Genomic DNA, 144,179 nt, shown 5'->3' on the forward strand with positions numbered 1-144,179 from the left:
GTGAGTGTTCCTGAACAATGGTTGTGAGGCAGCTAGGTCACCCCAGGATGCAACCAGCAAACAAAATATATGAACACGTAAGGATAAAAACATGGGAAAGCGCAAAGCATCAACGAGCTGGCCGGATGTACCGGTATGGAGAACCGGGATGACCGGGAAGCGACGATGGAAGGCTCGTCTGAGGACGACCTAGAGAGAGACGCTGAAACATATGGCTTTTTCGTGAATAATCAAACAAACTATGGTGTGTTCTGTGGTCGGCAGTCATTTCAAGGATACAGTGAGTCATTATGAGATGGACATGCCAGCTAGACCACTGCTATGGTCCTTTTAACCACAAAGGATACAGTGAGTCATTGTGAGATGGACATGCCAGCTAGACCACTGCTATGGTCCTTTTAACCACAAAGGACGGTAGCATGCCTATTCTGGGCATGCAATCCTTTAACCACATGAACCCCAGCATCCCTATTCTGGGCATGTCATAGTAGAAGAACATTCACAGAAAATGGCTGCTGTACAAGCTCTGTACAAGCTCTGCTCAAGGCGCGCGTGTGCGTGTGTGTGTGTGCGTGCGTGTGTTTGTGTGCATGTGTGTGCGTGCGTACATGCACGCATGTGATGAATTAAGCTAGTTTCAGTGAGTCCATATCAAAGCTATACCAACCAAGGTATCACTGTACACAGACAGACACAAGATGTGCACGCACACACTCGTTGCGTGCCAACGTACAGATGCAATCAGACCCCATGCAGTGCACACTTGTCAGACACATAATATGAAGAGTGAGGAAGGTCTGAATGACCAGATTTGACTGAGAGCCTGCCATCGCGCAAATTACAGCTTTTCACCAGAGGAGAAAGTCATTTTTTTTCTTTAATAGCACAGGCAGCCTCTTCACATACTAGAGCATGTCTGAAATAAGTGTCAGAGCTGAAATCATATGAAATGTAAATATGAAATTAATGCCCAGACATGTATAGCTATGTGTAATGTTAAGAGTCCACAGAAGACATGTAAATATGAAATAAAGGCTTAAACATGTAGCTATAGGTGTAATGTTAGAGTCCATAGAAGACATGTAAATATGAAATAAAGGCTTAAACATAGGTGTAATCTTAGAGACCACAGAAGTGAACCTTTCAAGCCTGTTTTCTCAACTTGCTGTTTCTCTGCAAGACATTACTCTATATAAGCCATATCTCCAAAACTGGTGGGCCAAACTGAACAACCAATACGTCAATTTGAAGCTATGATTCCATGCTTTCATATGACATGAAAAAACGAAAATTCAAAAAAATCCAATGGCAGGCCCTCAGTCAAATGTAGTCACATATTGTGCGTTAGACCAGCTCAGACATGGCCTTACGATGACGTCTCATGTCCAAAACTGCTACTTTTCAGGATTCAAATAAATAAATGGCAAAAGAAGCAGATCTGCAAGCTCAAAATGCGTGCAGTGTTTGAAGCTGGTGGATCTGCTATACTTTTAATGGGTTTATTTTTTATGGCTTTAACCTTTATTTTATTTATTTTTTTATGGAGGGACAGACAATAGAGAGATGACAGGCGGTAAAGGCCGTCAGGATCGATGCACAATATATGTAAAGCGCCTTGGATAAAGGCGCTATATGAATGCACCATTTACCATTATTCGACTAGGGTGTGAGATTGGGGTATAGCAGTGCTTTGAGACCCAATGGACAGCTGGGCACATTAATCTATTGTTTGACTATATGACTATACCCACTCTCCACAAAATGAAATATTGTCGATTAAATGTTGTTAATTTTGGTCTGTGCAAGCTCCTGCTAGGCAGAGTTTGTGTTCTACACACGCATGTGCGTGAACGCACGCACGCACGCACACACACAGTCACACACAGACACACACACACACCAGATCTTTACAGATCAAATGCAGCAGGACTAATCGCTCCCACAGGGATTTAGGATCTCGTTTCCAATGATCGATCGCCTGAGGGTAGTTCAATTTATGGGACGCGATGCAAATTGTGTACGTTTACAGTATGTAATTGAGCCAGTTATGCTAATATACCGTAATGAAAACATAATTAAGTCCCACGTTGTCTCTCATTTACATTTACATTATGGTTTCCTTGAAGTGTGTGTGCATGCAAGCACTGTATGTACATGTATGTGTGAGGCGAAGTACTGCATGTGTGTGCCAGTGTTGATTTTGACAGCACATTTAGATTTCAGTTATAGTCTGTCTTTTGAATAGTTTTCATTTAGTTTTAGTCCCATTTTAGTCACCTGGAATGTTTTAGTGTTAGTCTAGTTCTAGTCGACTAAATCTACAGTTGATTTAGTCAACTAAAATGTGTTTTGGCGGGCCTTGATTCCATCGTAATGGCTGATTTTACACTTGCTGAATACAATATACAATATTGCGCTGCGACGCGTTGTATATTGGCTACCGGCTATTTTCAGCATGCAACCAAGTGTAAAATTGTACTTATACTGGATCTCATCTCTTGTCCACTAGTCCCTTCCTAACATTTTAGTCTAGTTTTTATTTGTTGACGAAATTGTCAATATATTTAGTCTTAGTTTTAGTCAGCATAGCTTAGTTTTCATTCAGTTTCCCTTTAGTTTTTGTCCGTGGAAAAAAGGTAGTCGACGAACATTCTTCGTCGTAGTATTAGTATTAGTCGATTGTGTGTATGGGTCACAAGTCACAGGCCTAGCTATGAGATCAGGCCTTTCACTTGCAATTGCATGATCGTATAAATCATCAATAATTTTTCATGAAAAAAAGTGGAAATGGTACATTTACAAGCTCTGTAGATCGGCTATCTGCAGTATTCATGTTCTTTTTTTGTATAGTACAACGTTATAAAATTGTGTAAGTTAGTCATATCCCTGCAGCACTTTTTATTCATGAAGCTTAAAGCCAAACAGTATTTATTTTTTTATTCATAATGTTCAAATAATGTTCAACGACAGAAACACAATGAATCATTAATCGCAATGATGTGTGTGACAATTGATCGTCAACTTCGTTTTTTTTTTTTTTCATCATGAGATACTGTATGAATTAATTATATTTATGGCATGACTGAGTCTTGCAAATTCACTTCAGTGGGTTCCAGTGGCAGCTGCTGCAAGTCCCATCAAAGCAAAACAACCACCGATGCGCAAGCGTGTGTGTGTGCGTGCGTGCATGCCTATGTGCGTGTGTGTGCATGTGAGGGTGCGTTGTGCATGTACAGGAATGTCACTGACATCTTCGAACAGGGTGGCCCATTTGTGAGTACAGGTGGCAAATCATTCTCCGCAAACTTCCAAATCAGGTGGACAGCATTCATTGTCTTGTCTCTCCACCGAGGGAAATGTTACTACAGTCACAAACTGTGATATTACACCCCTAGCGTAGGTGCCCTCACAAAAAACATGCAGTAATCCTGGTCTCTAAACTGCCTCCCCCTGGCCAGCCGGGGCGCCTGATGGAGGGGAAAGGAACTGGTTGGAATAACGTGTTCCTTCCACGCGCTACGTCCAACCAGGGAAACTCCCCCCTGTCAGGTGTAAAGGAGCAACTTGGACACTCAGGCATGAAGGAAGCATGAGTTCAAGTCCGTTGCTCTCCCCATGTCCCCCATATATGGGGACTAGGTTGGCGGAGGGTGTGTAGAGCCCAGGATCACATTAGATAATTGACACAGGGGTGAAAAATGGGTTACAAAATCGTGGGATAAAAAAATAAAATGGCACCCTCTCCTCAGCGATTTGTGTGACTTCGTCCTACTCCCTCCCTCCCTCCCCCTTCCTCATCCATCCATCCATCCCTCACTATTATATTAATATATTGTCAATATTGTGCACATTGTTTCTTATCAAGGTTCAAGGTTGCACTTTATTGTTGCATCTTGTGTACAGGTACATAAGAGTAAAACTTATTTTTGTTTTGGCTTCCTTACAGACAATGCAGCAGCATAGATAGCATAACATTCAAAACCACAGCCACTTATCCCCAATGCACGCACACGCGCACATAACAAGCACGCACGCACACACTAACAGAATTGGACCTGCACAGTACATGAGCTCTTACAAGAATATGGCCCTAGGGTTAGAGTACACGCAATGACCACAGACTACAGGTCATAAGGACAGTAAGCCACCAGGCTCTCCGTTCAGTCCTTGCACTCCTTCTTGTGACTAGGCTAACTATACTGTAAATGAAGTCAGGCTGATAGTACTGTATATGTGGTTCTCAAACTATTTGTTATTCTTTACAATTAATCAACATTCTCCTTTTTTTAATATTTTGCAAGTATCTATATTTTGCTAGTACTAATCACTCCCACCGTGATTAGGATCAGTGATAGGGATTTGTGAATCTAAAATTTAATATTTTATTTAGTGCCCATGCTAACTGTGATAGATTGTACTGTACATTAGGCTAAATGTCTTCCGTAAATGTCTTACAGATGACGATAGATTGTTCATATTTATCCATACTCCCACTCTGTCCCAACTTTTTTTTTTCAGGCTTTTAAATTTGAATCCTGAAAAGTATCGGTTTTAGAGATATGAGTTTTCCACCCCACAGAGACGATAAGCTACTGTAGTAAATCATTGCTATACAGAAGAAACCACCTAACTCCATTTACGTCTATGTGTAACTCCACTGGATTTTTATTTATTTTTCCTGAAATATTTAAACATTTTGGAGTTAGGTGGTTTCCTCCAGACAGCAGAGATATCATTATGTGATCCATGTGTCCATATTACTGGTGATAGATTGTACACTACATTAGGCTAACTACAGTAAATGTTTTGTAGTTGATAGATTGTATACTGATCATTAACCCATTCTGAACGGGAACCCATTTTGGTGTTAGCATCATGTTATGCTTTAGCTATTGAAAAATAGCAGATCTACAAGCTCGTAGCTACGAGCTTGTAGGTCTGCTATTTTTGAAAAACCGAAGAACGACTGACATTTTTTAAATCTGATCTCAGGTCAGAATGGGTTGATCAGACCAGTGTGTGTCCAGTGGAAACCTCGTATGAATCTGATCTCAGGTCAGAATGGGTTCAATTCACTGTAGAATCATAGCTTGATCATAATCCTCCAAACTCCCACTGCGTAGTTGGCTGACAAACATCAGCCTCATTATCCATAATATGCCCATAATACTGCTGACAGATTGTACAGTCTACTTTGCTTGATACTTTGCCTACATCCATATATCAATTCATATTTCATATTATGCAAATATCATATTTGATGTATTACTTCGGTATCTTCTTATTCATAATTATGTTATGATAGTGCCGTGCCCTAGAAGACTTTGAAGGGTTTTGGAAAATAAATGTAAAAGGCTTTAAACTCCTCACTCCTATATACACTAGAACATTTCAAGCTACTTCAAAGTCTTCATTAATGACTGGAAGAGAAGCCTGAAATGTGACAACCTCAGACCTCTCACCCTCTACCATACACTACAAGACTGTTAAAATACTTTGAAAAGAGCTCTCTCTCTCTCTTCCCACACTTTTTTTTCCCACTTAAGAACTACTTTTGAATTTATCAGGTCATCAAGATCTATTATCAAACCAAAAACATTATTATCCCATTGCTGAAAATACTTTGAAAATGTACCTGAGAGGGCTTTGGAATAGTGGTGCTGGCTTTAAATAATAAGACAAACACACTTAGAAAATAGAGGGAAACTTTTTGAATATGTAGTTTTCTTTTACTATTATTATTTTATTTAGTTTATTTTGAGGGGCCCCTCCAACGCCTGTTTGTATGCGCGCGAGCGAGCGCAAACACACACACACACACACACACACACACACACATACACATACACATACACATACACACACATGCACACACACTTGCGCGCACACACACACACACACACACACACTACACACTTTTACAACACACCTGACACCTTCAGCACAAATACCGATTTTGTGTTTATCTGCCGCTGCTTTCTGTACTCTATCGCCTTGCTGTCATGCCAGACAATCTCCAAACAGTGTATCACCTGTGAGCATCCGAGCGTACAGTACGTGTCCCCTGTGGGCAGAGAGGTATACTACTGTACTTCTCCAAATGAAATGTGTCTCCTGTAGCAGAGCCGGGTAGGACGCGCTCTGGGGCTTTCTCCTATAGTGTGAGACACACGGCTGGAGACCTGGGGGGGGGGGGGGGTAGGCTCTCTCTGTCACTCTGTTGTCGGGGACACACAGTGCCTTGGCACAGTGCCACTTTCTTTAGCAGAGCAGAAGTGGTGCTGACTTAAAATCTAGGACATGACTCATCAGACATTACCATATACAGAGTTCACTATGACTCAGACATAACCATGTACAGCAGTGGATTTCAACACAAAGGACTGTATTTTGCGTGTCTTAAGTACCAGGTCTTATTCCCTAACTTGAGTAAACTAAAGACCTGTAGGCCTGATCAATGCCATTAGAGTGGCCAAAGAGCATTGAGCAGGTCTTTAGTTTACTCAAGTTAGGGGACTTAAAATCTAGGACATGACTCATCAGACATTACCATATACAGAGTTCACTATGACTCAGACATAACCATGTACAGCAGTGGATTTCAACACAAAGGACTGTATTTTGCGTGTCTTAAGTACCAGGTCTTATTCCCTAACTTGAGTAAACTAAAGACCTGTAGGCCTGATCAATGCCATTAGAGTGGCCAAAGAGCATTGAGCAGGTCTTTAGTTTACTCAAGTTAGGGAATAAGACCTGGTACTTAAGACACGCAAAATACAGCCCTTCATGTCAAATGAAGTCATTATTTATTGGGCATTTGAGCCACGGAGCACCATTTGATGACAGGCAAAAAACTAAAGAATATCCACAATTCCATGCTGTAGTGATGTCGGTGCCATTTTGGAGAGGTAACAGGCAAACGTTATTGATCAAAATAATAATTATTCTACATTTTCTAATTGCGTAGAGTTCTTGTCAATTAAGTAACGCAGATGTTTAACATGAACTCTTGAAAGCGTAACGTCACGTGAAACCAAATGGATACGTAAGGGTCCATTTTGGTTACATGTTACACTGTTATACAGTATAGAGTTCACTATCACTCAGACATAGCCATAGTTCAGACCCAACTACCGGTATATATAGAGTCATTGGCGCTGTGGGTATATTGGGGAAAAAAACAGGCAGTGAATGAGTTCATATATCCCCGAAGTGAGGGGCGCTCTTATCATCGTTCAACATCCATTCATTGTATTGTATTGTATTGTTTGTGTTAGGACAAAATATTAATAATATTTTGTCCTCATTTTACCTCATATTATGAGGTAAATTCTCCATGTTTGTGTTGACACAAAACTACCGATTTGCTCAGACACATAAGACGTAAATTATCCATTCATTGTATAGGCATTCAATGTTTGCGTTAGGACAAGAATCTACACTATAGCTGAATACAGGAGGGGCTAGCGCCCCTCAAAAATAGATCCTGCAAAATATGCAAGTGAGGCATCTGCAACATATACTTGCAAGCATTATCCCCAACGGCAGTTGCGATTGGTGTGGACGGGCCTCATAATACAACTGTTTGGCTGCAAAGAGTTGCGACTGTACGTAGTTGCATCGGTGCGGCCAAAGACGGATAAAAGCCTCACGTTTCATCAGTGTTGTTTTCGTCGACTAAAACTAAGACGAAAAATGTTCGTCGACTACCTTTTTTCACTGACTAAAAACAAATCTATGATGACTAAAACTAAGACTAAATATACTGACAATTTTGTCAACAAATAAAAACTAGACTAAAATGTTAGGAAGAGACTAGTGGACAAGAGATCCAGTTTTATGCTTGCTGGGAGATTGTAGATCTGCTATTTTCAGCATGCAACCAAAGTGTAAAATATGTCATCACGACATCAAGGCCTGTCGAAACACAAATCGTATGACATTTAGTTGACTAAAACTAGACTAAACACTAGAACATTCCAGGTGACTAAAATGTGACTAAAACTAAGTGAAAACTATTCAAGAGACTATGACTAAAACTAAAATAGAAATTTGCTGTCAAAAACAACACTGCGTTTCGTGTCACGTGTCACGTTTCCAGCCAGCCTGCTTCATCCGCTCACGTCGTACGAACATGCTGTATACTGTACATGATGGCAGTATGCGTACAGTATGCGTACGGTATACAATGTGCTCGGCTCCCGGGCGGGAGATATCGATCCCACTTCATCAAGTGGCCACGCGTGTCATCCTGTGGGTTTTGATGGATGGGATTCCCCTTCGGGTCTGAGAGAGAGAGAGGGAGAGAGAGAGAGAGAGAGAGAGAGAGAGAGAGAGAGAGAGAGAGAGAGAGAGAGAGAGAGAGAGAGAGAGAGAGAGGGAGAGAGAGGGAGAGAGAGAGAGAGAGAGAGAGAGAGAGAGAGAGAGAGAGAGAGAGAGAGAGAGAGGGAGAGAGAGAGAGAGAGGGAGAGAGAGAGAGAGAGAGAGAGAGAGAGAGGGCAGTGATGCAGGGTTCAGAGACAGAAGGAGAGATGAAGAAAGTGAGCAAACAAGACAGATGGAGGAAGACACCAGTGATTGAAGATGCTGTGTGGACCCTTTGGGGGGTCGGAGGTCGAAGATGATACATTTTGCATGCGGACACTCCCGTCATGGTCCGGGAGATCCGCGTCCCTTAAGGAATGATGTGTCATACAGTAGCGCTATAGCTACGTGTCATGTGTATAGCATGATGGACCTCACGGGCTCTCTCTGTATGACAGCTAATTATACAACCATCCTAGGAGTGGCTGCTATAGCTCCACCACCAGTCGAGTGGTTCTCAACCTTTCCCACCCGAAATTATCATGTTTGAAAATTGCCGACAATGTGTCTATTTTTGCGGAATGTCCAACCTGGAATCTGGATGATTCGGTACGCAATTGGTGGATTTACTCCTTCTCTATACACTGTGCAATCTAAGAAATATAATAAAGCATAACATGCTGAGATAATTACTTGAATTACACATGATAATAATGAATAACTAAATAGACAAGTCTTTGCCAAGTCATTTGTCGGGTCTAAATCTGATGTGATAATTCAATGAGTGCGCTATGGTCCCTGTGTTTATAGTACAGATACCTCTGAGGTGCTTTTGAACGACTGCAATACCAGCTGTTGCATTCGAACAGTTGATTGCCTTACACACAATAGTAGGATAATGGTTGTGGATGGATTTGAGAGAGACACAACGTCACACACACACACACACACACACACACGTGCACGTGCACGCACGCACGCATGCACGCACAGAGAGAGAGACAGATAATCAACTGCTAGAAAAGCCAGTAAGCCACCATGTGTCTCTTGCTTCTGGGGACGAGAGTCTGAACAGGTGATGTTCCAGCCCAAAATGTGTCGTGTTTCAGTAGCAAACCAGATGGCTCCCAGCCTAGATATTTCCCACTTAATCCCTATATACTTCATTTTATGATGAATAGGGGGAAAAAAGAAGAAAACAACCATTTTGAAAATGTGTGCAAAATAGGGATGCCAGGTTTAATAACATTGGTAATCCAAAAAAAGGTTATTACTTTGTGAGTGAAGCATGGCCTTTATAAATCCCAACCTTGTAAAAACAAATAATTTTTGTTACGTTATGGGAGCTATAGAGAGTGTCCTTCAGGTGATTAGGAGCCATGCTTGGTTTCCCATCCGAATCGATATGTCCTCATGACTGTGTTTTGTTTCCGTGTCATGTTTAGAATGATATTTGTATGATACCCCCCAGAGGAAAGACTAAAGGCTCATACATAGTCTAGATTTTCGGTGGTTAGGTGACCACCGAACTACAACATGACGTCACGAGCCGCAGTGCCACCGCTCCAGCCCTTCTCTCTGTTTTTACTCACCACCGCTCAACGTTATTTCAGCTCCTCACCTCACCACCGAAAATCCAGACTATGGATAGGCCTTCACTGCATGGGACACACCTGTGTAGGACTGCACCTTTCGAGCAGTGATTCCCAAACTTTTTCACGTCATTTAAACAATCATTTGCCTGTGGACCCCCCGTTTGAAAAGATATATCAGGGCCCCCCATGCATAAGGGAAGATTTTCACGGTTTGACCAGTGATTTTCAACCATTTTCATTTCAAGGACCCCCAGTTTGACATTTATTAGGCCTCGCACCCCCATTTAATTGACAGTCCATACATCCAATCAGAATTTGATTGCATTAAACAACATTACTTTACTTACTGACTCCTCTTCGTCCCCTATGGGACATGAGGCTTCAATGAGCGCTCTCCATTTCATCCGATCCCCGGCAGCATGTCGCGGCTCTCTCCCCAGGACAGGTTCATCTGTTCCAGCTCCTGTGTCACAGTTCTGCGCCAGGTGGTTTTGGCCCTCCCAGGTTTTCTCTTTCCTGGTGGTGTCCATCATCATTAAACAACACTAAACTACGTTAAACTCACTGTGCCGCTCACTTTTCCACTGGATTTGCCTCACTTTGCATGCGCACATCTATTTCTTACATTTTCGCTAGAAACAGACACTGGCAAGTATGAGTGACTGACTATCGTAAATGATACAGAGCCACTCCCCGACAATGTTGCCGAGACAGTTTGTTCATTTTTGGACCACAATGCTTATATGAGACGATTTTAAGATGATCCAATGGGGGTAATAATCAAACCAGAGGGTGAGCGAGTCACGTCATGACTTATGTTGCTCTATAATTATAGCCATTCGCTAAGTCCCGGGGCAAAGCTAAAGAATGTTCTTATCGTTGGATAAAATGTTGTCCAAAATTCCATGCTGTATTGATGTCGGTATACCACAGGAGAGATAAGGCAAACGATCAAAATAACAATTCTTCTACATTCTCTAATTGTAGACTTCTTGTAAATTAAGTAATGCAGTTGGTGTTTTACAATAATTTAACTTGAGAGCGTAATATGAAACCAAATGGACCCGTACGGTTTCATTTTACGGGTCCATTTTGGTCACCAACTGACTATCCATCATTTTGCTGGGGACCACCTGGAACCTCCTCAACTGGTGATCGCTGGACCACTGGTTGAAATACATTGCTCTATACTGCAAGTATACTGTCTGTGTTCCCTCCAGTCATCTATGTCCTAGTCGTGCACTCTCCCGGTATGCTGCATGTATTGAGGCGTGATGTGAGGATTGAAGAGCATGTCTGCCATCCATATATGTCTGCTTTTTTGTACTGTATACATTTGTATTCCTGAAATGGTAGTAGGCATATGTGTTCCCTCCAGGCATCTATGTCCTGCTGTCGGCAAGGCAAAGCAGAGTAGACGATTTGATTACAATTCAATTCAATTCAAAGGGCTTTATTGGCATGAGAAAAACAATACAACAATACAGCAATACAATCAAAACAAAAAGTATGTAAATTTGAAAGACATAATCTTCAATAGATCAATTTATATGTACCAAGATCACTCGATGCAGGTATAGTGCAGGGATATACACAATGATTACAGATGGTCTGTATCAAAGTGGTGTAGAGTGGCGTCATTGATAAGGGGGCAGGAAACAGCGCTCGAGCGCTGGTCAAGCAGAGCTGGAAGAGTGACAAGCTGGGTTTGAAATACATTGTTTTCAACGAGGGCGGCGGAAATATCAGCAATGTTAGGCACGTGCGCAACATGACAACTGTTTAAAGTATTGTACAGTGACCACTAAAGTCTCTGTAATGTTTATGCTGTACTATTACGAAAAAACTATTTAAAATGAAAATGTAAAAAAAATGTAACCCATTCACATATACAGTATACCTGCAGAATCTCAAAATAAAACAAATAATTAAGTAATACAGATGTGCTGTTTGAGAACGATCTGTACCACATCTGTACCCGGCAATCAATGTGATAAAATCGAGCCGGGAGAGAGAGCCAGGAGCCCATCGGCAACACCTATCCTTTGAGCCTTCACCATGCAGTCAGCATGGCCTCTGTCAAGCAGCAAAATCCAGACATTGACATTCAATAACTGCCACCGTTAGTACTTGGCATGCCGTCTGCGAACTGTATAGATGTCATTTGAAAAGAGAAGAGCTTCTCTCTGTCACGGTGTGTCAGGTGAGGACCCAGAAGCAGAACCAAGCAGGCAAACTGATGCAGTCCAATATATGTATTATCTGTCCACAATCTGGTCCACAAGATTCGATACACCACCGATACACCACCGATACACCACCAAGATACCCATGTACCTGTCTAAATACTTCCTTAATGTAAACGAAGTCCACACCCACAACACCAGAGGGAGTGCAACAAACCATGTACAACCCAGATTCGGCACTAACAAGGGACTAAATTATTTTCGCTCCTATGCCACCAAAATGTGGAACGCCCTACCAACAGTCATTAACCGTCTTCCTGCCATTGCCGAAGCCCTTCGGCAATTGAAGCATTAATTTGATATTAACGCTTGCTGCCATTGCCGAAGCCCTTCGGCAATTGCCCTTTATTAGTGCATATGATTGATCAAGCCATAATGCTACTCACGTTAGCCGGTTAGCTAGCACTGTTGTTAGCACTGCACTGGATCGTTCATATTAATTCACCGTCGCCATAAGAATCCATTCTATCCGTTTCTTTCAATCGCCTGTATCTCCTATTCCTTGTCCCAGATGGCATTTTTGGTCAAAACAGCGTTTCTTTGACGGCACGAGCCGACGTTGTGGAGTGCAAAAATGTACCGGCATTTTTCGATCATGTAAACAAAGGTTGTCTTGGCAACGTAAAGCTGGCAGGGATAAGCTCACTTCCGGTTGAGGCAAAATGTGGCTTTTCAAAATAAGAGCTCAAATTAAAAAAATGCTGGCATAAATTAGGTCCTAATTTCTCAATAAATGGCAGCAGTAAAAGGGTTAAGACATGTGAATCCCTTGACTCCTTCAAAACCGCTCTCAAAGGGCACCTACGGATGGCTGCAATTCGAAACTGGCCTCTGTAAAATCTGAATCCCCCCCCCCCCCACCCCATTTCCCCTCACTGTATATGTTTCTTTTCCCTTTTTGCTTCCTAAATGATGAATTCCTGTTCTGTTCTTTAGCTACATAGAAGTGTCTATTTGTATGTCTCTAAATGTTTTGATGAATTGAACAATGTGGACCCTGTTGTAAACAAGTGTAATGCTTAATTGGGTCGTCCACTCACAGTTAACAGTCTTTGTATTGAGTTTGTGCTTAAAATGTACTGTAAATTCTACAAACTGTTAATAAATATTTCAATCAATCAATCAATCAATCAATCAATTAACACAAACTGAACTCACAGTAAAGTGTAGCAGGACAAACACAGTAACAATGATTTCAATGTCGAGGAGTCCAGACAGACAAATCACAAATCAGACAAATCACGGTCACCTGCGTCTTGTTTCAGCCTCCACTCAGGAGGAGCCGGCGAGGATGTCAGGCTGCCCTTCATGTTAACCCATTCTGACCTGAGATCAGATTCATACGAGGTTTCCACTGGACACACACTGGTCTGATTAAGAGACCTTTGTGGAACAGGAACGGTGACGTGCACATACTGTACATACGCATGTCGTATCATTGATTGATTGAAATATTTATTAACAGTTTGTAGAATTTACAGTACATTTTAAGCACAAACTCAATACAAAGACTGTTAACTGTGAGTGGACGACCCAATTAAGCATTACACTTGTTTACAACAGGGTCCACATTGTTCAATTCATCAAAACATTTAGATCATTTCTTCCAGGAGTCTGTAGATTATCACCTTATTTTCCTAATGTATCAAGAACGAGAAATGAGCTCCGTTTTCCCAGGCAAAGTCCTTCTTTATTTAATCAATGAGGCATCTCCCATAGTTACATCAAGTTACAAGCATATAAAGTCATCTCTCCATCGTATAGCACATTCAGACCAGGTCAAGACCTGTCCTGCATGGCCTCCTCCGTTTCCAACCAACCAACCTCCAACTCCCCCAAGTCATTTCCAACGCATCCCTTTATACAGTACATCTCTCTCATGCAGTGGGTTGTCACCTCCTGTCTGTCTGTGTGTGTGTGTGTGTGTGTGTGTGTGTGTGTGTGTGTGTGTGTGTGTGAGAGCTAATCAAAGACCCCCAACTGTGACAGTCCCTGTAGTACTCATAAAAATGCATGCATGGAGACAAACTGTAGCCTCCTGCCCTAAAGAATAGCTCTGTCACTTATCAGTCAAACAGGAAGGCCTATAGATAATATCAGATGAAAGATCACTCTGTGAACAATTGATATGCAAATAGTTAAGGCACTGTGATGGGATGAAGGGAGAAGCGGCTTGCTAATTAACAATTATGACTAAACAAATAGTTATGATACATGCTATATGATTCAAAGTACACCACACGCACACCAGGGGTTTGGTGGTGCGGCGACGTTGGCCTCCATGAATAAACGTAAAAAAGAAGTTGCACATTCAACAGGCTTCACATGCTATATGCAGTGATTTCATCTCTGTCGGGGTGGAATGTCCAAAACTGTTACTTTTCCGGATTAAAATTCAAAAGTATAAAAAAATAGCTTTTTTATACTTTTGTGTGACGTGTGAAAAACGTTAGGAGATATGACGATCGATGGAGATGTTCCTGCAGCGATTTATTTTATTGGCATGTTGTCGGCCTGTTGGCCTCTCTGAGAATCTTTTGGATTTTTGGAAAAATGTCAATCGAACCAGTAAGACGCCTGAGGGCAAAGAAGCAAACCTCGCCCCTGGTACTTTTCAAATGACTTCTTTCTTCACCGCAACTAAACTGCAGGAACTGCAGTTCACGCAACGGGAGGAACTTTCTATGCCACTGCTCTCTATATGGCTGCTGACAAAGGAAGGAGAAGAGAGGGGTAGAGGCTCTGCCCATGGTACAATGGCTCCAGAACTATGGAGCGCCCCTACTGGTACTAATAATAGTCATACTCGTGCTCATTAACACATAGGCGGACTCACCTCTTCAGACTCCGTCTTAGCACTGTACTGTACATACTGTACGTACTGTAACACTTTGCCGTAACACTAGCCTCGACGACCTTACAGGTGTATGCAAAGACTAAACGTATGTAATTAGATAACATTTTATGTAGACATAGCACTCTATAGTCAAGTGTATACTCGTACAGTACAGATATTCTGTTAGACAGCTTGCTTATAATTCGTGATGACTATTTATATGTATTTGATGGTGGAAAGTAACTAAGTAGATTTACTTAACCCATTCTGACCGGGCCCCCATTTTGGTGTTGGCATCATGTTATGCTTTAGCTATTGAAAAATAGCAGATCTACAAGCTCATAGCGCGCCACCGAGTGGCGCGCTACGATCTTTTAGGTCTGCTATTTTTGAAAAATCGAAGAACGACTGACATTTTTTAGAATCTGATCTCAGGTCAGAATGGGTCAATCAGACCAGTGTGTGTCCAGTGGAAACCTCGTATGAATCTGATCTCAGGTCAGAATGGGTTAAGTACTGAACTTAGTAAAATGTTGAGGTATTTACTTGAGTATTTCCAATTTTCAGTACTTTTACTCAAGGCAAATATTGTACTTTTACTCCACTACAAATATTTGAAAACTAGTTACTTTGTAGATTTAGATTATTAATACAAAACATGTACAACAGCATACACAAAACTAATTCTATAAACTATTCAAGTCTATTTGTTCTCAAAATTACGAGTAATTCTCGAGTAATTAAACTCATTTTCAGTGTCGTCGAATTATACAATATCATATAGAAAAACATCACAATACATCAGAAGATCAGGAAAAGAAAAACAAAAGGTATGTGAATTACATAGGTTTACAAATAAAAAGCTAAGACAAATTTCAAAACGGGTGTGGGGGTGTGTATGCTCACCAAGGTTTTAAAACCGCTTAAGGGTTTATGTGGTCAATTTCAATGGTGTTTGCAGGTCATTCCATGTATTAGGGCCACAGAGGTTAATAGCAGATCTACCAAGTTCAGAGTTAACTTTTGGTACCTTGAATTTGGGGGAATCTATAAATGTGCCACGTCTCTGTGTGTCTGCGTGTGTGTACGGTTGTAATGCACGTAACTCGAGAACCGTTCGGTTTAGACCGAAACGTTGTCATCTAATAAAACTACTACTCTATAAGTGAAAGACAGTGTGCGGGACCCTTTTCTTCTCATGATTCGCATTTGGTTGCCGGCTCCGACGCACCTGTCCTTGTAGGAGTGCACAAGGCCTTTTCGTTGCAAAGATTATTATTACAAAACATTTCTTTGTGACCAAGTTTTTACTAAACATTTTTCATTTTCATTACAAATCCCCCATCTCCCCACCCTCCCCAAGGTTCCAATTATCGTTGCAACAAGAAAAGACATTTCGTCAGTTAGTGGGCTGGGATTTTACAAAAAAGCCCCCCTTTTAAATACATACATACATACATACATACATACATACATACAGTCCAGTTCCATAAGTTTCTTCCTCAATCTCAAATTGGTCTCTATGGGTTCTCAAAGGCATCTTTGTTAGACACACCCACAGACACACTCCCAGATTCTCAGCCACACCCTCAGGTTTATTTTAATATGTGGAGTGGCTATTCAACCACCTGGTGGCTTTGAGCCATGATGAGCAGAGCTCCACTGAGTCTTAAAGGTATATTCAGTGATTTCACTCAAAAAACCTTAGGTTTCGTTTTTGGCTGTGGGACCCAGCCTTTCGTCCAATCAGGATAGATAGTCAAAAACTAAACCTAAGGTTTTTTGACCCCCAGGGGTTAACTGGGGACAGGGAGGAACTCCTTATATGGTCAGCACACTCTATAGTAGGGAGGATTATCACAACAAAACAAAAAAATAAGTGATATTTGAATTAAGTGAAATCACTGAATATACCTTTAATAGCTTCCAGCTATATGCAGTGGTGGAAAAACACATCACATTTTGTACATTGGAATACATACTGTTACAAGTAACAGTCCGGTATTCAACATTTACTTGAGTAAAATTACACAAGTATTGGTATCAAAGTGTATTTAAAGTACCAAAAGTAGAAAGTACTCTTTGTGCAGAATGTCCCATTTCAGATGTAGATGAAAGGGTCGATCAGCACAGCTGTGCGGCTGGTGTTCATGGGGTGAACCTCAAGGGGGCGTTGTCCTCTTCAAGTGTCATCAAAATGTGTCTGTAGAAACCACAGGCAGTCTTCGTTCATGTGTCTCACAATCTGTGGACACAACTTGTTGATTGCTGCTCTTTTTTTTTCCTTTTTTAGTAGCCTCTTTTTTAAAACTGTTTTTGTATCCTCTTGTTTATTGTTGGTTGTCATGGCTGCCAGTTCCCACCTTATGTTGTGTGGGAGTTCAGACTGATCCAGACCATACTGAATAACTGCCAGCTTGCATAAGGTCTTCAGAGTAGGACTCAAGTCTAAGACATACAGGTCATCATTGACTGTTGATGTTTGATGTATGTATGATCTACGTCCTCCAAAGAAGATGATACGATCTCCCACCATGCAACAGAATACCATGTGATGGTATTCTACCATAGAAATGCTTAAACATGGAACATTCCCTTTGGACTCAACCTTCTTCCAGGTGCACAAGTCACTGGACTGGACTGGATTTAAGTCCTGGTAATTGTTCCTGCCGCCAATTATGTACAGCTCTCCATTGTAGGAAAAGGCTGAATGACCGTAGGTGTCCTGCTAGAAGAGGCTGTGCAGAAGGAGTGTTCATACAATGGTTGGTCTCTGTGTCAAACACTCTGATGGCATACAAGGCACTCACACACACACACAGCAAAACTCTAGAGAGATGCCCCCTCAGCCAGCTGGCCCTGGAACTCTGCAAGAGCCACCAGATAGAAAATCCACTGGACTAAAACAAATAAGATGGGAAAGATATTGACACATTGGAAAGAAGCAACACTAAAGCCAAGTATACTAGAATGCTATCTGGCCCTAAATAGAGAATACACTGAGCACTGCTCGGAACAAGAAAAATGTCAACTAGATGCTGACAGTCAGCACAACCTTGCTGACCCCTCGTCCCCTCCCCAATAATACTAGGCCAAATTAACTCTTTGTTTGGTGGGGGTGGGGGATTACGAACTGCCTTGCAAGACAGACATGTAATGTTTTAATTTACCAAAGAATTAACTCAAGCAACTGTATGGGGTTCACTCAAAAACCTGAGTATAAGCAGAATGTTTTTTTTTGTTTTTATTTTGCTATCATTTTAGAAATTATACCTTTGTCTAGCTTGTCGCACCCTTCATGGAACCGTGCCCTCCCTCCCCCTTCCCCTCTCCCCTCTCCCCCCACCTCCCTCCTCCCTCAAACCCCAAAAAGGAAAGGAATATAAAGGTCACAATAGTCTTTAAACATAACATATAAATCCCTTCTTTGACCCGCATCTCTCCACACTATTTAGTGGAGCCAAGGCAGCAAAAGACAACTGACTCCCACTTTCTCCCTTTTCAACGTTAGTTTTAAAGTTCATCTGGCAGCATACTCTGCGGTAATTCAAGTCCATTTCTCCTGTCACGCAGCGTGTGGGCTGTATGATAAAGACAAGTGACCGTGTGTATAGGTTATAAGGTAACCCCACACACTCTGTCCGACATTCGTTGACCATGGAGTAACGGTGTAGGCTGACTATAGTTCTTGCAATAAGGTTAAACATCATAGTTTCTCCACACAAGGATAGCCTATACCGATCTCCGCGTCCGCCAGCGGTGAAAAAAAAAAGAGTTTTGTTTTTTCGGTTGGTACTTTATTTACAGTTTGCTGCTCCACAGCTGTAGAGCAAATGCTACAAAACACTTTGTCTTTAGTAGAGTCGTACGTGATCCATGTCTCTTTCCAGATGGGTTGATATTTTCGGGCATATTTGCGCGGCGGCTGGCTGCTATCTTAAAAGAGCCGTTGTGTTGGCGCTGATAGTGCTGTCAGCCTCGGCAGCTACGTGTAGAATCGGTGTGGCGACAGCGGGCGCCGATGTGGCCGTGGGTGCTTCTGCGCCTGAGCACCCGCGGAGTTGACGCCGCTGGTCCTCACTAATAATCGTGAAAAAATTACGCAGTTTTTTTCTACTCAGTCTGTGTCTCATAGGAGGGCTGTGGGCAGTTCAGAAACCGTCCTCCAGTGACATCATCGATGGGGAATACAAGTTAATAGAAACTGCAGGCTTTCTAGTCCTGAAAAGTTGCAATGTGAAAATGGAAGCCATCGTTCTCACGATAATAACATTTTTGTAAAACAATCTTGTTTTAAAAAAAAGTCTGCCTAATGATGATGACACTGGAAGACGGTTTCTAAACTGCCCACAGCCCTCCTATGAGACACAGACTGAGTAGAAAAGAATCGTGCCATTTTATCATGATTATTAATGAGGACCTATTATAATGAAGATAGGTTGAAAAGTGGTCCTTTAAGGTGGTGTTGCGTAACAAGCCTCGGATTTCGTTGAATTTGGCTTGTTGTTCACGCAGCTCTGCGGGTATACATCTGGGAATATACTCAGCTTTTTGGACCCAGCGTCTCCGCTCCAAACAGATCATAAAGTAAATTCTGAACAAATAATGTTGGCTTGCCCTCCTCAACCCCGCTTTTCAGCCCAAGGATTCTTAAGTTGAATTTGCGGTTATGATTTTCCAGCATTACTGTCTTCATTGCCAACAGTTCATGCTTTTTTTCTGTAATCCTTCTCCAGCTGGTCTATAGGCGTGTATCCATCTGATTTGTCGTCTCTTCTAACGCCTCCACTTTAGAGGCGCAATCCTTAAGCGAACTTTCCAGACGGTTCAAACTTGTCTTGTTTTAGGGCAATAACAAATTCTGCACGGACAATGTCTCTGATTAATTCACTGATTGCCTCTGCATCCATTTTTGGGGCATTGGCGTGTTGCGCGTCGGCGGTGCCATGGAGTCCTTTTTTCTTTAAACTTACTTATAGGGCCTAAACTGTAGTAACTATTGCGCTGCTTGACTGCAACTTTTACGCCGCAAGACTTGAATTAATTTAAGAATTTGAGGAGCAACATGTGCGAGTCAAACAAATCCGTGCATGCCACCGGAAGTCACGTCGTCGACCCTCTGATCCTCTGATTATTACAAAACATACATTAACCATTTCAGCCCTATATACAGTACGTACATTCCATGTTACGTTCCAGTTTTGGCCAGTATAAGGCTTGATTTGCACACAGGCAGACAAGGCAATCCTGGTGTGGTCAGCAATATATATAGGCAATCTAATACATATTATATAGACAAGTGGTTCTCAACCTTTTTACACCTAGTACCACCTCAGATTTTTTTTGTCACTCCAAGTACCACCACCATATATATATATATATATATAAATATATATATATATATGCACAGTTCTCACAGGAGGCAAATGTATTCCCAATAAGAATATTTATTATTTTTCACAGACGTCAGCCAACAGAAGTGGGTCCAACAACAAGGGTCCAAAAATAGAAACTACTCATTATGCATAACGTGCTGAAATGTATATATATAAAAAAGAAAAGCGACGCGTTGTGAGCTTGTATATCTGCTATTTTCAAATTGCCAATGGTCTGAAGTGGTTTGTAATCAAATCTAGTACAAAGTAACTAGTTTTCGAATAATTATAGTGGAGTAAAAGTACAATATTTGCCATTGAGATATAGAGGAGTAGAAGTATGAAAGGGTCCAAAAAGGGTCCAAAAATAACAGTCGACTGTCTTCTGCACACACTGTCTTCTGCACACCACACACACACACACACACACACACACACACACAGAGAGAGAGAAATAGATAACATTAACGACTGCACTTGAAACAACCCGCCATACGTACTATTTTCTTTGTATTCAGTATCACTGCTAACGGGGCAGCTGCATAGCACCTAGCTTTGGTAATGTATCCCGCCGCAGTGCCGCGGCACGGCAGCACTATGTGTTATATGCGGCGCAGTGATACTGAATACAAAGAAAATAGTACCATGTGACAGAGGGGTAAACATTGAACGAATATATATTTATGGTAAGCAATTCATACAGCTTCATGTCCACAAATCCGAACCAACCCTTTAAGTTTAATTCAATTACAAAGAGCAAAGTTTGACAACTTACCGAAGCCTAATGAGACGGTTGCGCTTGTCTCTTCGCACACAGTCCTTTGAAGTCTGGGTCAATGGAGGTCAGCTTCAGTCTGAGGTTTGGCTCTGCATCCAGCCTGTTTCTGTACTTAGTTTTTATGTAGGCGAGTGAAGAGAAGCCTTTCTCGCGGAGATATGACGTCGCAAAGGGAAGGAGAACGCGTACTGCCTTGTCGGAAAGAGCGGGGTATTCACTGTGTTGTTGTATCCAAAAGTTTATCAGTGATTGTCTTCTGAACGCAGACTTCAGTGTTTCATCGCAAGACAATTCTATTAAACTCTCCTGCTCATCAGCAGTGAAGTCCTTGGGCATTTCAGAGGTTTCAATGCTGAACGGGTTTCTCATCCAGTTATTATCTTCAGCTGTCACTGGAAAATATTCACAGAACTGTTGCCTGAGTGAGACAATGTGCGCAACGATGCTGTCCCTCACATCATTATGGAGGGTCACCTGTCTGTCTGACAGAAAGGTCTCCAATGTGGGGAAGATGAAACATATCCTGCCTTGGCTTTGATTTCAAACAGCTCCATCTTTTTCACAATAGCATTAATTTTATCTTGCACATCAAATATATTGACGGAGAGCCCCTGTAGCCCCAAATTCAGGTCGTTAAAACGAGAGAATATATCCGACAAGTATGCCAGTTGACTGAGCCACACGTTGTCGTCGAAAACACCAGATAAGGGGAAGCTTTTGTCCTGTAAGAATGTTTGTACCTCTCTGTGCAATTCGAAAAGCCTTGTAAGTACTTTCCCTGTTGATAGCCACCGTACTTCTGTATGGAGCAACAGTTGAACATGCTCGCTGCCCATTTCGTCACAGAGCACATGAAATAGGCGAGAATGCATAGGTCGGGCTTTAATGAAATTGACCGTTTTCACAGCCGTGTCCAACACAGCCTTGAGTTCTTCTGGCATCTTCTTCACCGCCAAGGCCTGACGATGTATGCTGCAGTGGGTCCATTGCATCCCCGGTGCCACCTCACGTATCCGGGCTGCAACTCCCTTGTGGCGACCTGTCATAGCCTGTGCGCCGTCTGTACACACGCCACAACACATTTTCCAGTCAAGCCCATTCTCTTGAAAAAAAGCGTTAAGCAGATTGAATATGTCCTCAGCTGTAGTTCTGGTTTCTAGTGGTTTACAGAACAGAAAGTCCTCCTGAGCTGCTCCATCATATTCATATCTAACATACACCATCAAATTGGCCAAATCTGCGACATCAGTTGACTCGTCCAGCTGGATGGAATAGTAGCGGCTACTTTTTATGCGGTCTACCAGTGTGTTTTTAACATCATCTGGCATGGCCACTACTCTCCTCGACACCGTGTCGTTGGAAAGTGGAATCATATCCAACCTTTTGGCAATCTTCTCCCCACACATTATGCGTGTCATCTCTTTCGCTATTGGCAGGCACAATTCTTCTCCAATTGCGTGTGGTTTACCTGCTTTAGCAATGCGGAGGCTTGCACGAAATGAGCATTCTTGTGCTTTAGCTACAGGTGTAGCAGCTGAGTGTATACTGGACTTGGCCTCCTTCAGTGACACTAGCTTTCTTTGAAAGAATTCAAGTGGTTTGTTTGCCTGGTCTGCGTGTTTGGTTTGAAGATGCCGTTTGAGATGCGCGGGCTTCATACACTCATTGCTAAGTGTTACTACATAATACACACTGTGGTATGGAGTCTGCCTCTGTCCCACTCCATGTAAATCCAAATTGAATGTAGCGCAGGTCATATTTCCGCGTGGGTTTGCTGCTCTTTTTGCTGCAGCGGGGAAAGGGGTCATCAATGCTGCCGCTCGCTATAGGCTCCTGCTCGCCCTGGTGCAGATCCACACTTTCTCTCGCGGGGACCGCTGTGCTCGATACCGGCTCCTGCTCAAGTCCCCCTGTTCTCCTCTCTTTAATGTTCCCGTTTTTAGCCACGATTGCATCATTGTGACTAGTTGTGCTGTTTAATATCGCCTGCAGCCATCAGTTCAACTTGTTTGTTTTGATCAGTACCGGCGCATTCAAAGTAACAGCCAGGAAATGCGCTGTCCCCAGACTTCCCACGCTGACAACGTGTTCAACAAAACATTTTCTTAATTTAATTTGAGTGATATTATGGTAATGTTATTTCCATTCAAAGTAGCATTTCAATAGTTTTATTATGTTTCTATTTGTATATAAAATATATATATATTATTTTTTCACCTGCCCGCCCTTTTTTCATTTTTGGGAAGATTCTTCCACGTACCACCTGGGGGGGCTCAAGTACCACCGGTGGTACGCGTACCACAGGTTGAGAACCACTGATATAGACAATATAATACATATTGTAATACAAACTGAGGATGACAGCATAAAGGGAGATGCCGTTTGCTGTGATTTAATGGAAGGTCTGCCGTTCTGCGGCGAAATTTGAGAACGGCAGAAGAAATAAAGGGAGGGGTATAGTTGTGGTTTTGGTCTGCCATTCTACGCTCTGATTGGCTCTAACTAATACTTTTAATAGTGAAGGCAGAATTACCATATTGTATGACGCCGAAATTGGTGCTGTGATTAGTCGATTGGCTGGAAGGTGTGGCCATTCTGCCAACGGGTTAATGAAAAAATAAATCACACCCGTATGACGGGGCTCTCTTGTCATCGTACATGAATTTATGTTATGTTAGATGTTTGACATTGTTACATAAGGCACATAAGGTGGTCCCTTATTGGCGCCGATTTGCTCGTTTACATATGACGTACGTTTTCCTTTAAATGTCAATGGCATCTAATGTTTTGATGTTTGATTTACGTCATATTTAGCGGAATTATCAGCTCTTCATCATGTACATCGTCATGCCTCATCTCATATACTGGCCAATCAGAATGCCTGTTGCCTGTGATTGGTTGGCTGATTTGTTCGTTTACATTATGACATATGTTCATTTTTCCTTGCAATGTCAACGACGTCATTTCTCCGTTCATTGTCAATGGCAAATATTGAGACGGGCGGGGACAAGATTTAGCCGACATTCGACCGGAATTCCCCTTTCATTGTCAATGGCAAATCTTGAGACATGTGGGGACAAAAGCTGTTTATATTATATTTAAGCTACCTAAACAGGTATGGACTAGTTTATTTAAATTACAGATCTCTCTCTCTCTCTCTCTCTCTCTCTCTCTCTCTCTCTCTCTCTCCATCCATCCAAAGTCTCTAATCATCCCTCTTCCATCTCCTCATCACGTTGGCTCTGAAGTCGTTTCAATGCGGGGTTTATTGGCGTGAACGCATACAGCGCATGCAATCAATAATGTAGTCTGTTATTGTGAGTCTCCTTCCATTCATCCACTCAATCCATTTCTATAATGGTGTTCCATCTGTGCTCTTTATGCACGGTATGACCTCACAGATTAGCAGCTCCACTGATTAAAGACAGTCTGCACTACACACACACGCACGCACGCACGCACACATGCACACACTATAAACACTGAGACACAAGGCTAGACACATGCACACTGCTGCACTGAACACTCGCGCTCGCACACTAGATAGCTGACAGACCAGGCTTTCCACCTCGGAGGAAAAGCCTGGTCTGTTACTAAATCGCCCTGTGATCCGGTCGGGAGTGGATGATATCCGTCATGTTTTGTAGTCACTTGTTTGTATATTCATCAGGCCGGAACCACAACCGGAATAAGAACTATACCCAAAATAATTTCCCCTCGAACATAATTTTCAGACCTACCTACAGTAATCTTTAGAAAAATAGCAGATCTACAAGCTCACAATGCGTCGCATCGCGACACATTGTGATCTTGTCGATCTGCTATTTTCAAATGGCCGAAATGTATATAGGGCTGAAGTCGTGAAAGCATGCTTTGCAATACTAAATCAAAATCTACAAAGTAACTAGTAACTAAAGTTTTCAACTAGAAATGCATGTAGGTCATGTATGGCCTATACTTGTGCGCAAGCAAAGCGCGCCATGAGTTGCGCTCACCACTGGCATCACCGCTTTATACCGACCTTGAAATCTAACAAAAGCAACCAAGTTTTGCCTCGGTCTGCTTTACTTTTGGCTGTCAGTGTCTGGTACTGACTGGCATGAAAGGAAAGAAAAGGTACCATGTTTACCCAGGGTAACTGGACTAAGGAAAGGAAAGGTACTATGTTTACCCAGGGTAACTGGACTATAAGCTCAAGAACTTTGTTTACAGCCAGGCCCTGCTCATAGAACATTTCATGGTAGGGGTTCAATGCCTTGTCCAAGGGCACTTCAGCGGTGGTAATTTTATCGTGCCGGTCCGGGGATATAAGAACTAGCGACCTCCCGATATCAAGACCGCTCCGCAAACCATTCGGCCACCGCTGCCCCTAAGGAAACTGCCCATAGATCCGAAGTCCCGTTAGTCCGAACATGCACTGCTCCCGTGCTTGCAGTTAGGTTTAGGTTTGCTCCCGTGCTTGCGGTTAGGTTTAGGTTAGGGTTAGAGATAGGGATAGTAATTTCGGAACAATGAACCTTCTGACTAATGACACGGCACCCCTATATGGTAAACATGGTATTGTTTGATACAAATGATGCGTATAGCCTGCGGAGTTATAGTTCAGGCAGACATACTCGAGGGGGTTCATGCCATGCTCAAAGGTGCATACTATACTCAAGGGGTTAACACGCTGCATTACTTGAGGGTATGACCGTTTTTTCCGAGTCTTAAAGCTCTCTGCTGCCGACCGGGTACAACTATGCTGCTTTTAGTACATCTGGGTCTCGCAGGGTTAACATACCTTAGTTACGTCAACAACGGAATGTCGCGGTCTGTCACAAAAAGAAGAACGTAGCCGTTATGTTGTTTGCTGTTTGGAAGTGACTTTGACTTTGATAGGAGGGGGACTGGGGCTGTCAGTTCCCGAAATCCTGCTGGCATCCAAACCAAAAGGCATCGCTCAGCATACCACGCGTGCTTTGTTATACTGCTAAACCTTACCTCGCCACCCAGATGGCACAGACGGGATGAAATGACTTTGGCTTTGACTGTGTGTGTGTGTGTGTGTGTGACTGACGGACGGGCCGACGCACGCACGCACACACACACACGCGCGCGCACACGCACGCACGCACGCACGCACGCACGCACACACACACTGATGCTGTCTTATTTTTTTTGTCTATACTTTGTCTCCCTCCTCTACTTCTTTCTTTCTCTCACTCTTTTACTGTCTCTCTCTCTCTCTCTCTCTCTCTCTGCGTCTTTACTCTCACTCACACTCAGTTAAATTCAAACGAAATCAGGGTGCTTCTTTGGCATGTGATACATGTCTACTCTCTCTCTCTCTCTCTCTCTCTCTCTCCACCCCCCCCCCCCCCCCCCCCCTATCAACAACAGACAGATGGACAGCGTTGATCCCTCTCTCCGGCGGCATGGAGCGGTAGATAAACGAGGCATAGACGCAGCTGGAAAAAGTAGCGGAGGATAACGGAGGAGAGGCGTGTTGCCACGGCAACAGAGCACGGCAGCGGGCAGCGGTTCAGACGCATCGATCGGAGGAGGAGGAGGAGGAGTGGAGGAGAGGTAAGTGGTTGTTGGAATTGCGGTGTCGACACATTTGCATAACAATTTAGCACAAACACTTGCAAAAGTGTCACTGTAAGTGGCGTGAACGCATAAAAATAAAATGCTTCCAGATGTGCCATTATACAACTCTTCACGTTGTCCTGGTATTTTCCTGAATAGGTTTTCTGAAAATGCATGTTTTCCCCGCAGGTTTTATTCACGGATTAGCCTAATGCTAATTCTACTGCTTTGCTACTGAGAATTGTCCAGCAGAGGAACTCTATCTATTCAGTAATCTGAATAGGATTAACTCATGTTGGTGTTTTTTTCATTTTGGTGTTTTAAACATTGTTATAATTTTGCTATTGAAAAATAGCAGATCTACAAGCTCATAGCGCGTCACCGAGTGGCGCGCTAGGAACTTGTAGGTCTGCTATTTTTGAAAAAACTTTAAAATGTGCCTCAAATCTTTCCGGAAATTGTCATGATTTAGAAATTTCGACGACAGGCCTGAAAGTATAACACCTTGACAAATGCGTCCCTTCCTCACTGACGATGTTCTGTTTCTGAGTCTGACAATCTACTGAATTGCCCAATGGCAGGGCATGTTCTCAAATGGCACACCTGCACGAAGTAACTGTGCACAGCTGCTGGACATGAGACTAATGAATTAGAGCGACACAGAGAGAGAGGAGTGTGTGTGTACGGGTGTGCGTGTGTGCGTCAATTTAACAAAGGTGCAGACGATCAGAAATCAGCAGAGAGTGATCGACGTTTGCGCTACTCTATGCCGAATTGAAGTGGACTCGGAACTAGCCATGGTTCATGACTCTCGTATTCATACGAGAGTCATGGCTTAACTGCATCCTGTTTTTGGTGCTCGCTACATTTACAAAAAATACGTATATATAAACATTCTGATTTCAAATATAAAGTACTCACAATTTGTCCCACGGGTGTTAATTAGTTGCAGCACCAGCGATTAGAATTGCTGCATCCCGCGTTGTTTAATAAAAAGCATTTTTATCCGAGCTGTTATTTTGCCATTGGCTTTCAACTACGCGCCCCTATCGGCCGGGAGGAGGGTGGCACTCGGTGTGTTCGATATAGGTACGCTGGCCGCCCTGCCAATACAGACTAATAGGCGAGTGCGCTCCCGGTGTGCAACTGTGGATTTCCCAAACGAACCCCGTTTGAAAAAAGTAGCCGGGGCGCTCGGATAAAAATGCTTTTTCTAATCGCTGGTGCTGCAACTAACTAACACCCGTGGGACAAATTGTGAGTACTTTATATTTTAAATCAGAATGTTTATATATACGTATTTTTTGCGCCAAAAACAGGGTGCAGTTAAGTCATGACTGTCATAAACATGTCATGTTTCAGGGCTAACTCGGAACCAGACTTTCTTTTCCTCCCTGGAAATAAAAACGTCTGGGTTTCCGAGGCTACTAGGATACAAGACAAAACACTCTCACGATTATCAGCTTGCACTGACATTTGCTTTGCGTCCATGACGTCACCGTTCAAGATAGAGACAGGACATAGACATACATTACAAAATGGTAGACTTTACAGGACATAAATCACAGAAACGACTAGAAAAAGTGCCCTTCTGGGCACAGGTCTCCACCAGGAGAATAGGAGTGTGTGTGTGATGTTTGGCAAAATGTTTAGGAGCAATATAAACGTGTGTGTGTGAGGGTGTGTGTGTGTGTGTGTGTGTGTGTGTGTGTGTGTGTGTGTCTGTAAACGTGGGGACTCTAAACCGCCTCATGGAGGGCAACAGTTGATATTTTTTTAAACATGTAAGGGGTCAGAGGAGATGCTCTTCGCCTTTGTGGACAAGCAGTATAATTTCAATAACATTATGTGAACGCGTACATGCGTACAACGACATACTTCTGCACATCGAGCACCAGCTATCAAAATAGGCTTCGAGGAGGATAGAAAGAGCGGAGTGCTATAGGGAGGGGGGCGAGGTGTAACCTGACGCTGCCAGATCCAAGAAGCTTGCTACACAAATTTGTTTCACAGCTTATTGGGATCTGGGATCGCGGAAGCAAATTCGATGACGGGGCTGTTCCTTTTTTTCAAGATACTTGGTAGATGATTGGATGGGACCGTCTGTCTATCACCGTTTGGGCGTGCAAACACAACCAATCATATTGACGTGTCTATATAGCTTCACGTCCGGTTTCGCACATATCCCGCCCTTAGCTCACGCTGATTGGTCCGGTACGGAACGGATTTTTGTCAGCTCAACTGCCTGAGAGATCCCAGATGAGTGCTGTGTTGGGGAACATGGTTACCCAATACCGCCCTCATCTGGCAGCGTCAGGTTAGGCGAGGTGGAGTCTGAAGAAATGAGGGGGGGTTTTTTCAGACTGCGGCGGAAAACGAGGACAAAGTCTGCAGCCCTGACAGAGGGGCGAGGTCATTCCCCATGCTTGGGACGGGAGTGACGGCCGGCGGGGGGTGTGACCTCACCATATCTCCTAATCCAAGGCGCTCTCCATGGTGATGAATGGATCGATATGCTGGCGCTTCATTTCTGCTCCTCATCCGTCTCTGCCGCAAAATGGCTTTCAGAGTAAGAGCGATCAGACAACTCTGGCACCCCGGAGCTTCTATTTCGATGCACTTCCGGCACTAAATGTTTAAAAGGAGTTAAAAGGAGAGAACCGGAGCGATAGGTGTTCTTGTACTGTTTTTAATCTGTACGGCGACCTTGAGTGCCTTGAAAGGCGCCTTATAAATAAAATGTATTATTATTATTATTATGCAGGTCAAATGGAGCACAGAAATCCTGACGTGACTCCCTCATCTCCTCGTTCCCAAAAGTATTCTCTAAATGGAGAATAACACTGGGTTTCTTCAAATCGGCTCATATAAGTATTGTGGTCCAAAAAATACACAATCTCTCTCTCTCTCATTAGCAGGCAACCATGCAGCACAGTCTCTCTCTCTCTCTCTCTCTCTCTCTCTCTCTCTCTGTTTTTGGCACAACAGCGCCCCTACTGGTACTAATAGTCATACTGGTGCTCATTAACGTCACATAGGTGGGTTGAACACGGAAATAGAACATTGGCGCATCGGAGCGCCGTGTGATGCTGTGTGGGGATAGGTCCATTGAAAACAATAGAGGCGGCGGCTGTTTTGACGCGCGCCGTTTGCATTCACATTGCACACCTGTGCTTCGGTAGACTCTGTCTAATTGGGGGGGGTGAAGTTGCATCATTCTCCATTATCTCGCTGTATATCCTGTACACTGTGCGTTGTTCTTGTGTGTAACCTTCAGCATTTTATATCGACGGGTCATATTGCGATAAGGGCTTAAATCTCTTCACTAGACCATGTCTGTCCACAGCACATCTTCACGCAGCGTAATAATGCCTTCTCCTTCCTCATCGTGTGCCAAATACCAACTTCTTCATCCCACAAATGGCATCTTCTTTGGTTCATCCCCTATATTTAATGCGATCGTATTCACACCTGCGGTGATCAGCACTCTGATCCCCTGTTTTTTCGTGGTGAATTCAAATGTATTCAGAATGTTTGTTCGATCCGCACCAGAATTCGACTGAGCCTTCAAGCCCTGCCCAAACGAAGCACACTTTATGCTGCAGGATTCGTTTTAATTGCAGTAAAGCATGTACATGCGACATAAGTCTCTGTCTCTCTCTCTCTCTCTCTCTCTCTCTCTCTCTCTCTCTCTCTCTCTTTTTCTCTCTCTCCCTCCCTCCCCCCAGCCATGTCCCAAGGGGAAGGGGAGAGCTTATTTCAGTTTCACCCAGCTGATGTGGTCATGATTAGTCTGGTGAGTGTGTGTGTGTGTGTGTGTGTGTGTGTGTGTGTGTGTGGGGGGGGGGGGGTCAGGAGACCGCAGACCTTCTGATTGGCAGACAGACTCTCCAATCACGATAAGGAGCTCAGGGCTGCTTGTCTGCATCAAAGGGACACTTCACCCTTTTTGCAAAACAATTAAGTATATATTAATGATGATTTAGAACACTTTCCTGGGGGGGTCTTTATGTGTGTAATATGTGGTTTTAGATTTTAGCAGTGAGCCCAGTGTCTCTGATGTCATCAACACTGGGCTAATTTCCTTCCTTTCCTATAATGCTTTGGTGCACTGCTCCTCCTTGTGGATAGGGGGAGGGCTGTCTTACTGAGACACCATGTAAGTTCAGGAGTCCTAATGTTGCTAATGTCTTGCGACCCGATTTCGGATGAGCGGTTGAAGATGGATGGATGGATAGATGGATGTTTTTAAATTAGAATAGTGACCATAGATCATATTTTCACTACATGTATCACCGTTGAATGATGAAGCAGGGCGTCAATTTACCAAAAAACTAACACATTTAATCATGGAAATACCATGTGCCGAGAGCAACAATATGCGCAATGAGCACACGAACAATTATATGTTATTACTGTATTATTCATGCGTACAGTTGCCTACAGTATTGTACACAGTAGGCTACATGTGCAAACGCGCGGGCACGTTGCACACACACACACACACACACACACACACACACACACACACACACCCTCACACACACACACACACACACACACACAATCCCGGGCTCTGTCTAGTCTTTAACTGGAAACTAATCAGACTGCCTGTAATTTATGCATATACAGATGAGAGATTTTAAGATGAATGCCCATCATCATACAAGAATGTAACACAAAAGTAGTATATCTACTACTTTGCCTATTTTCACTATATTTTAAGTAACTTTGAGGAAATATCTTAACAAATTTTAAGTATAGGCTATAATAAAATGTTTTGTTCCATCCCGGCTTTGACTAAAAGCCACCCCCCTCATTTCACCACATAATAGCCCCAGAGAACTACGACAAATGTCAGCCTAAGTTGTTTAAAATTGTGACAATTAACGAACGGAACTCAGATAAATTGCTTCCACGGTCTCTTTTCCATTGCAGGAAAGGGACATTGAAGGGAAAATGTGAAAGTTGAATGAATACTAAATAGCCTAAAATAAAAACAAATTGTATTGTATGTGCATTCATTTTGAGGTGACGGAGCACCTTCTAGATTTCTCAGGCAAGCAGTAGGCAAGTACGGCACAAATTTATAGGGGTGGGACGATATATCGATATTGCTATATATATATATATATATATATATATATATAAATTGTCCTCCCAATGTATTGATTAGCCTACTTAGTAGGCTACCCATTGTTGTGGACACTAGCCAAGTTGTGGACAAGCTTCAAAGTTGCAGTCAGTGTTTTGCTGTTTGGAGGAGGCAAGATTCATGTACTTACATGTTGGCCAGTTTGTGACACAAAAGATCTTGTAAGATTCCAGATGTTTGCCTTTTACGGTTATTTTTTTCATTTTCAGTTACAGATATCGTGATATATATATCGTTAATGAAATCAATATTTTGAATATCTTTGAAAAACAAAGAAAAGATCCCACACACTGTCGGACACTTGCCGAAATGTTGCTCTTTATTAGGTGGATGTTTCGGACAGGACATTGTCTGTCCTGATGAAGGTCTAATCGACCGAAACGTCGACCTAATAAAGAGCAACATTTAGCAACAATTATTTAACCTACAGTATTTTAGATTCAAAAAATGTCTTCTACATCCTGACAGTTTTCTGAAAAAGCTGTTTCTCAGTCGCTCTTCGATTTAAAAAAAATAGCAGACCTACAAGCTCGTAGCGCGCCACTCGGTGGCGCGCTATGAGCTTGTAGATCTGCCATTTTTCAGTAGCTAAAGCATAACATAATGCTAACACCAAAAGGGGTTAAAAAAGTGTCTGACAGTGTGCGGGACCGTTTCTTTGTTATTCAAAGATACCCTTTTTAATGTATGCTCTATTGCCCTACACACCTGTCACTGGCCTTCTGAGGTGTTCTGAGGCCTTTTGCTAAATTATATATTGAATATCGCAATTTTGCAATATATCGAAATATCGTGATATTAGTATTATCGAGGGCCTAATATCGCCACAGATATCGTATTGTGACATACACATATTATCGTCCCACCCCTACAACTTATTGACAATAGTTCATCTACAAGCTCACAACACGTCACGTTGTGATGCCGTGCAATGCTTTTCTATTAAAAATAATGCTTATTTTAGAAAATGTTTTCACCAAATAAATGGTGGCGTGAGGCCAAGGCTTCGGCGCCCCGGCAAGCATCACAGGCAGAGAAAGACAGGCAAGTTCCTACATCTTAGAAAACACACACACACACGCACACACACTCACACTACACAGACACACACACGCATACACGCATGCACGCACACACACACACACACGCACACACACACACACAGGCACCCAAGGAAGCACGGTAATGACTTCTACTGCACACAAAGGCAAGCAGGCACACTCTCTTACACAGATAAGGAAAGCGTGTGAGAAAGGCAAACGCACACTCATTGTCACACAGGACAGTGTTTGTCCACACTTACTCATAGATAGACACATGCACTTTGCGCATGCACGTACGCACGCGCACACACACACACACACACACAAACAGACAGTTGCACATACGGATAAGCTTTATTTGTTAGCGCATTTCATATGAAACATTCAGCCTCAAAGTGGTTTCCATTAGAGAGATAAGAAAAACACGAAACGTCGATTTAAAACGAAGGCGAACAAGAAAATACAAAGGTCTTTGTTGTTTTGACTGAAAAGGATGCATCTCCCCAGTGTTGCTTTATCACACATTTAACGAGACAGCTGCAGAGGTTCAACTGAGGCCGTGTGTAGGAACGTAAACACTGTCTAAAACATTTATGGATGTGCCATAAACCAATATACAACTGAATGCTGATTTGAGTTGGCTATTTAATCTGTTCACACTAGCCGCAATTTGCAACACTATATAGATTTGTTATAATGGGTTGAATCTAAAGTCACAACACCCTCCATTGACTGCCCATTCATACATCACAGCTGTCACTCGATCCTGTAGGTTCACACTCCGCTCCCTCCACTGGCTCCCGGTCGCTGCCCGCACAGAATACAAAACTCTGATGCTGGCATTCAAAGCAACCAAAGGTATGGCTCCCCCATATCTTGCAAGTATGATCGAACCCTACAAACCCTCCCGCGCACTCAGATCAGCCAACGCAGGGAAGCTGGAAGTACCCTCACTAAAAACGCCGGGACAACGCTCCACACGTCCCAAACTCTTCTCCCTTCTGGCTCCAAAACTGTGGAATGCACTTCCCATTGCAGTCAGAACTGCAGCCTCACTCCCAATCTTCCGCCGTAATCTGAAAACCCACCTTTTCAGACTCCATCATGGCCCATAGCACTTACCCCACCCCCTTAGATAGCATTTCTGTAGACTTAGATAGCATTTGATACAGACTTATAGCATGTTATGTAGACAGCACTATAATTGCATTGTATGTAGTCATAGCACGTCATAGTACATATGTATAGCATAGTATAGTATGTATAGTTTATATGTATAGTTTCATTATATACTGTAGATATTCCACTGTTACTTTCTTAGCTTACACATGTTTCATGATAAATGTTTTTATGTGATGTATTCCCATGCTTTTTTGTTCTTGCTTAATGTAAGTCGCTCTGGATTAAGAGCGTCTGCTAAATGCCTAAATTGTAAATTGTATACAAATGGAAAAGTCCATTCTGCTTTAATTAATGGAGAATTCCATACTAGAAGGCTTTCTTAACTTTATTTGTAGTTGTTAGGTCCACACCAAAGAGGTCCAGGTGTTATTTTGTGCAAAAGCGCAATATTGGCTATTTCCCCTACCATAGAATTGCATTGAATTGAATGGGGCTATGGGGTGTTGTGCTAATTCGCTCATTTCCATCACTCAAAAATCATTTTTTTAGTATCCCAAACTTTACTACAGTACTTATTTTGATGGAAATAAGCGAATGAGCACAAAAACCCAACCTTATGGCTTATGGAAGGGGAAATAGCCAATAATGCACTTTTGCACGAAATAACACCTGGGCCTCTTTGGTGGGGACGTAACAACTACAAATAAAGGTAGCATGGAATTCTCCTTTAAAGAGGATCAAAGGCAGCTCTGTGCAGTTGAGGTAGAAAAATCCTTTATTTCATCAGATTTATAAAACGAAACGACCAAGGCGTTTCGGGCTGCATGCGGGCCTTCGTCAGGGTCAACTGGTCAATACTGGTCAATACTGGTCAATACTGGTCAATACCCTGAGCACCTGCCTGCAGCTTTCTACATAAAGGAAGCGCTTCATCTTTTCTTTGTTCGGATGTTATGACACCTTAAGGGGCTGTATTTTGCGTGTCTTAAGTACCAGGTCTTATTCCCTAACTTGAGCAAGCTAAAGACCTGGAGGTGTGATCAATGCCATTTGGCTATTCTGAGTGGCCAAAGAGCATTGACCACGCCTCCAGGTCTTTAGTTTACTCAAGTTAGGGAATAAGACCTGGTACTTAAGACACACAAAATACAGCCCAAATTTCTGTCAATTCCGTGCAGGTGATTATTGTGTACTATGTACTGTAGTTTGGAAGCGCGCACACACACACACACACACACACACACACACACACACACACACACACACACACACACGCACACACACACTCACACACATGCACACTCGTCAAGTGAAACACCGTTTCAACACGACACGGACAATAGAATGTCCGGTTTTTACATAAAAATCACACGTGTGTGAAGTGAGGGACGCTCTTATACAGTACATCCCATTCCGTGCTCAGCCAATCAGCTGAGCACTATTCCTTGCTATACAAACACAGAAAGCTGTGCATATGGGAGGGGCTATATAGCAACCCCTCAACAAACATTAGCAGGCTCAATGTGTTCTATATAAACAACGGGCGCACACACGCAAAAAGTCTCCTTCTTGATTGTGTCCACTGGGAGGGGTTGAGCTGTCACTGCACACACACACACACACACCCTCACACACACACACACACACACACTTACACACACATACACACACACTTTGTGCGTACCCGTCTGCGTGGATACCTGTCTGTGTGTGTATACCTAAATGAAACGCCTGCTTGTACAGTCAGTACTAGGCAGCCTGTTTAATGTCACTCATGCATTTTAATGAGCTTAAGCATGCACGCATGCGTGCACACGCACGCACGCACACACACACACACACACACACAGATCACACACTCACAGAGCACACACATACACAGTTCCCCTAGCTATAGGTTTATGAAGTATTAAACGATATCTGTCTGGAGCATAGGGTGAATGAATAAAACAAACATGCATGCATGTGTGCATATATACGCACGCACGCACGCACACACATGCACACACACACACACACACACACGCAGGCGTTGTCTCCGTCCTGTCCACTCTCCTCGGATTGATTTGAATGTCTCTGATGACCTCGCCACTCACAGCCTTCACGGTGACGAGAACTGTATGCATGATGGATGATGGATGAGGAGAGGAGAGGAGAGTCTGGTTGGGTGTGTTTGAGTTCAGAAAGAGAGAGAGAGAGAGAGAGAGAGAGAGAGAGAGAGAGAGAAAGAAAGTCGGACACACTTTGCATTATGAGATGAGATGCGTGAGAACAAAATTATAAATTCATATTCTATGCTATAATTCTACTAATTCCGCATTATCTTCTCTTTTTGTTATCTCTGTCTCTTCCTGCAGGTCCAGCTGGCCTCTAGCTGACATCCTGATATATAAAGGGAAAAAAAGAACAGGTTTCAACCACCTGAAAGAATACTGCCTGCTACACCATCCCAGCACTCCTACGCTATATATTGCTACTTCGCTGTCACACTGAAACGGGATTTCACTAAAAGGGAAGAGGAGGACGGTCTGGCGCTTATCCGCCATGAATCACACAGATTTTGGCCTCATCAGGACTCGTGGGAGGCCGTCTTAGCCCAGGAGAGGAACACTTTGCGACTGAGCCTCCCCACTCCGCCAAACGGGTCTCAGAGAACACCGTTCTTTTGGACCTCGCGGCCAGTCACCGACCGAGCAGAGACAAAATGGCAGGTTTGAGTCCATTTGGCGCCGCGGCGAGCTAGCGGCGGAATCAAAAACACGACACCTCCTCAACCTCTTCCTCCCTCCCTCCCTCCCTCCCTCCTTCCCTACCCTCCTTTCCTAGTCCCCTCCCCCTCTGCCACTCCCCCATCTAATCCTCCCCTCTCGTCATCTCTCCGCGGTGTATTCATAAAAGCCTCCCGTTGAGATCGAGGAACTCGTTTTTTTGGGGGGGATTTGGAACATTACAAAACTTTTACCCGATAAGCCTCACTCTCCTCTCTCTTAATGCCGAGTAGCAGGGCTCCACCCCGCCGCCCCCCCGCTACCTCCCTCTGCTGGTGACAGGGGGTGAAGTGGAAAGGAAAGGAAAGGTACTATGTTTACCCAGGGTAACTGGACTAAGCTCAAGAACTTGTTTACAGCCAGGCCCTGCTCATAGAACATTTCATGGTAGGAGTTCAATGCCTTGTCCAAGGGCACTTCAGCGGTGGTAATTTTAACGTGCCGGTCCGGGGATACGAACTAGCGACCTTCCGATATCAAGACCACTCCGCAAACCGTTCGGCCACCGCTGCCCCGGGATAGTCCGCCCTTCCCCTCCCCCTCCTTCTACCTCCTGCCTCTCCGTTCCTGGAACCTTCCGGGACTAGAGGAGGAGGGACAAAGGCAGGGAAGGGGGGGGGGGGGGTCTGGGGAGGGGAGGGGACTCCGCGATGGAGGTGGGCGTGTGGAACAACATCAGCTCCCTATTGGTGCAGGGCCTCAACCAGAGCGCCGCCACCGCCGCCTCATCGTCGCCCTCCTGGGGAGTGGCGGGCGTGGCTGCGGGCATCAGCGGGAGCCTCTCTGCCGTCGGAGGCCCAGCCCAGCCCGACGCCAACCTCAGCGGCCAGCTGGTGGGTATTTATTGCCTGCTGTAAAGCTGCACGATATACAGTGGTCACGTTACGATATATATATATATACTGTATGTCGATATATATCGATATGCTGAAGTGGTTTTTAGGGGATGTCCGGTGTTATCGGCCTCCCGATATCATTGGCCGATATGAAAATATCGGTATCGGAAAAATAATATCTGAGAAAAAGAAAAAAAAAAATATATATATATATATTATATTTATTTATTTATTTTGTTTTTAAAAAGTTACAGGAGTTCTTACTGGTGTATGGTGTGTGAAATGTGAGCCTACCATAATCACAGTAATCCTTAATATTCCATTTGGGCTTTCGGAGAGAAATGACCTTGAAGCTTCATTCACACGAGAGGATATATATTTATTTATTTTGTTTTTAAAAAGTTACAGGAGTTCTTACTGGTGTATGGTGTGTGAAATGTGAGCCTACCATAATCACAGTAATCCTTAATATTCCATTTGGGCTTTCGGAGAGAAATGACCTTGAAGCTTCATTCACACGAGAGGGTGTGTGTTAACGTGATTATTGCCACGACAGTTATATGCGGTCAGGAACGAAACGAAGTCGAGTTCCGCAAGCTTCACTGAGTTTGCTAGCGCTCTGGGAGAACAGAGCAGCTGAAAAAAATCTTTGTTTTGATTAGGTGGTGATGGTGCCGGTTTAACCCACGGCTAAAAGGCTGTTTCAACCAATCAGATTGCTTCCTCGAAACGACATAATAATTTCACATTAGAGCACTGCAGAGTGTGTGTCAGTGTGCACCTGGTCCTCGTTGGTGCTCGTTATCTCAGGCATTAAGGCAAGTATGCTTCTGCACTGGCAAATAGGCCTCATCTATGTGATGTACTTTTCACATTTCTGAGGTATTTGCACTTTATTTGAGTATTTCCAATTTCCAATAGGCTACTTTTACTTCTACTCCACTACATCTCAGAGGCAACTATTGTATTTTCCTCCACTACTATTTCTTTGAAAACTTTAGTTACTTTTATTATTATTACAAATCATACATTATACTTCAGCCCTATATTTCGTACTCATGTTGAATTCACTTGTAACGAGTATTTCTATATTGCAGCATTTAAACTTTTACTTCAGCCAATATTTTGAGTACTTTTTTCCACTACTGGAAAAGCTTGGCATCGGTTGATATCGGTTGATATCGGTATCGGAAATTAGGAGTTGGACAATATCGGGATATCAACAATTGTTTTCAACCCTTTCCATAATATCATAATCATATCATAATTTATTCTGCATTTGAGCCACGGACCACCATTTGATCAGACACAAAACGTAGAATATTTTGTTTTCGTTGGATAAGATTTTGTCCACAATTCCATGCCGTGTTGATGTTGGTACCATTAGGAGAGATAACAGGCAAACATTGACCATTTTACGCTCTCAAGAGTTAAAGATCTACAGTATAATGGTTCATTTGGTTACCAACTCTCCATCATTCAGCTGGGGACCACCTGGAACCTTCTCAAGGACCACTGGTGGTCCCCGGACCACTGGTTGAAAACCCACTGATGTACTATATTGATTATTCATTCCAAATAATGACGAGTACATTTGATTAAGTACTGTACTTTAATACTGTACTTTTACTCCTATGTATTACTCCTATTTTAAAACTCTAGTTACTAGTTGCTTCATAGATTGTAGATTGTGAAACATGCATTTCGGCCAAGCGATGCGAGCTTGTAGATCAGCTATTTTCAAAAGATGTGTAAACATTTGAACACTTGAAATGGGACATTCCGCATAAAGGGTACTTTCTCCTTTTGGTACTATATAGTAAGTAAATAAGTAAAGTACATATATTTTGACGCCAATACTTTTCTACTTTCACTCAAGTACATTTTGAATTCCAGACGTTTACCTGTAACGGAGTAGTATTTCTACATTGTAGTATTGATACTTTTACCCATTCTGGGCGGGAACCCCTTTTGGTGTCAGCATTATGTTATGCTTTAGCTATTGAAAAATAGCAGATCTACAAGCTCGTAGCGCGCCACCGAGTGGTGCGCTACGAGCTTGTAGGTCTGCTGTTTTTGAAAAATCGAAGAACGACTGACATAGAAACATAGCATTTTTCAGAAAACTGTCAGAATGTAGAAGGACGTTTTTAGAATCTGATCTCAGGTCAGAATGAGTTAAGTAAAACAACTGAGTACTATTTCTCACCACTAGCACGGCGGTGGCTCCGGGGCCGCGGTGTCGCCGCTGCAGGCGGCGGCCATCATCAAGGAGAAGAACTGGCCGGCGCTGCTCATCCTGGTGATCATCGCGCTGACGGTGGGCGGCAACATCCTGGTGATCCTGGCCGTGTCGCTGGAGAAGAAGCTGCAGAACGCCACCAACTTCTTCCTGCGCTCGCTGGCCGTGGCCGACATGCTGGTGGGCATCCTGGTCATGCCCGTGTCGCTGATCAACATACTGTACGGTAAGGAGTGAGTGGAAGAGAAAAAAAAAGCCTAAATTGACTACATCACCCATGGTGCACCTGGTTTGCATCCCGGTCATGCCCCAAGGACTGTCTAAAGAGGACGAGACGAGAAGACCGTACGGGCGACGCCATGTTTGCTCCATGGCAGTGTTGCCAACTCGTGACAGAAATAACCCACCTCCAAAAACAAGCCAAAACAAACCCAATAATATGACCATATAGTCCTGATAAAAAAATATTTGATGCATTTATCATTATAAATACTATGTATGTCTATGATAATTAATGTTTTAGTAACTTATTATACTAATAATTAGCCTATAAAGAAAATAAAAGGATCTCTGGGAAAAAAGGAAGCCAAAAGTTGCGGGAAATAAGCAGACTTGGCAACCCTGCTCCATGGAAGGAAAGAAACATGCGCAGTTGAGACCAAGGAAGCTGAATGCGGAAGTGTTGGCTGCATATAGCCCACTGCGCATGTTTCTTCCCTTCCATGGAGCACCATGTGAGCAACATGGCGGTGCCCTTACGGTCTTCGCGTCCCATCCTCTTTAGACAGTCCTTGGTCATGCCCATATCGCTGATCAACATACGGTAAGGACTACATCGCCCATGGTGCACCTGGTTTGCATCCTGGTCATTAATAGGGCTGTGAATCTTTGGGTGTCCCACGATTCGATTCCGATTCTGATTCTTGGGGTCACGATTCGATTCAAAATCGTTTCGAAAGCATTTTTTTTTCCCAGATTCAAAACTAAAAATGATTCTCGATTCAATACATAGGATTTCATCACCATCTACTCCAGCCAACTGAAGTGACTAATACCACAGTAACTTGAAAATGACTGAAGACATGATCTGTACTGTGATTAGGGTATGCTTACATTTCATTATCACAAACACCATGTGGTGAAAACTCCTGTAACTGTAACCAGAAACAAAAGAAAAAAGGAAATTATTAATCGATTTTGAATCGTTCATAACGGGAATCACGGGAATTCTAATTCTAATTCGAATCTATTTTTTGGGACACCCCTTACTGGTCATGCCTAGCCTGATTATCAGACTGTAGCTTTCTTGAAGCTTCAGTCTGACATTGTCTCCTGTCTGAGTGATTTCAAGTGGGAGGGGATTAGAATTTCCCTCAACCAATAGCCATTGTTGTTGTTTTCCCCTCCTTCCTCATGTGTGTTGCGCTGTGCGATGACGCTGAAAACGGGCCTCGGCGCTGATTGGTTGTTTGTTAGACCCACCCCCACCACCGATTCTCATTGGATAATACATTTTTGTACCGAATAAATTATAGGTTCACAGCACAACACCAGACCAAGAGATGCAGTCCACTCAGAGAGTGGGCGGGGTCTTTGGGCTGGATCCAGGCTAGGTCATGCCCATATCGCTGATCAACATACTGTGTTTTAAGGAGTACATGGACTACATTACCCATGATGCACCTGGTTTGCATCCTGGCCATGCCCATATCGCTGATCAACATACGTCAAGGGTGGGCAACTTTGACGATGGAGAGGGCCACTATATTTCCACACTCAATGCCACATTGAATAATTATTATTACTGTCGTCACGTGCACTGCATCTGCCTGGGTGACGGCAGACTGCTGGGCGAGCGCTGGCGCTTTGGCATTATGGGGGGGGGGGGGGGGGTCAGATCAACATATGGAATTAATTCCTGAGTGTACAGGGTTTGATAAGGTCAACCGCTTCTGACCATTGTTTTATACTTCGGCTATTCAAAAATTGCAGATAAACAAGATCAGGGTTTTTCAGAAAGGGCATTTTTTTTAATCAGACCATGGGTTTAACCCATTTTGGGCGGGAACCCCTTTTGTTGTTAGGATCATGTTATGCTTTAGCTATTGAAAAATAGCAGATCTACAAGCTCGTAGCGCACTACAAACTTGCAGGCCTGCTATTTTTGAAAAATCGAAGAACGACTGACACAGAAACATATGGCTTTTTCAGAAAACTGTCAGGATGTAGAGGACTGCATTTGCAGAATCGTTCCCAGGTCAAAATGGGTTTAAACCTCATTTCCAATGAGGTCCTGTCATGTCTGATGCAAAGTGGGACAAAACAACAACAACAACCCGTCTTTGGAGAGTTGTGGGGACAGAGTCGGATGACGACATTCGTTTTGACACCGAACGCCCCATGCGTGTGTCAAGACCGATTCAACATGCTCTCTCTCTCTCTCGCGCTCTCTTGTGAGTTTGTAGGTCTGCTATTTTGGGCACCACCGAGGAGGCGAAGGAAGCCACGTGGATTATATAGGCTTCTTCAGATTCAAGATACTTTATAGATTGTAGATTGTAGATTGTGAAATATGCATTTCGGCCTAGCGATGCGAGCTTATAGATCTTTCTATTTTCAAAAGATGTGTAAACATTTGAACACTTGAAACGGGACATTCTGCATAATGATTACTTTCTGCTTTTGGTACTAAAAGTACATATATTTTGATGCCAATACTTTTCTACTTTCACTCAAGTACATTTGGAATTCCAGACTTTTACCTGTGACGGAGTAGTATGTCTACATTGTAGTATTGATACTTTTACTTAACCCATTTAGGCCTGACCTCGGTGGCGCGCTATGAGCTTGTAGATCTGCTTTTTTTCAATAGCTAAATTATAACATAATGTTTAAAACACCAAAAGGGGTTCCGGCCCAAAATTGCCCAAAGAGTTGGGGACAGAGTTGGATGACGACATTCGTTTTGACACTGAATGCCCCGCGCGCGTGTCAAGACCGATTCACATACTCTTGTGAGTTTGTAGGTCTGCTATTTTTGGGCACGACGCGGCACCACCGAGGAGGCGAAGGAAGCCACATGGATTATAGGCTTCTTTTCAGATTCAAGAGATCGAGACTGTGATGTTTCTCCATGGCATAATTACAGTTTTGCGGTGAATAGATGCAATCGCAAAAGCTGGGGAACCAAAGACGCATTCATGCACGCACACGCACACGCGCGCACACACACACACACACACGCACACGCACACGCACACACACACACACATGTAAATTTGCCTGTGCCATAATTATTTAATTTTCAACGCAGCTGTCAAAACCCCAAAACCCTAACTTGGCCAGCTGTTCCTATAGGACGCGTTGCGGCGTGCTGTGCTTCCCCTCGTTATGAGAAACCTTTCCCTCTGCAATTAGCATCACAATCTCCACTTCCCCCCCGTCAGCGTGCAACAAGCTTCACACAAAGCCCACGGCGTCGTGTATAAGCCTCGAGACTGAAGAACATGCCGCGGTTTCATGTATCTGGGTGGTGCTTTATTGCCATAATTCCACCGTATTATGTTGACATTTGTGGCACGTGCAGGTGGTGGCATTTGCACTTCAATGCTGTCGCTCTTCACGGCGATGCACCTCATCTACCGGTTGCGTCTTTTCGCACGTGCCAGTTTAATTGCCTCTCATGCAGGGCATGTCAAAGTTTACCCCCTCTCTCTCTCGAACACACACGCCCCAGAGCCGGAATTAAAATCCCAGGGCACACCTAGATACGTGAATGTCGTCTCGACTGCCGTTGCTGTTATGCAGTAGCTCTGCCTCTGCGATTTGTAAGCCCACCACACCACAGCCGCTTTTGCAACACAGCGTGGGCTTGTAGGTCAGCTTAAAAGATTGACACCAGCAAAAAGCAGGCTCCACATGATCAACTCACAACGCGTTTTGCATCGTTTCAACTGCACATGTGAATGCACCGGCAGGAACGCACTGAAAGCCTGGTGACGCGAGGTTAGGAATGCACAGAGGCAAGCGGTGTTTTTTGATACAGTACATGCCAGACGAGTAGGTGATCTCTCCTCATGTAAACAAAGCCAAACATTAGCATTTCTATGGACGAGGGTCGTTAGACTGGTGGGGATGGGCAACAATGATGCAAATTGCAAAACCGGACCGCATGGCAGCCGACTGAGCCCTGCAGTGGAGGGTCGGAGTTACTTGTTTTCAACGGAAATAAAAGCCTGGCTACCGAGGCTACTTCTGTTTAAACCAAACGGCACGCCTGGCCATTTCAAAAGGCACACTAAAGTGCCGCGGCACACAGGTTGGGAAACACTGGTCTATACCATTATATGTCTATGCCATTAACAACCATATTAGGCAAAATTCTCAAAATGTAATTCTGATTTATCCCATTCTGAACCCATTTTGGTGTTAGCATTATGTCGTGCTTTAGCTATTGAAAAATAGCAGATCTACAAGCTGTGACGTGTCAAACTAGGGGGAGTCCATTGCAAGCATTTGTTTTGCACGCTCTTATCATCGTACATCATCATTTGCTCAAAATAATAATAATAACATATAATAACAATCATATTGAACATGCAGATCTTAAACATTAGAATACAGATAAAATACAGGGACAGTGAAAGGACGGAAATGTACTGTATAACAAGGAAGAAAAGCACAATAGACATAAGTCAGACAATAAAACCGCTATAGGAGAACATGAGTACACCATGTCCATTCCATGTCCAAATGTCCATTCATTGGCATTTAATGTTTCTGTTAGCACAAGAATCTACACTATAGCTGAATTAGCCCCCCCTCAAAAAAAGTTGAAAGAGTTACTGTTGCAATTTGTTTGAGGTTAAATCCCATAATCAGGGCTGCACATAAGTGGTGCGCAGGTGCGCATGCGCGGTAAAAATAAAAAATGCGCTGTCAATCAAGCGCCGGGAAGCGCTTCTGCGTACCAACAGCTGGGGCCGCCCAGAATGATTATTATGGCCAGAATACTAGAAAATTTTGTGGCGAGAGCATTTCCCACCGACTGCCACTCAAAGTGGCTACTGGCCCAATCACAGTGCGTCCTTACTCATAAGGGGGAGGATCCATGCTTCTTTCTGAGTGCTAGGAGCCTGGGAGGAGGCGGAGGGCGGTTGACAGGAAAACCTTACACAAATAGTTTCGTCTTCTCTTCTCCGTTTCAGATAGCAAACTACTGTAGTCCCCGGTGTAAAAGGTCATGCTTTGGATGCTTTGCACTCTTCCCATTTGCCGCTGTGAGTAGTATATTATGGTTGGTGTTCATTACACATTTCGGCCACCACCACTGGTGGCGCTAGTGAGTCAATTAATGCATAAATTATGCAAATGAGTAATTAATTTATGCATTACATTATTTACATTCCTTGAATTCCATACATTCCATAAATCATAAATCATATTATATATATATATCATAAATATAATTACCATAGTGTTATTAAATAATGAAAGCTAATCGCACATTTTCCATGACAGTGTGTGTACAGTGTGTGTGTGTGTGTGTGTGTGTGCGTGTGTGTGTTCCCTCCCTTCCTCCATGCATCTCCCTGTGACATGGCCCTGCCTTGCCGGCAACCGGGGCCAGGTGCAGAGATTCCGCATACAGGTGTGAAAAGGAAACAATAGGGCTCTCCATTCCTTTGAACTGACATCTGGCAGTTTTCAAAGGGTGTTGTGTAAACAGGGGTGGGGGCTCTCTCCACTCCTTTCAAGTGCCAGGTGGCTATTGAGAATCCGTTTCAAGTGCCAGGTGGAGATCAGAATGTGTTAATTAGATTTTAAAAAACATGGGTGTTGTGTAAACAAGGGTGGGGGCTCTCTCCACTCCTTTCAAGTGCCAGGTGGCTATTGAGAATCCGTTTCAAGTGCCAGGTGGACATCAGAATGTGTTAATTAGATTTTAAAAAACAGGGGTGGGGGTCCTTATCTTTGATGTAGCTTGTATGCATCATGCATGAGGGGACAGGGGGTGGGGTTCCTTATCTTTTGAAATTTGCATGTGACATGTGACAGGTGACAGGTGACAGTTGACAGTTGACAGGTGACAATTGCCAGCTGACAGCTGACAGGTGACAGGGGAAACACATGGCTTTTGTTATGTGTCATCATCATCATTTATTTAACTCACAACCATGATCACATGGTTTGGAGCACAGATTCATAAAAAGTATACAATCGAAAGTATACAATACATTACAGATTACACGATATACATATACATATCGTAAGGCTTGCCCTATTTATACAGTGGGAGAACATTTTTCATATGGCTGTCTGGATGGATGGTTCGGAGGGTGCACACTAGACTGACTTTTGTTTATTTATTGGGTAAGTCATGGATACCCCGCCTAGTAGTCAATTTCTATATATATATATAAATTACACTGCAGTACCAACTATGCCCTGATGTGATTTTAATGGTTCGTGTTTTGTTTTGTGACTGGAGAAGGTAAGTGTGGTCCTAATGTTGGTGGTTAACGTAGGTATTGTATTATTTTTGGGTTTTGTGTTGTGTTTTTAGAATTTTGTAGGTTTCATGTTGTCCTAATGTTTTGGTCAGCGTAGGTCTTGTATTATTTTTGGTATTTTGTGTTGTGTTTCTAGAATTTTGCAGGCTTCATGCTGTCCTAATGTTTTGGTCAATGTGGGACTTGTATTATTTTTGGGGTTTTGTGTTGTGTTTTAGAATTTTGCAGGTTTCATGTCGTCCTAATGTTTGTAGTTAACGTAGGTCTTGTATTATTGTTGGTGGTTAACGTAGGTCTTGTATTATCTTTGTGTGTGGGGTGGTGTTTTGTGAATTCTGCAGGCTTCATGCTGTCCTAATGTTGGTGGTTAACGTAGGTCTTGTATTATTTTGGTGTGTGGGGTGGTGTTTTGTGAATTCTGCAGGCTTCATGTTTTTCCTAATGTTTGTGGTTAAAGTAGGTCTTGTATTATTTTTGTGTTTTGTGTTGTGTTTTGTGAATAGTGCAGGCTTCATGTGTCCTAATGCTGGTGGTTAACGTAGGTCTTGTATTATTTTTGTGTTTTGTGTTGTGTTTTGTGAATTCTGCAGGCTTCATGTTTGTCCTAATGTTGGTGGTTAAAGTAGGTCTTGTATTATTTTTGTGTTTTGTGTTGTGTTTTGTGAATTTTGCAGGCTTCATGTTTTTCCTAATGTTTGTGGTTAAAGTAGGCCTTGTATTATTTTTGTGTTTTGTGTTGTGTTTTGTGAATTGTGCAGGCTTCATGTGTCCTAATGTTTTGGTCAATGTGGGACTTGTATTATTTTTGGGGTTTTGTGTTGTGTTTTAGAATTTTGCAGGTTTCATGTCGTCCTAATGTTTGTAGTTAACGTAGGTCTTGTATTATTGTTGGTGGTTAACGTAGGTCTTGTATTATCTTTGTGTGTGGGGTGGTGTTTTGTGAATTCTGCAGGCTTCATGTTTTTCCTAATGTTTGTGGTTAAAGTAGGCCTTGTATTATTTTTGTGTTTTGTGTTGTGTTTTGTGAATTGTGCAGGCTTCAGGTGTCCTAATGTTTTGGTCAATGTGGGACTTGTATTATTTTTTGGGTTTTGTGTTGTGTTTTAGAATTTTGCAGGTTTCATGTCGTCCTAATGTTTGTAGTTAACGTAGGTCTTGTATTATTTTCGGTGTTTTGGGTTGTGTTTCTAGAATTTTGTAGGTTTCATGTTTGTCCTAATGTTTTGTTCAACGTAGATCTTGTATTATTTTTGTGTTTTGTGTTGTGTTTTGTGAATTTTGCAGGCTTCATGTTTGTCTTAATGTTTTGTTCAACGTAGATCTTGTATTATTTTGGTGGGTTGGGTGGTGTTTTGTGAATTTTACAGGATTCATGTGTCCTAATGTTTTGTTCAACGTAGGTCTTGTATTATTTTTATGTTTTGTGTTGTGTTTTGTGAATTTTGCAGGCTTCATGCTGTCCTAATGTTGGTGGTTAACGTAGGTCTTGTATTATTTTGGTGGGTGGGGTGGTGTTTTGTGAATTCTGCAGGCTTCATGTTTGTCCTAATGTTGGTGGTTAAAGTAGGTCTTGTATTATTTTTGTGTTTTGTGTTGTGTTTTGTGAATTTTGCAGGCTTCATGTTTTTCCTAATGTTTGTGGTTAAAGTAGGCCTTGTATTATTTTTGTGTTTTGTGTTGTGTTTTGTGAATTGTGCAGGCTTCATGTGTCCTAATGTTTTGGTCAATGTGGGACTTGTATTATTTTTGTGGTTTTGTGTTGTGTTTTTAGAATTTTGCAGGTTTCATGTCGTCCTAATGTTTGTAGTTAACGTAGGTCTTGTATTATTTTCGGTGTTTTGGGTTGTGTTTCTAGAATTTTGTAGGCTTCATGTTTGTCTTAATGTTTTGTTCAACGTAGATCTTGTATTATTTTTGGTGTGTTGGGTGGTGTTTTGTGAATTTTACAGGATTCATGTGTCCTAATGTTTTGTTCAACGTAGGTCTTGTATTATTTTTGTGTTTTGTGTTGTGTTTTGTGAATTTTGCAGGCTTCATGCTGTCCTAATGTTGGTGGTTAAAGTAGGTCTTGTATTATTTTTGTGTTTTGTGTTGTGTTTTGTGAATTGTGCAGGCTTCATGTGTCCTAATGTTGGTGGTTAACGTAGGTCTTGTATTATTTTTGTGTTTTGTGTTGTGTTTTGTGAATTTTACAGGCTTCATGTTTGTCCTAATGTTTTGTGCAACGTAGATCTTGTATTATTTTTGTGTTTTGTGTTGTGTTTTGTGAATTTTGCAGGCTTCATGTTTGTCTTAATGTTTTGTTCAACGTAGATCTTGTATTATTTTGGTGTGTTGGGTGGTGTTTTGTGAATTTTACAGGATTCATGTGTCCTAATGTTTTGTTCAACGTAGGTCTTGTATTATTTTTGTGTTTTGTGTTGTGTTTTGTGAATTTTGCAGGCTTCATGCTGTCCTAATGTTGGTGGTTAACGTAGGTCTTGTATTATTTTGGTGTGTGGGGTGGTGTTTTGTGAATTCTGCAGGCTTCATGTTTTTCCTAATGTTTGTGGTTAAAGTAGGTCTTGTATTATTTTTGTGTTTTGGGTTGTGTTTTGTGAATTGTGCAGGCTTCATGTGTCCTAATGTTTTGGTCAATGTGGGACTTGTATTATTTTTGGGGTTTTGTGTTGTGTTTTAGAATTTTACAGGTTTCATGTCGTCCTAATGTTTGTAGTTAACGTAGGTCTTGTATTATTTTCGGTGTTTTGGGGTGTGTTTCTAGAATTTTGTAGGCTTCATGTTGTCCTAATGTTTGTGGTTAACGTAGGGTCTTGTATTATTTTGGTGTTTTGTGTTGTGTTTTGTGAATTTAGCAGGATTCATGTTTTCCTAAGGTTTTGGGTTAACGTAGGTCTTGTATTATTTTTGTGTTTTGTGTTGTGTTTTGTGAATTTTGCAGGCTTCATGCTGTCCTAATGTTGGTGGTTAAAGTAGGTCTTGTATTATTTTGGTGTTTTGGGTAGTGTTTTTTAGAATTTTGTAGGTTTCATGTGTCCTAATGTTGGTGGTTAACGTAGGTCTTGTATTATTTTGGTGTTTTGTGTTGTGTTTTAGAATTTTGTAGGATTCATGTTGTCCTAATGTTTTTTGGTCAACGTAGGACTTGTATTATTTTTGGTGTTTTGTGTTGTGTTTTAGAATTTTGTAGGTTTCATGTTGTCCTAATGTTTTGGTCAGCATAGTCTTGTATTATTTTTGGTGTTTTGTGTTGTGTTTTGTGAATTTTGCAAGTTTCATGTTGTCCTAATGTTGGTGGTTAACGTAGGTCTTGTATTATTTTTGGTGTTTTGTGTTGTGTTTTAGAATTTTGTAGGTTTCATGTTGTCCTAATGTTTTGGTCAGCATAGTCTTGTATTATTTTTGGGGTTTTGTGTTGTGTTTTAGAATTTTGCAGGTTTCATGTCGTCCTAATGTTTGTAGTTAACGTAGGTCTTGTATTATCTTCGGTGTTTTGGGTTGTGTTTCTAGAATTTTGTAGGTTTCATGTTGTCCTAATGTTTGTGGTCAATGTAGGACTTGTATTATTTTTAGCGTGTTGGGTGATGTTTTGGGAATTTTGCAGGTTTCATGTTGTCCTAATGTTTGTGGTTAACGTAGGGTCTTGTATTATTTTGGTGTTTTGTGTTGTGTTTTGGGAATTTTGTAGGCTTCATGTTGTCCTAATGGTTGTGGTTAACGTAGGGTCTTGTATTATTTTGGTGTTTTGTGTTGTGTTTTGTGAATTTAGCAGGATTCATGTTTTCCTAAGGTTTTGGGTTAACGTAGGTCTTGTATTATTTTTGTGTTTTGTGTTGTGTTTTGGGAATTTTGTAGGCTTCATGCTGTCCTAATGTTGGTGGTTAACGTAGGGTCTTGTATTATTTTTGTGTTTTGTGTTGTGTTTTGTGAATTTTGCAGGCTTCATGTTTGTCCTAATGTTTTGGGTTAACGTAGGTCTTGTATTATTTTTGTGTTTTGTGTTGTGTTTTGTGAATTTTGCAGGCTTCATGTTTGTCCTAATGTTTTGTTCAACGTAGATCTTGTATTATTTTTGTGTTTTGTGTTGTGTTTTGTGAATTTTGCAGGCTTCATGTTTGTCTTAATGTTTTGTTCAACGTAGATCTTGTATTATTTTGGTGTGTTGGGTGGTGTTTTGTGAATTTTACAGGATTCATGTTTGTCCTAATGTCTTGTTCAACGTAGGTCTTGTATTATTTTTGGGTTTTGTGTTGTGTTTTGTGAATTTTGCAGGCTTCATGCTGTCCTAATGTTGGTGGTTAACGTAGATCTTATATTATTTTGGTGTGTTGGGTGGTGTTTTGTGAATTTTACAGGCTTCATGTTTTTCCTAATGTTTGTGGTTAAAGTAGGTCTTGTATTATTTTTGTGTTTTGGTGTTGTGTTTTGTGAATTGTGCAGGCTTCATGTGTCCTAATGTTTTGGTCAATGTGGGACTTGTATTATTTTTGTGGTTTTGTGTTGTGTTTTTAGAATTTTGCAGGTTTCATGTCGTCCTAATGTTTGTAGTTAACGTAGGTCTTGTATTATTTTCGGTGTTTTGGGTTGTGTTTCTAGAATTTTGTAGGCTTCATGTTTGTCTTAATGTTTTGTTCAACGTAGATCTTGTATTATTTTTGGTGTGTTGGGTGGTGTTTTGTGAATTTTGCAGGCTTCATGCTGTCCTAATGTTGGTGGTTAACGTAGGTCTTGTATTATTTTGGTGTGTGGGGTGGTGTTTTGTGAATTCTGCAGGCTTCATGTTTTCCTAATGTTTGTGGTTAACGTAGGGTCTTGTATTATTTTTTGTGTTTTGTGTTGTGTTTTTAGAATTTTGTAGGACTCATGTTGTCCTAATGTTTTGTTCAACGTAGGTCTTGTATTATTTTTGTGTTTTGTGTTGTGTTTTTAGAATTTTACAGGATTCATGGTGTCCTAATGTTTTGTTCAACGTAGGTCTTGTATTATTTTTGTGTTTTGTGTTGTGTTTTTAGAATTTTGTAGGACTCATGTTGTCCTAATGTTTTGTTCAACGTAGGTCTTGTATTATTTTTGTGTTTTGTGTTGTGTTTTTAGAATTTTACAGGATTCATGGTGTCCTAATGTTTTGTTCAACGTAGGTCTTGTATTATTTTGGTGGTTTGTGTTGTGTTTTTAGAATTTTGCAGGTTTCATGTTGGCCTAATGTTTGTGGTTAACGTAGGGTCTTGTATTATTTTGGTGTTTTGTGTTGTGTTTTGTGAATTTTGCAGGATTCATGTTTTCCTAAGGTTTTGGGGTTAACATAGGTCTTGTATTATTTTGGTGGTTTGTGTTGTGTTTTTAGAATTTTACAGGATTCATGTAGTCCTATGTTTTGTTCAACGTAGGTCTTGTATTTATTTTGGTGTATTGTGGGGTGTTTTTAGAATTTTGTATGCTTCATGTTGTCCTAATGTTTTGGACAGCGTAGGTCTTGTATTATTTTTGAGGTGTTGTGTTGTGTTTTTAGAATTTTGTATGCTTCATGTTGTCCTAATGTTGTTGGTTAATGTAGGTCTTGTATTATGTTTGAGGTGTTGTGGTGTGTTTTGAGTTTTGCAGGCTTCATGTTATCCTAATGTTTTGGTCAACGTATGACTTGTATTATTTTTTGAGAGAGATTATATTATATATGTATTATATATATTATATTATTACAACAGGGCTTGTAATAATGTAATATTCTCTCTCATACCCCCAAAATAATACAAGACATACGTTATACAAAAACATTAGGACAACATGAAACCTGCAAAATTCATAAAACACACAACACAACACTCCAAAAATAATACAAGGCATACAATGACCACAAACATTATGACAACATGAAACCTACATAAAACTCAAACACACCACCCAACACACCAAAAAATAATACAAGTCATACGTTGACCAAAACATTAGGATAACATGAAGCCTGCAAAACTCAAAACACACCACAACACCTCAAACATAATACAAGACCTACATTAACCAACAACATTAGGACAACATGAAGCATACAAAATTCTAAAAACACAACACAACACCTCAAAAATAATACAAGACCTACGCTGTCCAAAACATTAGGACAACATGAAGCATACAAAATTCTAAAAACACCCCACAATACACCAAAATAAATACAAGACCTACGTTGAACAAAACATAGGACTACATGAATCCTGTAAAATTCTAAAAACACAACACAAACCACCAAAATAATACAAGACCTATGTTAACCCCAAAACCTTAGGAAAACATGAATCCTGCAAAATTCACAAAACACAACACAAAACACCAAAATAATACAAGACCCTACGTTAACCACAAACATTAGGCCAACATGAAACCTGCAAAATTCTAAAAACACAACACAAAACACAAAAATAATACAAGACCTACGTTGAACAAAACATTAGGACACCATGAATCCTGTAAAATTCTAAAAACACAACACAAAACACAAAAATAATACAAGACCTACGTTGAACAAAACATTAGGACAACATGAGTCCTACAAAATTCTAAAAACACAACACAAAACACAAAAAATAATACAAGACCCTACGTTAACCACAAACATTAGGAAAACATGAAGCCTGCAGAATTCACAAAACACCACCCCACACACCAAAATAATACAAGACCTACGTTAACCACCAACATTAGGACAGCATGAAGCCTGCAAAATTCACAAAACACCACCCAACACACCAAAAATAATACAAGATCTACGTTGAACAAAACATTAAGACAAACATGAAGCCTACAAAATTCTAGAAACACAACCCAAAACACCGAAAATAATACAAGACCTACGTTAACTACAAACATTAGGACGACATGAAACCTGCAAAATTCTAAAAACACAACACAAAACCACAAAAATAATACAAGTCCCACATTGACCAAAACATTAGGACACATGAAGCCTGCACAATTCACAAAACACAACACCAAAACACAAAAATAATACAAGACCTACTTTAACCACAAACATTAGGAAAAACATGAAGCCTGTAAAATTCACAAAACACCACCCAACACACCAAAATAATATAAGATCTACGTTAACCACCAACATTAGGACAGCATGAAGCCTGCAAAATTCACAAAACACAACACAAAACCCAAAAATAATACAAGACCTACGTTGAACAAGACATTAGGACAAACATGAATCCTGTAAAATTCACAAAACACCACCCAACACACCAAAATAATACAAGATCTACGTTGAACAAAACATTAAGACAAACATGAAGCCTGCAAAATTCACAAAACACAACACAAAACACAAAAATAATACAAGATCTACGTTGAACAAAACATTAGGACAAACATGAAGCCTGCAAAATTCACAAAACACAACACAAAACACAAAAATAATACAAGACCTACGTTAACCCAAAACATTAGGACAAACATGAAGCCTGCAAAATTCACAAAACACAACACAAAACACAAAAATAATACAAGACCCTACGTTAACCACCAACATTAGGACAGCATGAAGCCTACAAAATTCCCAAAACACAACACAAAACACAAAAATAATACAAGACCTACGTTAACCCAAAACCTTAGGAAAACATGAATCCTGCTAAATTCACAAAACACAACACAAAACACCAAAATAATACAAGACCCTACGTTAACCACAACCATTAGGACAACATGAAGCCTACAAAATTCCCAAAACACAACACAAAACACCAAAATAATACAAGACCCTACGTTAACCACAAACATTAGGACAACATGAAACCTGCAAAATTCCCAAAACATCACCCAACACGCTAAAAATAATACAAGTCCTACATTGACCACAAACATTAGGACAACATGAAACCTACAAAATTCTAGAAACACAACCCAAAACACCGAAGATAATACAAGACCTACGTTAACTACAAACATTAGGACGACATGAAACCTGCAAAATTCTAAAACACAACACAAAACCCCAAAAATAATACAAGACTATGCTGACCAAAACATTAGGACAACATGAAACCTACAAAATTCTAAAACACAACACAAAACACCAAAAATAATACAAGACCTACGTTAACCACCAACATTAGGACAACATGAAACTTGCAAAATTCACAAAACACAACACAAAACACCAAAAATAATACAAGACTATGCTGACCAAAACATTAGGACAACATGAAACCTACAAAATTCTAAAACACAACACAAAACACCAAAAATAATACAAGTCCTACGTTGACCAAAAAACATTAGGACAACATGAATCCTACAAAATTCTAAAACACAACACAAAACACCAAAATAATACAAGACCTACGTTAACCACCAACATTAGGACACATGAAACCTACAAAATTCTAAAAAACACTACCCAAAACACCAAAATAATACAAGACCTACTTTAACCACCAACATTAGGACAGCATGAAGCCTGCAAAATTCACAAAACACAACACAAAACACAAAAATAATACAAGACCTACGTTAACCCAAAACCTTAGGAAAACATGAATCCTGCTAAATTCACAAAACACAACACAAAACACCAAAATAATACAAGACCCTACGTTAACCACAAACATTAGGACAACATGAAGCCTACAAAATTCTAGAAACACACCCCAAAACACCGAAAATAATACAAGACCTACGTTAACTACAAACATTAGGACGACATGAAACCTGTAAAATTCTAAAACACAACACAAAACCCCAAAAATAATACAAGTCCCACATTGACCAAAACATTAGGACACATGAAGCCTGCACAATTCACAAAACACAACCCAAAACACAAAAATAATACAAGACCTACTTTAACCACAAACATTAGGAAAAACATGAAGCCTGCAGAATTCACAAAACACCACCCCACACACCAAAATAATACAAGACCTACGTTAACCACCAACATTAGGACAGCATGAAGCCTGCAAAATTCACAAAACACAACACAAAACACAAAAATAATACAAGACCTACGTTGAACAAAACATTAGGACACATGAATCCTGTAAAATTCACAAAACACCACCCAACACACCAAAATAATACAAGATCTACGTTGAACAAAACATTAAGACAAACATGAAGCCTGCAAAATTCACAAAACACAACACAAAACACAAAAATAATACAAGATCTACGTTGCACAAAACATTAGGACAAACATGAAGCCTGTAAAATTCACAAAACACAACACAAAACACAAAAATAATACAAGACCTACGTTAACCACCAACATTAGGACACATGAAGCCTGCACAATTCACAAAACACAACACAAAACACAAAAATAATACAAGACCTACTTTAACCACCAACATTAGGACAGCATGAAGCCTGCAAAATTCACAAAACACAACACAAAACACAAAAATAATACAAGACCTACGTTGAACAAAACATTAGGACACATGAATCCTGTAAAATTCACAAAACACCACCCAACACACCAAAAATAATACAAGATCTACGTTGAACAAAACATTAAGACAAACATGAAGCCTACAAAATTCTAGAAACACAACCCAAAACACCGAAAATAATACAAGACCTACGTTAACTACAAACATTAGGACGACATGAAACCTGCAAAATTCTAAAAACACAACACAAAACCACAAAAATAATACAAGTCCCACATTGACCAAAACATTAGGACACATGAAGCCTGCACAATTCACAAAACACAACACCAAAACACAAAAATAATACAAGACCTACTTTAACCACAAACATTAGGAAAAACATGAAGCCTGCAGAATTCACAAAACACCACCCCACACACCAAAATAATATAAGACCTACGTTAACCACCAACATTAGGACAGCATGAAGCCTGCAAAATTCACAAAACACAACACAAAACACAAAAATAATACAAGACCTACGTTGAACAAGACATTAGGACACATGAATCCTGTAAAATTCACAAAACACCACCCAACACACCAAAATAATACAAGATCTACGTTGAACAAAACATTAAGACAAACATGAAGCCTGCAAAATTCACAAAACACAACACAAAACACAAAAATAATACAAGATCTACGTTGCACAAAACATTAGGACAAACATGAAGCCTGCAAAATTCACAAAACACAACACAAAACACAAAAATAATACAAGATCTACGTTGAACAAAACATTAGGACAAACATGAAGCCTGCAAAATTCACAAAACACAACCCAAAACACAAAAATAATACAAGACCTACGTTAACCACCAACATTAGGACAGCATGAAGCCTGCAAAATTCACAAAACACAACACAAAACACAAAAATAATACAAGACCTACGTTGAACAAAACATTAGGACACATGAATCCTGTAAAATTCACAAAACACCACCCAACACACCAAAAATAATACAAGATCTACGTTGAACAAAACATTAAGACAAACATGAAGCCTACAAAATTCTAGAAACACCACCCAAAACACCGAAAATAATACAAGACCTACGTTAACTACAAACATTAGGACGACATGAAACCTGCAAAATTCTAAAACACAACACAAAACCACAAAAATAATACAAGTCCCACATTGACCAAAACATTAGGACACATGAAGCCTGCACAATTCACAAAACACAACACCAAAACACAAAAATAATACAAGACCTACTTTAACCACAAACATTAGGAAAAACATGAAGCCTGCAGAATTCACAAAACACCACCCCACACACCAAAATAATATAAGACCTACGTTAACCACCAACATTAGGACAGCATGAAGCCTGCAAAATTCACAAAACACAACACAAAACACAAAAATAATACAAGACCTACGTTGACCAAGACATTAGGACACATGAATCCTGTAAAATTCACAAAACACCACCCAACACACCAAAATAATACAAGATCTACGTTGAACAAAACATTAAGACAAACATGAAGCCTGCAAAATTCACAAAACACAACACAAAACACAAAAATAATACAAGATCTACGTTGCACAAAACATTAGGACAAACATGAAGCCTGCAAAATTCACAAAACACAACACAAAACACAAAAATAATACAAGATCTACGCTGACCAAAACATTAGGACAACATGAAACCTACAAAATTCTAAAAACACAACACAAAACCCCAAAATAATACAATACCTACGTTACCCACCAACATTAGGACCACACTTACCTTCTCCAGTCACAAAACAAAACACAAACCATTAAAATCACATCAGGACATAGTTGGTACTGCAGTGTAATTTATATATATATATATAGAAATTGACTACTAGGCGGGGTATCCATGACTTACCCAATAAATAACCAAAAGTCAGTCTAGTGTGCACCCTCCGAACCATCCATCCAGACAGCCATATGAAAAATGTTCTCCCACTGTATAAATAGGGAAAGCCTTACGATATGTATATGTATATCGTGTAATCTGTAATGTATTGTATACTTTCGATTGTATACTTTTTATGAATCTGTGCTCCAAACCATGTGATCATGGTTGTGAGTTAAATAAATGATGATGATGACACATAACAAAAGCCATGTGTTTCCCCTGTCATCTGTCAGCTGTCAGCTGGCAATTGTCACCTGTCAACTGTCAACTGTCACCTGTCACCTGTCACATGGCACATGCAAATTTCAAAAGATAAGGAACCCCACCCCCTGTCCCCCTCATGCATGATGCATACAAGCTACATCAAAGGAGTGAAGCCCCCACCCCTGTTTTTTAAAATCTAATTAACACATTCTGATGTCCACCTGGCACTTGAAACGGATTCTCAATAGCCACCTGGCACTTGAAAGGAGTGGAGAGAGCCCCCACCCTTGTTTACACAACACCCCTGTTTTTTAAAATCTAATTAACACATTCTGATGTCCACCTGGCACTTGAAACGGATTCTCAATAGCCACCTGGCACTTGAAAGGAGTGGAGAGAGCCCCCACCCTTGTTTACACAACACCCTTTGAAAACTGCCAGATGTCAGTTCAAAGGAATGGAGAGCCCTATTGTTTCCTTTTCACACCTGTATGCGGAATCTCTGCACCTGGCCCCGGTTGCCGGCAAGGCAGGGGCATGTCACAGGGAGATGCATGGAGGAAGGGAGGGAACACACACACGCACACACACACACACACACACACACACTGTACACACACTGTCATGGAAAATGTGCGATTAGCTTTCATTATTTAATAACACTATGGTAATTATATTTATGATATATATATATAATATGATTTATGATTTATGGAATGTATGGAATTCAAGGAATGTAAATAATGTAATGCATAAATTAATTACTCATTTGCATAATTTATGCATTAATTGACTCACTAGCGCCACCAGTGGTGGTGGCCGAAATGTGTAATGAACACCAACCATAATATACTACTGCTGTGCTTGTGTTTGTTTTCCGGCTGTTGGAGCAGCATGGTTGCTCGTGTGCGATGCCGTCTCAAAACCCGAATCCGAGGCAGAAACCATATTAGCGTCTCTCACAGCCTAGGCACCGGCCACCGACTTTTTACGGGTACTAAGGTTTTAGTTCCGACATAGTGGAGTGGGAAGAGTTTAAAGCATTGCGGACTGGCACTGCTGCTGCCCAACATGAACACCGTGTCTCGACATACTGTCCCTTATTATCGTTAAGTCGGGTAGTGTACACTGTTTATTTTTTTCACCGAGGAGCCATGTGTGTGTGTCTGACTGTCTGACTATGTACGTCGCCTCATCTAAAAACAAAAGGGAACTAGGGAAGCCTGATGTATGATTCGCCGGACGATGTGTCGCATGTTAAAAAAATAGCTGATCTGCAAGCTCACAACGTGTCGCAACACGTTGTGAGCTAGTAGATTGGTTATTTAAATACAAAATAATACAAAATCTAAATATTGCTTTGATGCTCATATCATATTATCCTTAAGTTGTTAACTTGTTTTTATTATAATATGCATTCCATAGGGCTGGACCACACATGGACCTAGATTTTAGCAAATTTATATATTTTTAATAATGGGATGAATCTACAACAAGAGCCATTCTAGGGCTAAATCTAGAGTTGCAATACCCTCCATTGACTCCCCACTCATCCAATAAATATTGTTTTGCTATAAGTTATTCATCCCTCTTTTATCCATCCGGCGAGACGGGTCGCCGCATTTTAGGAGCACCAAGCAACTCCTCCAGGTGCTCTTCTGAGTACTAGTAAAAAAGTTGTGTGCAGCCCTGCCCATAATGCCTATAGTAATAATGCTGCACAGCAATTATCTCTCTCTCTGTCCCCAAACATTCAAGGTTCGAATGTTCGCTCGTTAGGGTTGGCACTCGAATCTTAATTAATGGGCTTGAACCATTCGTTTTTTGATATAATTTTTATTTAAAAAAAATATAATCTTTATTATTATTTTTATTTTTTATTAACTTGAAAATATATCTCGGCGAGAATGCGATATGAACATGTAAAAAAAAAAGTAAGTTTCTAGTGCATTCCTGTCAGAAGTTACGATTTTTTAAAGAAATCTCCCCTTATTGTTCTGCTGTGCACATTCATTTGGTGATTGGAGACTGACGCATCTCTCTCTCTCTCTCTCTCTCTCTCTCTCTCTCTCTCTCTCTCTCTCTCTCTCTCTCTCTCTCTCTCTCTCTCTCTCACACACACACACACACAAACACACACGCCAGCATGATCGCTTTTCTTACTAGCAGCCATAATATATTAGCATATGCGCAGCCGTCGGGAACCCCCCCAAACCGACTGCTCCCCCGCCCTTCCGAAAACTGCTACAGAAACTCAGACGCTCTGATCGAGACGTTTATTTTTTTAATTAATTAGAAACAAATGGTCCGAATGTTCACTCGAAAATTCCTGCCGAAGTTCGAGTCCTAAAATAAGGCCTAGGGTACAGCCTTACAAGACGCCAGCGTAAATGTGCTTGCGTGCGTGCGTGCATGTGCGTGTGCGTGTGTGTGCGTGCGCGTGTGCGTGCGCCTGCAAGAAGACAAACAGTTTTCACACGATGTGCAGATCAATAATAGCCACAGTGTAATCAATCCTGCAGGTGTGGTATTTATCTTCATCGATTGACTCAGTCCCTGATTACTGCAGCGTGAGCGCACGCACACACGCACAGGCAAACGCTCCAAAATAACCACACACAGTGCGTGAAGAAGTAGCCTAATCTGATTGTACTCTAGTATAAGGAGTAGTTCACCCATACTCATTACTCATTTCTCAGACTCTCAAGGACCAGTGGTGGTCCAGGGACCACCACTGGTCCTTGAGAGGGTTCCAGGTGGTCCCCAGCAACCAAATGGACCCTTATATATTATTTTAATCTTGAGAGCGTTAATTTCCTTTCATTTCATTTACGCTTTAGAGTTACATTATTGTTAAACATCTGCATCACTTAATTTACAAGAAGTCTACACAATTAGAATGTAGAAGAATTGTTATTTTGAAAAACGTTTGCCAAAAGCATGGAATTGTAGACAAAATCCAACAACAAACTATTCTTTAGTTTTGGGTTCTGAGAGGATACATCTCCTCAAATGGTGGTCCGTGGCTCAAAAGTCGAATAAATAAATAATGCTGCCTGCCTTGACATGAAACGGGTTGAAAACCACTGAATTAAACACCCCACGAAGCCTTGAACGACTCCATATGGAGAGGTGTTGGTTTCCGCAGCGCTCCTGAGTTAAGTCAATACTTTGATGATCAGCGGAGTCTCCAGTATAGATCCATACTGAGCAGCCACCCGGTTCTCATTCTCATACATCCAGTTCATGTGTGTTCTGTGTGTTCTCGTTTAACGCCCAGGTTTCAATCCAACTCGGGTCTACGGCGTGGAAAACCAACATCTTAACCACTAAGCTCGGGGGAGATATTAGACGTCTATCAGGCTGTGGCTGTGAGCCACTCTGCTACACTGTGTGTGTGTGTGTGTGTGTGTGTGTGTGTGTGTGTGTGTGTGTGTGTGTGTGTGTGTGTGTGTGTGTGTGTGTGTGTGTGTGTGTGTGTGTGTGTGTGTGTGTGTGTGTGTGTGTGTGTGTGTGTGCTAGTTGTGGCCAGAGGATCATTGATTTAGGCGGGAGTGTGTCTTAAAGACATATTGATCATCACCTGCTGCTGACTGCCAGTATATATTGTACTTAATTTATGTGCCGCAGCCCAGGCGGTGGCGTAACCGTCTGGGCACCCGACTGGTAAGCGGACTGACCTCATGCTTCCTTCTATGCATGAGGAGTCCAAGCTGCTTCTCTTCACCTGACAGGGGAGAGTTTCCCCGGCCGGACGTATAGCATGCGGAAGGAACACGTTATTCCGACCAGTTCCCCTCCATCAGGCGCCCCGGCTAGCCACGGGGAGGTAGTTTTAGAGACCAGCATTACGGCATGTTTTTGTGAGGGTACCTACCCTAGGGGACTCGGGGAGAACACGCAAACTCCACATAGAAAGGCCCTTTCGTCAACCCCGGCCTCGGGTATGGGCACTGATGACGCGGAGGAGGGAACACGCCCCCAGTGCACACAGCGTCCCCAGCGGGAATCGAACCCAGGACCTTCTAGCTGTGAGACAGCACTACCGACTGTGCCACCGTACTACCTTGACATGAAAAGCAGCACGCATAAATTAGGATTTAGAAGACATTTTTTGGAATGGGCCCTCAGTAACCTGCTCTCGTATTGACGTCACACTAAAAAAAAAAAACATTTTCTATTTAGAATTCAGTCCGGCATTGGAATACCCTCGGGGGGACATATAACCACTCCCAGGCAATCGACAGAGAAAGCAATTTCCTTTTTTTTTGCTTTTCTGTTTTTGCCCCCCGGAGAACGGAAGAGAAGAGAGCAAAGTTGGCATGCAGCCTTGAAGGACATTCACCAATGTTCATGGCCCAGAGTCACAATCACCATGGCTGGTGTTGGCAGCCATGAGAGAAGAGATAGGGGGGGAAATGGTTTATTTTTGGCAGTAATAGAGGAATTGGACCAGCAGAGAGAGAGGGAGAGAGAGAGACTGCAAGAGAGCCCAGTCAGGGGGATGACATGCCGAGTCATGTCATCCAGACATGGGCGCCTAGGCCATTTTGACCTGAGATCAGATTCTAAAAAAACGTCTTCTACATCCCGACAGTTTTCTGAAAAAGCTATGTTTCTATGTCACTCGTTCTTCGATTTTTCAAAAATAGCAGACCTACAAGCTCGTAGCGCTATGAGCTTGTAGATCTGCTATTTTTCAATAGCTAAAGTCCGCACACAGTCTCGGCTCCTGCGCAAGTGTGCAGTGTCCCATTTAAAACACCAACAAGCAGAACCACAATGTTTCGGCCATGGTAGGCCTTCATCAGGTGACATGATCCCCCCCCCCCCCCCCCACACCCTTACAAGCGCTTGGAATTATAGGAGGTTATACATTACATTTTGTTTGACTTGGTTCCACAGATTTGGGATTGTTTTTAGCACTAGCCCCAGCTCCTATATTCAGCTATTAGTGTAGATTTTCGTCCCACACAAACTAAATTCCCATTGGCAATGAAAGGAGAATTTACGTCATGTGTCTGAGCAAACAGACATGTTACGTCAGGATGATGCACGACGATAAGAGCGCCCCTCACTTCACACAGGTAAACAGCTATAGTGTAGATTCAGTTTGAACACAAACATTAATGCCATTGCGGCAATTTACGTCATATGTGTCTGAGCAAATCTGTAAATGTATGTCGGTGGCCACCCTTGGCCAATAAGGGACTACCATTCTTAATGATGATGTACGATGATTACCACGGACAGCGCATTAGGCTGTCCAGCATTAGAGGCCGCCAAAACACGCCACCAGCACCAGCACTAAGCATATTATCATTGCTGTCAGGCAGGAACCTTTTACCGGGCCTGTAGAAACCAATGGTTCAAGTGATGGGACGGTTCCCTTCATACATACATCTTTTTACAGCCTATATATGATCAAAAGCCCCTCTGTATTGTGGTATTTCTGTCATTTTGAACCGTTCCCTTATCGAAATAACATGGACTAGCCATTTGTGATGTGAGAGTGAGGAACTCCTGAATGGCTGTCCTCCACACTCTCCTATCTAACATCAGGGTCTTCAGCTCTACACAGTGTTGTTCGCTAAGCTATCGCACCACAGTTGGAATACGGCCAATTGACCGTTGGAATATAGCCAATGTCCATACTGGGCCCATTGCATTTTTTATTTATTTGTTTATTTGGATCCCCATTAGCTACTACCTTAGTAGCAGCTACTCTTCCTGGGGTCCACACATAAAATACATTACAATTACATCATATTAAATACATTTTACAAGACTGTAAGAAAAAAGTAAAAAAAAAAAAATACAACTAAATATAAAACAAGTGATTAATAAATATAACATCGCAACCATGAATACAATTTCAGTTTGAGTAGCCTACCGTTCAGTATGAAACATTTTAAATCATTTTTAACCGTCATGGTCCTGATGACGGTTGATTTCGCATATTCTATATGCACTGAAACAGTGGAATGGGGTGTCTACTGTACATACGTGGTTGGCTCCCTGCAGTCAGTTTGCCTGCCACTATAGTTCCGGGTGCCTGACGGCAGTGCCCAGCTCCCAGCCTCATCCTTCTCTCTCTCTCCGCATGTCTTTGGCCTGTGACCCCGTGGTATATGTCCCCGCAGAGGAGTGCATTTCCGATGTGGTCCGTCCATGAACTGTGTGACAGTCAGACACTGTCCTTGTGCCATTCGTAGCATTATTGTGTAGACTCCATGATCCAGGGCCCCTTTCCTGTTGTGCTGTTGTGCCCCATGCAGCGGTACTGGCATCACTGCCATTTAAAATGTACTATTCAGTCTGACGTGGTACATTCAGACCCTCCGGAATGCAACCAACCGACCAACCACCCCCGAGCAATCTACAGTATACAGATACAGAGCATATGCCGCTTGGCTTTGTTATTGGCCCAGGGAACAGTGGAGGAAGTTAAGTTGTCAGCCTTTGAATGAGAGTGAGTTGGCAGCCATGAGGGGAAGAGATGGAGAAGAACACGGTCTTTGGCAGTAATAGATTAAATGAACCAGCTGGGGGAGGGAGAGAGAGAGAGAGAGAGAGAGAGAGAGAGAGAGAGAGCCAGGGATTCCAAACTTGCGGGAGTTGGGAATCTTTGAAGGGGGCCCGCCTAAGCTTCCGGGCACGACCGGGCCAGCTGTGAGCTGTGAGCGGCCGATGGGAACCGCAAGGATCCCAGTTCGATCCTGCATGGGCTCCCCCAGAGTTAGTGTATAGAATTGTCCTAATTTCTCCCGATGTGCAGGTCGGTGCCTGGCATCCGCCGTCGGTTGTATGAATGTGTGTGTGAATGGGTGAATGTAATGCACAATCTACTGTATGTACAGTAAAACGCTTGGGATACAAGCGCCATTATAAATGCACCGTTTGTCATTGTGAGCACAAAGCGCCCCAGGCTACGTCATATTTAATTTATCCAGGCTTGCCTAACGGCGGCTGCCTGCAGAAAAAAAAGGAAAACTAAAAAAAGAAATCAATCAATAGCATAGTGTGAACAGAGAGAGCTAATGGGGTACAACGAGCTCTTAAAGATGACCATGATGCATCACAGGCGAGGAGAAGCATTTTAAATATCATTTTTACAGGGTAGTTTACAGGGAGCCATTCGGTACAGCTAAGAGACTCACATGTGACAGAAAAATTGTCTCGTTTCCTAGATGTTGTCAAGTACGACACGGCCAGCAGCGTTCTGCACCAGATGGAGACTCGCTGGGCCACAAACAAATTGTAATAATCCAAGCCAGAGGTTAGCGTTCTCCACTCATCTATCACGCCTTGTCCCCCAAAGCAGGGTTGAGGATAAAAATGTTGGCACAAATGTATGAAGAGACTATAATTATTCACATAGCAGCCACATGTTGGCCCTTTGCATTGAAAAAGCAGGGTGGCAACAGGTTGGCATTTATAGACCAACCCGTTGGCAAATCACATTTGAATTATGCTTTAAGTAGCATGTGAGATACAGTATGTCAAACTAGGGGTTATTCATGATTCTAAATGAAATGAAATGAAATCAATTTTATTTATTTAGTGCGTTGAATCAGCAGCAACAAGCTAACACCACCGTTAGCTTGTTTCTAACGATTTATCACTCTGTCCTTTTATTTTTTTTTCCCCCGACTTCACGGGTCGCGCATTGGGTTGTGATGATGAGACACGAGACAGCAGTGTGCATTCTGGTGTGACTGTATAGTATTAAACTGCATGGGTCCGGACTCCGGAGCGTAAACAATACAGTACAGTAGGCTATACAGTACATTAGCCTCCCTCGGTCCCAGCCTGAGCCTATGTTGCTGCCAGAGTGAGAGCTGAGCGGACTGAACTTCCCCCGATGCTGTTGCTGGGACTCTGGTATAGCATGGTTGCAGGCCCAAATTGATTCGCATTTTTGCTCACACTTACATTATTTCGCTGTAGGTTAATATTATTTTGCAAAAGAAAAAAAATCGCAGCAAATAATCGCCTAATAAAAATAATCTGCGATTGGACTCGTAAAATCACATTTGAGGATAAATTCGTATCGTCACCCAACCCTAACACATGCACGCATGCATAATTAAAAAATAATTGAAAAGCAGAGAGCGGGGAGAGAGAGAGAGAGGGGGAGAGGGGGGAGGGAGAGAGAGAGAAGAGGAAAATGACAGATGTGCTGTGTCATGTGGTGACCTTAATTCCGTTTGTTGACCTCTGCCAGTTTATCAAGCTCACTTCCCCTTGGCATGCAGGAACACACACACACACACACACACACACACACACACACACACACACACACACACACACCACTCGCACGAGGGCAGTAAGCAAGCTATACAGATCGTATACAAAATGAGCAATGCCCCCCAGAGTCTCCCGAGAGGAGGGGAGGAAGGGAGACTCGCTATAGGACAGATTTGACGACGACAGCAATGAGGCTCTCTTGACTCAAATACACCAGAGTAAGGCCAAGTGTGGACAAGGACGGACACATGCACACCGCACAGACGAACAGTCTGGTGAGACGTAGGAGGCAATTAAACCATAGTCGCAGAGACCTCTCAGTGCCTGCAATCCCCCAAGAGCACACACGGCAGAGAGAGCCTCCTCAAGAAGACCTGTTACTTGAGACACGCAAAATACAGCCCACTGACTCTAAAGGTTGGATCCACCTGATGACCTCTCTTCCAAGCCAAGGCTTTAACCATTAGAAATGGATTATAAATAATTGCATCTTTGATGTATTTACAAACATGCCAGTGTAGATGGCCCTGATGACATAACAGCCCCAGACGATATTTGGATCACAGCCATCACCAGTTCTCGAGTTGTTTCATCTTTTTAAAGTACACTGTTAAAATGACTGATGAAGAAATTGTGCAGTAATTAGCGTCTTGTCAATAAAGTCATGTTCATCATTAGCGAGATACAGTGCTAATTTCTTAAAAGTAGACAGTTGATAGTACACTGTGTGTGTACATAATAATACTATAAATGCGCCACGTCTCTGCGTGTCTGCGTGCGTGCATGTGTGCGTGTGTCTGTGTACGGTGTGTCTAATTCGACACGTGCATTCCACACCCCCGCAGGGAGTGCAGTGCCCGGGTATCGTGTCGGTTTGTCCGGCCCACGGTTCTCCAGAACCACCACAAAAGGCTGCCAGAGCCCGTTGCATCAGGTCTAGTAAGTGTTAACCCATTCTGACCTGAGATCAGATTCTAAAAAAATGTCAGTCGTTCTTCGATTTTTCAAAAATAGCAGACCTACAAGCTCGTAGCGCGCCACTCGGTGGCGCGCTATGAGCTTGTAGATCTGCTATTTTTCAATAGCTAAAGCATAACATGATGCTAACACCAAAAATGGGTTCCCGTTCAGAATGGGTTGATTGAAGGCCATAATATATAGTTTTTTTGTTATCAAATGTTTTTTATTTAAGACAAAAAAGCACAATAAAACACGTTAACACCATGAATGAATAAAGAAAACAAAACACAAAGTAACACATTATAACAGCAAAAGAAAGGAACACTAAAATAAACAACAAACGATCCCACCCACCCCTCCCCCCGGGACCAAAGATGCCACAAAATGTCAGGACTCCTACCACTGTGCAACGGGGAAAATAAATAAATAATAATAATAATAATGACTAAATCGTGTCCTTAACCAAATCCGCAATATCAGACCAAATATTAATGTTTTCCTCTTTCGCTCCGTGCAATCTTGCTGTTGACATTTCCAGATAGATGATAGAAAGGTCAAAGCCCATTGGCGAAATGTCAATGTATGAGGGCCATAATATATAGTTAAGCACGCTCAGAGTAACAAGTGTGCACGAACGAACGAGCATGCGCGCGCACACACGCACACACACACACACGCACGCACGCACGCACGCACACACTGGACGAGGATTCATTACATTTAGATTACCCATTATTATAAAATTAAGTTATAGGATTGTGGAATGACTGCGTCTGCAACTAAAGTGCTTTTTTCCAGTTTTTTCGTAATCTGATTAGAAATAGTACTTAATTGCGCTCTCTCTCTCTCTCTCTCTCTCTCTCTCTCTCTCTCGCTCTGCTTTTCAATTTAAAAAATAACTTTCTTTCTCCCTTTCTCTCTTAATTTAAAGTTTAATTTGACTTTTTGGCATGGCAAATTAATCCACACCCTGACATTTTGAGCTCAAAACTGTTCTATTCCTCAGTATTTAATATGGAACATTTGCTAAATGCAAAAGAAATGCTTACAACTAGCGTTCTTCGCAAATGTGTTCATAAAGGCAAGTTTTAGCCCTACAGTATAGCATTATCCTCTCTCTCTCTCTTTCTCTCTCTCTCTCTCTCTCTCTCTCTCTCTCTCTCTCTCTCTCTCTCTCTCTCTCTCTCTCCCATGCAGACTATGCATGGCCGCTGCCCAGTGCTCTGTGTCCCATCTGGATCTACCTGGACGTGCTCTTCTCCACGGCGTCCATCATGCACCTGTGCGCCATCTCCCTGGACCGCTACGTGGCCATACGCAGCCCCATCGAGCACAGCCGCTTCAACTCCAGGACCAAGGCCATGATGAAGATCGCCGCCGTCTGGACCATCTCCATAGGTGAGTGAGGAGGAGCAGGAACCAACACACGTGTACAGTAGCCAGCTGGGAGGCACATAGAGTACCATCAGATTCTATACAAATGTCTTCTAAATCATTGCCGTTTTCTGAAGAACTGTTCATGTCAAGGACCCCCGGAGTCATGTGTAATCGGCCGCCGACCCCCGTCCAAAAGGTTCTGACATATATCCATATATGGAGATCTAAGGGTTTGAGGTCAGATGTACAGTTTCTGGCCAATATTGATGACATCGGGATCTCCATATATGGGCTTAATTGCGACAACAGGTCACATATTAGGCCTACTATGATCTCCATGCGACCTGGGAACCATATATACGATTTCATAGTAAATGCAACGTGCTGTCGCAATAAAATAAATACATGTCTGACGTCACATAACAAACCACGTGAAATCGGCTGAGAATTTGTCGAGTCGTGAATCCATCCATCCATCCATCTTCAACCGATTATCCGTAGTCGGGTCGCGGGGGGCGACAGCTCCACCAGAGAGCTCCAGACTTCTCCCTCCAGGGAAATCCCGAGGCGTTCCAAGGCCAGTGAGTCGATGTGATTCCTCCAGCTATGCCTTGGTCTTCCCCAGGGTCTCCTCCCTGTGCGGGACGTGCCCTCGAGGACCTCCCTAGGGCGACGCCCGAGAGGCATCCTAACCAGATGCCTGAACCACCATATGTGTCGAGTCAAGATGATGATTAATAGAGGAGAGAGCAGAGGATAGACTTTTATTTTTTCACAGCAGCCAAATTAACAATAAAATGAAATAGTAAACACAGGTGTCCCCAATTATACTAATTGTAGGCCCTTCTCCCTTTAGTGTAGCACAGCGTCAGGTGGAAACCTATTATGTCCAAAACTAGGGATGTCCCGATCACATTTTTTCTTTTTTCTGCTCCCGATCCGATTCCAATCATTTGATTTTGAGTATCTACAAAATACAGATTTTTATTTATATTTTCATAGAACACTTATGCCATATCACAATAGTAATATTTTCCAAAATCACAGACAATATCCAGTCTAATATCATATACATGGTTTCCGATCACTTTTTTCTTTTTTTCTTTTTTTTTTTGCTCTCGACCTTGGCCCCTGTTCAAAACTGTTACTTTTCAGGATTCAAATAAAAATATATATTAAAAGTAGCCGATCTGGTATACTTTTGATGCTTTAGCGTGACTAGCATGATTCTGTAGTATGATCAAGCAGGGCGTTAGAATATGGAGATAAGAGCTTTCTGTCCGACAGTGTTGTGGAAATTTAGAGATAAACATGTAATAATACTCCAAGTTACAGTTTGGTGCTGTTTCGGTGCTGGTTGTTTTATGACGTCACTGTTCCATTTGGTGAATGCCTTGAGGCTATATGTTGGGGGTTGTCTGTGTGGGAGAGCTATAAAAGCTGTCGTTTCTTGTCACTCTGGGAGCCAGACTGGGGTTTCCATGCACAGGTCGTGTAAGTCTGTCTTCTTACTCGAGTAAAATCCCTATACTCCATAACGCTGAATTCTTGTGTTGCCTCATTATTCATTACTATGAATTGTCTTTTGAGCATATGTCCCACAGATTCCATTACAACAGCATACAGCCATTAGTGGGCCCAGTAGCTGAACCAGGCTGAGTGTCTGTTTGACTGGAATGGAATGCAACCTTACTTAGTTGTCACTCACACCACCTGTGTTTACCCTACTATTTCAGGTCAACGTGTGTCAACGTGTGCTGCCATGAGAAATTACTATATGTCTTACATCATTACGAACACCTGGTATAGCACAAGGTGAGATAGGGGCACGGTGGAGTTGAAAGGAACTGGTCGGAATTAACGTGTTCCTTCCACGCGCTACGTCCGGCCGGTGAAACTCTCCCCTGTCAGGTGAAAAGAAGCAGCTTGGACTACTCATGCATAGAAGGAAGCATGAGGTCAGTCCGCAATTATTTAAAGCACAAGGCGAGACCTGGCTTTTGTGTGCAAAGGGCCATGCAGGCAATTGTGGTTTGAATGTACGGCCACTAGACTGATGGAGGGAAGTAAATAATTGCTGCCTGCGGAGGAGGAGTGTGAACAGACACACACAGGGTCGGGATCCGTTAGGATTTTAACGATGCTATAGTTCCTTAACGATTCCTATACGGCAACCTTAATTAGTTGTTACTCCTGTGTTTACCCTGCTATTTCAGGCCAATGTGGCTGTCATGAGAAATTACTATTTCTTGCATAATTGACCTATAGCTATAAGCCCCTCATAAGCCCCTCCCCAAACTGCTATGGTCCAATCACAGCTAAGCAAACATGGGTTAGAGTAGACAAACCTCTCCACCAATAGTTTTCCTATGTGACAAAACATTGTTTTAAAAAATAAATGTCACACACATTCTTTTCCAGTGCATACGGCAGGCCTTGTTGACGGATTTGGAAGAGATTTTGAAGGTTCTCGTTCCAAATATGAACCAGTATTTAATGTGTAAAATCCATGTTATTTACATTGAAATGAATGAGCCCGGCTGGAAAGTGTCTCAATGGAGTGTCTAAAGTGGGAGATGGCGGGGCTTAGCTAAAGGTGAATTTTGAATACCCGGGGAACAAGGTGAAAAACGGCTACTAGAGTATAATTGCTGCCTGCCAGTGCAGATTCTCCGTACAGAAGTCACACATATTTAATGTTACTCAGCCGAGGGGGCACGTACAGTGCCACCCGACCCCCTCGCGGGCCACAGGCACACCGTTACTCCAATCCTCACCAGCCTTGACACAAATTCTATTCAGCGGTCTGCCATGAGAGCAGTCGCACCAAAAAAACGTAAAGATGGAATGCCACGATTTCTTTCCACCCTAAAACATGATCATCAGGTATAATTATAATATAAGGAGGACTTTTTCCAAAAAGTGTACAGTATTTGTTAAAATGCATGCTTTTATGTGGACACGCCCACCAGTTCATTAAGTATGCCTGGTTTGCCTGGTGGGTGGTGATGGGTGGTGATCCACCTGAACTGAAGCCGCACCCACAGCTGTAGTTGTATAATAAAGGCGGAGGGGTTAGGGGAGGGGCTGATAGTGTGATGACACTATATTACTGTTTATTGCATTGGCCCGTTTGACTGTCAAGGGTTCAGCCTCCAGGAAGAAACCCTAAATACAAAGAGAATACACCATTGCACATAAAAACGACTCCAGGGTGTCTAATGAAGTACTGTCACCTCATAGACACATGAAAACCTCCATCTTTAAGTTGTACAATGTTTAACACGTACTGCAAATGGCCATAACTCATTGACCATTGCAATTATCTCGAAATGTCCATTGTATTATAACATCACTTCCATCTTTTTTCATAGATCCCCCACCACGCCACTACGCTCACAATGTATTGCTATGTGACACTTTGTAAATTGGCTATATGTTCCTATAAATGTTTGACAAACTTTAAAAACTATTTTAACTTTTACTTTGGTTCCTTAGATATAATTATGTTGATGCCAAACCTACGGGGTTTTTTCGTAAAAGATAAGCGAGGTAGACACAGAGGTAGACTACTCTGTAATAAAAAGTGACTGCTGGGTAGTGATTGTGTTCCTGAAAACTCTGATCTCTCTCTTCCTCTAATCCCTCCTAGGCTTGTTAGAGCAATTTTCTGTAACAAAATGGCCTGGGGTGTAGACACACACACACACACACACACACACACACACACACACACACACACACGCGTGCGCGTATCCACAAAGGTCGTTAATGGATGTGAAAGCTGTAGTATAGGAGAGGAGTTATTATTAGTTTTGGTATTTTGGGCCTCCCTGCAGAACTGGATCTCTGGATGTGTTCATCATAGTTTGCTCACAGAAAAGTGCTGGCAGTTCAGTGGGTCAGAAAGAAACAAAGTTCTGTTAAGTCCAGACAGGCATTCTTCTCAAGTTGAAAACCACTTATCGTAAATGATGAGTCATGAATGACGATGTGTCAAAATAATATAATATATAGACGGTTTAAGAAAATGAGGAAAGTATGTACGGTTTTGGAGGGGGTACAGAATTGTATTAAACAGAGCTATGTCACAATGCGTGAATATGGTGTATGCTATATAAAAAGCGTCATAGCTTTTTAACAAATAACAGCAATCTCTTGCGGTCACGTTGGGACAATTAGCAGCATTTGTTCTCAAAACTATTTAAATAGTGTACAAAAAAAGCCTCAGATTTGAAATGTTTTTAAAGGTAGTAGCTCTGTTTATTGTGTGCTGTATAAGTCTAGAGGTCTACAGGGTACAAAGCTCAATGGTTAGTAGTCCTTAGGGTGCAGGTTGCATTTCATTTGCCAACCTTCTTTTAACAGTTCACATGTCTTGCTTTCGTTTCTCTGCTCTCTCTCTCTCTCTCTGCTCTCTCGGGATCCAACTTCTATATTTGCCAGAGCTCAGCAGGTAGGTATACCTGGAGCTCTGCTCGAACCAGATCTGGCACAAGTTAAGCCCTGTTGGGGGGGAGGGGAGGGAGGGAGAGAGAGAGAGAGAGAGAGAGAGAGAAGAAATGCCATGAGAGTGAATTTCCACAGACAAGTGAGTTTGAAAACATGACCAACGAAAACTTAATCTCATCCCTATAGAGCGTCGCAGTCCCTCCCCCTTTCAGAACAACGAACGGCCCAGGAAATGAAAATGCAATGCATTTCCCCATAGGCAGTTCTTATTTAATTTATTTAAATACCTTTTAAGCGTCGTACGAAGCCAACTCTTGGTGACAAATCATGACAACACACAGAATTTTTCGGGCCAAACAAAGAATTAGAAAGTAGAAAAAACGACAGGTTACAACACTTTTTTAATTGTTTTTCTTCTTTGTAATTATTTGTTTGGTCCAAAATATTGTGTGTGTTGTCATGATTTGTCACGACAAGAGTTGGCTTCGTACGACGCTTAAAAGGTCTTTAAATAAATTAAATAAGAACTGCCTATGGGGAAATGCATTGCGTTTTCATTTCCTGGGCCGTTCGTTGTTCTGAAAGGGGGAGGGACTGCGACGCTCTATACTGGTGTGTGAACACAGCAGCATGTGAACTGTTGCGGTAAAAGAAGGTTAGCCAATGGAACTACTAAGCTCTCTGTTGAGCTCTGTACCGAGTAGACCGCCTCTTATATACCATACCCCTCTCTCATGTCCTCAACGCAATATAACTGTCTCTCTTTTGCCTGCTGCGTGTGTTTGCCTTGACCTCATACACGTTGGGCCACCGGCGAGAGACATGGCTCTCTCAAGGCTTGTGGCCAATCAGTGCACATTATCCTCCATCACCGCGGAAGGGGGGGTGCTGGAAGTGCACCCCCCCCCCCCCTCGTAGGAGGGGGAATAAATAATAATACTAATAATGCCACGTTATTCATATAAATACAAAAAATGGACTGGGTTGGGGAATAAAATAAACTATATGCCTATTCAATTATATTCTTAAACTACACTTTTTCTTGTTTATTTTTATATTCTATTATCATTGTCTGCTGCTCTGCTGACGCTGTTTCCGGTTTACATTTATACTCAGCTAAGTGTCAGTGTTGTTGCTGGCTTATAGAAAAGGATTATTGATGTCCTTGCAGTGCGCCCAAATCCAAAACAAGTTGTAAATAGAAGAATCAAGTGCAAGTATTAGCGTTGTCGATCTAATATGTGACCAGATTTGACTGAGAGACTGCCATCGCGCACATTCCAGCTTTTCACCAGAGGAGAAAAATCATGACAATGAACACAATGTTTTGGGCCGATCAAATAATTAGAAAGAAGAAAATAAAGGCAGGAGACAACACTATTTGTTTTGTTTATCTTCTTATAAATTATTTGTTCGGCCCAAAACATTGTGTCCATTGTCATGATTTTCACGATCCGAGTTGGCTTTGTCCGCGGCGTAACCGTCTTTAAATAAATACTTTAAGAAAAGCCTATGGGAAAAATGCATTGGGATTCATTTCCTGGGCCACTCGTCGTTCTGAAAGGGGGTGGGACTGCAACGCTCTATAGACCTACAGTACTGTCTTATTGTGTTCTGAGTGATGGTCGGGCCGCTGCAGTGCCCCAATTGAACTGGGATATATTTTGTATCGTGTTCTTGCCGGTCGGGCCACGCTCGGCGGCACACCGCGCTGTGCCAAATGCAATTGTGTAGCCTAAATATGGCTTTTTTTCCTAATGGGTTTCTGTGCCTCTGTTGTGTTCTATGGCCGCTGTGCCAGTAGAGCGCAGCAGGGCTGGACTGGCCACAGGGCATACCGGGCATTTTCCCGGTGGGCCGCGACCGTAGGGGGCCGCCATGATTAAAAAAAAAGAAGGCAGGCAGGCCAATAGGCGGCAGGCCACCAGGAAAGGTCCGGGTGTGCTGCCATTCTGCCAGTGCCATCATGATAATTTCACTGTAGGCTACTTGTATCAGTGAGTGACAAATAAACCCTCTACAAAGGGTTGTGTAGTTGTCTGTTGGTTTGTATCATTTAGGCCTATGTTGTTCTGTAAAAGTGGTGGTATTAGGGCTTGTTTGTTTGTGTGTGCCGCGACGGAGCGGGCGGGAGAGTTTCTGCTATCTGGTTGTGGTGGGCCGGTCTGGGCCAAATTCATGTGAAAATGCCCAGGCCGAATTTTTGTCCGAGTCCAGCCCTGGAGTGCAGGGTTTCTGTGCCATAGCCTGCTGTGTGGCGATTCTGCATTCATTTGTATTTATATCATTCAAAACAGATTGCTGTTACTAGGCCTAATACATATATTTAATATGCTGTATCACAGTGTCAGCTAAGCCTGGTTAATTGCCTGTATGTCAGTTTGTTCATAACTTGCGTGTGGAGAGGGAAAGAAAAAGCGTGAAAATGCTCGTGCACGAGGTTAACGGGCGGACACCCGCTGCATAACGTTCCTCCCCTGCTACTGTTAATGTCTTACCAATTGGGCCTGGTTGCTCCTCACGGGGGAGGAAAGGGAGAGTTTCTGTGATGCATAGAGGACACAGGATGTTTTCGGGTGTCTGTTATCGAGCTCCATGCATCCCTATTCCTAAACGTAACCTCAGTAAAACTATGCGTAAACCTAACCTTATTCCTAAACATAACCTCAGTAAAACTATGCGTAAACCTACCCTTATTCCTAAACATAACCTCAGTAAAACTATGCGTAAACCTAACCATATTCCTAAACTTAACCTCAGTAAAACTATGCGTAAACCTACCCTTATTCCTAAACGTAACCTCAGTAAAACTATGCCTAAACCTAACCTTATTCCTAAACGTAACCTCAGTAAAACTACACCTAAACCTAACCTTATTCCTAAACATAACCTCAGTAAAACTACGCCTAAACCTATCCTAAACGTAACCATAAGACCTGAGGGCAATTCTACAAATGTCTTCTAATTCCTAACAGTTTTCTGAATGTGCTTTTAAACCTATTTGCTTTTAGTGTGAATTGAAGATTATTTTAACATGAAGCTGGAGCATGAAAACAAACAACAGTCTTTCAAAGTTGAGCTTGCACTTGTGGGAAGTGTTAGCCAATAATTTGATCTGCAGTGAGAGCTGAAAAATAGACTGGTGTCTGCTGGTATATACGAGTGCATGGCAGCATTTCTATAAATTGCATCGCTTTAATCCAGAACTGATTGCTTCAACAATCCTCTTTCTAGCTAATCATAAATGAAGCTTGATTTGTTTCTGCAAAAAAGAAATGCTGGCAGTGTGTTACTGATATTGGAGAATGTATCCAGCCAGTGGCGGCCTTAGGAATCTGGAGGCCCGTTTCAAGACCAAATATGAGGCCCCCATATACCTATGACATAATTATTTTGTTGATACAGCCGTATATTGATACGAATAGTTTGACTGTTCAATATCACACGCAGCCATTACTCTCGACAATTAGCAACAACACCTTTCCTCATCCTGTCGTCCCTTTTTTAATTTTTTTTTTTAATTAAATTAAATTAAAGTGTCTCCCCTTTACCTCCCAATGCTGCACATTTGACCATGTTATTTACATAAAATAGGTGTAACTTTACTAACTTAACATTAACATTGTGGGAGAGATCAAGGCAGTGAGTGAGCGAGAGAGAGAGGGCCAAGAGTGGCGTGATTGACTGAGGGGACTTCAGTGCATTGTACTTACATTATGTAAGCACAATGCAAGGAATGAGTGCATTCGCCATGTATCTGAAGGAAGCCTGATCTAACCACTCTTAGATTTTCTCCAGTTTATCCCTGAGTTTAAGTTTACCCTATTGTTTTAGGATTTGTTTATTTAGCCTTTATTGGGCTTTGTTTAGGGTTAATTCACCCCATGGCTCCTCAATTAGCCAGTGGCAGGTTTTATGACTAGCTCGTGGCTTCCTGTGAGGTTTAGGTTTAGCGTTGGGATTTAGGTTTACGTGTTTGGTCTATTCTTTAAAACTAGATATTTTTTGTTATGAGTTTTTACTGTTTCCATTTAAAAAAGAAAAAAAAAACCAGGCTCTTCTAATTCGTATATATTTCAAGGTGTCCCTGTCATGAGTTTCTCTTTTGTTTCCTGGGCCCGGTGTCTAATGGCCCATTGGGTGTCAGTGACACCTCTTGCTTCGTGTCCCAGGTTGGCTTGGTGTGGAATGTGCTAATTTGCCCCCTATATTCAAAGTCTGATTTCCATTGATTGTTGGCTGTGTTTAACATATGGCTGTGGAGTTTTGGTACAAAATCAAAACAACTTGTCTGATATTTTGGCATGTTTAAACCTCCAGGAAAATCCGTGTTGAGGTTCTTGATCCACTGTTTTTCATTAAAACGTCTTTGTCCTACTGTCCAGTTGGGATTGTGTTGAAGTCCAGGTATACTTTTAGAGCTTCAATGCCGTGAGCCATGTAATGTTGAACAATCCTTGTAGTTTTTTGCATTGTTAATATTGTATCTGTGTTGTCTCAGCCTTGTAGCTATTGATTTACCTGTTTCTCCGACATATTGTAAGCCACATTTTTCACTGTTAAATAAACAGTTGCTGGTGCTGGCTGTTATCTGTTGTTTAATCTCCAACATGCATATTGTAGTTCTATTTTTAACTATTTGTTTGGGTTTGAAGTATTCTGGTCTCTGGCGTGCTGGTGTGTTGATTTATTTTAGCTTGCTGTGTACCAGATAGTCTTTAAGATTTTTGTTTTTTCTGTAGGCAGATAATCTTTTTCTTTTTTTTTTTAAAGTTTCGCTAAAACTGCCATTTTTGGCAGAAGGAGAAGGAAAAACACAACTAACAATAACAATAAAGGACCAAGTCCTTTCAGGACAGCTTGGTCCATTAAATAAAAAAATATCATAGAAATAAATATACAATAAAGAGAGTTCCACGTGTTCAGTTTGGAACATACAGACACAGGTTTGTGTTTCCACCACATTGTGTTGGACGGAACAATTGTCATTGTTTGATGCCTAGCTGAATGGATAGAGAGCCTGCCTGGAGAGAAGGAGTCTCCTGAGGTTTGAATCTCAGTAAGTGATGCTGAGAGGTGGCTCACCATCAGGTGGGATGATATGTTGATCCATCATTTCTTGATCTTTCTGCTGTTCCTTCGTCTGGAATGTGGTCTCGGTTGTTATTGTTGTTGTCGTCTGTTGTCATTGGTTGACATGGCTGCCAGTTCCCACCTGATGACGTGTGGGAGTTCTGATTGGTCCAGAGCGTACTGAATAACTTCTAGCTTACATAACGTCTTAAGACAAGAACTCAAGTCTAAGATGAACAGCTCATCAGAGATAGTGTAATCTCCTTTCCTTCCTCCAAAGAGGATGATACGATCTCATTGGACATGGTCCTTTCCCCTTGGGCTCAAACGTCTTCCAGAAGAAGGTCTCTGGACTGAATTTCCACACATCATTGAAGTTCTGCTTAGCGTTCCAGCCACCAAATATGTACAGCTCTCCATTGTAGGTAAATGCTGAATGACACCAGCGTCCTTCTGGTAGAAGTTGTGCAGAAGGTGTGTTCAGCCAGACGTTGGTCTCTGTGTCAAACACTCTGATGGTGTTGTAGCCCTGGGACCTCCAGTCCCCAAATACAAACATCTTGGTACCAATGATGGTAGCAGAGTGACATTGTGAATCAGGAGGTGTTCCTTGTTAATTAGGTGTTAATTAAAGACCAGACCATTGTGCTGGTGTCCAACTTGTACATGTCATTAGTGTTTCCAGTCAGCTTGGTGTTTCCTCCATGGATAAACATGACCTTCTCCAACACACAGGCTGAGTGGTAGCTCCTTCCCTTTGGAACAGTCCCAGAAACCCTGGGTTGGAACCATCTGTGGGAGTCAACATCAAATGCATAAAGCACATTACTGTAAGGATAGCCTCCCCAGATGTAGACTGTATCTTCAACCAACACAGCTGTGTGAGTGGAGCGCTTGGATGGAACCTCAAGGTGACCGTCCCCTCTTCCAGGTTCCACTGGAGGTAACTTCTTCCAGAATAAAGACACTGTGTTGAAGACATGGACATCCATCTGTTCCATGAAGGTCCCTCCATCACAGCCTCCAAAGGAATACAGATTGTTCCTCACTGCTACAGCAGCATGATAGGCTAGCTTTGGTCCTCCCGCTTTGGAAACGGTCCAGGACAACATCACTATCTGTCTGTCTGTCTGTCTGTCCCGCTCTCTTCTCTCTCTCTCTCGACGTCTACAGTCATTTTCAACATGGTGCATCATCTTATATCTTCTGGTGTGACATCACACGAGACACAAACTGTTGCCATGCATGCCTTAACGACGCCAATTAGTGCAGCTGTTCTTCATCTGCACCCTTTGAACTCTCTTGCTATATGTATTACTTAATTGCGGCTACCTTGGGGTCTATGGATCTATGGGTCACGGGTGTATGGATCTATGGATCTATGGGTCTTCCACACGTTACAGGGTTCCCTAACACTGAGCTGTGTTGTATTGTGAGGCTGTTTGTGTGTGTGTGTGTGTGTGTGTGTGTGCGTGCGCACGTGCGCGGAATGTGCTCAAGCTGACTGGCTGAGCACGGAATGTGATGTATGGTGATAACAGTGCCGATCACGTCACGCAGGTGTGATTTTTTCCTCCATATCGCCGTGTGAGAGACAGTCCACTGAGCAACTCAAAGTGAGGCTGAATGACAAGCATTTCGCATTCTGGCTCTTTGAGGGGAGTTTGGTGTGTTCAATCCAGCCAAGAGGAAGAGGAAGGGTTCCTTCCAAATGGACCCTATTTCTGGTGTGTGTGACAAATATATGTTTGTAAATGACCAGTCAGTGGCCTTGTGGTTAGAGTGTCTGCCCTGAAACTGGGAGGTCGGGGTTCGATCCCCGGCCAGGTCATACCAAAGACTGTAAAAATGGGACCCAATGCCTCCCTGCTTGGCACTCAGCATCAATAGGTTGAATTGGGGGGTCAAATCTACTAATCAAATGATTCCCGAGCGCGGCACGGCTGCAGCTCACCACTCCTTGGCTGCGGCTCACCGCTCCAAGAGATGGGTCAAATGCGGAGAACAAATTTCACTGCGGTAACGACAAATCGTACGACTTTGACGTTGAGGATGCACATAGGATGCACACTTTTAGCTCCCATTACCACCTAATACTTCGGTAGACTCAATGCGAATGGGCGGAGAAATTGGGATTCTTGCATATTTAATTTGCTGCGGTTCGCCTTCACACTGTCATCCGCAGCAATTGGAAACGCAGCAGGGGGGACCTCCTATCAATGTGTTCCATTCATAAACTAGCCTACACAGTGAAATCTATGGTGATAAAATTATACGCGCATGTGTCCTGCCGTCTGGGACTGGACCCAACTCCCCCTCTCTCTCACTCACACTATATGCACGCAGCCTCGCACTGTTCTTTTGGGCATGGACTCCATGTGCCACAGCGCTGAGCGCACTGGTATAACAGACAGCAGCGCAAAATGTTTACAAGTTTATCGAGATGAAAGTCCCTACTCCCCAGTCCCCACACAGTGACAGCACTCCATGTTTACGGCACGCACAGACAGACAGACAGACAGACAAACAGAATATTCTGTAGGCTATAATACACTGCACTGACTGCAGTGTTTTTATGTGAACGTAAAATATGCCTTCTCCGTCTCCAACTGTGTTCAGCTCCTCACCCGCCACACACGTTTGCTTCATTTCCTTTATTTACTGCGGCTTGCATTCACACCTGCACCGAATCGTAATCAAGTGCGATTGGAAGCGAAGCGAAACCCCCGTTTTTGCTCGGAGTAGAATGCGGTTCTTTGATACGCGTTAGGATTCGAATGAGCCTTCACACAGGCCAAACAAAGTGCACTTTCTGAAAATGCGCAGCAGGATTCCTTTTGTATCGCAGCAAAGCTCTCTGGTGTGAATGTCACCTATAGTTTTTTGCTTGCGCTCGGGTGTTACTCAGGTGTTGTCGAAAATAGCAGATCTACAAGCTCAGAACTGCATTGTGAGCTTTGGTGCACACTATACCCGTACACACCAGTACACATACGCTGATATGCAGACAGAAGAAATATAGAAGTGGCACACGCACGCACGCACACACACGCACGCACGCACGCACGCACGCACGCACACTCATATTGATGATGATAAAAGGGCACAACAACAAAAAGGGATTAGGGTGCGCATTCATCTTAATCTGTGTGTTTCCCTCTTAAGCCTCGCAATGAAATTCAAATGGCACACAAGCGGCTTTGAAGCTGCAATGTTCCATGCAGGTATTGAGCGGTCGTTCAAACCACTACACATCTGCCAGCACAGTATAAACAGCCCTCTGCCATTCATGTATACACAACGATCAAACGCGCTTGCCTTAAAGAGCCATATTGGACTATCTAAACGCAAACAAAGGAAGTACAGAAGCCACTACGTCATTGTGCTTCTGTGGGGTTGGTTTATGTGAAGGCTCAGCCTTCACATAACCTCTTGCACAGTACCGTGCATGTACAAATCACAGACTTCTACTGTTGGTAATAGGAGCTGCTGACCAGTACAGAAGGAAGGTAGGATGTCCACACACCGTATTGTTAAGCTGCCAGTCAATTTAATATTAGAAGATTCAACGTTTCGACCCTTCCGGGTCTTCGTCAGGAATCTACTAGCTGACCAGTGCAAACACAGTTTTATCTTGGTCACTGGGAGCTGACCAGCGCAACTGTGCACTCTCTCTCTCTCTCTCTCTCTTTCTTTCTCGTATCAATGCATGATAACGGCCACTGTAGTGTAGAAGCGCGTCCCTGAGCAAGTTATATGGATATATGTATCTGTTGGTCATTGTACCTTTTAGGCTCATGTATGTAGATCCCTGATGTGACGTTATGCCCATCTCTGTGTCCCTGTGTCCAGGTGTGTCCATGCCTATCCCAGTCATCGGCCTGCATAACAAGGACAAGGTGTTCGTCGACGGCAGCTGTGTTCTCAACGAGATACACTTCATGCTGATTGGTTCCTTTGTGGCCTTCTTCATCCCATTGGTCATCATGGTGGTGTCCTACTGCCTCACCATACAGGTATGTGCGTGTGCAGTGGCGGAAACAAATTGATTACGCATGGTCCGGGCCCCAGCGATTATACAGTTTACTGTACATACATGCACAGAGTCACTGACATCCTGTCACTGCGCAGGGAAGCTAGTCAGTCAAAAATAAATACTGTTTCATTGTGGAGAATGGAGATAGGCATAGCATAATAATGAAAGCTTGAAGTTACATTTCAATTCAGTTACATTTTATTACAATTTAATGTAAATCGCTCTGGATTAAGAGCGTCTGCTAAATGCCTAAATTGTAAATTGTAGACTTTTGTTTTGGTATCTGGTCCCTGAAACATGTTCTGAAAGAAAGCAGCTGGCCAGGGAAGCTGTGGGCTATGTCACGTCTGTAGTGCTCACTAAGCCGTCGGGCAGCTTGGTGTAACTCCAACAGTGTGTTGTTCCATGCAAGCTGGTGAATCTTTAGGAAAGTTGTCGTATGATTATGTCGAGACAGGCATAGAAAACGTTGAACCGAAAGTGGCTTTCTCCGTCAGCAAGGCGACTGTCTTCAGGAAGCTCGTCAAAGTGACGCTTAACCTTTCTCGCCCTGGTTATTTCAAACTGTGTTTGACTGCCCCATTAAGTTGCTATAGAAACAGTTGTGGATTTAGCCTCATCTCATTTCTCCCTGTACTCCTTCAAAACATCAAGTGCACTTTTCAATAGACTAGCGGCTCCATTTTCGTCACCACTAAACCCCTTATCCCTAAACTTCTTTGCCTTTTTTTTACTATTTTGAAAAACATTTTTGAATAGTTCAACTAGCCAATCTACATTGACACGGTGTGAGCTTGTAGACTGGCCATTTTAACTATTCAAAAATGTTTAGCAAAATAGTAAAAGAAGGCAAAGAAGATTGACGAAAATGGAGCCCTACATGTTTTGAGGATATCTGTCTGTTACGCTTGCATTAACTGTTAGGCAGCGTTTATACATTCCAAAATCTTGGTCTGCATGTTGACCAAAAATATAAAGCTACATTTGCTTCACCCCACTCCTCTTTTTTCTCACTGGTAAGGTTAATAAGGGCTTTTATAATGTCTCCATATCTGTGCCTTAATCCATTTTGGGCAGGAACCCCTTTTGGTGTTTTAAACATTATGTTATCATTTAGCTATTGAAAAATAGCAGATCTACAAGCTCATGAAAAATCGTGAAAATGTGGAATATATATATATTTTTCAGAACAAACATTTTTAACTCAAATCTTTGCTTCTGGGGGTGTCCCTGGAACAACATATTTTTAGATGGGCATCTTCAGCGACCTCTTACAAAAATGGTGAGTTCCTTGACATGAAATATTGAGCACCACTGATATAGAAACATAAGTATTTCAGAAGATTGTCAGGATTTAGAAGACATTTTTTAAACAAAATGGATTAAAGTAACAAGCCCATACATGGCAAGAGGACCAGCAATAATCGCTTTATTGTGACATTTCTACTCTCTGGCGTCAATAACTCACTAAGCAAAGCCCATCTTTTGATACTGTGACCAAAAAAGTTGTAGAAGCGCCTCTACAGTGTCATAAAACTGCTTTACTCCAGGGACGTCATTAACAGAGTGGTTGAGGGCAAGGTTAAGATTATGAGCGGCACAATTAATGAACACATTGGGCAAGGGGTTCTTTCTCTAATATTCTTGCTTGAACACCTGAAAAGACACCATTCATATTAGCAGCCCCATTGTAACCGAGGCTCTAAATCAAGAGCCTGATATGGTCTGGGAATACCAGGCGAGAGGTCCCACCTTAGTTTAGTAGTAAGGGATAGAAATGGGAGCTCTTGACGCAGGCTATATGGGTTCAATAGTCAAGTGTGAGTAAGTCACAACTAAAGTTCCAAAGCTTAATTCTTTTTTTTTAATTCTTTTTTTTATATATATTTTAATTATATAACAATTTGACGCAAAAACAAATTTATAATATTTTTTTTATATTCAACTAATATATTAGTCTGATTAAACACTTCGTACTTCATTGTATTTGGTGGTGTACAAAAACAGCGAAAATAGTCGATCGACAAGTTCACAACACGCCGCCTCGCAATGTGATGTGGGCAAGTAATCTACAACAATAATTGTTCATTGGTCATAATCGAAGCAAAAGTTTGAAATAATCGTGCAGAGATGGCAAGATTTGTACTATCTGGTCGTACGTGATGCATTGTGAGCTTAAGTGGTAGCCATTGGCTATTTTTGCCGGGTAGACATCGTCGTACGACGTAATGTGAAATCGAAACTAGAGATGCACAATATCAATCTTATCGTCTTATAACGACAAATCACATTATTATCATTGCTGACTCTTTGCGTTTTCATTTTCAAAGGCATCAACGGTCACATTATTATTGAGTTAATGTCTGTGAAATATCGGTGAAAAACATCTGAATTGTTTTGATGTCGGTTGGATAGTGATATTGGATTTTTAATGCGAATCAGACGATATCGATATACTACCGATAGTATCGCGCATCACCACTAATAGGCGTAATAAGTGTGAGACACTGACCACCCGCGCCTGCCTCCTCCACACCTATCTGGTAATGTGCAAATAATGTGCATGGGATGGGATTTTAACCCATTAGACCCGCATTAATTTCTACTTGCACAAAATAGATTTCAACCTTACTACTACTTTGTACTACTAGGACTAGGACAAAAAATATGTTAAAAAAAATAAAAGAAATAAAGTTTGATGAAAAACTTATAATAATTATATAATAATATAATAAATTAATAATTTACATTTGGGGGATATCTTTCACAATAATGAATAAAACATGTTCTACACATTCTAATGATAACAAAAAAACATATATTACATAATTATTTCACTTACTTTTATTAGGGCTAAAGGTCAAAAGTCATAGGTTAAAGTACAGAATTTTTTTATTTGTGTGAATTTCAGCCTCTGTGGGGGGTATTTATATGCAAATATCATGACCAATAGCATTGCAATGGCATTGCAATGAACATCACTGATGACGTTTAGGTGAAAAAGAACAGAAAAAAATAAAATTAAGTAATTAATTAAAATATTTTTTTTGCTATAAAGCAACGCTGGGTCTTAGAGGGTTAAATAGACCTATCGGTGCTGTCGGGCAGAAACCTACTCCATAATATTTCATCCTTTGTGTTTTTTATAAATTAATTCCCCATGTCATATGTCTGCCGTGTCAGTGTCGCACAGAAAGTAGGGAAAGATCCTCATCTACAAGCTCAGAACACGTCACATCATAACACACTGCAGCTTATTGTGCTAATTGTGCCACTTTCTAAAACAAACAAAATGCCGACAATGACATTCCCAACACAGGGACACCAGGTTGAAGGCTATATACGTGTCTGTGATTTTTACAAATATTAAAACCGATGAAAAGTATTATCAAGAGCTAAATAATAATTACAGATCTATCTATTAAAAAGTGACCGTTTTGGCCAGTTTCCGGTCGACAGCGAACAATATACTCATACAAAGTAGCATTCACGGCACGGGCATCGGATGCCTTCTAAAAATATAATATTTGACAAAATAAATGGGAAACAAGCAGATAATGAGAAATGCTAAAGGGAAACCCAGCCGAGTCAGCATCTATAGGCTGATCCTCTACACCAGAGGTTCTCAATGTGTCGTCCGGGGACACTCAGGGTTCCTTGAGTGGGTTCCAAATGGACACTGCACTATACCTGTAGGTTAGCTCTGGTCCATAGCCTTCTACTGCTTCGATTCTGCCCTGCAGTAAGGCTATGGGATTATCAGTTTTAAATCTCAAATCGAAATCAGACCAGCCTCTCCTCTTTTGTGGAAATCTCACGAAAGTTTGACCTACTCACCAATACAAAGGCAAGTTGTGTCATTAGAAAGACTACTTTCCTTAGTGGACGCACTCTGAGCCCCCCACCACACGTATAAACGGTACTTTTTGGCCAAAAAGGGATTTTGTTTCCACTGGAAAACTTTTAGTTACTGCGCTGCGCCCTCCTACCGATATTGCCCAGAGAACTGCCTCATAGCGAATATTTTTCCTCCGGTGAAAAGAAATCCCTTTCTGGCCAAAAAGTACCGTTTATACGTGTGGTGGGGGGCTCAGAGTGCGGCCACTAAGGAAAGTAGGCTTTCTATTGACACAACACGTCTTTGTATTGGTGAGTAGGTCAAACGTTTGTGAGATTTCCACAAAAGAGGAGAGGCTGGTCTGATTTCGATTTGAGATTTAAACTGAAAGTCCCATAGCCTTACTGCAGGGCAGAATCGAAGCAGTAGAAGGCTATGGACCAGAGCTACCTGTAGGTCTGCAACTCTAAGAGCGTACAAATGGGGCATTTGTACACTCTCAGAGTTATGGGGGGGGGGGTCCTTGAAATTATTTTTTTTAAATTAAAACCTACTGGAGGTCTTCTTTCCATCTTTGATTGGGTCAAAAGAAAGGCAGTATAATAGAGTGTCTCTCAGAGAGAGAGAGAGAGAGAGCTAGGGCAATTCAATGAAAATAATATTGAAACCTATATATTATCAGAAGAACCAATAAGCCACTTCTTATGTACCATATAGGTTAATTGAATAATAGAGGAGCAAGTTAATTTAATTACATTGTTGACACATACATTCTAATGTATGTATATATATTTTCTTATAATTGACTAAATCGATTAGTCTGATTATATTTCATCTTTGTCGATCTGCTATTTTCACAGTTGATTTTCCATCGAGGCAAAACGTTTTAAATAATCCAATTGCCCAGGCCCTAAAACAAAAAAAGAGAGAGAGAGAGAGAGAGAAGGGTGATAATGGAGGTGATGGTAACCAGGATGGCTCAGTAGTTGAAGAGGACCCGGGTTCGGGGAAGGTTAGAGAAGGAGTCGGCCATCTTGCGGATGCGAGTGGATTGTTGATGAAGCCTCGGAGGAACAGCATGAACCCAAGCACCAGGAACACCCACCACAGCCAGTACTGTCCATCAAAGTAGCCTGGGAAATACGCGGAGAACCTGACAATAAGGATCCATTTGATGAGTGAGAGGCCGAAGCCGGAGATATGGCCCCATAGCGTCCCGCTGCCGAGGAGAAGGACGGGAAGAAACCGATCCAGTTGAACAGGAACGCCACCATGAAGAAGGTGAGCATGAAGATGCCATCATTGCCTATCCTCAGCTGGTCGCCATCCTCAAAGTCGTCTCGGCTCACAAAGTCGTCGTCCAGAGGAATGGTAGTCTGGGCCTTGGTTCTCTCCGCCTCGTCGTCGGACGGCAGCGTCGTGGCCACATTGTACGACGGAGGCTTGGGGAAAGAACCCTCCTCCTTGTAGTCAAAGTAGGCTGCACTGTCAGCTGTGGCGCTGCTGTATGGGGGCGGGGCGTCTACTACTTCCTGTGGAGCCTCCTCTGGCTCCTCCTCATTTTTTCTTTTCAGTGACTTCTCATTTTATTGAGGGTATCTTAGAAAGAAAACTTTTGATATTCAGATTAGAATACAAAAATAACACTTTGACAACTCAAAATAGCAAAAACAAGTGGTGCACCTTCTTGACTCAAAACACACATATATGACCATGTCTAGCATAGTGATGCACAAAAAACAAATTATAACGTGGAAAAACATAAGAGTGTACGTCAATCACACATACACTCTTTCATTCAATGTCATCTTCTCCTGCCAGAGGGACTGCAGGGCATTTGAGATTCTGGATGATACTTTCATTCAATGTCGTCTTCTGCTAGGGACTGGTCATTTGCGATTCTCTGGCTGATACTGGGCAGTTTGGTAAGCAGCATCTGGAACACCGGAGCAGGCAGAGTCTGCTGAAGCACCTGAAGGAGTTGCTGGGGCTGTCCGAACACCGCAATGGCATTGGTCAGGTGATCCACACCCTTCTCATAGTCTCCTTGAGAAAGGAATTCCTCTCCCAACTGGATCTCATCCAGGAAGAACTTCTGAAGGGCCTCCGGGTCTTTCAGGTCAGGCAGCGTTGACAAGCCAGCGCCGTTCACGTTGGTCGCATTCCGCTTTCCCCTGCGCTCGCTCAGCTTCCTCTTAAAGTTCGGGTCGCTCCGTCGTTTTCTGTCGAAAAAAATGCAGTATGCGATGAAAGCGGCCCCGCACATGCCGGCGACAATGGTGCTCATTTTATTGCCCATCATCATGTTTAAAAGTTGGGACACTCCTCCAGCAACGAAGCTCAGTTAGATAATGATAATATAGAGTGTTAAAATAAATAGATCAAGTCAATCCCAGGCTGCAGGATGGAACAAGACGTGCTGCTGACAGAGTGCTCATCCTCCTCACTGACCGAGACGACCCGACCGACCCCAAAGCTTAATTCTAATCTTAAACCTGCTATTTATAATGTCGTGATGTCACCTGGTGACACCATGGTTGTGATGACGGAGCGACACTTCGTTCCTTCGTAACACCCATAATATACCTGCCCGCGGCATTTTGACAGATCTAATCTGTTATTCTCTATATAGCGATATAGTTTATTTCACCAATGATGTTGGCTTTCACACGTATGTAAATTATCTCATCTTGAATCTGGTGACTGGAGGTATTTCACTGACCCTTCTGTACGGCTGATTAGCTCTTTCAAAATGGGCTCATATCAAGACAATAATTCAATTATTGACAAAAGGTTTCCAGCATTTCCCTGACCTATAGTCTCCCTATATGGCCCTGGAAGACCTGAACGCCAAGTTACATGATGCTAGAGTGAGTATGTGTTACAGTACATGCGACCTGTCTCCAAAACATGGCAGCATTACGCACACTCTTTTCCATTGCAGCATCTATTGTACAGTTGCATTTCCATATTGCTCATATACTACGCATGCATCAATATGTATTGGAGAAGGTTCATGCTTTAAAATGTTTTGGGTAAGATGCTTCCAGTCATTTATTCCATTTTCCCCATGCATTAATATAGAAGGATGCATTTCGCTTGGCAAAAAGCCAGCAAGGCTCACAGTAACAGCGGTCCAATTTTGGTGAATAGCACCAGTGTTGTTTTCGTCGACTAAAACCAAGACAAAGACTTTTCGGCAACCTTTTTTTCCACTGACGAAAACTAAATGGAAACTAAATGAAAACTAAGCAATGATGACTAAATATATTATTATTATAATTATTATAAAAATAAAAACTAGACTAAAATGTTAGAAAGGGACTAGTGGACAAGAGATCCAGTATAAGTCATTCTACAATTAGTTGCATGCTGAAAATAGCCGATCTATAAGTTCACAACGCGTCGCAGCGTGACGCGTTGTGAGCTTGTAGAAGTGTAAAATCAGTCATCACGACGGCATCAAGGCCTGCCAAAACACATTTTTGTCGACTAAATCACCTGTAGATTTAGTCGACTAAAATCTTATGACATTTAGTCGACTAAAACTAGACTAACACTAAAACATTCCAGGTGACTAAAATGTGACTAAAACTAAGTGAAAACCATTCAAGAGACTATGACTAAAACTAAAATCAAAATTTGCTGCCAAAAACAACACTGAATACCACAACCAGCTGCGTGGCAATCCCATCCCAACTTTATTGGTGTAATTGTAATAGTTTTTGGAAAAACTAGTATGACTGTTATCGAAGGGAAATGGACCTTTTGGTTTGCATGGGGCCCGTTTTAAGGATATATCTTTTGGTTTTGGCATCCTCGATGTTTTCACAGAAATTGGCCCGATCTGCTGCTTTCACCGACACTCCCGCAGTGTCTGCTACTTCCACAAGTTTGCCTGTCCCCTTTTATCCCTTTCTTTGCGATTTACAGATCCACATTTGTGTCTATATATACATTTCCACTCATGATTAGTGTGCGTGTTGAGAAAAGTAATACTTTCTCTCACTACACAATCAAAAACCTTATTTTCTTTAATTTCCTATGGACTTTTCTGTGAATCTGCGTTTCACTCTCCTCTCCTCTCCTCTCCTCTCCTCTCCTCTCCTCTCCTCTCCTCTCCTCTCCTCTCCTCTCCTCTCCTCTCCTCTCCTCTCCTCTCCTCTCCTCTCCTCTCCTCTCCTCTCCTCTCCATCCTGCAGGTCCTACAGAGGCAGGCGACTGTCTTCCTGTACGAGAGCAGAAAGACGTCCTCTTCCCAGCAGCCTTTGCACCCGGCGGCCACGCACAGTGGGCTCCATCGCCCGTCGTCGTCCTCCACCTTCCACCTGCCTCAGATCAACACCATCACTCCGGAGGAGGAGACAAAAGGTACTCGTTAGTTTGTTAGTTATTTCGTTATTTCGTTTGTTAGTTTGTTAGTTTGTTAGTTCGTTATTTTGTTAGTTTGTTAGTTTGTTATTTTGTTATTTTTCTTATTTTGTTAGTTTGTTAGTTCGTTATTTTGTTAGTTAGTTAGTTTGTTATTTTTCTTATTTTGTTAGTTCGTTAGTTGCATTCTCCGACCAGCACTGCCGAGGGGAGCGGCGGCACCTGCCGGGGAAGGTGGGAGGATTATGTCGGCAGTGGAGTGTCATAATACACACCACCTTCCCCGGCAGCCGCCGGTCGGAGAATGCAATCGCTCCTTCTGAAACAGTCCATCCATCCATATCCAACCGCTTATCCGTAGTTGGGTCTCGGGGGCAACAGCTCGACCAGAGTGCTCCAGACTTCCCTCTCCAGAGCAACATTAGTGACTTCCTTCTGGGGGATTCGCCGCAACTGCCGATAACAGCCGCGGGAGTGTACCGTGGCTCCTGATATGCGTCGTCGGTATAAGACACATGCGTTGGCCGGTTAAACCTCCCTCGTGGCTCCCGACATGCGCTATGACACCATGCAGTTATAGGGCCCATGTAGAGCCTGGGCTTTGATTTTAAATTTTACTCTAGTTTTCGCCGGCTGCCGGCCGTGGCTGCGCCAATGACTTTTGGGGCGGGCCCGTCTATAGAGTTTGAATGGACAGGTACAGTATCAGTCAAAATGGAGACGTCGAAGAGCAAGGAAGGGTGGGGAAGGATCAACATATGGAATGTCAGAACAGGTCAGCGCCTTATATGGATATATAAGGGTCAGATCAACATGGTGTCCGTGAGGCCAGATGTAGAGTTGCTGGCCGGCTCCATATATGCAGATCTAGGTGATGATCCAGTCTTCTCCATGTATGGCTATCAAGGGTTTAATGAGGTCAGCGTCGTGATCTTCATATATGGAAACGGCCATATATGGAGGGTGACGGACTGACTGACACGAGTCGTGACTGACTGACATGAAATGCAGGTTTTCATAGTAACAAATACCTCAATTGTACTTAAGTACAGTACCTGTACTTATAGTTACTTTCCACCACTGGATTTGTTTCACCTATTATAGACGGTTTACGGTTGTAAATTGCTTTGCACAGAGAGCCATATTGCAATGGAGTCGCTCTGTCGGGCGTGGACACCCAAGAGAAGAAATAGAAAACATTATGTAGACATAGCAATATAGTCTATACACATAGTTTCATTATATATATATATATATATATTCCACTGTTAGGTTCTTAGCTTACGTATGATTCACGATGACTATTTGTGTATTTGATGTACTAGAGCGGTGACCATTGGAGCCTCTACAGCGGTGCCCGTTGGGCACCGGCCTACTTGGAACGATGCAAGTTGGAAATGGATGCCCCACCCAGACATTATGTCCGTGTCCCTTTTATGCCCATATATGGAGTTCTTTGTCAGGCATGCCCAAATATGGAGTCAATGCAGTCAGAACAGGCCAGCTCCATATATGGACACCGGGCACTGCACTCCCTGTGGTGGGGTGGAACGCGTGTGTCGAATTTTAGCAGTACACACACACACACACACACACACACATAGATTTTTGTTCTTGCTTACTGTAAATTGCTCTGGATTAAGACTAAGAGCGTCTTGTAAATTGTATATCTTTCCTCATGGCTGCATAACGCTAAAGGAGTAGTTCACCCAAAAAACGACTTTTTTCTATTGACTATACACACCCCATGAAGTCCTGAATTAATGGAGGTTCTTTGTTTTTGTGGCATTAATTCCTGAGCCAATAATTTGATGAGTCGCCGGTAGCTGACCGATGAACCGGTCATCAAATTATTGGCTTCATAGGAATGCGACAAATTACAAAACAAATATTCATGAATTCAAGGCTTCATGGGGTGTGTAATTGATAGAAAATAAGTAATTACCCGGGTAAACTACTCCTCCCAGACAGGAATCCCAGACAATGCAACATGCCATTATTCAAAGGGAGTCTACCAACGCGCCTCAAGCCTAAAACGGCTGATCCGGTGCTTCACAGGTTCAAGGACATCATGAGTTGCATAAGGAGAAGAGACTGGAGCAGCACGGACATTTAGAGCCTTTTATTTAGGTGCTAAGTACACAAACGACTAACGTTTCGACCTTGCGGTCTTCATCAGAGTCATCATGACTGATGAAGACCGCAAGGTCGAAACGTTAGTCAATAGCACCTAAATAAAAGGCTCTAAATGTCCGTGCTGCTCCAGTCTCTTCTCCTTATGCATGCCATTATTCAACCTGCAGTCCATAATGGCTTACCCACGTACTGACATCCCTGTAGGCAAAGGATGATTATGATTATCAGCTCCTGTGATCCGTCGCGCCGGGCGCCATGGCTGCGCTCTCTCTCATCAGCACGGTCTCATTATTTCCCCCTTTCCCTTCTATACTGCAACATGGCATAATTTGCGTCTTCTCCAGCTGGAGAGCTCTTTAATTGATGCCTGATGAAAAGCACGAGAGATGATTGTGGGCAGCTGACGTTTATGTGGGAGTGACAGCGGGGAATCCGATGTGAAGCATTTAGAACAAATCTAATTCTCTATTGAAGAATGTACAAGGGACGCTCGCATGGTGTGTGCCTGTGGTGATGGGATGGTTTCATCTGAATAAATATTTCTTTGGCACGCACGCACGACGGGTCGCATGCGCGCACGCGCCGCATGCACCGCACGCACGCACACACGCAGGCACGCAGGCATGCATGCACGCACTCACGCACACAGCAAAATAATGTGCTGGGTGAATAATTCTGTCCATTTCTCCTTTGTGTGGTTCACCTTCTCTTCTCTTTTCACCGTATGATGAAGTTTTATAGGCTAGGGCTAATTAGTCAATTATTTTAAATATATATATTGTTTTGACATTTAAAAAAAGAACCAAAACACTTCAGAAACACACGATTATTGATTATTCTTGATTATTTGATTAAATCAGAAAACGTAATAGACAGAGAATTCCCTATGAGAAAACAAGCGATATATATATTGTTTCAGCCTCTCTACTAATTCTTTTGTCGTTTGGCCCCTCCTACAGAGACACATGCCCCTGCTCCCACCTCGGGCAGGCGGAACACGGTGGGCTGCCTGAAAGGGGCGGAGAACCATGGCATGCTGCTGAGCGTGTCGCCCGCCAACAGCGTCAGCGTCCTCCCGGAGGCGTCCTCCCAGCTCAGCTCGCCGGCCGCCGGCGCCGCCAAGGGCGAGCACGCCAGTTGCCACGGCGGGCGACGGGGGATGATGCAGGCCATCAAGAACGAGAGGCGGGCCTCCAAGGTGAGAGGGGAGTCAGTCACGCCTGTGCTATATGGTAGCACCCGGCGGGGCTGATCAATTTGTAGGAATACCAAATATTATACAACCTATTTCAACAGTTTGACTCCATGAAACGCTTTACCCGCATTTTAATCAAATATTCTACACGCTGCCGAGATTGTTTTATTACCTTTAGAGCATACGCTGAAGTGTTTGCAGCTTTCAACGACGAAAATCCGGTCCGTCGGCTTGTTATGATAATCAGCACCAGCGGCCATGACAATGCGATACAAGATCCGCCTCCACGAGGTGTTGTAGTCCAGACAAACCCCCCCGTCCACTTGCATTGGGCTCAATTTCCCAGAAGCCCTATAGCAGCCCAGCGCATGGGTTGATTTCCGGTTTCGTCATCAGAACATGGTGGCCTCGTCACCAGGACCGCGGCAAAGCCAGAGTTTCTTTTTAAATATTAAAATGCGGGGAATTAAACGCATTAAAAACAAATGTCGGGTATAGCGTATTAGGCAGAGTCGTTTGATTAAACAATTAGCGGCCGTCAAACTATTTTAATGATGACGATATCATGGAGGTTAGCACTTTTTTATTTGGGCACCAACATTTGTTGTAGAGCGTTCTTCCGGGTGCTTCAAACGCCACTGAGCAACTTTGATTGAAATGCATAGCTGGGGGGCGGGGCAGTCCACCCTCTAGTTTAATATATATGCCGCTGACCCAATAGTATGTGTGACAAAAAGGAGAGTTTGTAAGGCAACAGTTTACTGTCATCCTGTCCCTCAGAAATCTCACACGCCACTCCATTTAATCCCATGGGATTAACTCTGTACCAGGATAAAGGTTTTTCTATACCGACACTCAGCAGTCGTACCGGAGAGCAAAGACCCCGGCAACCACCACCCTATTTCTATTCTTAGCTCCATCTCGAAAGTGATGGACAAAATAGTCTATGAACAGGTTGAAAAGTATCTTGCCACAAATAAATTAATGGACGAATTCCAGTCCGGCTTCAGAACATCCCACTCCACTGACACATGCCTCCTCTATTTGAGTGACCACATCAAACACGAGGTGGATGCTGCGGCATGGTCATGCTGGACCTCCAAAAGGCTTTTGACACCATGAACCACTCCATACTGGTTAACAAGCTAAAAGCAATTGGTTTTGATAGCACATCAGTGAGCTGGATGCAATCCTACCTGGAGGGGAGAGAACAGATGGTGGAGATGAACGGAACACTGCCCCTCCCCCCCCTCCCAGTGAGCTGTGGCATTCCACAAGTAAAAGGAAGCATACTAGGGCCTTTACTGTTCTAATATATGTAAATTACATGACATCAGCTTGTGACTGCAACTTGTTCCTAATCTCAGCAAGGCAGATGGCTTCTTGGTTAGAGTAGGTGACAATATCATCACACGACTCAGGAGGTAGAGCAGGTCGTCCAATGATCCATGGGTCGGCGGTTCGAATCCCCTGTCCACTTTGACAGGCTGGAATGGCTTAGGGTTGACGACAGAGTACAGCATCTTGCAATGAGTCTGGTCCACAAGATTCGATACACCTAAATTAATTTCGCTCCTATGCCACCAAAATGTAGAACGCCCTACCAACATCATTAAGTCGTGCGAATCTCTTAACTCCTTCAAAACCGCTCTCAAAGGGCACCTACGGACGGCTGCAATTCAAAACTGGTCCCTAGCCTGCAGCTTGTTTTAGCCTACAGCTTGCAAGTTGTGTGGAGCCTTGCTAATTGTATAAACTGAGCATACCTGTGGTAGCTGGTTTATACCATACACTCTATATCATACAAAATACAAACTGGGAGAGCACCGGAGAAAAGTGTGAGATGGCACACGGCAGATGAGATGTTTATTTCAGCAAAGTACAGCACAGCATAGCATAGGCACCTCCGACGGTCTTACGCCATTGGGTAGAATGACCAAATTACATTCAATGTCATGGAATTAAGTACAGTTTCACAAACAGAGGTGAGAATATAGGCGTGTTCACTGCTTCTCTGAAGACGAGATGCTTACCCATTGATCAACCATTTGTTCCCGCTATCAACACAAATTATTTTGTTACACAAATTGCCACAGGAACAGACTCCAAACCGTAAACAAACCATCACCCTCCTGTCCCCAGGTGGCCCTTGAATATCACTCGAACAAAGACAGGCCTTGGAGATGAACTGACTTGCATAATTAAGCCAGCCAGCTATTTAGACCTACTGAATAAACAGTTGAGTACATTTGTTCAAGAACATGAAATATGTCGAGTTATGAGTTCCTAATATTCCTCATACCTGCCAGGAAAAGTTTTCATAATTATATCTTCAAATTGAAAATGTGCTCGCAGACTGATTTAAAGTGTGAATGTGTTTAGAGCTGTTATTCTCAACCTCTAGTTCAAATTCAATATCCAGCTCCCTTACCGCCTAATTAAAATGTTTAAAAAAACAGATACAGCAAACAGCAAGTCATAATGCCTGGTTTCTATTTAGTGTGCAAGGCTTACATCCGGTCTAAAGCCCACCCACTGTATGCGCTGATTTATATACACAATACATACACGATCCGTATCCTCCCCTCACCGGATGTTGAATTAACAGTACTAACGGCCGTATTTGAAAAGACGTATCCAATCTATTACACAATAAACCGTCCTAAAGTCGGCTCTTCGGTGCTACTGAAAATTTCTGACGAGCCGAAATCAATTCGGTACTACAGCGCCGAAACAGCCGTAAAATACGAGTATGAATAGGCCATAAGTCTATAACATTTAGTTGTCAAGCTATTGAAAATGGTGTTTTGACGAGCGAGACAGACAGACCTAGACCCTCTTCTTGTCGTCAGTGCCGTCCCTGTTGAGACGCGTTTAGAGAATGAGTGTCACTTCAATTGTGTTTGTATTCCACTCAAGTCTTCTGTTCTACCGAGTCTATTCTATGCTCTTGTCATTCTTCTTTACACGGACATTTTGTCTGTACGAGAGAGAGAGAGAGAGAAGAAATAGCAAAAGTAGCAAATCTGCAACGTCAAACCGTGCCGCTTCTGCTACTTGTGATACTTTTGTGTGACCCTGTAGTACGATCATGTAGGGGTGTTAATTTACGTGAAAAGACAAAACGTTAAAGTTAAAAAGATAAGAGGTGTCTAGCCTGACAACAATGTCAATACTGACCGCAGAAAATAAACTAAACTTTAACAGTGTCCTGGTTTGACTTATTCCCGCCATCATTGCGGTTTATGATGCCTACACAAACACGGCACTAAAGAGGGCTTTTAAATGGGCTCACACATTTTCACCGGGGGAGCAGCCTCCTCCGCATCTCATTGAAGAGGTTTAGAGCACTTTGGATTGTCTCAAGAGGATTTAAAAAGCTAGCATTTAATCACTATTTTCCTTTTCCATTTCCTTCCGTTTTATTTGTCTTTTCCTCGAGTACTGGATTGTATTGAAGCTGCATTCAACCACATGCACAACCACGAGAGTTTGGAAGTGCTCGTTCGCTCAATGGCCCATGCGTACCACCTGTTTTGAATTTGCACATAATGCAGGAGGCAGCAGGAGGTTGCTTTACTGATAACGAGCGCTTCAAAACTCTGACACTATTTCTTGATAGGATTTGTTGACAGGAAGTATAGCTCATAACATGTCTACATTGGATTTTTACGAAAAACAAACACTTTGCGGATAGAGGATAATTCAAGCTTTTCATATACAGCTGCAATGTTGGTGAGTTTGACGTTGTTTATACAATTAGATAAGACTTTTCTGTTTGGATGAATGGGCTGTCAATGAGAAGTTGCACCTATAGTTAGCACCTTGCTGGCAAGATGGCAGCCGTGTGCATAAGGTCAATAAGGCGTGTTATATTGGAACAATTGAAATTACATGAATGTCCTGCAAATAAAGCACATCCACACTGGCCTGTCAAAATAACTGAGTTATCTGAGTTAGTTATGTTGTGAAATGAATTAGATAAAAAAGTAACACAATTAATGCATGGTTAGATCAGGGGTTCTCAACCCGTGGGCGACCCTCTGGGGGTCGCCATATTATTTTGGGGTGTCCCCAAATTATTTCAACTGAATGGCTGGAAAATGGAAATGAAGAGTTTACATATAGTATACACATATATACCGTCCCTAATGATTATCTGGTTTCAGTATTTATTTATGGTGTATTGTCTCTATTATTAAGGTTATTGTAGCAGTCAATTTATATTGGGGGTCGGGAGGGGGTCACGAGACCCTGCCAAAGCATCTCCGGGGGTCCCCGGCCAAAAACGTTGAGAACCCCTGGTCTAGATGACCCGCCCCATACATCCCTGGCTGATAGATGGCCAACGAAGCCAACGATTATAGGAAAAAAGTGATTTTCAAAGTGACGTCTCTTCTTCGTGTGCTGCTGTCCACCCCCCTCCCCCACGCAGGTCCTGGGCATCGTCTTCTTCCTCTTCCTGGTCATGTGGTGCCCGTTCTTCATCACCAACGTCACCTTCGTGCTGTGCCGCGGCGCCTGCGACGACGGCCTGCTCGGCGAGCTGCTCAACGTCTTCGTGTGGGTGGGCTACATCTCGTCGGGGGTCAACCCGCTGGTGTACACGCTGTTCAACAAGACCTACCGCCGGGCCTTCTCCAGCTACATCCGCTGCCGCTACAACACCGCGGCGAGCGGCGCCAACGCGGCCGCCGCGCTCAGCAGGACCCTGATGACGGCGCCGGCGTCGCACTCCGCCACCACGCCTCTGCTGCTGGCCGGCAGGAAGGGAGGAGGAGGGGGAGGAGGGGGGGACGGAGAGGGAGGGGGAGGGGACGTCGTCTTGGACAGGAACAGTAACTGTCGTAACGGCGGGAATAACAACGGTAGCGCCGCCGGCAGGCTGCCATTGGCGGCGGCGGTGGAACCGGAGGAGGAGGAGGAGGAGGAGCTTGTCGTCGTCACAACGGACAACGGGATGCGGGTCGGCGAGGGGGCGGGGCTTGTGCCGCGGGGGTCGGCGGTGGCGGCATCGCGGTGGAGACGCGGGTCGGAGTCGTCACAGAAGAGCGCCGTGCTGCAGGGGGCGACGTCAGAGACGGACGACGCCATGACGGACCCCGACACCGAGGTGGAGCTGTCGGTCGTCAGCCACAGCTCCGCCTCCCTCCAGGAACGCACCAGCAGAGTGTGATTGGTCCAAAAGGAGTGGGGGGTGGGGTGGTGGGGGAGGGAGGGGGTTGGTTGGTGCATTTCATGATGATGACTTGGCACTTAGGGGGGGTAAAAAAAAAGTTTTTAATTGGCTTTAATGGACAGTTTCCTACATTCTCCCGGGGCCTGTATACGTTCCAGGCATGAGGACAGTTTGGTACTTAGTAATTTGCCTGGACGGTTTATCGTTAATGCGAGGCTTTAAACCCCCCAAATTAAAGTGCACTAGAAAAGCAATGATCAAAGACTTGTGGCTGTGGGCAGACAGCCGGGCAGTATGTACACGGAGAAAGCATGAGGTCCAAGTTCAATATCTGCTCTTAGTAGAAGAAACAAACACAGAAAAGGAGTCTTTTACGTGCTCTGTCATAAAAGGGATAAAGAACAATGTATCGGTAATGTTTACGTTTTAGTTTTTTTGTGTAAAAGTATGTTATCACACGTATGTTGTAAAACCAGGCCTGTTGGGAAGTTTCTGCAAGACCTAAGCATCCAGTGTAAACATTTTAAAAGAGTATAGTGAAGTGTTATCAAAATGTAGTGCACACCGTAGAGGAGGAATAAAGGGGACCTTTTGAGACAGAGTTGAGAAAGGTACTTACGACCCTGTAGAGTAGACTATATAGAGTCCAAATGGGCAGATTCACACGCAGTCAAAATGCAGTCTGAGTTCATGGTTTACTTGTTTACGTCACAGTGATTCCAGAAGAAGCAAACGGGACAAACCCCCCCCCCCCCCACATGTTCATGCTGTGCGAGTTTAGCAACCACAAAGAAAGTGAGCCACAACTCAACAATGAATGCACACTTATCTTTTTGTCTGATCTGTAGCTACAGAAGCCCCACTTAAAGCCCGTATATTTTGTTTTCTTTTAGCTTCAGCCCACTTCACATGCACACCATGGTTGCAGTCAGAGTCTTTCTGAATGGACTCACATTGAAGGAATGTACAATGGAACATTGAAACAACAGCATGATGAGCTAGACATGGGCATGTGATCCCACTGGTCTCTGGTGGAGTCACAGTGCCATCTAGCTGTCAGCTAGGAGCACCACACACCCATGGAGGTCCTCGCCCATTGAAATAAATCGGTGTGGGGTAAGCAACCCACGCATGTCGAGCTCCGGTTTATTAGCATCCATACTCCAGTCCCACTATCACTACTACTACACAAATAACACCCCTTTGCCACCCGTCCTTAACCACCCCTACTAACCCAGGACAATCACCCATACGCCAGTATCGACTCCCTTAACCCGTAGCACCACCCATACCCCAAGCAGCACTGCCATGCCTTACACACTACCTACCAACCCCTACTCCAACTCAACACAGTGCCACCACCCTGCCCTTGTTCCTCATTCACAGAGCTCCATTTTTGAGTGGTGCAACCACTCCTACAACCAGCAATGTCCGTGTTCACCTATGTATGTGTTCACCTATGTATGTGTTAATGAGTACCAGTGGGGGCGCTGTTGTGCCATGCAGAAACAGAGAGAGAGACAGTGCTGATAGACTGTTGCCTGCTAATGACAGAGAGAGAGAGAGAGAGGGAGGGAGAGAGGGGAGTTGCACCACTCAGTTCACACGAGTATGATTTTATGCCAACCCTTAGAAGCCAACAACCACTAGCGTCACCATTCCCAATTCTGCTCAGAATTCGACCAAAACCACATTTCATCCTGTGCTTCACGAACTGACCTCGCTCACCCTGTCCTCATCTTAAGTTTAATGTCATTTTCAACTTCAAAAAATGCAATTCATTCTCTTCCAGTCCTTGGAACGAAACGAAACGAAACGAAATGTCACACCTATTAAAATCGTTTAAACGAACGGTGCATGTCACTTGAATAAACATGAATAATGAAATTTTAAATTCAAGGGTACATAGTTATTAAATACACAAAGGCCCTGCTGAGCAGGGTGAGCACACAGTCTGATCACACAGGCAATGAATAGAAATGTGAGTCTCTTGCCCTCGGCAGGATTGCTTGCATTTAATGTCATGCACAGCTTCACACCGGCAACGGTATGGGTTGGACCATTGCTTTTTTTTAATTTTTTATCTGCCTACTCTGTATGACTCAAATAATGAGTTTTAACCTCGACTGACCTCTTGTCATAGGATGTTTAATTAAGCCAGTGATAGGTTCATATACATAAGTTGCCAACATAAGCGCCCTCCCATCTCGTCTCTCTCCTCTGTCTCACCCTTTACGTCGGCCCATAAGAGGGCTTGATCCCCATTATGGATTTTAATTTAAACTTCTTCAGAAATCATCACCATTCTAATGTCTAAACACTGGTCCGACCTCTGCTATCAATCATATCTCCCTGCCTGTTTGTGTTTGTGTCAAACAGACAGAAACACGATTCATATACGGATATGTATGAGCCGTTTCCCCTTGATGTATCCAGAGGAAACTATTTACTTAACTCGTTTACTGCTAATGGCATCGTTGACATATTTTCTTCCCCAATGGCACTCCGTGTCTATGACGTCTTTGAGAATAAAACCTTATATTTTTGTATTGATGCAATACTGCCCCATCAAAGTTGGTGTTGTGACATCATATATTGTCAATTACTTTCGTAAGAAGGAGAGAGGTGGTGGAGTTAGCTGTTTTAGCAGACAGTTTGAGGGTCCAATTGGTTCAATATTTTCAAAACAACACACAGACGTAAAGGGTGTTCAAATAGCATTGATTTATGAAAAAATTGAGTTTACCTCCGGACAGCAACGATTATACAGTATATCCACGCCCCGCTTTCTGTGGCCAACCACAGAAGTGCCTCTCGGACTAAAGTATAGTTTCTGACCGCGACGGAGGCCGGGCCGTCTCAAGCGCACTTGAGCCACGTGAGAGACACCACCGAGCGAGCCGAAGCGAGCGATTTGCTGTGAAAAAGGAGCAGGCGTATTATAAACCCCCATGGGGGACTCCGGTCAACCGTGTAGTCTAAGTATTAAAAACTTCCCTGAAGAGTGTTTGATTGTAAACTCTTGGCGGTATCTCCCGACTTGTCTTCCCGGCGGTAACTCTCCAGGTGATAACAGTTATGACAGATGGCCTCTGAGCGCCATCGATCAAACCGACAGCATTCCATTGATGTAACTAATGACGCTAACAGACAGCTCTCTCTGCGTGCTTTACCTCGACGACCACCCGCAGGCCTTTGAGTTTGACAGATGGCATCAGTTCCATGACGACAGAATTGATCTTCATTGGGTTTTTTTTTTTTTGGCGCTTCTGAAAGCCAGGACCTGCTATAATGATATTGAACGTGTTTGCAGTCAGAACTGACTTGAAGCGACGGCGATGTACAGTCGTAGGGTTTCATTCTGAATATGAAGCCTTATATTGTACTGTACATTATACCACAGGTCGTTTCGAGGAAGCAATCTGATTGGTTGAAACGGCCTTCTAGCCGTGCGTTAAACCAGCACCATTCACCACCTAATAAAATTAACAACAAATGAAAAATACAGCTGCTCTGTTCTCCCAGAGCGCTAGCAAACTCGATGGCTAGGCTAGCTAGTTTCTTGGGACATTTGTGGTCGTAGTGACTACATCTGTCATTAAAAATATATATTTTTTTCTTAGTTTTAAGGGTAACTGTTGTATAATTGCAATATTACACTCGAGGGTGTGGTTTAACGTGATTATTGCCACGACAGTGATGCAGTAAGGAACGAGACGAAGTCGAGTTCCGCAAGCATCACCGCAAGCATCACGTTAACCCACACCCTCTCGTGTAATATTGCTTAATTCTACTGAAACAAACAAACACACAAAAAACTCCAGGCAAATTATCTTGAAGTATTCCATTACTGGTGTCTCTGTTATCGTCTCGACGAACTCGAAACGTGTTGCTTCGTGCCACATTTCAAGCTTGCAGATTTCCGACTGTTTTTTTAAAATTAAGATTAGCTTTTTTGGCTTTTTGCCTTTATTGATAGTTACACGTGAAGATAGACAATAAAGAGGGAGAGAGAGAAGGGGAGAGACATGCAGCAAATGGTCGTCATGAACGGGACTCGAACACGCAACGCGCTGTCAGGCCAGAGCCTATATGTGGCATGATGCGCCTGGACCACTAGGCCAGCGGGCGCCCCCGACCTTGTATGCTTTTGTGTGATCAAGTAACGCATTAATTTACTGGAAAAAAACCACAAAAAGTGTAGAATATGTAGATGGTTAGGGTTAGAGGTTTCTGCCCGTCCGCAACGATATGGTAATTACTGTATTTAAACCCAATCCGTGACGCTGACCTGCCGCTGATACAGCTGCCCTACCCCACACACCGATAACAACCAAGACAACAAACCCATAACCACCTCCACCCCCTTCTCCCCACACTCCGACCGCCAATAAATTAAAACATAACACAATACATTATATTACATTACAAAATAGTACATTTCATTACAAAATTACATTTCAAATTACACTGATGCTAAACGACATCAGTGAGTTAAATGTTACAACATAATAAAAATACCTATACCTCTAATCCTCAACTCATACAGCCGCACACACTCACGCACACACAGGCACAGCATATGCCTGCCCACAGACAGATACAGTTCATTCACCTATCTATGGTGGACTATGCATGGCAGGGTCGTCCTCTTCCCTGAGCCACCTGAAAACCTGACCGCATACCAACACAGAAACTAGAACAAAAAAACAAAATCACAGCATGATAAAATCAATCTCAGCTATAGTGATGAGTTCCATAATTTAACTGCCCTAGCCATACCTTTTATTTGAAGGTCAAAATGCAAAAGTCGAAGCCTTGCAAATATAGACCAATCTTGTCCTGGGGCCAGGGTGTGTGTGTGTGCGTCCAGCTGCCTGCAGGCAGCATGTCATCAGAATGAACTACCATTCATTAATAATTCCATGCACTGATGGACTACTTATAGCAAACACAACAACACTATTTGTATTCTGTGGACTGACAGCAGTGCAGCGGTGGTTCACACCACGTTTCTCTCTCCACGAGGAGAGAGGACTTTAATGAGCTAATTATCTGCTTGGCCAACAGCCAACGGCGCCGGGATTCAGCTTAGAAATGTAGAGCGTTTTGAAAAACAGTGTTCGCAATGTAATCTCTTTCTCTGCCTCCTTGGATTCATCACAATTCTCTGGATTACTTGAAAGGGAGGATGAGGGGCGGCTGGGAGGAAGAGGGTGTGGAAGGGAAGGCAAAGAGAACAAAACAAACAAAAGGAAAAGGAGGAAAAAAAGGACACAAAATGAATAGAAACTAAATGAACAAACCAAACCAGCAAATCAAACAAAACCACAGAGCATTATGAAATGAAAATGGCTTCGAGCGAGCCGTTGAATCATGCAAAGCAGTACAAAGACTATTGCGGCAAAACGGCGAGGAGAGAGGACATTCTGAACTGACTGACAAACCGGTAGTTAGCCTACCGATGATGAAAGCAAAGAGCCAGCCAACTAAATATGTTACAATGTAATGTTGTGTGTGTGCGTGTGTGTGTGTGTGCGTGCGTGCGCTCGCTCGCCAGCCAGACCTGGCTCCAATTATTGCACTCAAATCAATTCAGTCACAAGTACATGTATTGATCTTGTCTGCATGGCACACAGGAGTGACTCGGCCCGTCATGGTCTCACGCAGAAATCCAGACCCACGACAGCAGTCTCCTTCAATCTGGAATGGTCTCCCATAGTACAGCGGCTAACAGCCATATTGTGAGAGAACCTTTCACTTGGTGATACAAGCGTGAAATTTGGCATGAACATGCCTCTGGGTCACCTCTTTAACTTTTTTAACCGAGCCAGCGAAAAATCCAATATGGCGGTCATTTTTCAAGATGGCCACCAAATAAAAAAGGCCTTTTGTGGCGGTTCTGGACAACCATGGGTGTGGCCGACTCGAGACCGGGCACTGCACTCCCTGTGGGTGTGTGGAACGTGTGTGTCGAATTTGAATTTGGTGGGGCGAACGGTTCTCGCGTTACGTGGATTACAGATGTACACACACACACAAAATCCGTGCAATATAGCAGATCATTGGAACGGTTGTTCGCTTGGTGATACAAGCGTGAAATTTGGCATGAACATGCCTCTGGGTCACCTCTTTAACTTTTTTAACCGAGCCATCCAAGAATCCAATATGGCGGTGCTATTTAAAGATGGCCGCCACATCTAAATGTTAGCCTATGTCTACATTTCTTACAAATTTTGGGACAAATTTCACCATTATAGATAGATAGATAGATTTATTTAAAAAATATATATATATTTTTTTATTCTTTCTTTTTATTTTTTTGTCATTTTTAGTTTTCATACTGAAAATGGTAGCATGCTAATGCTACCATTTTCTAATGGTAATTAGCATGTTAGCATTATCATGTTAGCATGCTATGTTAGCATGCTAGCATATTACCATGTTAGCATTATTATATTAGCATTAGCATGCTACCATGTTAGCATTAAGTTAGCATTAGCATGCTACCATTTTCAGTATGAAAACTAAAAATAATAACAAAAAAATAAAAAAATAATATAAAGAATATAAAAAATATAAAAAATAAATAAAAAAACTATCTATCTATCTATCTATCTATCTATAATGGTGAATTTTTTCCTAAAATGTGTAAGAAATGTAGACATAGGCTAACAATTAGATGTGGCGGCCATCTTGAAATAGCACCGCCATATTGGATTCTTGGATGGCTCGGTTAAAAAAGTTAAAGAGTTGACCCAAAGGAAGGTTCATGACAAATGTCACGCTTGTATCACCAAGCGAACAACCGTTCCAATGATCTGCTATATTGCACGAATGTTGTGTGCGTGTGTACATCTGTAATCCACGTAACTCGAGAACCGTTCGCCCCACCGACTTCAAATTCGACACACACGTTCCACACACCCACAGGGAGTGCAGTGCCGGTCTCGAGTCGGCCGCACCCATGGTTGTCCAAAACCGCCACAAAAGGCCTTTTTTATTTGGCGGCCATCTTGAAAAATGACCGCCATATTGGATTTTTCGTTGGCTCGGTTAAAAAAGTTAAAGAGGTGACCCAGAGGCATGTTCATGCCAAATTTCACGCTTGTATCACCAAGTGAAAGATCGTTCCTATTATCTGCTGTACTACACGTGATGATTTGATCCAGGTCTGCAGTGGTGCATAGAACTAGATTGTGCTATTTATTGACAGACGTCCCATTCACATGAATGATGTTCATTCAGTCAGGCTTTGCAGACAAGACCGTGCAAGCCTCTTGCATGCTTTGATGCTGTGCTTCAGTTATAATTTCACTGAATTGTGAATTATTGGAAAATTGACTTTATTTTATTTTATTTAATAAACCTACAAATAAAATAAAATCAAGGACTCGGACAACATTAGACACAGCGAGCATTATACTGTATACATTACACATAGTGACATACACATAGTATGAGTCATGAAATAAAATCACTACAGACTACAGTATATATTTATAATGGCGTATACTGTATGTATCTTTATAGAGAAGACAGGAGTTCAAGTTGAGGTTTATCAGAGCCTGCAGCATACATTTTCTCATTATTTGAAAAACAAATAGAAGAAAAACCCTACATGATTTGTGAGAGAAACCTGCCACTGACTGAGCAGATAAAGCAACAACCCTCCTTCACTTGAATTATATCCTTAAAAGGATCCCTGGCGAATGAGACAAATATGCCTTCAAACATACTTGCCCTCTATAGCTGAAATTACAAAATAAAAACACCATCAATATTTTATTTCTTTCATAAATAGAGAATCTTTCACTCAATAGGGACTGCTCATGTCGCAGGTTGATGATGTCATATGCCAATGCCTGGTCTATAGACCGATTCCGTAGCTGGTCTCATGGTCGCAGCCTACGTATTTCCTGTAGGCGGACTCGACGTAGCTGCGGGGATAAAACCCTCACCAGGCGCACCTCTTCCACTACAGTGAACGGTAGAGTGACTGATGTTAGTTTGCCTCAAACTTTACTCCTTTACCTGCTTTTTTACTAACACTAACATTACAAAGATGCCCAGAACATCGAGATGAACCTGTGTAGTTTATGGCTGCTCCAACAGTAGTGGCAACATAAAAAATAAAATAAAACGGAATGTCTAATATCCACCGCGGTGGCTGAGACCAGAGCCATTGAGTAATGGTTGAGACGAAGCAGTGAAAGATACATAACGCCAGTGTACTTTATACCTCATACTTTAAATGCTTAGTATGAGGCATAAAATACAGCAGCCTTGTGTTCATAAAACAGAAAGATTTGGTATTGGGTAAGACTGGCGATATGTATCTTTCCCTGCTTCGTCTCAACCATTACTCAATGGCTCTGGTCTCAGCCACCGCGGTGGATATTAGACATTCCGTTTTATTTTATTTTTTATGTTGCCACTACTGTTGGAGCAGCCATAAACTACACAGGTTCATCTCGATGTTCTGGGCATCGTTGTAATGTTAGTGTTAGTAACAAAGCAGGTAAAGGAGTAAAGTTTGAGGCAAACTAACATCAGTCACTCTGCCGTTCACTGTAGTGGAAGAGGTGCGCCTGGTGAGGGTTTTATCCCCGCAGCTACGTCGAGTCCGCCTACAGGAAATACGTAGGCTGCGACCATGAAACCGCTACGGAATCGGTCTATATGGAATGTGTGGGATGCATATGATAATAAAAACAACGTAATACTTCCTAAGGTTAATATGAGCATCAAAGCAATATTAAAAAATATGTTGTATTAGCACGTGCATTCCATACATTCCATAGGGCTGGACCACACATGGACATAACATCATCAACTTGGGACAGAAGCAGTCCCTATATCGATTGAAAAATTCTCTATTTATGAAAGAAATACATTTTATTTTGTATTTTTTAGTTCTAGAGGGCAAGTATATAATGTTTTAAGGCATATTATTTTGTCTTATTAGCCAGGGATACGTTTTGGAATAGAATGTGAAGTGTAATCTCAGTGCATTCAGTAGCCTACTCTATTCAACTAGTCAACCTTCTATAGGTAATCAGAGCACTGTGATAATGGCCCAGGCCACACATATATGGATCTTTTGCTAAACGGATATTTTCGTTCCCTGCCCATACGACAGAGTCCACACACAAACGCAGAAACGCATTGAACACAGGATAAAATCACTGCAGTAAGCATGTTTCAATTGTAGTTTGTATTATATTATACTTGATTTTATATTTACACTTATGAGGTGCCAATCATAATATGTTTTAATGAAGGAATAAGTTCTGCATTTTAAAAGCCACCTAAATTGTGAGTGGAAGTGGAACATGTTTCTTTCATTGTCTGTCAGCATGTCACACTATATGTGCGTAAATCTCCAAATCCCGACTTTTCTCTCACTTTAGACTTTAGACTTTACCATTGCTCTGGCGACTTGGCAAGTCCACAACCACTTGTGAGCTTGTAGAGTGGCTATAATTTATAGTTATATTGTAATGAAAGTTCACACGCGCACTTGTCAGCATGCAGGCACAGTGACAAATGCAGTCAAGGTTGCGCCCTGTATTACCTTAGTTTATTACCTAAACAGGAGAGAGCTATTATATGCGCACGGCGACCCACTGTATACATTCTTCTCACCATTCACACCTCTCTCTCTCTCTCTCTCTCTCCTCCATGACCATGAAATGGAGAGCAAAATACAGCACGAGAATATAGTTTCACATCACATGGCTATGCACACACACCACGCATAGACTTGTTGTTGCAGGTGTAGCCTACTGCAATGGCATTTGGCCGGGGTCCTTATAGGTAGGTTAATATCCACAGTTTATTTGTAGCGGTCCGCAATTAACCTCAAGCTTTGCACTCGGCACCAATACAAATTAAATCACCAGTCCGCACTGGACTAGTAGGCTGATATATTTATTATTGGATGCAGCAGAGCAGAGCCTTTGCTAGCTGCAGTTGATGCAACATATGATAAGTTTTAAAGTTGTTAACCGTGATATATAAACATGAACAATTTCCGCATGCAGGCACAATTAAGCTGCATTTCTCACCTAATTATAGTAAAAATGATATCACTTATTTATCAGTTTCCAAAAACCTCCGTTTGAGTGGCCGAAATCCATATAGCCTACGTGTAGCCTGGGCCTAAATCACTAGTTCTCACACTTTCAAGATTCTTTCCCCAAAATGTTAAAATATATAGCACAAGCTTTAGCCAATAGCCAACATAAAACAATATCTAAAATGACAGATGCTTTGTCGGTTTTAAATAGGCCCTGAAATGTAGTGAGTGACCAGACTTTATTTCACAGTCAAACAGTGGACTGGACTCTCTAGTATACTATGGCAATGATTGGTTGGTTGATTGATTGATTGATTGATTGATTGATTCTGATTGGATAACAGTTTGCAGAAAAAAAGCACAGGGAAGTACAGTTCAATAACAATGTCTGCTAAGAGGAATAAACCCCAATAAATCACTATGGCTTGTTTCCATTGGGGTCCTTTAATATGTACTCAATTCATACCATTTTCTCCTCCAACATAATATGACTCTGTCAATAAATGGCTCTTAAAACATGGCCAGAACACAGTTGTACAAGAGTCTGGGCTAGAAGTTTGAGAATGTATCTACAGTAGGCTAGTAAGTTGCATATGCATCCCTGTTATTAACCCTATAGACAAATTGTGAACATAACCTCTACAAGTTGGTAGATTGGCTATTTTCACAGAATGGTAGCCTATTTTTGCAGAATTTCCGTCAGTCATGACATGCCCAGAATAGGGACATTATAGGGTTCATTGGGTTAAAACCCATTTTGGGCGGGAACCCCTTTTGGTGTTTTAAACATTATGTTATAATTTAGCTATTGAAAAATAGCAGATCTACAAGCTCATAGCGCGCCACCGAGTGGCGCGCTACAAGCTTGTAGGTCTGCTATTTTTGTGTGCCTCAAATATTTGAATATATATTGTTACAGAGTAAACATTTTAACTCATATTTTCAGATGGGGGGACGGAGGCATATTACATATAATTCTTGGGGTCCTTGACATGAAATATTGAGCACCACTGATACAGAAACATGATGTATTTCAGAAAACTGTCAGGATTTTGAAGAATTTCTTTTTAATTTCGACGTCGGGCCTAAATGGGTTAAGGCTGCACTACTATGACCCCCAGCCCAGAGAACTATCCTTGGCCTACTCCATTTTCCCGCTCTAAACCAAATATCTTTGCCGAAAATAGCCAAGCTTATACACTTGTTGTGAGCTTATAGATTGGCGATTTTCAACCAAACGTTCAGCTATTAGGCTCATGCAGACGCTATATGGGTTCATGTGGTTAATAGGACAGGCTCTTGTACAAGCGATGGCTTCTGGGATATAGGTAGCGTATGTATTCTTTTCTTTTCTAAAACTTACGTTACACGCAATTGCTGTGTTTGTGTTTTGTTTTTCTTTTATTTACCATTTTTTATTGTGAATGTATGTCTACAACACATGTTCTTGAATTTATACTATGACTATGCCATCATCCACACAAATTGTTTATTTATATTTCTTCGTGATGCTGCTTTTTATTTATTAAAATATAATTCTAATGTGTGCACAACTCTTTTATTGTTCTCGGATATATTGAATAAATGTAAAAAAGAAATACTGTATCGTGCTGTAGTACGTATACTGTAGGCCTACTGTACAAGCCCTCCTCCCTGGCCTGTGTGTGTGTGTGTGTGTGTGTGTGTGTGTGTGTGTGTGTGTGTGTGTGTGTGTGTGTGTGTGTGTGTGTGTGTGTGTGTGTGTGTGTGTGTGTGTGTGTGTGTGTGTGTGTGTGTGTGTGTGTGTGTGTGTGTGTGTGTGTGTGTGTGTGTGTGTGTGTGTGTGTGTGTGTGTGCGTGCGCAGCGCGCACAATGCACTTTTGAAGTTATGAAGGATGTCTAACTGTATGCCAATGTCCCAAACACAGAGCAACAGCGCCTCTGAGTGGTGGAAGAGAAGAATCACACAAAGAGCCTTTGGTTTCATTCTGTCTGCAATGCATGGCCTTTGATGATTGATCATGTGTGTACATGGGTTCCTCTATGTGTTCAATTATTGGAACTTTGTGCATTATTGATACTTTTAGTACTTTTTCCACAACTTCTTCTGATGCTGCAGGGGGACAGAAAGCCCACCTGGCTGTCTAAGGCGACCCGGAACATAATATGAGTTCAGAGAATAATTGAACAGTTTAGGCGGGCAAAAACACATCTGATGTGTTTTTGCCCGCCTAAACTGTTCAATGCTTTATAGAACAACAGCAGTATGTTGACTTTGACAGATAGGGACCAGAATTAAAAAACTATAAACTATATAAACTAATCAACAGCATTAGACAAGACTTCCACCATGACGAGACAAATCAAAAATATGAAAATGAAGGGAATACAGAATCCAAAATAATAATGATAAAATAATGATAATAAAAATAGTTCAGGCAAGAAACTCATGAATGGATGAAATATATATATTGACAATAAAATGAGCAATATATTTATTATGGTTTGGCGATGAATTGGATCTGCTTTTTAGGTACTCTGATCGAGAGCATCATTCCCAATTATAGAATTCCCTGTACCTAAACAGCAGATACGAAACGACAGGTGGTAGCTGGGGTGGAGGAGGGTTTGCAGAGCAAAAGTTTAAACAGAGAGCAGCGCAGCAGTATCAGTGTGCAGCAGCAAGTAAGCAAGCAGATTTGAGCAGTGCAAACTTCCAGTTTAAATAGCCGGTATGAAGATGGAATGAGTGTGTGTGATTGGATGAAGTGAATCATGTGAATTAGAACGTGATGCTGAGGCGGCCCAATGAACCGGCAGCAACTTCACTGAGTTTACTGACTGAACTTGCTTTGCGCATGTCTGTGACAGGCGCCGACGCTCATTAATGGTAATGATAGATAGAGTTTTTATTAAAGTGTCCTACAGCATAATAATCATCATAATAATGATAAACTACCGGTAAGTTATATGAATATTAGTCGATCCGCCATGCATCTGACATGCCACACCGTTCTATAAATGACTGGTCAATCAGTCCCAAATATCACATTTTCAGTCTTAACTCATGTACAGGGTTATTCACTAGCAGTGGTGAAAAGTAACTAAGTACATTTACTTCAGTACTGTACCTAAGTAGCTACAATTAGGTATTTGTGTTTCCAATTTCCAGTACTTTTACTTCTACATCTCGGATCCAAATATTGTACTTTTACTCCACTACATTTATTTACAGTTACAAGTTACTTTGCTTACTATTACAACCCTGTATAGATTTTGGCTATTTTCTTTGAACTTGAAATGGGACATTCTGCACAATGAATACATTTATTTGTTGGTACATTAAGTACATTTCGATACCAATACCTTTGTACTTTTACTCATGTACATTTGGAAGTAAAACATCTGAATACCTTTTCCACCACTGTTCACAACAAACTTTACAATGAATACTTGGACCAAAAAGCCATGCAGCTTAGAGCCAGTCTAAGCTTGGAGCCAGGTTATGTGCAGGTTCGGGCATCTGGTTATAGGATGCCTAGTCTCGGGAGTCTCCCTATAGGGAGGTTCCCGAGGCACGTGCCAGCTGGGAGGAGACCCCGGGGCAGACCAAGGTGCAGTTGGAGGAATCACATCGACTCACTGGCCTTGGAACGCCTCAGGGTCCCCCAGGACGAAGTTACGAATGTTGCTCTGGAGAGGAAAGTCTGGAGCTCTCTGGTGGACCTGTTGCCCCTGCGACCCGCCGACTATACGGATAAGCGGTTGCAGATGGATGGATGGATGGACATGGACCGAAAAGGTGTAGGCTGAAGCCATAGCTTATAGATGGATACTGTAGATCAAGATCTATCTATCTATAAGCTATGGCTTCAGCCTACACATTTTTGGCCCAAGTCCATCCACGTATAGAAGTTACAGTGCCTACCCTTGAGTCTTATAATACAAAAATCACACCAGTGTGAACCAAGTGGTGCAACTCCTGCGTGCAGCAGGTGGCAGCCATGTCACATACTTCTCTCGTTCCAATTTCACGCATGCGCACACCACTCGTGCTCACAGACACAGGTACACAGCTACACGAACATTGCAAGCTGGATGTAGAAGTGGTTGCACCACTTAAAAACAAACAATAACCAGTAAGACCCCCTGAGGGCAATAAGCGACCTCGCCCTAAAGGGCGATGTCGCGCTGAAACAACAGAGCTTCTTAATACGGCACAGTTAAGAACCAGGAGTTAAACTATTAATCTGGCGTCCGTGAGGTCATATGTAGAGTTGCTGGCCGGCTCCATAATGCAGTTATGCAGATCTATAGGTGTTGATCCAGTCTTCTCCATGTATGGCTAGTATCCAGGGTTTGATGAGATCAGTGTTGTGATCTACATATATGGAGAGTCAAACGGCCATATATGGAGCGTGTCGCGAGGCATGACAAACTGACTGACATGAAAAGCTAGTTTTCATAGTACATTGCGACCTATACAGTCGCCACAAAAGTTAGATAAAAGAAAAAACAGGCTACCAGCAAAACAAGGCACGATTAATTCATTGAATACTTTAACAGTTTGCAAAAATAAAGGAAAACAAAAAAGCACAGAAGAGAAGAGTGCAGTGCACTATGGCTCGTTTCCATTGGGGTCCTGTGAATTCAATTAATTGACTCATTTAGTGACAAATGTACAATACATCATAAACAAGTAGCCTCAATGTATAGAGCCTACAGCAAACAGTTCGGCGGCATTTGTGGTGATATGCTTAGATATATTTTAAAGTTACTATTGCTTTTCTAAGTTTTCTGCGTTGACGTACGAGCGTCAGCACCGTGGACAGCGAGGACAGACTTATAGAAACACGAAGTTATGAATTATAGGAGGCCGTGTCTAGCTGTATACAAATGCCCTATTTTTCAACTCTGAGTAATAGGCCAGTCTCCATTTAAATAAAAGATATCATCTGAACTACACTGTTGCATTCTATACATTTAAGAAACTTGGAATGATGAACTTTGTTTATCGGCATGAATACTGTACAAATGCTCTGTTTTTCATAGTGATTGACAACAGATTGCCCATTACACAAAGTATGTCCTTGATGGTGGCAATAGCACAAACTTTGGCATGCAACTAGTTGCAAACGCACTGAGCACTAACTATGAGACCCTGCAGATCATGTCTGTGTGTGTGTGTGTGTGTGTGTGTGTGTGTGTGTGTGTGTGTCTGTCTGTCTGTGTGTCTGTCCCGCTGTGACACCACCCGCCCGCCACCAGAGGGCGCAGCTGTAGCACACACACACACACACACACACACACACACACACACACACACACACACACACACACAGTAGAAAACTTAAAAAGATTACTAACTAAAAAGAAAAAAAAAAGTAAGTAATTTATTCTAATTGTTGTTATTGCAATTTACGAGCTGCGTTCGTGTCCCGCGTTTGCGCGTCTTACTTGTCCTACATACTTAAACCTACCAACCCCATTCTATAGCCTACTTAGGTTCATCTTATGGTGAACATGTTTGCCTGAAAAGGAATCTTTGAAAGTTTTAGAAATATAGTGCTTTCAAATTTGAGACTTTTATAATGGGGCTCAATGGCAGATTTTGGCACGTCAAAAATCACTTTCACCTAGAAACTCCATTCACACTTTTTATTATTCAGCTTACTGTGGAGACACATGCTGGAACGTTTTACTTTGAAATGTTTTGTAGTTTCTGAGTTCTTTAACTTAAACGCCCAATGCATTCTCTATGGCAATAGCACAAACTTTGGCATGCTACTAGTCCTACATACTTAAACCTACCAACCCCATTCTAGCCTACTTAGGTTCATCTTACGGTGGACATGTTTGCCTGAAAATGAATCTTTGAAAGGTGTCATAGTTTTAGAAATATAGTGCTTTCAAATTTGAGACTTTTATAATGGGGCTCAATGGCATATTTTGGCACGTCAAAAAATCACTTTCACCTAGAAACTCCATTCACACTTTTTATTATTCAGCTTACTGTGGAGACACATGCTGGAACTTTTTACTTGTAGTTTCTGAGTTCTTTAACTTAAACGCCCAATGCATTCTCTATGGCAATAGCACAAACTTTGGCATGCTACTATAGTCCTACATACTTAAACCTACCAACCCCATTCTAGCCTACTTAGGTTCATCTTACTAAACTAATCACTAACTTGGGTTAAATGAACAACCCAGTGTATGGTTTATATGTAACCCAGCAATATAGTTAATTGCAATCACCAACTTGGGTTAAATGAACAACCCAGTGTATGGTTTATATTTAACCCAGCAATATGGTTAATTTCAATCACTAGCTTGGGTTAAATGAACAACCCAACACATTGGAAATGTTGGGTTGAAATGATCCAACTCAGCACATGGGCTAAGATAACCCAGCATGTGTGTGGTCCAAAACAAAACCAGGGGCTGGGTTAAGGTTGGGCCATTTTTAATCCAGTACTTCTAAGTGTGTAGCTATTGAAAAATATCAGACCTACAAGCTCATAGCGCGCGCTATGAGCAAAGAACGACTGACATAAAAACATAGCTTTTTCAGAAAACTGTCAGAATGTAGAAGACATTTTTAGAATCTGATCTCAGGTCGAAATGGGAATTGAAAATATCCTTGAGTAAATCGGCATCAAAATGTACTTAAAGTACTGAAAGTAAAAGTATTCATATTGCAGAATGTCCCACTTCACAATTCCAAAATGTCTATTGAAAATATAACAGATCTACAAGCTCAAAATGTGTTGCGTTGCGACGCATTTTGAGCCAGGGGGTCCCTGGTACAACACATGTTTAGATGGGGGTCCCTGGTACAACACATGTTCAGATGGGGGTCCCTGGTACAACACATGTTCAGATGGGGGTCCCTGGTACAACACATGTTCAGATGGCGGTCCCACATGTTCAGGGGTCCTTGGGGGGTTCCAGGGGGTTCCAGGGGTCCTTGAGGGGGTTCCAGGGGTCCTTGAGGGGGTTACAGGGGTCTTTGAGGGGGTTCCAGGGGTCCTTGGGGGGGGGGTTCCAGGGGTCCGTGAAGGGGTTCCAGGGGTCCTTGGGGGGGTTCCAGGGGTCCTTGAGGGGGTTCCAGGGGTCCATGAGGGGGTTACAGGGGTCCTTGGGGGGTTACAGGGTTCCTTGCGGGGGTTCCAGGGGTCCATGAGGAGGTTACAGGGGTCTTTGAGGGGGTTACAGGGGTCTTTGAGGGGGTTCCAGGGGTCATTGGGGGGGTTCCAAGGGTCTTTGAGGGGGTGCCAGGGGTCTTTGAGGGGGTTCCAGGGGTCCATGAGGGGGTTCCAGGGGTCATTGAGGGGGTTCCAGGGGGTTCCAGGGGTCCATGAGGGGGTTCCAGGGGTCATTGAGGGGGTTCCAGGGGTCCATGAGGGGGTTCCAGGGGTCATTGAGGGGGTTCCAGCGGGCTCCAGGGGTCCTTGGGGGGGTTACAGGGGTCCTGGGGGGGGGGGGGGGGGGGGTTACAGGGGTCTTTGAGGGGGTTCCAGGGGGTTCCAGGGGTGTGTGTGTGTGTGTGTACCACGGAATGCAATGATTTGATTGGCTGACGTTGTCATCATTATGATGCATGATGACAGTCAAGAGTGCCGCTCACTTCACACAGGTGTGATTCTTTGAATAATCTCTCGTCATCATCATGATGATGATGATGTCACATGTGGAGTAACCATGGCGACCTGATATGACCGTCACACAGAAAAACTGAGGAGCCATTGTCCAACAACGTGAACCCAACACATAGCGGTTCAGTGGATGTGATCTGGAAGGTGTGCAGGTGGGTCAGAGTGTCCTCTGAGGACACGTCATAGAAGGACAGAGTCCCAGCGGGACGGTCCACATACACTGCCACTCTGTAGACCCCGTTGGAGAGTCTATAGAATGAGATACGGACAGGGAGGCCAGTCCCCTTCCCATTGTGACGGACCCAGTAACTGTTACGAACACACTGCAGACTCCAGGACATGACACTGTCTCCAAGCAAACAGTCATCACCATCTCCTTTCCTGCTGATTCTTCTGTCAGTCCCTGCTATCTGAACCGTTCCACGGCACTCTACCTCAGAGTAGCAGCGTTCACTCACACTCTCTGCACTCAGAACCTGCTCCAGGACATCAAACCTCTCTGGATGATCAGGATACTGATGACTCTGTCCCTCCACCCGTGTGACCTTCCTGTTGTCCTCAGACAGAGTGAGCCAACAGTGTGCTGTGTTTGTGTCCAGTGTGAGACACTGGGAATCTGATAAGAAAACAACACAGTAAACATTAATTACATTATTCACTGACTAAAACACACACACACACACACACACACATGATGATGTGCACGGGCACACACACTCACACGAAGATGTGCACAGGCACACGCACGTACACACACACACACACACACACACACACACACACACACACACACACATGAAGATGTGCACAGACGCACACACACTCACGCAAAGATGTGCACAGGCACACACACACACACACACACATGAAGATGTGCACAGGCGCACACACACACACACACACACACGTGAAGATGTGCACAGGTGCACACACACACACACACACACACAAACATATGCACGTACACACACGAAGATGTGCACAGGTGCACGTACACACACACACACACACACACACACACACACACACACACACACACACACATGAAGATGTGCACACACACACACACACACACACACACACACACACACACACACACACACACACACACACACACACACACATGAAGATGTGCACAGGAGCGCACACACACACACACACACACACACACAGGCACGTACACACACACACATGAAGATGTGCACAGGCACACACACTCACACACACGAAGATGTGCACAGGCACACGCACGTACACACACACACACACACATGAAGATGTGCACAGGCGCACACACACACACACACACACACACACACACGAAGATGTGCAAGGACACATGTACGTACATGCCCGTACACACACACACACACACACACACACATATACACGTACAAAGATGTGCACGGGCACACGCACGTACACACACACAGACATGCACAGACAGACAGACAGACAGACAGACAGACAGACAGACAGACAGACAGACAGACAGACAGACAGACAGACAGACAGACAGACAGACAGACACTCACATCTTGAAAGGAGTCGAGGATTAATCCAGTGATCTATCTAGTGTTCTCCTCCATGATTCACACTGTAGGAAGAAATAAAACATTTCTATTACCATTGAATGTTACAGAGAGTATGAACATGCATCACTTCATTAAGACTCTTCAGCTCATGCACATTCACCATTAAACATTTATTGAATAAAGCAGTGGTTCTCAACCAGTGGTCCGGGGACCACGAGTGGTCCTTAAGCATTATACTTTAGCTATTGAAGAATAGCAGATCTACAAGCTTATAGTGCGCCACAGAGTGGCTCTCTACGAGCTTGTAGGTCTGCTATTTTTGAAAAATCGTGAAAATGTGGCACAAATCTTTGAATATATATTTTTTCAGAGCGAACGTTTCTTTTTTTTTGTTGACGTCAGGCCTAAATCGGTTAAGCATTATGTTATACTTTAGCTATTGAAAAATAGCAGATCTACAAGCTCTGTGGCGCGCTACAAGCTTGTAGGTCTGCTATTTTTGAAAAATCGTGAAAAGCAAACTTTTTTTTCTTTTTCGACGTCAGGCCTAAATGGCATTATGTTATACTCTAGCTATTGAAAAATAGAAGATCTACCACGCTACGAGCTTGAAGATCTTCTATTTTTGAAAAATCGTGAAAATGCGGTGCAAATCTTTGAATATATATTCTTTCAGAGCGAACCACTGATATACTGTAGAAATATAGGTTTATCAGAAAACTGTCATGATTTAGAAGACATTTTATTACTTACTTATTTAGGCCTAAATGGGTTAAGGGGGCTCCAGGTGGTCCCCAGCTAAATGATAAACAGTTGGTAACAGTTGGTGGATTTACGCTCTCAATAGTTAAATTACTGTTAAACATCTGCATTAACTAATTTAAAAGAAGTCTCCACAATTAGTGAATGTAGAAGAATTGTTATTTAGATCAACGTTTGCCTGTTTGTCTACAACAAAATATTGTATGTTTTAGATCTGAGAGGCTACAGTAAATGTCATCAAATGGTGGTCCGTGGCACGCAACTGGCCAACAGCATGCACACCAAGGCCCGTCCCCGCTCGATCATGATTGGCGGAAGGCCCCTCTCTATCCTGATTGGATGAAGGCTGGGCCACCTAGCCAAAAATGAAACCTAAGGTTTTTTGACCCCAGGGCTTAACTGGGGACAGGGAGGAACTCCATATATGGTCAGCACACTCTACAGTAGGGAGGATTATCAGGATTATTTATATATTGAACACATTGATAAAGTTCTCTGCTGCGATGACAGCGCAGTGTGAAGACAAACCGCAGCAAATTAAATATGCAAGAATCACAACTTCTTTGCCCATTCGCAGCGACTCTACCAGGGTTATTTAATCCATTGATAAAATGTGGCGAGCGATTTATAAACACGGAGCACTTTTACCGACGGACCGGATGTTGCTGTAGCAGCTAAATGTAGCCAAAACATCGCGACTAGCAACTGGACAGCGGGGGCCCGTCTAACACATAATCTTTTCTTAGAATTAGACGGAATGATTTAGATTGCAAGTTAAAGTTTTAAGATTGTCGTTGTCGTCGGCTAAACAGGGGGGGAACATTTACACCGACTGCTTTAGTGCTGGTTGCACCGACTGCTTTAGTGCTTGTTGCACCGACTGCTTTAGTGCTGGTTGCACCGACTGCTTTAGTGCTGGTTGCACTGACTGCTTTAGCGCTGGTTGCACTGACTGCTTTAGCTGTAGTGCTGCTGACTGATTGGTCGGAGCAGGGTGGATTCATAGGCGGGGCTACTTGGCCAGTAGAAAACAGCAACATGCCCCAGCTAACATGTCCACCTGGGCCCAATTGGGTTTTGACATGGGCTATGGGCTTGGGTTCCAAGTGGGCCGTGCACCCAGTATTCACAAAGGGCCCACCCGTGTTAGCCCATTATGTGGGTTTCTAACTGGGTCTTAGGTGGTATCCAAATGGGCCATTTTATTTCAGAACCATGTGTGCCACCTGTGTTTGCCTATATGGGTTTGAACTGGGATCTGATTGGGCCTTAAGTGGGTACCAGCTGGGCAAATTATCAGGCCACACTTGTGTCTGTCCTCATTGTCTTCCGTCCTGTTTCTGTTGTCACCTGCTGTCGATTGTTCATTCCTACGGATAGGATGCAGTGCGCCACATTGGCGGTGTTTCCAGTTTTCTGTAGTAGTTTCTTCAAGTGTTCAAACTTTATTACTGGATAGCACTCGATCTGTAGAGTCCTACATTACTATCTCCTACGATCAAGGGTTAGGGTTAGGGAACTGTAGCATGCCGTTTTTCATAATTTTTTAGGACGAAAATCACTCCGACACCATGGACTATAGCCCATGGTCTGGAAGTGATTTTGTCTTATTTTCAAATCCTCGTTTTTCATCGTTTTTGACCATGGATTATAGCTGGGTTAGGGTTAGGGTTAGGTTCCACGGGCTAATAAAGTGTAAATTCGTGGGGGCCTTGACAAGAAAAGGTTTGGGAACCACTGTTCTAGAGGGTCTATACTAGATGATAAGTTAGTGACTTTGACAGTGTACAAATGGAACCGGTTTTCAGCAGGTCAAATGAGGTACAGCAAACCGTATGACTCCCAGGATGATCTCACTGGGGGAAAACTGTATGAGTTTATTTGTTTAAGAACTAACAATCAATTGAAAAATATATTCTGGATGTGACACTTACAAGCCAAATTAGCGCAGTTGGTAGAGCATTAGACTGAAGATCTAAAGGTCCCTGGTTCAATCCAGGCTTTTGGCAGTTGAAATGAGGTACAGAAAATCCTATGACTCTTAGGCTGATCTCACTGGGTGAAAAACTTTATGAGTTTTTTTGTTTAAGAAGTAACAAGTAACAGTCAATGTAAAAATAAATACTGGATGTGTTACTTGCAAGCTGTAATAGCTCAGTTGGGAGAGCGTTAGACTGTAGATCTGAGGTTCCTGGTTCAAACCTGTGATTCGGCAGTTGAAATGAGGTACAGACAATCGTATGACTCTCAAGCTGATCTCACTGTGGGATGAACTGTATGAGTTTATGTTTAAGAACTAACAATACATTCTGGATGTGTCACTTACAAGCAAACAAACAAAAAAGCAGTGTGAATTGTCTGGAGCCAGTGGCTCAGTGTGTTAGAACACTGTCCACATGTTTGGGAGATGGTGAGTTCAAACCCCAAATAAGTCTTTATTTTCAAGACCAATTTCAGGAGAAGAAAACAAACAAAAAAGCATTGTGAATTGTCTGCAGCCAGTGGCTCAGTGTGTTAGAACGCTGCCACATGATCGGGAGATGGTGAGTCGGCAGTAGAAATGAGGTACAGACAACCGTATGACTCTCAAGCTGATCTCACTGCGGGATGAACTGTATGAGTTTATGTTTAAGAACTAACAATGCATTGAAAAGTACATTCTGGATGTGTCACTTACAAGCCGAAATAGCTCAGTTGGAAGAGCATTAGACTGAAGATCTAAACGTCCCTAGTTCAATCCTGGGTTTCAGCAGTTGAAATGAGTTACAGAAAACTGTATATAGTTTCGGAAGACTTACTATAATATGTTGTTTTTCATGATTTTGAAGGATAAAAAAAAGACATACTATAGTTCATGGGTTTGGAAGACATACATGTGTACTTCATGATTTGGAGGATTAAAAAATATCAGCCAAAATCCAACTCCAAACTCTAACTCACAGGCAAAGGAAGACTGTTGTTGCAGATAGCAATAGGTAACTGAGATAGGGTGCTGTCGTCATTGTCTGGAGATTGAAGGTTCAAACCCCACTCAACAATTTACTGTGAAGTTTTCCTTTCGACACTGACATCAAGTGGCCTGGAAATTCCAGCTGAACTGTGTGCCGCTAAGTGGCCCAGCGGATAAATCACAAGTTATCTGTAGAGTACCTTGTAGAATTGTGCTAGTTCAAACCCAACACACTCAGTAGGAAGGTGCTGGTTTTTGACGTGCCAATCATTCTGATTGACAGATTCCTTGGCCAAACAGATCGGTCTGCCTTCAGCCAATCCTAGGGCTCCTTACATTGTCTCCTCCAATCAAATGGTCGCAGACCCGGACCACTTCCTTGTTTATAACTGGATGAAATACTCTGACCTGTTTTAGATTTATAGTGATTCTTCAACTTCATTTTCTTCATTTTCACAGTTTTTGACGTTTTATTAATATAATTGATCATTCTAGATCACTGCTAGATCTGTAACAATCTTCTCTTATGGGGTTAGGGTTAGGGTTAGGGTTAGGTTCAGGTTCCACAGGTTAATAAAGTGTAAATGTGGGGGTCCTTGACAAGAAAAGGTTTGGGAACCACTGTTGTAGAGGGACTATAGAATAGATAAATGTTGATAGTATTAAGTTAGTTACTTTGACAGTGTACAAATGGAACCGGTTTTCAGCAGGTCAAATGAGGTACAGAAAACCGTATGACTCCCAGGCTGATCTCACTGGGGGAAAACTGTATGAGTTTATTTGTTTAAGAACTAACAATCAATTGAAAAATATATTCTGGATGTGACACTTAAAAGCCAAATTAGCGCAGTTGGTAGAGCATTAGACTGAAGATCTAAAGGTACCTGGTTCAATCCAGGTTTTTGGCAGTTGAAATGAGGTACAGAAAATCCTATGACTCTTAGGTTGATCTCACTGGGTGAAAAACTTTGAGTTTTTTTGTTTAAGAAGTAACAAGTAACAGTCAATGTAAAAATAAATACTGGATGTGTTACTTGCAAGCTGTAATAGCTCAGTTTGGAGAGCGTTAGACTGTAGATCTGAAGGTTCCTGGTTCAAACCTGTGATTCGGCAGTTGAAATGAGGTACAGACAATCGTATGACTCTCAAGCTGATCTCACTGTGGGATGAACTGTATGAGTTTATGTTTAAGAACTAACAATACATTGAAAAATACATTCTGGATGTGTCACTTACAAGAAAACAAACAAAAAAGCAGTGTGAATTGTCTGCAGCCAGTGGCTCAGTGTGTTAGAACGCTGCCACATGATCGGGAGATGGTGAGTGGGCAGTAGAAATGAGGTACAGACAACCGTATGACTCTCAAGCTGATCTCACTGCGGGATGAACTGTATGAGTTTATGTTTAAGAACTAACAATGCATTGAAAAATACATTCTGGATGTGTCACTTACAAGCCGAAATAGCTCAGTTGGAAGAGCATTAGACTGAAGATCTAAACGTCCCTAGTTCAATCCTGGGTTTCGGCAGTTGAAATGAGTTACAGAAAACTGTACATAGTTTCGGAAGACTTACTATAATATGTTGTTTTTCATGATTTTGAAGGATAAAAAAAAGACATACTATAGTTCATGGGTTTGGAAGACATACATGTGTACTTCATGATTTGGAGGATTAAAAAAATATCAGCCAAAATCCAACTCCAAACTCTAACTCACAGGCAAAGGAAGACTGTTGTTGCAGATAGCAATAGGTAACTGAGTTAGGGTGCTGTCGTCATTGTCTGGAGATTGAAGGTTCAAACCCCACTCAACAATTTACTGTGAAGTTTTCCTTTCCACACAATAAGGTACTTGTGCCTGGTTAGCTCAGTCGGTAGAGCATGAGACTCTTAATCTCAGGGTTGTGTTTTCGAGCCCCACATCGGGCGAAGCCAATTGTCATTTGATGATACAGAAGTGTCGACTAAACTGTTAGACTCTGATCATTTCAATATGTAGATGACGTCCAGTTCAACTATATGCAAATATGCTACAACGTGCAGAAAATGTGTCATAGCCCTGCTCTCTAAAGGTTGAATGTGTCCACTAGGTTGTGCTGTTGGCTACAGTTCTAATCACAATGGAGACTTTTCTTGTTCCATAATTATGTAAAATATAGCATGCACGTTAAAATTTGAATGTGTTTAGAACTTTAATAACTCATTTACTTTATCAGACAATAACATCTTCTATCTCTAACATCATGCTTTTGTGCAGGTACTGTGGCTTAGCTGGTGAAAGCGCCTGTTTAGTAAACAGGAGACCCTGGGTTCAAATCCCAGCAGTACCTCAGAAAGCAATTTCCTAGCAATGTTGTTTATTGCTCACAATAGTTTTTCTTTCATGAACCTCTTGAAATTCTGCATGCATGCTTAGATTTCCAGAGATGCTTGAGACTCTTAATCTCAGGTCATAAATAACATCATGCTAGTTGGCAGGTACTGTGGCTTAGCGGTGAAAGTGCCTATCTTGAAAACAGGAGACCCTGGGTTCAAATCCCAGCAGTACCTCAGAAAGCAAGTTCCTAGTAATGTTGTTTATTGCTCACAATAGTTTTTCTTTCATGAACCTCTTGAAATTCTGCATGCATGCTTAGATTTCCAGAGATGCTTCTGGTGAAATAATGCATCTGTGTAAATAGTATGTGTGCCTAGTAAGCTCAGTCGGTAGAGCATGAGACTCTTGATCTCAGGTCATAAATAACATCATGCTAGTAGGCAGCCAAGGCAGGTACTGTGGATTAGCAGTGAAAGCGCCTGTCTTGAAAACAGGAGACCCTGGGTTCAAATCACAGCAGTACCTCTGAAAACAAGTTCTTAACTAGTGTATTGCCCACAATAATTTTTCTTTCACAGACCTCTTTACATTCTGTGAAAGTCTGGAGCTGTGAATATGGTACTTGTGCCTGGTTAGCTCAGTCAGTAGAGCATGAGACTCTTAATCTCAGGGTTGTGGGTTCGAGCCCCAAATTGGGCGAAGCCAATTTTCATTTGATGACACGGAAGTGTGGACTAAACTATTAGACTCTGATCATTTCAATATGTAGATGAGGTCCAGTTCAACTATATGCAAATATGCTACAACTTGCAGAAAATGTGTCATAGCCCTGCTCTCTAGAGGTTGAATGTGTCCACTAGGTTGTGCTGTTGGCTACAGTTCTAATCACAATGGACAATTTCTTGTTCCATATGTAAAATATAGCATGCAGGTTGAAATATGAATGTGTTTAGAACTTTAATAACTCATTTACTTTTTCAGAGAATAACATTTTCTATCTAACATCAGGCTTTTGGGCAGGTACTGTGGCTTAGCTGGTGAAAGCGCCTGTTTAGTAAACAGGAGACCCTGGGTTCAAATCCCAGCAATACCTCAGAAAGCAAGTTCCTAGCAATGTTGTTTATTGCTCACAATAGTTTTTCTTTCATGAACCTCTTGAAATTCTGCATGCATGCTTAGATATCCAGAGATGCTTCTGGTAAAATAATGCATCTGTGTAAATAGTATGTGTGCCTAGTAAGCTCAGTCGGTAGAGCATGAGACTCTTAATCTCAGTTCATAAATAACATCATGCTAGTAGGCAGGTACTGTGGCTTAGCGGTGAAAGCGCCTGTCTTGAAAACAGGAGACCCTGGGTTCAAATCACAGCAGTACCTCTGAAAACAAGTTCTTAACTATTGTGTATTGCCCACAATAGTTTTTCTTTCACAGACCTCTTTACATTCTGTGAAAGTCTGGAGCTGTGAATATGGTACTTGTGCCTGGTTAGCTCAGTCGGTAGAGCATGAGACTCTTAATCTCAGGGTCGTGGGTTCGAGCCCCACATCGGGCGAAGCCAATTATAATTTAATGTTACGGACGTGTGGACTAAACTATTAGACTCTGATCATTTCAATATGTAGATGAGGTCCAGTTCAACTATATGCAAATATGCTACAACGTGCAGAAAATGTGTCATAGCCCTGCTCTCTAGAGGTTGAATGTGTCCACTAGGTTGTGCTGTTGGCTACAGTTCTAATCACAATGGACAATTTCTTGTTCCATATGTAAAATATCACATGCAGGTTGAAATATGAATGTGTTTAGAACTTTAATAACTCATTTACTTTATCAGAGAATAACATTTTCTATCTCTAACATCAGGCTTTTGGGCAGGTACTGTGGCTTAGCTGGTGAAAGCGCCTGTTTAGTAAACAGGAGACCCTAGGTTCAAATCCCAGCAGTACCTCAGAAAGCAAGTTCCTAGTAATGTTGTTTATTGCTCACAATAGTTTTTCTTTCATGAACCTCTTGAAATTCTGCATGCATGCTTAGATTTCCAGAGATGCTTCTGGTGAAATAATGCATCTGTGTAAATAGTATGTGTGCCTAGTAAGCTCAGTCGGTAGAGCATGAGACTCTTAATCTCAGGTCATAAATAACATCATGCTAGTAGGCAGGTACTGTGGCTTAGCGGTGAAAGCGCCTGTCTTGAAAACAGGAGACCCTGGGTTCAAATCCCAGCAGTACCTCAGAAAGCAAGTTCCTAGCAATGTTGTTTATTGCTTACAATAGTTTTCCTTTCATGAACCTCTTGAAATTCTGCATGCATGCTTAGATTTCCAGAAATGCTTCTGGTGAAATAATGCATCTGTGTAAATAGTATGTGTGCCTAGTAAGCTCAGTCTGTAGAGCATGAGGCTCTTAATCTCAGGTCATAAATAACATCATGCTAGTAGGCACGTACTGTGGCTTAGCGGTGAAAGCGCCTGTCTTGTAAACAGGAGACCCTGGGTTCAAATCCCAGCAGTACCTCTGGAAACAAGTTCTTAACTATTGTGTATTGCCCACAATAGATTTTCTTTCACAGACCTCTTTACATTCGGTGAAAGACTGGAGCTGTGAATATGGTACTTGTGCCTGGTTAGCTCAGTCGGTAGAGCATGAGACTCTTAATCTCAGGGTTGTGGGTTCGAGCCCCACATCGGGGGAAGCCAATTGTCATTTGATGATACGGAAGTGTGGACTAAACTATTAGACTCTGATCATTTCAATATGTAGATGAGGTCCAGTTCAACTATATGCAAATATGCTACAACGTGCAGAAAATGTGTCATAGCCCTGCTCTCTAGAGGTTGAATGTGTCCACTAGGTTGTGCTGTTGGCTACAGTTCTAATCACAATGGAGACTTGTCTTGTTCCATATGTAAAATATAGCATGCAGGTTGAAATATGAATGTGTTTAGAACTTTAATAACTCATTTACTTTAACAGAGAATAACATTTTCTATCTCTAACATCAGGCTTTTGGGCAGGTACTGTGGCTTAGCTGGTGAAAGCGCCTGTTTAGTAAACAGGAGACCCTGGGTTCAAATCCCAGCAGGACCTCAGAAAGCAATTTCCTAGTAATGTTGTTTATTGCTCACAATAGTTTTTCTTACATGAACCTCTTGAAATTCTGCATGCATGCTTAGATTTCCAGAGATGCTTCTGGTGAAATAATGCATCTGTGTAAATAGTATGTGTGCCTAGTAAGCTCAGTCGGTAGAGCATGAGACTCTTAATCTCAGGTCATGAATAACATCATGCTAGTATGCAGGTACTGTGGCTTAACGGTGAAAGCGCCTGTCTTGAAAACAGGAGACCCTGGGTTCAAATCCCAGCAGTACCTCAGAAAGCAAGTTCCTAGCAATGTTGTTTATTGCTCACAATAGTTTTCCTTTCATGAACCTCTTGAAATTCTGCATGCATGCTTAGATTTCCAGAGATGCTTCTGGTGAAATAATGCATCTGTGTAAATAGTATGTGTGCCTAGTAAGCTCAGTCGGTAGAGCATGAGACTCTTAATCTCAGGTCATAAATAACATCATGCTAGTAGGCAGGTACTGTGGCTTAGCGGTGAAAGCGCCTGTCTTGAAAACAGCAAACCTGGGTTCAAATCACAGCAGTACGTACCTCTGAAAACAAGTTCTTAACTATTGTGTATTGCCCACAATAGTTTTTACTTTCACAGACCTCTTTACATTCGGTGAAAGTCTGGAGCTGTGAATATGGTACTTGTGCCTGGTTAGCTCAGTCGGTAGAGCATGAGACTCTTAATCTCAGGGTCGTGGGTTCGAGCCCCACATCGGGCGAAGCCAATTTTAATTTGATGATACGGAAGTGTGGACTAAACTATTAGACTCTGATCATTTCAATATGTAGATGAGGTCCAGTTCAACTATATGCAAATATGCTACAACTTGCAGAAAATGTGTCATAGCCCTGCTCTCTAGAGGTTGAATGTGTCCACTAGGTTCTGCTGTTGGCTACAGTTCTAATCACAATGGAGACTTGTCTTGTTCCATATGTAAAATATAGCATGCAGGTTGAAATATGAATGTGTTTAGAACTTGAATAATTAATTTACTTTAACAGAGAATAACATTTTCTATCTCTAACATCAGGCTTTTGGGCAGGTACTGTGGCTTAGCTGGTGAAAGCGCCTGTTTAGTAAACAGGAGACCCTGGGTTCAAATCCCAGCAGTACCTCAGAAAGCAAGTTCCTAGCAATGTTGTTTATTGCTCACAATAGTTTTTCTTTCATGAACCTCTTGAAATTCTGCATGCATGCTTAGATTTCCAGAGATGCTTCTGGTGAAATAATGCATCTGTGTAAATAGTATGTGTGCCTAGTAAGCTCAGTCGGTAGAGCATGAGACTCTTGATCTCAGGTCATAAATAACATCATGCTAGTAGGCAGGTACTGTGGATTAGCGGTGAAAGCGCCTGTCTTGAAAACAGGAGACCCTGGGTTCAAATTCCAGCGGTACCTCAGAAAGCAAGTTCCTAGCAATGTTGTTTATTGCTCACAATAGTTTTCCTTTCATGAACCTCTTGAAATTCTACATGCATGCTTAGATTTCCAGAGATGCTTCTGGTGAAATAATGCATCTGTTTAAATAGTATGTGTGCCTAGTAAGCTCAGTCGGTAGAGCATGAGACTCTTAATCTCAGGTCATAAATAACATCATGCTAGTAGGCAGATACTGTGGCTTAGCGGTGAAAGAGCCTGTCTTGTAAACAGGAGACCCTGGGTTAAAATCACAGCAGTACCTCTGAAAACAAATTCTTAACTATTGTGTATTGCCCACAATAGTTTTTCTTTCACAGACCTCTTTACATTCGGTGAAAGTCTGGAGCTGTGAATATGGTACTTGTGCCTGGTTAGCTCAATCGGTAGAGCATGAGACTCTTAATATCAGCCAAAATCCAACTCCAAACTCTAACTCACAGGCAAAGGAAGACTGTTGTTGCAGATAGCAATAGGTAACTGAGTTAGGGTGCTATCGTCATTGTCTGGAGATTGAAGGTTCAAACCCCACTCAACTATTTACTGTGAAGTTTTCCTTTCCACACTAACATCAAGTGGCCTGGAAATTCCAGCTGAACTGTGTGCCGCTAAGTGGCCCAGCGGATAAATCACAAGTTACCTGTAGAGTACCTTGTAGAATTGTGCTAGTTCAAACCCAACACACTCAGTAGGAAGGTGCTGGTTTTTGACGTGCCAATCATTCTGATTGACAGATTCCTTGGCCAATCAGATCGGTCTGCCTTCAGCCAATCCTAGGGCTTCTTACATTGTCTCCTCCAATCAAATGGTCGCAGACCCGGACCACTTCCTTGTTTATAACTGGATGAAATACTCTGACCTGTTTTAGATTTATAGTGATTCTTCAACTTCATTTTCTTCATTTTCACAGTTTTTGACGTTTTATTAATATAATTGATCATTCTAGATCACTGCTAGATCTGTAACAATCTTCTCTTATGGGGTTAGGGTTAGGGTTAGGGTTAGGGTTAGGGTTAGGGTTAGGGTTAGGGTTAGGGTTAGGGTTAGGTTCAGGTTCAGGTTCCACGGGTTAATAAAGTGTAAATGTGGGGGTCCTTGACAAGAAAAGGTTTGGGAACCACTGTTGTAAAGGGACTATAGAATAGATAGATGTTGATAGTATTAAGTTAGTTACTTTGACAGTGTACAAATGGAACCGGTTTTCAGCAGGTCAAATGAGGTACAGAAAACCATATGACTCCCAGGCTGATCTCACTGGGGGAAAACTGTATGAGTTTATTTGTTTAAGAACTAACAATCAATTGAAAAATATATTCTGGATGTGACACTTACAAGCCAAATTAGCGCATTTGGTAGAGCATTAGACTGAAGATCTAAAGGTCCCTGGTTCAATCCAGGCTTTCGGCAGTTGAAATGAGGTACAGAAAATCCCACGACTCTTAGGCTGATCTCACTGGGTGAAAAACTTTATGAGTTTTTTTGTTTTAGAAGTAACAAGTAACAGTCAATGTAAAAATAAATACTGGATGTGTTACTTGCAAGCTGTAATAGCTCAGTTGGGAGAGCGTTAGACTGTAGATCTGAAGGTTCCTGGTTCAAACCTGTGATTCGGCAGTTGAAATGAGGTACAGACAACCGTATGACTCTCAAGCTGATCTCACTGTGGGATGAACTCTATGAGTTTTTGTTTAAGAACTAACAATACATTGAAAAATACATTCTGGATGTGTCACTTACAAGCAAACAAACAAAAAAGCAATGTGAATTGTCTGGAGCCAGTGGCTCAGTGTGTTAGAACACTGTCCACATGTTTGGGAGATGGTGAGTTCAAACCCCAAATAAGTCTTTATTTTCAAGACCAATTTCAGAAGAAGAAAACAAACAAGAAAGCAGTGTGAATTGTCTGGAGCCAGTGGCTCAGTGTGTTAGAACGCTGCCACATGATCGGGAGATGGTGAGTCGGCAGTAGAAATGAGGTACAGACAACCGTATGACTCTCAAGCTGATCTCACTGCGGGATGAACTGTATCAGTTTATGTTTAAGAACTAACAATACATTGAAAAATACATTCTGGATGTGTCACTTACAAGCCGAAATAGCTCAGTTGGAAGAGCATTAGACTGAAGATCTAAACGTCCCTAGTTCAATCCTGTGTTTTGGCAGTTGAAATGAGTTACCAAAAACTGTATATAGTTTCGGAAGACTTACTATAATATGTTGTTTTTCATGATTTTGAAGGATAAAAAAAGACATACTATAGTTCAGGGTTCCCCAATAGGCGGCCCGCGGGCCATTTGCGGCCCACAGAGCGCCCCCTTGTGGCCCATGAAAGAATTTCCCAAAAAAAAAATATATATATATATATATATTTTTTTTAAGGGTCCCAGATATAAATGGCATTAAATGGGGGTCAGTAGCCTATGCATGTCAAACTGGGCATCCTTTTCAAATGGGGTCTTGCCCTGAAAATGAATTTTCAGGGCAAGACCTCGACCTTGCGCGTGCAGACTCGGCCCCCAGCCTGGTACGCTAGTCAAAATATGGCCCTTGAGGAAAATTAATTGGGGAACCCTGCTATAGTTCATGGGTTTGGAAGACATACATGTGTACTTCATGATTTGGAGGATTAAAAAATATCAGCCAAAATCCAACTCCAAACTCTAACTCACAGGCAAAGGAAGACTGTTGTTGCAGATAGCAATAGGTAACTGAGTTAGGGTGCTGTCGTCATTGTCTGGAGATTGAAGGTTCAAACCCCACTCAACTATTTATTGTGAAGATTTCCTTTCCACACTGACATCAAGTGGCCTGGAAATTCCAGCTGAACTGTGTGCTGCTAAGTGGCCCACCGGATAAATCACAAGTTATCTGTTGAGTACCTTGTAGAATTGTGCTAGTTCAAACCCTACACACTCAGTAGGAAGGTGCTCGTTTTTGACGTGCCAATCATTCTGATTGACAGATTCCTTGGCCAATCAGATCGGTCTGCCTTCAGCCAATCCTAGGGCTCCTTACATTGTCTCCTCCAATCAAATGGTCGCAGACCCGGACCACTTCCTTGTTTATAACTGGATGAAATACTCTGACCTGTTTTAGATTTATAGTGATTCTTCAACTTAATTTTCTTAATTTTCACAGTTTTCGACGTTTTATTAATATAATTGATCATTCTAGATCACTGCTAGATCTGTAACAATCTTCTCGTATGGGGTTAGGGTTAGGGTTAGGGTTAGGGTTAGGGTTAGGGTTAGGTTCAGGTTCAGGTTCCACAGGTTAATAAAGTGTAAATGTGGGGGTCCTTGACAAGAAAAGGTTTGGGAACCACTGTTGTAGAGGGACTATAGAATAGATAGATGTTGATAGTATTAAGTTAGTTACTTTGACAGTGTACAAATGGAACCGGTTTTCAGCAGGTCAAATGAGGTACAGAAAACCGTATGACTCCCAGGCTGATCTCACTGGGGGAAAACTGTATGAGTTTATTTGTTAAAGAACTAACAATCAATTGAAAAATATATTCTGGATGTGACACTTACAAGCCAAATTAGCGCAGTTGGTAGAGCATTAGACTGAAGATCTAAAGGTCCCTGGTTCAATCCAGGCTTTCGGCAGTTGAAATGAGGTACAGAAAATCCTATGACTCTTAGGCTGATCTCACTGGGTGAAAAACTTTATGAGTTTTTTTGTTTAAGAAGTAACAAGTAACAGTCAATGTAAAAATGAATACTGGATGTGTTACTTTCAAGCCCTAATAGCTCAGCTTGGAGAGCGTTAGGCTGTAGATCTGAAGGTTCCTGGTTCAAACCTGAGATTCGGCAGTTGAAATGAGGTACAGACAACCGTATGACCCTCAAGCTGATCTCACTGTGGGATGAACTGTATGAGTTTATGTTTAAGAACTAACAATACATTGAAAAATACATTCTGGATTTGTCACTTACAAGCAAAAAAAAAAAAAGCACTTTGCTTTCCACACTTACATCAAATAGCACAAAAACGCTGTGTAGTAGTATCCAGCAGTTAGCTCAGTGTGATAAGAGGCTGTCCTTGGGAGCCACAGGTCCAGGTTCAAATCCCACATTAGTCATAACTGTGACACTTTGCTTTTTTCCTTTCCACACTGACATCAAGTGGCCTGGAAATTCCAGCTGAACTGTGTGCCGCTAAGTGGCCCAGCGGATAAATCACAAGTTATCTGTAGAGTACCTTGTAGAATTGTGCTAGTTCAAACCCAACACACTCAGTAGGAAGGTGCTGGTTTTTGACGTGCCAATCATTCTGATTGACAGATTCCTTGGCCAATCAGATCGGTCTGCCTTCAGCCAATCCTAGGGCTCCTTACATTGTCTCCTCCAATCAAATGGTCGCAGACCCGGACCACTTCCTTGTTTATAACTGGATGAAATACTCTGACCTGTTTTAGATTTATAGTGATTCTTCAACTTAATTTTCTTAATTTTCACAGTTTTTGACGTTTTATTAATATAATTGATCATTCTAGATCACTGCTAGATCTGTAACAATCTTCTCTTATAGGGTTAGGGTTAGGGTTAGGGTTAGGGTTAGGGTTAGGTTCAGGTTCAGGTTCAGGTTCCACAGGTTAATAAAGTGTAAATGTGGGGGTCCTTGACAAGAAAAGGTTTGGGAACCACTGTTGTAGAGGGACTATAGAATAGATAGATGTTGATAGTATTAAGTTAGTTACTTTGACAGTGTACAAATGGAACCGGTTTTCAGCAGGTCAAATGAGGTACAGAAAACCGTATGACTCCCAGGCTGATCTCACTGGGGGAAAACTGTATGAGTTTATTTGTTAAAGAACTAACAATCAATTGAAAAATATATTCTGGATGTGACACTTACAAGCCAAATTAGCGCAGTTGGTAGAGTATTAGACTGAAGATCTAAAGGTCCCTGGTTCAATCCAGGCTTTCGGCAGTTGAAATGAGGTACAGAAAATCCTATGACTCTTAGGCTGATCTCACTGGGTGAAAAACTTTATGAGTTTTTTTGTTTAAGAAGTAACAAGTAACAGTCAATGTAAAAATGAATACTGGATGTGTTACTTTCAAGCCCTAATAGCTCAGCTTGGAGAGCGTTAGGCTGTAGATCTGAAGGTTCCTGGTTCAAACCTGAGATTCGGCAGTTGAAATGAGGTACAGACAACCGTATGACCCTCAAGCTGATCTCACTGTGGGATGAACTGTATGAGTTTATGTTTAAGAACTAACAATTCATTGAAAAATACATTCTGGATTTGTCACTTACAAGCAAACAAACAAAAAGGCAGTTTGCTTTCCACACTTACATCAAATAGCACAAAAAAGCTTTGTAGTAGTTTCCAGCAGTTAGCTCAGTGTGATAAGAGGCTGTCCTCGGGAGCCACAGGTCCAGGGTTCAAATCCCACATTAGTCATAACTGTGACACTTTGCTTTTTCCCTTTCCACACTGACATCAAGTGGCCTGGAAATTCCAGCTGAACTGTGTGCCGCTAAGTGGCCCAGCGGATAAATCACAAGTTATCTGTAGAGTACCTTGTAGAATTGTGCTAGTTCAAACCCAACACACTCAGTAGGAAGGTGCTGGTTTTTGACGTGCCAATCATTCTGATTGACAGATTCCTTGGCCAATCAGATCGGTCTGCCTTCAGCCAATCCTAGGGCTCCTTACATTGTCTCCTCCAATCAAATGGTCGCAGACCCGGACCACTTCCTTGTTTATAACTGGATGAAATACTCTGACCTGTTTTAGATTTATAGTGATTCTTCAACTTCATTTTCTTCATTTTCACAGTTTTTGACGTTTTATTAATATAATTGATCATTCTAGATCACTGCTAGATCTGTAACAATCTTCTCTTATGGGGTTAGGGTTAGGGTTAGGGTTAGGGTTAGGGTTAGGGTTAGGGTTAGGGTTAGGTTCAGGTTCAGGTTCAGGTTCCACAGGTTAATAAAGTGTAAATGTGGGGGTCCTTGACAAGAAAAGGTTTGGGAACCACTGTTGTAGAGGGACTATAGAATAGATAGATGTTGATAGTATTAAGTTAGTTACTTTGACAGTGTACAAATGGAACCGGTTTTCAGCAGGTCAAATGAGGTACAGAAAACCGTATGACTCCCAGGCTGATCTCACTGGGGGAAAACTGTATGAGTTTATTTGTTAAAGGACTAACAATCAATTGAAAAATATATTCTGGATGTGACACTTACAAGCCAAATTAGCGCAGTTGGTAGAGCATTAGACTGAAGATCTAAAGGTCCCTGGTTCAATCCAGGCTTTCGGCAGTTGAAATGAGGTACAGAAAATCCTATGACTCTTGGGCTGATCTCACTGGGTGAGAAACTTTATGAGTTTTTTTGTTTAAGAAGTAACACGTAACAGTCAATGTAAAAATGAATACTGGATGTGTTACTTTCAAGCCGTAATAGCTCAGCTGGGAGAGCGTTAGGCTGTAGATCTGAAGGTTCCTGGTTCAAACCTGTGATTCGGCAGTTGAAATGAGGTACAGACAACCGTATGACCCTCAAGCTGATCTCACTGTGGGATGAACTGTATGAGTTTATGTTTAAGAACTAACAATACATTGAAAAATACATTCTGCATTTGTCACTTACAAGCAAACAAACAAAAAAGCACTTTGCTTTCCACACTTACATCAAATAGCACAATAACGCTGTTTAGTAGTATCCAGCAGTTAGCTCAGTGTGATAAGAGGCTGTCCTTGGGAGCCACAGGTCCAGGTTCAAATCCCACATTAGTCATAACTGTGACACTTTGCTTTTTTCCTTTCCACACTGACATCAAGTGGCCTGGAAATTCCAGCTGAACTGTGTGCCGCTAAGTGCCCCAGCGGATAAATCACAAGTTATCTGTAGAGTACCTTGTAGAATTGTGCTAGTTCAAACCCAACACACTCAGTAGGAAGGTGCTGGTTTTTGACGTGCCAATCATTCTGATTGACAGATTCCTTGGCCAATCAGATCGGTCTGCCTTCAGCCAATCCTAGGGCTCCTTACATTGTCTCCTCCAATCAAATGGTCGCAGACCCGGACCACTTCCTTGTTTATAACTGGATGAAATACTCTGACCTGTTTTAGATTTATAGTGATTCTTCAACTTCATTTTCTTCATTTTCACAGTTTTTGACGTTTTATTAATATAATTGATCATTCTAGATCACTGCTAGATCTGTAACAATCTTCTCTTATGGGGTTAAGGTTAGGGTTAGGGTTAGGGTTAGGTTCAGGTTCCACAGGTTAATAAAGTGTAAATGTGGGGGTCCTTGACAAGAAAAGGTTTGGGAACCACTGTTGTAGAGGGACTATAGAATAGATAGATGTTGATAGTATTAAGTTAGTTACTTTGACAGTGTACAAATGGAACCGGTTTTCAGCAGGTCAAATGAGGTACAGAAAACCGTATGACTCCCAGGCTGATCTCACTGGGGGAAAACTGTATGAGTTTATTTGTTTAAGAACTAACAATCAATTGAAAAATATATTCTGGATGTGACACTTACAAGCCAAATTAGCGCAGTTGGTAGAGCATTAGACTCAAGATCTAAAGGTCCCTGGTTCGATCCAGGCTTTCGGCAGTTGAAATGAGGTACAGATAATCCTATGACTCTTAGGCTGATCTCACTGGGTGAAAAACTTTATGAGTTTTTTTGTTTAATAAGTAAGAAGTAACAGTCAATGTAAATATGAATACTGGATGTGTTACTTTCAAGCCGTAATAGCTCAGCTGGGAGAGCGTTAGGCTGTAGATCTGAAGGTTCCTGGTTCAAACCTGAGATTCGGCAGTTGAAATGAGGTACAGACAACCGTATGACTCTCAAGCTGATCTCACTGTGGGATGAACTGTATGAGTTTTTGTTTAAGAACTAACAATACATTGAAAAATACATTCTGGATTTGTCACTTACAAGCAAACAAACAAAAAAAGCACTTTGCTTTCCACACTTACATCAAATAGCACAAAAAAGCTGTGTAATAGTATCCAGCAGTTAGCTCAGTGTGATGAGAGGCTGTCCTTGGGAGCCACAGGTCCAGGGTTCAAATCCAACATTAGTCATAACTGTGACACTTTGCTTTGCACACTGATTTCCAGAAGGACAACTTTAAAGCAGCCCAGAAATTCACCATGTTTGTGTGCCTCAGTGGCCCAACGGATAAGTCAGATGATATCCGTAGTATACCTAGTAGAAGTGTGCCGGTTCAAACCCGACATGCGGTGTTCAAATCACCAAAACCTAGAGTAGGCGTGTCCCAGCGGTCTTTCTTTACTGTGCCACTTTGCTTTCCACACTTACATCAAATAGCACAAAAAAGCTGTGTAGTAGTATCCAGCAGTTAGCTCAGTGTGATGAGAGGCTGTCCTTGGGAGCCACAGGTCCAGGGTTCAAATCCCACATTAGTCATAACTGTGACACTTTGCTTTGCACACTGATTTCCAGAAGGACAACTTTAAAGCAGCCCAGAAATTCACCATGTTTGTGTGCCTCGGTGGCCCAACGGATAAGTCAGATGATATCCGTAGTATACCTAGTAGAAGTGTGCCGGTTCAAACCCGACATGCGGTGTTCAAATCACCAACACCTAGAGTAGGCGTGTCCCAGCGGTCTTTCTTTACTGTGCCACTTTGCTTTCCACACTTACATCAAATAGCACAAAAAAGCTGTGTAGTAGTATCCAGCAGTTAGCTCAGTGTGATGAGAGGCTGTCCTTGGGAGCCACAGGTCCAGGGTTCAAATCCCACATTAGTCATAACTGTGACACTTTGCTTTGCACACTGATTTCCAGAAGGACAACTTTAAAGCAGCCCAGAAATTCACCATGTTTGTGTGCCTCGGTGGCCCAACGGATAAGTCAGATGATATCCGTAGTATACCTAGTAGAAGTGTGCCGGTTCAAACCCGACATGCGGTGTTCAAATCACCAACACCTAGAGTAGGCGTGTCCCAGCGGTCTTTCTTTACTGTGACACTTTGCTTTCCACACTTACATCAAATAGCACAAAAAAGCTGTGTAGTAGTATCCAGCAGTTAGCTCAGTGTGATGAAAGGCTGTCCTTGGGAGCCACAGGTCCAGGGTTCAAATCCCACATTAGTCATAACTGTGACACTTTGCTTTGCACACTGATTTCCAGAAGGACAACTTTAAAGCAGCCCAGAAATTCACCATGATTGTGTGCCTCAGTGGCCCAGCGGATAAGTCAAATGATATCCGTAGTATACCTAGTAGAAGTGTGCCGGTTCAAACCCGACATACTCCTAGTAGGCGGTGATGGTTCAAATCACTGACACTTAGAGTAGGAGTGGCCCAGTGGATAAATCAGATGATATCCATAGCCCGCACCTAGTACAAGGTGCGGGGTTCAGGTAGAGTAGGAGTGGCCCAGTGGATAAATCAGATGATATCCATAGCCCGCACCTAGTACAAGGTGCGGGGTTCAGGTAGAGTAGGAGTGGCCCAGTGGATAAATCAGATGATATCCATAGCCCGCACCTAGTACAAGGTGCGGGGTTCAGGTAGAGTAGGAGTGGCCCAGTGGATAAATCAGATGATATCCATAGCCCGCACCTAGTACAAGGTGCGGGGTTCAGGTAGAGTAGGAGTGGCCCAGTGGATAAATCAGATGATATCCATAGCCCGCACCTAGTACAAGGTGTGGGGTTCAGGTAGGAGGAGAGTAGCGTGGGCAGGTAGGAGGAGAGTAGCGTGGGCAGGTAGGAGGAGATTAGTGGGGTCAGGTAGGAGGAGAGTAAGGTGGTCAGGTAGGTGGGGGGTCAGGTAGGAGGAGAGCAGGGTGGTCAGGTAGGAGGAGAGTCGGGTTCAGGTAGGAGGAGAGCAGGGTGGTCAGGTAGGAGGACAGTAGCCTGAGGCGGAGTTCAGTCAGTAGGAAAGGGGAGTGGCCAGGCAGCGGAGAGTAGGAAGGGGAGGGGCCAGGCAGGGGGAGAGTAGGGAGGGGCCAGGCAGGAGTAGAGTAGGAAGGGGAGGGGCCAGGCAGGAGTAGAGTAGGAAGGGGAGGGGCCAGGCAGGAGGAGAGTAGGAAGGGGAGGGGCCAGGCAGGAGGAGAGTAGGAAGGGGAGGGGCCAGGCAGGAGGAGAGTAGGAAGGGGAGGAGACAGGCAGGAGGAGAGCAGGAAGGCGAGGGGCCAGGCAGGAGCAGAGTAGGAAGGGGAGGGGGCAGGCAGGGGGAGAGTAGGAAGGGGAGGGGCCAGGCAGGAGGAGAGTAGGAAGGGGAGGGGCCTGGCAGGAGGAGAGTAGGAAGGGGAGGGGCCAGGCAGGGGGAGAGTAGGAAGGGGAGGGGCCAGGCAGGGGGAGAGTAGGAAGGGGAGGGGCCAGGCAGGGGGAGAGTAGTGAGGGGAGGGGCCAGCAGGGGGAGAGTAGGGAGGGGCCAGGAAGGGGAGGGGCCAGGCAGGGGGAGGGGAGGGGCCAGGCAGGGGGAGAGTAGGGAGGGGAGGGGCCAGGCAGGGGGAGAGTAGGGAGGGGAGGGGCCAGGCAGGGGGAGAGTAGGCGGGGAGGGGCCAGGCAGGGGGAGAGTAGGGAGGGGAGGGGCCAGGCAGGGGGAGAGTAGGCAGGGGGGGGGTCTTCCTGATTTTTTTTATAATTTTCTAAATTAAAAAAAAAAAAAAAAAAAAAAAATCAGGAAGACCCCCTCTGCCTTCCCTGCATCCCCTCCCTACTCTCCCCCTGCCTGGCCCCTCCCCGCCTACTCTCCCCCTGCCTGGCCCCTCCCCTCCCTACTCTCCCTCTCCCCCTGCCTGGCCCCTCCCCGCCTACTCTCCCCCTGCCTGGCCCCTCCCCTCCCTACTCTCCCCCTGCCTAGCCCCTCCCCTCCCTACTCTCCCCCTGCCTGGCCCCTCCCCTCCCTACTCTCCCCCTGCCTGGCCCCTCCCCTCCCTACTCTCCCCCTGCCTGGCCCCTCCCCTTCCTGGCCCCTCCCTACTCTCCCCCTGCTGGCCCCTCCCCTCACTACTCTCCCCCTGCCTGGCCCCTCCCCTTCCTACTCTCCCCCTGCCTGGCCCCTCCCCTTCCTACTCTCCCCCTGCCTGGCCCCTCCCCTTCCTACTCTCCTCCTGCCAGGCCCCTCCCCTTCCTACTCTCCTCCTGCCTGGCCCCTCCCCTTCCTACTCTCCTCCTGCCTGGCCCCTCCCCTTCCTACTCTCCCACTGCCTGCCCCCTCCCCTTCCTACTCTGCTCCTGCCTGGCCCCTCGCCTTCCTGCTCTCCTCCTGCCTGTCTCCTCCCCTTCCTACTCTCCTCCTGCCTGGCCCCTCCCCTTCCTACTCTCCTCCTGCCTGGCCCCTCCCCTTCCTACTCTCCTCCTGCCTGGCCCCTCCCCTTCCTACTCTACTCCTGCCTGGCCCCTCCCTACTCTCCCCCTGCCTGGCCCCTCCCCTTCCTACTCTCCGCTGCCTGGCCACTCCCCTTTCCTACTGACTGAACTCCGCCTCAGGCTACTGTCCTCCTACCTGACCACCCTGCTCTCCTCCTACCTGAACCCGACTCTCCTCCTACCTGACCACCCTGCTCTCCTCCTACCTGACCCCCCACCTACCTGACCACCTTACTCTCCTCCTACCTGACCCCACTAATCTCCTCCTACCTGCCCACGCTACTCTCCTCCTACCTGCCCACGCTACTCTCCTCCTACCTGAACCCCACACCTTGTACTAGGTGCGGGCTATGGATATCATCTGATTTATCCACTGGGCCACTCCTACTCTACCTGAACCCCGCACCTTGTACTAGGTGCGGGCTATGGATATCATCTGATTTATCCACTGGGCCACTCCTACTCTACCTGAACCCCGCACCTTGTACTAGGTGCGGGCTATGGATATCATCTGATTTATCCACTGGGCCACTCCTACTCTACCTGAACCCCGCACCTTGTACTAGGTGCGGGCTATGGATATCATCTGATTTATCCACTGGGCCACTCCTACTCTACCTGAACCCCGCACCTTGTACTAGGTGCGGGCTATGGATATCATCTGATTTATCCACTGGGCCACTCCTACTCTAAGTGTCAGTGATTTGAACCATCACCGCCTACTAGGAGTATGTCGGGTTTGAACCGGCACACTTCTACTAGGTATACTACGGATATCATTTGACTTATCCGCTGGGCCACTGAGGCACACAATCATGGTGAATTTCTGGGCTGCTTTAAAGTTGTCCTTCTGGAAATCAGTGTGCAAAGCAAAGTGTCACAGTTATGACTAATGTGGGATTTGAACCCTGGACCTGTGGCTCCCAAGGACAGCCTTTCATCACACTGAGCTAACTGCTGGATACTACTACACAGCTTTTTTGTGCTATTTGATGTAAGTGTGGAAAGCAAAGTGTCACAGTAAAGAAAGACCGCTGGGACACGCCTACTCTAGGTGTTGGTGATTTGAACACCGCATGTCGGGTTTGAACCGGCACACTTCTACTAGGTATACTACGGATATCATCTGACTTATCCGTTGGGCCACCGAGGCACACAAACATGGTGAATTTCTGGGCTGCTTTAAAGTTGTCCTTCTGGAAATCAGTGTGCAAAGCAAAGTGTCACAGTTATGACTAATGTGGGATTTGAACCCTGGACCTGTGGCTCCCAAGGACAGCCTCTCATCACACTGAGCTAACTGCTGGATACTACTACACAGCTTTTTTGTGCTATTTGATGTAAGTGTGGAAAGCAAAGTGGCACAGTAAAGAAAGACCGCTGGGACACGCCTACTCTAGGTGTTGGTGATTTGAACACCGCATGTCGGGTTTGAACCGGCACACTTCTACTAGGTATACTACGGATATCATCTGACTTATCCGTTGGGCCACCGAGGCACACAAACATGGTGAATTTCTGGGCTGCTTTAAAGTTGTCCTTCTGGAAATCAGTGTGCAAAGCAAAGTGTCACAGTTATGACTAATGTGGGATTTGAACCCTGGACCTGTGGCTCCCAAGGACAGCCTCTCATCACACTGAGCTAACTGCTGGATACTACTACACAGCTTTTTTGTGCTATTTGATGTAAGTGTGGAAAGCAAAGTGGCACAGTAAAGAAAGACCGCTGGGACACGCCTACTCTAGGTTTTGGTGATTTGAACACCGCATGTCGGGTTTGAACCGGCACACTTCTACTAGGTATACTACGGATATCATCTGACTTATCCGTTGGGCCACTGAGGCACACAAACATGGTGAATTTCTGGGCTGCTTTAAAGTTGTCCTTCTGGAAATCAGTGTGCAAAGCAAAGTGTCACAGTTATGACTAATGTTGGATTTGAACCCTGGACCTGTGGCTCCCAAGGACAGCCTCTCATCACACTGAGCTAACTGCTGGATACTATTACACAGCTTTTTTGTGCTATTTGATGTAAGTGTGGAAAGCAAAGTGCTTTTTTTGTTTGTTTGCTTGTAAGTGACAAATCCAGAATGTATTTTTCAATGTATTGTTAGTTCTTAAACAAAAACTCATACAGTTCATCCCACAGTGAGATCAGCTTGAGAGTCATACGGTTGTCTGTACCTCATTTCAACTGCCGAATCTCAGGTTTGAACCAGGAACCTTCAGATCTACAGCCTAACGCTCTCCCAGCTGAGCTATTACGGCTTGAAAGTAACACATCCAGTATTCATATTTACATTGACTGTTACTTCTTACTTATTAAACAAAAAAACTCATAAAGTTTTTCACCCAGTGAGATCAGCCTAAGAGTCATAGGATTATCTGTACCTCATTTCAACTGCCGAAAGCCTGGATCGAACCAGGGACCTTTAGATCTTGAGTCTAATGCTCTACCAACTGCGCTAATTTGGCTTGTAAGTGTCACATCCAGAATATATTTTTCAATTGATTGTTAGTTCTTAAACAAATAAACTCATACAGTTTTCCCCCAGTGAGATCAGCCTGGGAGTCATACGGTTTTCTGTACCTCATTTGACCTGCTGAAAACCGGTTCCATTTGTACACTGTCAAAGTAACTAACTTAATACTATCAACATCTATCTATTCTATAGTCCCTCTACAACAGTGGTTCCCAAACCTTTTCTTGTCAAGGACCCCCACATTTACACTTTATTAACCTGTGGAACCTGAACCTAACCCTAACCCTAACCCTAACCTTAACCCCATAAGAGAAGATTGTTACAGATCTAGCAGTGATCTAGAATGATCAATTATATTAATAAAACGTCAAAAACTGTGAAAATGAAGAAAATGAAGTTGAAGAATCACTATAAATCTAAAACAGGTCAGAGTATTTCATCCAGTTATAAACAAGGAAGTGGTCCGGGTCTGCGACCATTTGATTGGAGGAGACAATGTAAGGAGCCCTAGGATTGGCTGAAGGCAGACCGATCTGATTGGCCAAGGAATCTGTCAATCAGAATGATTGGCACGTCAAAAACCAGCACCTTCCTACTGAGTGTGTTGGGTTTGAACTAGCACAATTCTACAAGGTACTCTACAGATAACTTGTGATTTATCCGCTGGGGCACTTAGCGGCACACAGTTCAGCTGGAATTTCCAGGCCACTTGATGTCAGTGTGGAAAGGAAAAAAGCAAAGTGTCACAGTTATGACTAATGTGGGATTTGAACCTGGACCTGTGGCTCCCAAGGACAGCCTCTTATCACACTGAGCTAACTGCTGGATACTACTAAACAGCGTTATTGTGCTATTTGATGTAAGTGTGGAAAGCAAAGTGCTTTTTTGTTTGTTTGCTTGTAAGTGACAAATGCAGAATGTATTTTTCAATGTATTGTTAGTTCTTAAACATAAACTCATACAGTTCATCCCACAGTGAGATCAGCTTGAGGGTCATACGGTTGTCTGTACCTCATTTCAACTGCCGAATCACAGGTTTGAACCAGGAACCTTCAGATCTACAGCCTAACGCTCTCCCAGCTGAGCTATTACGGCTTGAAAGTAACACATCCAGTATTCATTTTTACATTGACTGTTACGTGTTACTTCTTAAACAAAAAAACTCATAAAGTTTCTCACCCAGTGAGATCAGCCCAAGAGTCATAGGATTTTCTGTACCTCATTTCAACTGCCGAAAGCCTGGATTGAACCAGGGACCTTTAGATCTTCAGTCTAATGCTCTACCAACTGCGCTAATTTGGCTTGTAAGTGTCACATCCAGAATATATTTTTCAATTGATTGTTAGTCCTTTAACAAATAAACTCATACAGTTTTCCCCCAGTGAGATCAGCCTGGGAGTCATACGGTTTTCTGTACCTCATTTGACCTGCTGAAAACCGGTTCCATTTGTACACTGTCAAAGTAACTAACTTAATACTATCAACATCTATCTATTCTATAGTCCCTCTACAACAGTGGTTCCCAAACCTTTTCTTGTCAAGGACCCCCACATTTACACTTTATTAACCTGTGGAACCTGAACCTGAACCTGAACCTGAACCTGAACCTAACCCTAACCCTAACCCTAACCCTAACCCTAACCCTAACCCTAACCCTAACCCTAACCCCATAAGAGAAGATTGTTACAGATCTAGCAGTGATCTAGAATGATCAATTATATTAATAAAACGTCAAAAACTG

At 42.8% G+C, this 144,179-nt stretch overlaps 2 protein-coding genes and 1 pseudogene across 3 annotated transcripts; 1 reads left to right on the forward strand and 2 right to left on the reverse strand.

Moving 5' to 3' along the window:
- Positions 1 to 37,443: 37,443 nt before the first annotated feature.
- Positions 37,444 to 98,797, forward strand: LOC310876054 (5-hydroxytryptamine receptor 2C-like; the record flags this gene model as incomplete). The annotated part of the gene is made up of 8 exons (XM_083789501.1): positions 37,444 to 37,626; positions 39,845 to 40,097; positions 68,341 to 68,541; positions 81,898 to 82,061; positions 90,122 to 90,290; positions 93,386 to 93,624; positions 98,057 to 98,376; positions 98,494 to 98,797. The coding sequence occupies 8 exons, from the start codon at positions 37,444 to 37,446 to the stop codon at positions 98,795 to 98,797; spliced, it is 1,833 nt and encodes a 610-aa protein (XP_083645627.1).
- On the reverse strand, positions 86,899 to 87,643 carry LOC310875607 (NEDD4 family-interacting protein 1-like; annotated as a pseudogene). Its single transcript has 2 exons — positions 87,632 to 87,643; positions 86,899 to 87,496 (listed from the first exon to the last, which is right to left on the reverse strand). The product of its transcript is annotated as an NEDD4 family-interacting protein 1-like (transcript).
- On the reverse strand, positions 87,674 to 88,257 carry LOC310875857 (mitochondrial import receptor subunit TOM20 homolog). Its single transcript, XM_083789270.1, has one exon. The coding sequence runs from the start codon at positions 88,222 to 88,224 to the stop codon at positions 87,778 to 87,780; it is 447 nt and encodes a 148-aa protein (XP_083645396.1). The 5' UTR covers positions 88,225 to 88,257; the 3' UTR covers positions 87,674 to 87,777.
- Positions 98,798 to 144,179: the final 45,382 nt, after the last annotated feature.

Source organism: Protomyctophum parallelum, assembly GCF_964188405.1.
Source record: "Protomyctophum parallelum genome assembly, chromosome: 18".
Lineage (NCBI taxonomy): Eukaryota > Metazoa > Chordata > Actinopteri > Myctophiformes > Myctophidae > Protomyctophum > Protomyctophum parallelum.

Coding starts and splice junctions, on each gene's coding strand:
- LOC310875857 (XM_083789270.1), bottom strand. CDS start 88,224: ATGATGATGGGCAATAAAATGAGCACCATTGTCGCCGGCATGTGCGGG.